Here is a 144,179-nt window from a genome sequence, read left to right as displayed (position 1 = left end):
TGTGTATGCTGCTATTTGACCCGTATGTGTCAGTGTAGACATCGAGCGCAGAAAGCTTTTCGAAATGAAGTTTGTGCTGGCGAGTCTGAAAGGCATGATTCGTGGCCATGAGTATGTTACCAGAGCATTTCCCGATGATAGCAAAGAAGGCCAGACAGCCTCAACTTTCGGGCGACAAGACGAAGGGAAACTTGCAAATGTCTCGGCTAAAGAAACATGAAACGAGCCAAATTGCCGCGGACAACAACGGGGAATAGCTATCAGAGAAGACGAAGTCAGAAAATGGGTGCCGCTTTACACAATTTGGCCCTTAAAGTGTACTGCCCATTTGGAAACATGGGCATGGTACAAACCTTGCCACGCCTTGTTTTGACAATTATGTAATACCGCAGCGGCAGGTTCGGCCGCAGACTCCTAATATCAGGAAAACGAGGAGCATGTCGGAAAAATCCGTTTAACCAGATCAGACCCTACGAACGTCTGTAACTTACCTGGGCCACCTGATGATCTGAGCCGTTGATGATCAGAATCGGATCAGAATTTGAACAGACTATAATCAGGCGGATCAGGTGGGAAAAGAAGATAAGAGACTGTGTCTGATGAAAAAACATATCGGAACTAGGACAGAAAACAATCAGGCAGATTAGCTGGGGTAAGAGGGATACAAGTGACAGATATTCTCTGACCAGACATGACCAGATCAAAAGAGAGCATGAATGGGTTGAAATAGACCATCAGACAGACTTAGCTCAACGGTTCAAAATGTGACACTTGAGATTTTACTGACAAAACCGGATAAACCCGGTCTCTGCCAAAGCAGCCATTGTTCTCCATGGAGTTTAGCCACCACTCCATGGAGTCATTATACTGTAGCAAGTGGCACCTCCGACTATAAGTAGTAGGGGGTTTAGTATAGGAATACCTCAGTCGTTTCTATAGCCTCTCGGGTGGCGGCTGAGGTATGTTACATTACATTTATTAGAGATCACCTTAAACTAACATATATTATAGTTTCACTTAGGTAAATAATAAAGTCGTTTCTATAGCCTCTCGGGCAGCGGCTGAGTTTCACTTAGTTTTATTATTTACTAGTGGTAGTTAACAATACAAGTAGTCTAGTTGTCAGTTCCCGAAATGTAGGAACATATCACTGTCAATTAAGTCATTTAAATAAAATCGGCCCTCCTTCAGATTGAAAGCCTCAATCATATGAGCTCCCCGAATCAGGGACTTAGCCATGACCAGCTTGAAATCTCTCGCTTCATCATACAAGAGAGCCCCCGACCATCTGGTCCTTGGAATTACATTTGATGGCTTGAATATCTTGACTGACACAATATCAAACAAAGACGACTGAAGGAAACATCGAAAGACGGCTTGGAGTCGAGCAGGAACTGGCTCCAATGTGTCTGTGTTAATAAAAACACAGTCAAAGCGTGATTCTTTATTGAAATTGGGGTTGCAGCGAAGGATGTCCCGTCCTTCGCTCCAGTCCTCGTGTGATTGATACTTGAGATAAATGCATTGATATTTCCTGATCTGTGGAACATGGAACAATGTTAGAGCTGTGAAGTATATGTAAGATCAGCTTACTGTGATGGGACTGTCTCCAACGGCTACATTGCAACTTGAGGCTAAGAAACTCCGCAGACACTTGTTGAATCCTTTGAGGCCCTCGCAATGCTCCATGACTACTGAGCTTGTCAGGTTTGTAGGAGATCCTAGAATCTCAAAGAGATCTAATATAAACCAAATGCTCAGACTTCGTGGGTAAAGCTCTGAGGTGGGCAATCGTTGCTACGAAGGTTTTTAAACTCGAACAGAAGTATAACCAAGGGGGTAATTTTCCCCATCAAAACACCACTACACTTTCCTAGTATAGTGTCCTGCACCATACTTTCCCTTTGTACAATGCTTGTCTTTGTCAACTCGTGTTTTCTAACACTCCCCCTCAAGCGGTACGTAGGCCTAACGCAGCCGCAAAATGTTTCACCTTTGCAGAGGGCAAGGACTTGGTGAGCACTTCGGCTGTCATCTCTTCAGTCGGGCAATAAGTAATCTCGATCTTCCCTTCTTCGATGGCGTGCCGAATGAAATGGTACCGAACATCGATATGTTTGGTTTGTGCATGGTATTGACCGTCCTTCGAAAGCGCTATGGCTGATTGGTTATCACACAGGAGGATGGTTGGTGGTAAGTCTTGATTGAAGAGTTCGCTGATGAACATCCTCGCCCACAGTAGTTCCTTAGTGGCATGCGTTGCAGCCACATACTCAGCCTCTGTCGTTGATAACGCGACAAATTCTTGTTGCTTCGAGTACCACAAGACGGCGCCACCATCAAGCATCATGGCATAGCCTGATATGGCTCGCCTGGTCTCATTCATACTCCCATCTGCGTCGGTGTATCCAGTAAGTGGCTGTTCTTCCGGACTGTATGCTAACCATAGCTCTCTGCTCCCTTTTAGGTGCCGGATCACCCTTTTTGCTGCCTCCCAATGGGCTGGACCTGGGTTCTTGACAAAACAAGAAAGAATTGCAACAACATGCGCGATATCGGGGCATGTGCCAATCGCCGCATACATCAGTGATCCCACGGCCTCTCGATATGGGACGTTTTGCATTTCTGCATAGTCTTCAGGCGTCTTGGGGCTCTGATCTTTACTCAGGTATGTGCTAGCAACCATTGGGATTGCTAACATTTTTGCATCTTCTAGGTTGAAGTGTTTGACAATAGTGTCGAGGTAGCTGCATTGCGACATGTATAAGGTACGTGTGCTCTGTCTCTTTTCACTTCTATTCCTAACATCCAATGTAGTTCCCCCAGGTCACTAACTTCGAAGAGTTTTCCTAGGTCAAATTTCAAACGGTTCATCTCAGTCATTGACGGTGTGACGAGAGTCATGTCGTCTACATGAACTGCAATAATGGTGAGCTCTCCTTCATTGCGCCTATGCAAAACTGCATGATCTGTTTCACAGCGAATTAAACCAATTTTCTGGAGTCCATCACATAGAGTCTGATACCACCTGCGGCCGGCCTGCTTCAGGCCATAGAGTGTCTTGTTTAGGCGTAGGACTTGGGTCTCTTTTCCAGGTGCGTTGTAACCAGGCAGTTGTCGCATGTAGATGACCTCGTTTTCTTCTAGTTTGCCGTTTAGGTATGCACTTTTTACATCCATCTGGTGAGTTTCCCAATCATTTCAAGCAACCATCGCTAAGATGATTCGTAGTGATGCCATCTTTGCAATGGGGGTAAATGTGTCGAAATAGTCTATTCCTCCCACTTGGCTGTAGCCTTGTGCTACAAGCCTTGCCTTGTACTTATTGATGGATCCTGACACTGTTTTCTTTAGCTTGAACACCCATTTACTCCCTACAATGTTTGCATCTTTGGGTCTCTCAATGTAAGTCCATGTTTCTGCTACTTGAAGCCTGTTCAATTCCTCATTGATCGCTTCTTCCCATTTTGGCCAGTCTGGGCGCTTTTGGGCTTCTTCAATAGTTCTGGGTTCAACGCCTTCAAGATCTGCCATGCGTGCCACCATGGCTACATTTTGGGCGAGATCCCTTAGCACTTCATTATCTCTCTCTTCCTCATCTCTCCCATCCGGATCGTCGACGTTCAGTTGGATGCCTTTGGGTAAGGTGGGTCCGTCCGTTATTTCCAGATACTGATCCTTTTCCTTGTAGGAGGTCGCGAACATATTGGGTTGGCTGGCGAATGCGAGTACTTCGACACGGAGCAACTATAGGTGGAGGTGGAAGAACTGGAGCTGGTAGGATGGGATCAGGATCAGCTTGATCTTGATCCCGAGGGTAGAGTGGGTCAGGGATTGCTTGGGGATTGGGTGAATCGGGATGAGGTATGTGATCACTAATTTCTACAATGTCACTCTCCTTTGGCGCTTGGTCCAGGACATCATACTCCCCCTCAAGCCCAAAGGGAGGTTTGTTGTCAGCATCTACAGGAACATTCCCGACGTCGAAATGTACTGAGCGCTCAACAGTGACTGAATGATTCTCTGGCCAATAGATGCGGTGTCTGAGACTTTCGGTATCAAAACCGACCCAGTGACCCCTCCTAGCTCGGCTCTCAAGCTTTGAGCCAGTTGTGTCATGCACAAGTATGTTGCAGCCCCATTTGTGTAGGCCAGCAAGATCCGGCTTGACACCATGTGCCGCTTCAAATAGTGTCATGTTGTCTAGTGCCTTGGTGGAGGTGCGGTTCTTCAACTAACATGCATGTTTGATGGCTTCCCCCCACAGGAATTTTGGCAGGCCACTGCTAAGTAAGAGGGCACATACTTTCTTGAGTAGGGTACGGTTCACGTGCTCTGCAACACCGTTCTGTTCGGGGGTGTTGTGCACTGTGAGTTTCCTCATAATTCCTCTATCTCTCAGATAGTCACTAAACGCATTGCTCATATATTCGCCACCCCTGTTGCTATGTAAGACTTTGATTGCTGCATTCATGTGGTTGCGGACCCAGGCCTCATACATTTGGAATTGACGGAAAATGTTGGATTTATTGCACAGTAGATAAACATGTGTTTTGCGTGTCTTATTGTCCGTAAAGGCAACATAGTACCGTTTTCCACCCAGCATTTCGACTGGTGCAGGTCCCCATAGGTCGGTGTGGATCTCCTGGCCATATTCCTGTGCACGCTCACCCAGTTTCACTTTAGGGATTGCCTCGCGCTTGCCCTTGGCGCGGACACAAGTTTCACAGAAAGTGTTTGTTTCCCTATCCTCCAGGAGTTCTACCCCATGGATCAAGCCCTTCGACACCATGCACTTTGCTGCATCAATGGCTATATGGCCAAGGCGCTTGTGGAGTTCAGTGGCAGATATGCGCTCAACAGCTGCATTGGTGCTTTTGTGGCGAAGATTTGTGCCTCGCAACTGGTACACACCACCTACTTTAGGTATGCGTCCTCTTATTTTTCCTCTTGGGTCATAGATAACGCATTCGCTTTTCGCAAAGACGGCCTTGTAGCCTGCCTTATCCATACAGCCTATGGAAACTAGGGTGTAGGCCAAATTTGGTGTGTATAACACGTCTCTCAGGCGCACTTGCATGTCTTTATGGGCGCCGTTGGGGACACTAATCATCATATCCCCTGTTCCTACAGCAGAGAAGGAGTCTTGGTTCGCCACGCTTATAGGGTAAGGTGCAATTGTGCGGTAATTGAGTAGGAGGTGTTGATGGGGGGTGAAGTGGCTCGTAGCGCTGGAGTCATAGATTTCAATGGGACTCTTGGGCCTCGCGTTCATGGCGAGTTGGTGAGTGAGGGCGCTCCATGCGCCTTCTTCTTCAATATCTGATAGGCTTGCACCATCGCATTGGACGTGGACAGCAAGGTTCACCTTTTCAGGCTTCTTTCCCTTTGCATTGCCCGTTTGCCCCTCTTCTTTCTTGTTTCCTGGTGAGTCCCCTTTTGACTCATTCTTTGTGGAGCGCTCACGCTTCTCACTGGGGCACTGGTGTGACCTGTGTCCCTTTCCACCGCAGTTCCAGCATTCAAGCTCGCTGGTATCCTTGTCGTCTCTGCCACCAGATGATTTTCCTTCCTTGTAGCAACCTCTTCCGCCTCGACTTCCACATTTGGACGATCATTGTCCTCCGGTGGCTGACATAGCGATGTCCTCGGATTTTGCTGTTGGGCGTTTTCTGAATATGGTCTGTCGGTCGTATTCTTGGAGAAGGTACAAGATCAGTGTCTCTGGGTCCAAGGTCTGCTTTGACATATGGGCAGACACTGACAGGTGCGACACGTAGGTGGCGTATGACTGCGGCAAAGACATGATGATGCTGGAGGTGAGTTCTTTGTCTACTAGTTGGACTCCTGCTGCGCTGAGCTGTTCCCATAGCACGTGAATCTTGTCCAAATATGCGCACAAGTCTCCTTTCTCGGTGCAGTGTAGGTTCGACAACCTTTCTCTTAGCTTGGACTGAACTAGCTCCATTGTGTTCTCGTTTTCTTGACAGATCATGATCCACATGTCGGCGACGGTGGGCTTGTTTAGGATCCTTCTTAGCGTCAAATCAGGTATGGTGCGACCTAATATATTTATATTTTGCACGCGGTACTCCTTTTTTAGCCAGGCATCAAGTGCTTCTTGATCAGCCTTGCTGACTGTTGCAGGAGGAGATGTCGTCGCTGTGGCCTGGCCAGCAGTCTGGCTAGTGGTCTGGGATAGTGGTATCGGCCTTTTTGCTGTGCCATGGAGGTGCTTGACGCAGTCTAGGTCAGCAAGGGCCCATTTGAGGTGAGTTTTGTACATCGACCAATTTGAGCCATCCGGCTCGAGCTTTGGCACCCCAAGGGTGTCTTTTTCAGGGTACGTTGTCTCACTCGCAGGGCTCATAACCTCAAAGAGATCTAATATAAACCAAATGCTCAGACTTCGTGGGCAAAGCTCTGAGGTGGGCAATCATTGCTACGAAGGTTTTTAAACTCGAACGAAAGTATAACTAAGGGGGTAAATTGCCCCATCAAAACGCACGGGCCATCCTACCACTACACTTTCCTAGTATGGTGTCCTGCACCATACTTTCCCTTCATACGGTGCTTGTCTTTGTCAACTCACGTTTTCTAACAGAATCCAGTGGTTATTGGGGGTAGGTTGTGTTGACCTCTGGTCATCATTGCTGCCAGCGTCATCTCCTAAGTCTTGGTCCTCAGTGTCGTTATGGTGGGCTTTATCATGGTTGTCGACAGTCATTCGTATGTGGGCGATGGCTTCCTGGTTCTCGTCAATGCAATCCATCTGTGGAAACTGAGCATCGGGCTTTTGGTACACATAAATATGTTTGCTTACCTGGCTGTCTGTATCTTTCCGGTTTGTCTGCTTGTAGGCTTCTTGCGCCTCTTGATGAAAGCCCTCGCTGACTCGTGTGTTGTAGTTATCTGTCGCACCTTTCTGCCGGATTTCTGTGAGAATATGATTTATGGCGTGTTGCTTGCTAAAGTGGAAGTCCTTCTTGTAATCATTTGAAATGTGCTGTATTATAAGAACCATTAGGAAACAATCAAGACACATGTAGAACTGCTACTCACTTCACAACATTGTTCATATTGAATAATATATTGTTTTAGCTGGTGTGTCCTCCCTTCAGTCATACAATTGAGGCCAATCATGAGCCTATTTAGCATAGGCTCGGATACCATGTACTAATGTTGAGTTCTTGGGGAGAATTTGGACGATACGTGGGAGGATGCACTAGAAGGACAGAAAAGTCAGTGTATAGTGCTCATAAATAAAGTATTAAGGACTATGCACCTTGAGTATATCATAAAATACTTGACCATCCGCATATTCGACTGTGGTGACATTCATGAAGTGTTTGAGTCCAGGCGATCTTAATACATTCTGCATGCTATATATCCCGAGTTTTAGTGAGACATCAAGTGTGACGTGTAGTTAAAACTTACTTTCTGGCCATATGGCCTTTGTTTCCGTTTTCTGCTAACACTGTGAGGAGGAGTGGCCAGATGTGCTTACCCCATTTTCCTAGATCATTGGAGTGTAATTTATTGTATGAAATGGAACAATATGGGTCTGAGTGGTTGAGTGACCAAAAAGAGTTCTGTAAAAAGCTAGTTAGTGGAAGATAATAAAGAGACGGGGATAAAAACTTGGTTGCATGTAATATGTGGGCTTGTAAGATTTGTTCAGCCTCTGTTTTATTTGATGCTGTGATTGAACACTCGTACACCTTCTCCATGTTGTCAGTTGTGCAACACTGGAAATTTCCACATAGTTTGGTTAAATTGACATGGCAGACAAGGCATTTTGGGCATGGAAATTTGGCCAGGGCTGCACGTGTAGCCGTTAGCACACAGCTTTCTTCACCTTCAACAGACTTGACTGGTATTTCTGGATGTATCACTCTATCAACTTTGTCACCACAAGCCATTGCTTCTCCGAAGTGTGCAGGCCATTGTAGTGAGTGAAATATGACTTCAACAACCTTGTGGTAAACTTCACGCTTGAAGCACTGCCATTTAATGGTATCAGCAGTGTTTCTGTCAGATGGGTCAGCTGGGTCCAAAGGCTGTAAAAACAATGCAATAAGAAGCCTCTGTGTAGCAGGAAAAAACACTCACAATGGGCATACACCCTACAAGAACACCCCCTCCATTTCCCGACACATTTCTTACCCCCCGCGGCAAAAATAGTGGACGAATAATTATAGGGTGCTTCTTGACCCGCTTAGTGATGTTCCCTTTGTTGAGCCAGAGAGAGATCGGTAGAAAGCAATGTGGTGGTTCTTCTTATGGAAAGGATTCCTGCATTCAAATTAATCCACATCAGAAAGCATGTAAATGTATATACCATATATTTACCTGTACGTCCCACCATATGTTGGCTGTATTGAACTTGTTGTATATGCGTTCTTTCAAGACTATCCTACCATTTTGGTGACAATAATATTTGCAGCAAGGATGCCAAAGGATGAGAGGCGCTAATGTCTCATCCATAATCCAGTTGCGATAGATTCTCCACGAATCTCAATACTGAAACTTGAAGTAATGAGTTTCTCCTAGATAACATGCAGAAATGTTGCCTTCTTGAACTGAAAGAAAGATTAGAAGTGTCATTTTTGAGGGTCGTCTTTGCCCGCCTGGACATATTGCGCACATGCTACTTGTAAAGTCTTCTCAATGTCTGCATAGTTCCGAAATGTAATGTTAGTATTATCTATCACAACACAATGGGATCCGCACCCGTGTACAGTGATTCTAGACTTTCTGGGCATGCAACCAATCAGTATGCTTTCCAAGTACACCTTGGTAGCTTAGTTGGTAAAACACCAGACCATGAAAGCTGGAGTCCCAGGTTCAAGCCCTGGCCAATGCATGTTTTCTCATACTATAAACAAATGTCATAATTTGTCATTATCTGCCCATCAATGATGTATCCCAAATAACTGTGTGTTTACCATTGCTTTACTTAATAATCCCTTGACCACTGTTTCCACATATTCAAAGTCGGCAATGATTGCAAAAGGGCGCCCATGGTTTGATCTCCAACACAGAGCCAAGTCCAGCTTTGTGGTTACCTTGATCAGCTGAAGGGATAACACTGTCAAGGGGAATTATGACTAGGTCGTGCTTCCCACTTTGAGAATGGTGGACAACTTGAATAAAAGTTGCACTTGATATCTGTTGGACATTGGTTTCATTGTTACCAGATTCTGCTAAGTCAAGATTCAAGTCTGTCAGGCACAGTTGAAAGACAAAATGAAACAAAATATTCCTGTACCGCTGATTGGAGGACCCAATTCAACCTCGTCATTGACTTGAGTCCAGTCTCCATCAGCCTGATAAGACGCACAGAACTGTAAGTTTAAGAAGTTGAAAAAGAGAGACATTAATACCTCAACAGTTTTATTTCTTTTTTTATTTGGCTCCTTGAGTGATCTCCCTAAGCACCGTTTCTCTGAATTGTTTTCTGACAAAACCAGATAAACCCGGTCTCTGCCAAAGCAGCCATTGTTCTCCATGGAGCATAGCCACCACTCCATGGAGTAACCATTGTTCTCCTAGGAGTCATTATACTGTAGCAAGTAGCACCTCCAATTATAAGTAGTAGGGGGTTTAGTATAGGAATACCTCAGTTGTTTCTATAGCCTCTCGGGCAGCGACTGAGTTTCACTTAGTTTTATTGGGTTATGAGCCCTGGTGCACAAAAGCTATGCAGGAAATAATTCTTATTTGAAACGGCAACCTCAGAACCATGACCACAGCATGCGATACATCCACATGTCCAGTTCTCACTGGACCCAACAATTTTCAGATATGGAAACTCTGGATCATCTCAAAGCTACGTCGGGAAAAAGTTCTCCGGGTTGTTACCGGAGAGGAGCTTAAGCCCTCACCAGGAAAACCTACCTCCTCAGAGGATCCAGAGATCACCTGGATACTTAAGGATAAGAAGGCACATGGAATCATCCAGGACCACATCTCTGATGCCCTCCTAATGAGGACTGGAGACCTCACCAGCTCCAAGGAGTTATTTGATAAATTTGTCTCACTCCATCAGACATCCAACATTGCCTCAGCCTTCTATTCATTCCAGCAACTCACAAAATTGTCCTGGGATGGGACATCACCTATTCAGGACCACATTAGGAAAATCTGGACAATTGATTCACACCTCTCCGGAATGAAATCAGGAGTTGATACCAAACTCATGGCCTTCGCTCTTCTCCAATCTCTCCCATGCACTCCTGAATGGCAAATATTTCAGTCATTGGTAATCAACACGATTGAAGAAAATAAACTTACCTTTGATGCAGTTGAGATCAGGATCACTGCAGAAGTTGCACAACAGTCAGGAAAGGCCCCTGGAGGTTCCGAATCAGCACTCAAATCCGAGGAGAAGTGGTGTGACTTCCACAAAGTCAAATCACACAACACCTCAGAGTGTTGAACACTTCAGTCAGCTGGAAAAAGTCAAAGGAAAAAGGGAAAAGAAAGACACAAGGATAAAAGAAAAGAGAAGGAAAAGGCAAATACGGCAGAGCAATCATCTGGATCTGACTCCGAGGAGGAACAGAGTCATATTGCATTGCAACATGTACATATTTACAAGCCACTTGCTAAATGCATTCAAGCTTACCTTGTGTCGGAACCCGATAAGACCAAAACAACAATTATTATTGACTCCAGAGCAACATCCCACATGGTCCCTCACCGCTCTTGGTTTGAGCCAGGAAAATACCATGTTCTGCATCCTCCGAGGACAATCAGTTTTGGGGATGAATCCTCTGTAAATGCCATTGGCATTTGAACAGTAATCCTACAAGCAACTGTTGGCAAAAAGGACTACAATATTGCACTGTCAAATGTCTTACTTGTGCCAAACTTCAAGTTAGCACTCATCTTTGTCCACAAATTGTCCAAAACGGGGTTATCAACACTTTTTCCAGCAGGGTCAAATGCTTGTGAAGTTCGGAAAAAAGAGGAACTTATCCTCACTGCCTTACACAAGCGAGGACTTTATCACATCCAAGCAAAACCTGAAATCAACCTGGAGTCAGCTTTTGCAGCAGTAGATGTAAATTTATTGCACAGGAGAATGGGACACATTGGAATGGACCGCTTGCAATGAATGGTTACAAAAAGACAGCTCCAGGACATAGACACCCTTACCGGAACCCCGGAGTTTTGTGTAAAGACCCTAGCTGTTATGCCGGTAACCCGAGCAGTGTAGGACTTAAATCACACAACAAGTGTTTGACAAGCAAGTATAAGAGTAAATCTACAACTAGGGTATGTACATGGATATCGTGCTAGTTATATAGAAGAAGGCATGAGGCTACGGTGAGGTATGACGCAGCGTATTGGTAAGTAACATGTGTAATGCGTGAGGCTGATTGGTAATGAGTATTACTAATGTGTCACGTGATTACTAGATAAGATAAGATCAAAGAGAGATTAGATTAGGTGAGATAATAGTCTCTATCTCGCGATTAGATAAAAAAGATGAGTCAGATGGATACGATCGTGACATTTTGTGAACCTTGTGCTTTAGGAAAGATGAAGAAATTACCTTTCAAGTCCACAGGAGGAAACTGAGCCAAGCGCCCCATACAAATTGTGCACACAGATGTTGGAGGACCAATCAAACCAACTTCCAGGGAGGGTTTTCGGTACTGGATTATCATTGTAGATAATTTCTCCAAATTTCCATGGATATATTTCCTAAAACATAAAAGTGAAGCACTGGAACAATACAAGCAATGGAAAGAAGATGTCCAAACATTCTTCCAGACTCATTTGGGAGAAGAAAACTTCACTCCACTATACACAGAATTCCTCCGGAGCGATGGGGGAGGAGAATATACTGGCAATACATTCAAAAATCAACTCCGAGGAGATGGTGTCATCCAAGAAATTACAGCTGCAGATACTCCGGAACAAAATGGCATTGCAGAATGCATGAATCAGACATTGGCTACATTAGCAACCACTATGCTCCATGATTTCAAGCTCCCAAAGTCATTTTGGGTAGATGCCATGTAAACAGCTGCATATATCACAGCACGCCACTCAGCATCAGGACTCCATGGAAAGACCCCATATGAAATACTGTTTAAAAGGAGTGTTGATCCAACTTTGTTTTGCCCTTTCAGATGCCAAGCATATGCCTTGATTCCAAAAGACAAAAAGCAAGGGAAGTTTTACTCCAAGGGGCGCAAAGCCATAATGATTGGCTATAACAACCAAGATATACTCTGGCGCACACAGGAACACACTATAGAGAGAGATGATGAGGGAGTGGTTACCCCTTAGAATGCAGAGAGTTAGTTGGTATACAACAGGAGGACTCGCTGAGGAGTCTCCGGGATCTATTGGGGTATATATACTACTACAGGTTTTGTTTGTACATGTGTATTATACAGTCGATAGAGACAGTGGCTGATGATGTCATGGGGCCTAGCCCGCATGGCCAGCTCCATTGTGTGAGAGAGTTGTGTCTAAAAATAAGAAGAAGAAAGGCAACGCGGCGTGAGAAAGGGAAATGCCGTGTGGCACCCTGTGTAAAGGCTAAAGTACAAGGTTAAGGCGGAGAATAAAAGTAAAGGGAAAGTCCAAAAATGTGTTACCGTAACATTGGCTACACACATGGAAAGCAAGCCTATCCTCAATGATCCCACCATTGCTTGATACCTAGGGATCAGCTTACAGACAGTCAAGCACACTCACCAGACCTATCGCCAGACAGCAACACTTGAATGAAGGCCAGTTGCCAGTGTTCAACCTCAAAAACTCAGTAGTCTGGAAGCCACTGTGAGTTTTTTTTTGCTTTTTATCTTTAGCTCATTTTTTTGATACTTATTGCTCCAAGTCACTTGAAGGATGTATTGAATGGCAGCCGGAGATGCTCCTGAGGGAGTTACAAGAGCAGTTGAGGGAGGTATGTGGTGTGGAGGTCCATCTATCAACAATCCTTAGAACCCTGCAGAGGCAAGGGTTTACCATGAAAAAGGTGAGTAAATCAGTTCCTATTGACTGATACTAACTATTATTTCTAGGTTACCCGTTCAGCATGCAAGTATGATGAAGACAACAGGGCCATCTTCAAAATACTTGTTGGGGAGCATTTTTGACGCGATCAGCTGGTCTTCGCAGATGAAACTCACTTTTACAGGCACACCCTGCACCGCCCCTATGCTTGGGCTCCTCAAAATCACTGTGCTCGACATTGTGACTTCTTTGTTCGTGGTACACGGTACTCAATACTTCTTGTCATGTTGCTGGATGGGTTATTGCACTTAGAAGTACTTGATCATTCTTTCAAAGTGCCAGAGTTTCTGAATTTGTTGAGGGTGTCTTAGGCCATATGCAGCCATGGCCACTCTCCAATTCTGTTTTAGTGATTGACAACGCAACAATCCATAAGGTCCCAGGCATTTGAGAACTAGTAGAGTCAAGGCAAGTACTTTCCCCTCTTCTATTCCTGCTACTAATGTTGGTGTTTCATTCAGGGGGATGTGTCTATAATACCTCCCATCATATTCCCCAAATTTAAATCCTATCAAAGAGGCCTTTTCATCTGTAAAAGCCTGGCTTTAAAACAACCACAACTATGTCCTAGGGAATATATTGCATAGGCCAACAATAGATAAGTTTGTGTTTCCATAAGTCTAATCGCTGACTTTGTCCTCCTTGTCTCTGTCCTTGTCCTCCTTTCCATCGGCATCATCAGCATCATCAGCATTATCAACTTTGTCAAACTCCAGTTCTGATCCATCTGATCCAATCTCGATAACCTCCAAGCTCTTATTATGCCTTCTTTTCTTTTCCAGAATGACAGGGAGGCTCTTGACTTCACTTAGATATATAGCCAGCTCGTCTTTGCTACCATGTAACCCAAATACTGACATAACCGTCCGTTTTGCATAACTTTTCAGTATGGTGGCGTGGTTGGTCCCCATACCACCTACCTTACTCAATGATCCAAGCAGCGCCATAAGGATCTGGTCAATTGTCACAATCTCAGCCAGCCACAAGTTCTCTAATAGGCTATCAAAGTGTTTGGCTGGCAGTTCCTTGTGTATATAACTCACAACATACCCGGTACTGGGATATTTAGTTCCTTTTACACTCACAGGCGAAGTGTCACGCGATGTAGGTGTTATTGAGTGTATCAGCGACTCCCCTTTGCACATCCACGATGGCTGAGTGCTGGGAGGAGGGCTTGGAGTACTTGGAGTGTGGGACCTACTAGGAGTAATATTTTTGATTGTTACATGGACATTGGGTGACCTGCTTGACACACACTGTCATTTGCTTGACGTGCAGTCAAATTCTAGGCAGTGCGGTGGGCCATAAACCATTGCTTGTCTGAGCAATTAATTACTAACATCAGCATCTTTTTGCAGCTGCTACAAAACCAAACTCACAATTTGTTTAGCCCATAAAGTCATCTCCTTGTGGCTGAGGCGGCAGTGGTTATCCATACCATGCTTCCTGTTGATGAAGCAATGGCCATGTTGCATTTTGCATTGGATGGACATCTCAAGGATCTTGAATGCCTTGAGCTGCGAGGTGAACTCTGGGTTGGGTTTGGGTGGGACATTATCAGTGCGGCTGCGCTTCTTGTCTTTGTTAGCTGCTGTAGAGTTTGGAGGCCTGTTTTGTGTCTTTAAGCAATTACATGGTGAGTGTATCATCAATACTTGATGAAGAACTGATTACATTTTTTATTTCCAGGGACACAGCTTGTGTACAAGCATTCTTTGCCTTATTTGCAACTCTTTCCATTGCCGCCTTGAAGTCGTGCTCATTATCCATATACAATGGCTTTCCAGTATCCCCGGACACCTTGTACACAAGCTGGTCCTCCTTGCTGTGGACCTTGATCAGCTTTGCTCCCTTGCTGTAAAACTCGTCCTCCATGTTGGTCACAGCGCTGAAGTCTCTCTTGGCTTCACCATCAACAACCTTGGTTGTAAATACAAAGCTACACTAGGTGACTAAAATAAAATATCATGTTGGGAAAATGTGCTTACCACCAGGGCGAGGCTCTGCATTAGGATGATGGGCCCTTGCAGGCTCAAGCTGCTGTTGAATTGGGCGGCCTACGGGCAGATTGGGTAGGGACAGGCGGCTCCTCAACCAACATCACATATTGTGGTGCACTGCCAACAGGCTGCATAAGCAGCTGTGATGGAATTCCGTATGGCTGCATGCCATGTGCTATGGGCTGCATCAAAGGCGGCAGGTAGTGCATGGCAAAATAATGACCTCCTTGCCTGATTGCCATTGCATAGAGGTCCGTAGGATGCTGTGGGTTGTGGGCAGAGTGCAGAGAGGGGCCACATTGATACTGGGCTTGATAGAGTCAAAATTAGGCATTTGGTTGTTGAAGTGTTGGGGGTTGGGTTGGGAGGACATTCAATAGTGAGTACCTTCCTTAGCAGTATCTCATATTTATATTCTACCTTACAGCCAATCTGCCACATCTGTGTGCTACGCGTTTTGCCAATAATTATGCTTTGGCACTATTGTTCAACACAAAATATCTGTCCTCCTTACTTGTAATAGTTAGCTCAGGTGGCATTAACCAGGCTTAGGATACAGTCTCCTTATATTCTGGGAATTTATATTTTTCAAGTCCGCCTGTATGCAATTACTGACATGTCTAACAATCTGCAATTAGCTGTAAGCACATCCCCATCACTTAGGCCTCATTCAGCCAACAAATAAACTGAATTTGAAGTCAGTTTGGGTGGGTCATGTGACTGTCCCTGAAAATCCGAGTGAACCTTTGCTTAGAGATATTTGCGATGGCACCGATAAGATTATCATCACGCCGCAACCGCTATAGATCCTCAAGTTCAGCAAGTAAACCATCAACGTGTAACAACCAAGAGTTTGTTACTCTGGCTCACAACTCAGACAAAGCTATAAAGGTAGTGAGGGGAGTGGTTACCCTTAGGATAGGAGCAAGTTAGTTGTGGGTGAATAACAGGAGGACTCGCTGAGGAGTCTCCTGGATCTATTGGGTATTTATACTACTACAGGTGGTTTGTACATATGTACTATACAGTTGATGGGGGCAGTGGTTGATGATGTCATAGGTGTAGCCCGTGTGACCAGCTCCACTGCATGAGATACTTTGTAGCTAAAAATAAAGAAAGGCAGCACAGCGCGAGAAGGTGGAGTTTGAACAAAGTGGAAAGTGCTGCATGGCACTGTGTGAAGAAAGGTTAAGAGGAGAATGAAATTTAAAGGTCCAAAAATTGTGTATTGTAACACAATGTAGATTCCTCACCATAGTCGCTACCGTCCTTGCACAAGTTGTGTACTACTATAAACACATATTTCTGTCTACTACTGTGCCCATCCCGTACCATACATCATTACTGACTGGTGAGGCCTGGGTCTGTGAGCTAATCAATGGACATCCAGACCAAATCCGGCACAACCTTGGAGTCAGCCTTGAGGTTTTTAAGCTTTTACTTGCCAGCTTACCCCAAAAGGGCTTTACGATGTCACACAATGGAGTTGTGCTTGAGGAACAGCTGGCTATATTTCTATATGGGTCTGTGATAGGATTATCTAGCCACTATCTTGGAGAATGTTTCCAATGTTCACCAGAGACCATATCCTGGTATGTGTTTTAACTCTCATAGCAACATCATCATCAGGAAAAATGGGGGTAGCTATATAGAGCTCTATAGCACTATAAGTACTCATAAAGCTATTATAGTGGTCAAACCTGTTATAGAACCTCTGCCATCTATAGAGCCTCATATAGCTCTATAAAGTACTGAAACTCTCTCGTACCACATACCATATACGACTACGTCGTTCCTAAGTTCACCGTCATCAACCAAGAGCAGACTAGGCTCTGCCAAATCCCCACTCTGGGTACTGTTGGCGCTGATGGAATCGAAGGGCCCTTAAGGGTTGTATTGTGGGAGACATCGCCTGGAGTAGAGCGGGAGATGGCTGTGTGCAAACTCAACTGCATAGCATGGGCGATGAGGGCTTACGTACTCGCAGACGCCAAATTTCACAAAGCGGAGGTGAAAGTGCAAAAGAAGTGGTCGTTGAAGGTAGATGCCGATGTCGCGATGGGAGAAGCGACGGCATCCGGCAGTAAATCCGTGGAGTGACTTATAGACCACAAGGTCTCCACGGCCTTCAAAAAGATACAGAAGCTCCATAACACGCACGTCAAAGAGAGGGTAAGTCTGAGTGCTTATTTTCAATCTAGACCGCCTGTAACTTCTTTTTCCCACTCTCTTACAGAAGAACGAGATCGACTTTGTAAAGAGGGCGGCCAAAAGGAGGAGGGAGTCAACGGACCAATCGGAGGGCGCAAGCGGAAGCAATGCAGCGCCTTCCCCTGCCAAGAAAGGCAAAAAAGGCGGAGAGCCTTACAAGGGGAAGATCAACAAGGTGAAGAAGGACGGGAAGGGCAAAGGGAAGGCCCCCCAGAAATAATATACATCTTCGATAGCCGTTGTAACAGGGTGGAAGGTTGGAAGTCGTTTTTAGCACGCACCAGCCACCCTTTCTACTATACATGGACACTTTGTGCAGGGACTGTTTTCAATTATACTTGGGATGAACAAAAATTCATTTACAATGATTGTAATACTTGGCCAGACTTTTTATTAAGTATTCCTGCCCCAGATGCCGTCGGTATCGTCCTAGACCACGTGCTTATCTCAATTCTTGAGGCAGCCAGATTTCGTGGTTTAATACATTTAGGACCCAATGTTACCGTTCCAACTCATCTCGCTATACACCTAAGTGCGGGAATGAAATACCAATTCGTTCAAAAACGAGACACTCACTTACTGTTATCCACTTACAATGACTTAGAAGATTGCTTAAGATGGCGGTTCTTTTTTGGATTAGCAGAAGGAGTGAACCCTAAAAAAGACGCTTATGACCCTGATTACGAGGTAGAACATGTTAGAACTACTGCCGAGAAATCATATTATGGCTACATTGAGCGCAGCTTCGATATCAGAAGAAACATCATGCAGAACACAATTCTCACCATGCCGGTCGAGACACATGGCGGAGATAGATCTAAAATTACCTTAGATCCGCGCATGGCCAAACTCAAATAATTCATGACCGATAATAACTATATGGTCATGATTACAGATAAAAATCTTGGAATAGCCGTCATTAGGAAAGACTGGTTCATAGAAAGATGTCTGTCACTGTTGTCCGACCCTGTCTAGTACGCGGTCGTAAGTCAAAATGAGGCAAACGTGATATTAAACAAACAATGCATGCTATCGCAAGAATGCAGCGATATGGCGGGCGCAAGCCCATATGGAAAACAACTGGTTCCGTTCTTCACTTCCCAGAAGACGCCGGCAGGCGGCACTCATAAGATCCCGGAATTTTATGGCATCCCAAAGATCCATAAGACTCCGACCAAGATGCAGCCAATAATCCCCTGCTACAATGCAATTCAGAACCCAGCTGCGAAGTATGTAAGAAAGATGCTTAAACCCGTGATCTCCGGATCAGAGACCATTTTAGTTTCGTCTAAACAAATGGCCATAGCACTTGATCATTTGGATACCAGATGCAGACAAGTATATTTAGTGACGGGAGATATAGTGGCATACTATCCGTCCATTCCGGTGAAGCGATCTGAAGACATCGTGTTGGAAGCGTTCTTAGAACACTACTTCAGCCGGACAGATCTCGGATTACTCGAATGGACCGAACTTAAAGCTTACCAGCTTTTTGAACGGTGTCTGCAACTGGCCCATTCAGAATTATTAACACAGTTTCAAGGAACAATTTACCGAGCACTCAAAGGCCTAGCAATGGGCGTTGCGAGTAGCCCCGATGTAGCGAACCTATTTGGTCGCTATTTCGAGACTCGGTCCGAACTCCTGCGTGATCCGCACATATTATTGTACAAACGGTTCATTGATGACTTGTTTGTTATAGTCAAAGCAACGTCTGCTTTAGAAGCTCTTCGACTCGTACAAACATTAAAGTTTAAAGACTGTGTGATTGATTGGGAGTACCCTTCTATGTCTCAAGTATTTTTAGATATGCAAATATACTTAGACTCTATCGGCGGAATCAGATGGAGACCTTACAGGAAGGCGAACAATCATCTTGAAAGAATTCCATGGATTTCCCACCACCCCCTAGACATGAAACGTGGGGCTGTTCTAGGAGAAATCTCACGGCTAGCTACCCTCTGTTCTCACAAGGATATGTTCCTGGAGAGCATGCAAGGACTCTATCAACTGTATGTTGCTCGTGGCTACCCTGACGGAGAGTTAAAGAAATGGCTTAATTCGGAAGAATTGAATAAGCGTTGGATAAACCGGCTATTAGTCTGGGAAGATGACGAAGCAGCAATGGACCCGCTTATAGTCCTGAAAAGCCAACTTAACCCCGTTTGGAATTATTTCGACGCTAAAGAACTGCAAGAAGGCATTGTAGGCTATTGGCATGAATATTGTAGAAAATTCACGGCTGGTGATGTACCGTCGCCAGGTTTCCCCATGTTTGTGCACCGGCCCGGTTGCGATGACGTGGTGGTGCATGACTCAGTGTTAGTCCGTCTCGGTGAAGACCGTCCCCGCGTAGAGCAGGTTGAGTCTGGCGGGTCGGAGGCTTCGGCTTCTGATCCAATGGACTCCTTGCTTCTGCCAGTGGGCGGCCCTCCCCCTTGCAGTGTCTGAGCCCCCTGCACTGTCATCCTCTGACCGTCGGGTCATTACGGATGTGCGGAAACTCAAATTTGCAAATGATTCTCGTTGGCTCGTATCAAGAAAGGTTACTGATAATCTTTTTAAGCAAGTCAACGATTGGAAACGTGCCTTACTTGATTGCGAAAAACCAGAGCTTAAAGCACCGGTAGATTGGGACAGCTATACAGTCGAAGACCAATTAGTGCAACCTTTCGAAAGCATGGAGATTGGCTGGGATTAAACTAAAAAGAATATATCCCACGTCCGTTATTATCTCTGTGCCCCCCGGCTACTGGTGAATTCGCTATCTTTAGACGCAGAACGCTCGTAGGAACAACCCTGTAAGGGAACAATATTTGTTCTGAATTGAGTATAGATTCTAAATTCTATCCACAGAATTAGACGATAACATAAAGGATCCTGAGAGGGACCTTCGAACGGTGTACGCGGAATTAACCCCAAATAAACCTATGATAAAATGTTTACACATGTACATATGTGCTTTGCAGGTACACACTATTTTTGATGTTCGAAGCTTTCACGACATACTGATGAAGTAAAACTTGCAGATGATCCGCTGCATTTGAAATGTTATATATTCAAACGGGATTACGTGATCTCACACTAACCTAACCATACATTGTCATGCTAAGTCTATTCTTGGAACAATGACCTGATAAAGTCTGATTAGAGAACCTAACCAACTCTAACCTTATCTAACCCACCAAATCACGCAAAGATTGGCGTAAGAACCCGATTTATTATCGGCCTAACCTAAAACGACCCTCTAGGGGGGCCCAACGTTTCTGGTGAAAGCTGATAAATGCCTGCGTACTCTTGAAAGGATGGCGGTGTCAGGCTGCCACGTGACTGATAGAGTCAACTAGTTTACGTAATGCAAACTCGCTATCCTCGCCCAACTTAGTAGGGTTCGACTGGAATGTCCCCCTGGCTTTTTGGGCCGTGGGCTAAGTGTGGAAATGACCACCTCGGTTGCACTTGTAATCAGAGCAAACCTAACTTACCCAAAAAGGGAAGGCAGGTGTCTGGCAATAAGGCATATGGTATTCGTAGTTTCGGATATGGATTTTGATTTTAGTTCAGGGGCGAAGACAATACTGTCCCCCGGCAAATTAAGGACAAGCGAAATCAAGATGTTCGAACGGTTATCTACCCCCGGCGCCTACATAAACCAGACCAGTAGATAAGATAAGATTTAGATCTAATCAGATGACCGCAGATCAAGAATAAGTGTTAAAGCACACCCGGCGAATAAGGCCGAGCGTCAATACTTTAGCGCCCGGTACCCCCGGACCGTGGCACGTGACCAAATAGGCACGCGCTTATGGAATGTTCGAGAAGGAATGTCATGTGTCTATGCACGTGACTTGAGATATATACGCGATTGGTCAATGCCTTATGGCGTGATTATGGCGCCTTCTACTGCGGATGAGTCATTGCTTACCTCCAGCCAATCATATTAATTGCATTTGATTGGTCATGTTTGGAGATAGGCCTTTAGAATTCTATAGTGAGCTTTCAGCTTTGTAATCAATTTACATCATCGCTGACGAAAGAAATGTATCTTTTCATTTAATCACTCACTCTAAAAAAACTGTACTAATCATACGTTATAAAATGGTATTAATGGCACTGAAGAGACGCGAGTCGAAATTGGTGTTGGACTTCAACTTTTTGGAGTCCCCAATCTGCCGATACCTCAAAGCGCCTCAAGCCAACTAAGTATTTTTTACTTTTCCCCTATCTTACTGCAGTGTTCAACATGTTCCTGGGCAGAAGCATATCTCAGACATATGGCATTGTTGGTGTCACAATTGACTAGTCTCTATCAGCATGTACATTACCATCCATACAAATGGACACATGGCACTTCATATATTTGATTTATTATTACCTTTGGGTCCTATGGCCAAAATCCCATGTTGCAACACATGAAAGCCAGCACAGGGGGAAAATATCAATGTTTCCTTCAAAAAAATGCTGATAAAATTGTATCTAAAGACAAAGTAAACACACCTTTTTTCTCCAGATAAAATGGTAATAAAATTCAATACTATTATTTGAATTTCTCCCTCTTATCTTAGGATGTAGCCGCAAAAACATCAGACCTTGAATTATCATTTTTCTCACATTAAAATGTTATATGTATTGTAACAACCAAGAGTTATTTACTCTGGTGCACACAGGAACACACTATAAAGAATTGCTCTTGTATATATACTAAAATACATAAGGTACTGTATAGTTATAAGTAAAGTTCAAAGTCCGATGTCTAGCATGTGACCGGTCACATGATGAGTCTAGACACTGGTCAGGTGATATGTCACATGACTGGTCATGTGACTATGAAAAGTTGAAAATGTAAAGTAAAGTAAATGGTCACATGACTGGTCATGTGACTTGGAAAATAAAAGTAGAAGTACAAAAGTGAAGCGTAAGTAGGTGCTGGTATGTTAATTGTAACATATATTGTCAGGTCATTTCAATTGCTCAAAAGTTTTTATTGAAATCTTTTCACAGTCAAGTTGGTGACTAAATGACAATTCAATTCATAGTTTATTCCGGCATAACAATGTAGATCTTCTCCTTCTTTCTTTACAATTGTCACATTCACCCTCAACATCTGATGCTATGGAGCAACTGAGTAATCTCACAATTAGAGTAGAAGCATCACTTACTATTCTGCTTGAGTGCCTATGATGCTTGCAATATCTTACTTGCACTACTATTAGGTCTATTTGGCATATATTTGTTGATGAACATTACACTCCCTATTTTTGGTTGTGTGGTGGGTTTCTGGAAAATATTGGAAGGATCACAAAAAATGAGGAGCCTAGTAGATGTGGAGCTCATAAGCTGGATCCAATTAGTAAATCTCCCATTGTTTTATTGAACTGTGGACAAGTGGACTGGAAACAAGTCAGAGGCGATGGCACATAGTTAACAGGAAAAGGCACTAACCCATTAAAATTACTTACCCAAGGTCAGAGGCCTTTGTCATATACAGTTGGCTCTAGAATAGCCCCAGGAATATATCTCCATGTAATATTACCAGATGGAAGCACTTTGAGGATAATACTCTTCCATGCTCCTTGAAAACAGTTTCTCTCCTGTTAGCTGTGAAGTCATTATAATCCTCAAATACCAGTCTTAAAATAAGGATGTTGGAGCAAGTGTGAAGGTTGTGATGGATCAATAATGCTGGGGCAAGGACCATAGAGCAATTGAAGGTTTATTGTGCAGGATGGAAAACAGTGATGTGAATGTCACAATGTGTACCAGAGGTGAGGGAAGTAACATGAAACAGACATGTGAATATTGTGAATGCGGCTTGAATTTTTATAATATTCATCAGTGCAAATAGTAGATAGAAATCTATGAATATTTTACATGGTCATTCAGTATTTACAAGTGTAACATCCCTGCCATTAGCTACAAATTTACAGTGTTTTGCATGTGGTACCAGTGTGATGGCAGACAATCAAACACTTACCTGTTGCACACTGCAAAATCATCCTCTTTTCCACTTGCATGTAATAACTTGACAAAGTGTGGCTTTATCAAGCTTGGTGTGGCCTTGATACAACCACCAATGTGGCTGTTTTATTTTATTGAGCCCGTAGTGTTACATGTCTGGATTTTCACCATATGTGATTGTGTAAAATCCAACTTTTTCTGCAGTGTTGGAGCCATACCATTACACAGCCCAAGAGTCCAAGTGTCAGATTGATATACACCAAAAGATGCTGACCTGACCTGCTTGTCAAGGTTTGGAAGTCCTCAGCACAAACCAAGTGCAATAAAGCCCTATAATGTCTGTCCAGTATTGGGATTGTGATTCAATAATATATGGCAAAATCATTTTTAGATAATTTGTAGAAATATCCACACATCATTAATCACTGGTTACAAAGAGGTTGGACTGGGTAGGTTACTACAATATGTCTGTTATGCTAATACAATATACAAAGTGATGGCTGTGATCCAATGAAGTTAATGTCTAAGTCTACCATGAAAGCAGGCCTGAAGGAAAAAGTAGCAAATGCTGGATGATATAGTTTAAGAAGTGCATAAGGACATCCATTTTAATGGATATGGATACATAGGAGAGATTAGAGCCTGAGATCTAATCCACAAATGGGCCGCAGTGTGCCTGCAAGTGAATTTTGGGGCAGGACGGTTGTGGTCAATATCATCATCAAAAAGATCATTGTTGTCTGCAATATTGTACCCATTATCCTCCAATTGAACCAAAGCAGAATCATTATCATCCGACACCTTCATATTGCGCTGGCCTATACCAGACATCCACTTGATGATGAACTGACCTTCAAGAGGAATTTGGCTGTCCCATTTAGGACAGTTGCCTTGTGGGAATGTAGGGTGTGCGGACGCATATGAAATCCAAAATATATCTAAGCCCCAGCTCCAGATAGGAGGGCTTTGTTTCAAACCATATATGATCAACCATGATCAAATATGTGGTATCAATTTTACCCAGGAAGATTGTTCAGTGAAGTTGAAGGAAGGAGAGAGGGGCAAAAATGATATAGCAATATTGGGAGGCAGCGGCTGTTTAGTATAATCAGGTACAGGGGAATCCAAGTTAGCTCTGAACTAGAAACAAAAAATTGATTGTAAAATAGTACTAACCACAAACTGCGATGGACACTCACCATAATGTCACTTTTAATCGACATACCCTGGCTTTGAAAATTGCTGGCAGAATAATGGTCATTCTCAGAGAGAGGGCTCTAGAAAAATAATAAAATATTAATGAATAAAGCATGTAGAAACAATTTAATCACCAATCTTGAAACTTCAGAGTACCCAATGTCTATTAAAATGTGTATTTCATGGGGTGCAGGTTTGGTGGAGAGGGTGGCTCCAGAGCTTTCCTGAATCATGGGTGAGGCAAATACAGCATATTCCTTGGGAAGTTGTACTGATACATGTACTGGCTAGAGAATGCTGACAATAAGCAAGAGAGTAAGAAATTGGAAAGGTAATCTCACAATGTTTTTGAGCTGCAAGTGTAGGAGGCAAATCTCCTACAATGGATATTTTTAGGTTTACAGAAGGGTAGCCGTGCTGATTACTATGCTTTAGAGAGCAAGAAGGATTGGTGTAAACGACTGAGGTTGCAAACAATATTGTGACGGTGAGAGTGGGGACTTGGAAAGAAAAAAGCTTGTGTGGTGCAGCTTTGGGAGCTTGAGCAATGCTGTCTCCAGTGTCACATGCTTCCTGTTGTTGAGTCCTGCACTTCAAAAATCCATTTGGACAATTGGTGTTTGCTTAACGGCCCATATGGCAAAAAAAGATCCTGCATGGGACAATGCATTCCACACGAGGTGTATGAGATAAATCAGTTTGCATTCAAGGTTGCACACAGCTTGACTCCCTACCATTCATGCCCAAAGCTGCAGTATCATGGTCGAAGGAGCCCTCTTTCGCTGGTGTATTTTTTCTACCATGGATGTATGTCAATTCAAACCAAGAAATTTGACCCTCAACAGTTTACGAGTGTTTGCAAGGCACAAAATGTGTTCGCTGTTTAGTATGCCCCCATGCCTCAGGTCTGAAGTCAATGAAAGAGAGTCAGATACCTCAACATGAACGGTCACAGTAATATAAGGACAGTCTTCAAACCTAACTTGATTGTCAAAACTGTGATGGAGACTCAATATCTACCGTCAATATCTTCAATTTGGTCCACAGAGCTCCAGATTTGTTTAAAAAATTCCTTCAGTTCAATACCCTTGGATCACAGTTAGTCAACACATTGGTTGTTGTATGTGGATTGCTGTATTCATTCTTCACTCTTCACTAACTATTAGATAGAAAATTGTTGAAGAACAATCTCAGATTTTCAAGATCCTGGATAGCACCCTCAATGATCCAGAAACCAAAGGCCGCTTAATCTCATTGGTCAAAAAGGCGTTAACTCTTATGCGCTCAAAAATTAAAGAAAAGGTCAGTTTCTATTTTGCCAGTAGATCATTATATTTTAAGCTCCTGTTATCCATTGTTGAAAGTATGCCTGTTTCTGAGTTCTTTGCACTCATAGCTCCAAGGGGATTTGATATCAGCTTAGATCATTAGAAACATGCATATTTTCTGTTAAGTAAAATATATCTTGCACTCTGATAACACTGACCCTTCCACAAGCACAAAATTTTCATAGAATTTAGGATGCTACTGCAAAATAATGGTCTCCCTAATGGGCCACCTTCTAGTTCTAGTGCAAGTATTGCTGGAACGGGACCTTTTCTGGCTGCAAGTGCTGCTGATGCACCAGAGGAAGCTCAGGATCATGAAGGCACAGCATTGGAAGGACATACAGCTTCTAACCATGTCTCCACCTCTGTTTGAATGCCACTCTTGCTGCAGGTGCAGTAGCAATCCCCCCTATCCCTGAACATGGCTGGTTGTACAATGCATTCTGACAGTATGCGATGCTTATTTGGAGAGGGTGAGGGTTGCGTGTTGAGTGCAAGTGGGCTCTTCACTAACTGCACAAGCTATGTGGTGGATGACAATGAGCAGTAACACTTATGCTGAAGACTTGAGAGCCTTCCCAGATAACACTAGTACATCCGTGATTGCTGTTATGCACAGCTGGCAGCTCACAATCAAGCAGAAATTAACACCTTGAATATATTGTCATCATGATCTGTTTCTTACTCTTTTGTTCTCATCCTTGCAAATTTTTCAGGCTAGTACTTTGTTGTTAAAATATTTTTCAAATTGAACAATCAATGTGTAAAATTTGAGTTCTGTTTATCCGCGAATTGAATATTCAAAAGGCTCAGGCAGGTCATTCATATCCAGATTTAGAGCTGATGTTTCTGAGGTATATGGAATATATTTTATTTACACTGATTAAGGAACATACAAGAAATGTCTACCAAGAAGATCAATGCACCATTACTCTAAAATCACTAATGGTTGTCCTTAGATGCTCCTTCGTGTGTATTGGATATATGGATTGCACGTTCGCCAGAAATATTGCAAAGATGTCACTTCGCAATAACCGGGGACACACTGCCAAGTGAGCTTCACATGGGAATTGTAAGTCCACAATAGTCTGGTCCGAAGTAAGGACCTTTGGCAGGAACCCCCACTTTGGTAGTAATAGAGAAGGCACATGAGCGGCACATTCGGCTTGAACTTGGTCGGCATTTTGTGGCTAGTCACACCAGGAAAAAGCACATAAAGGTTTCAGCTGAAACAGCTACTGTAGAGAAAAAATGTTATGTACATGATCCCTACTATTGTCACAGCAAGCATAACCAACTTTTGTCATACTCATAATTGATGGAAAAGTCTGAAAGTAGCTGAAATATTTGATTGCATTTTGGACCTACAAAATGATGTCTTTTTGTTGACATATTCCCATAAATACTATATTTTTGTGTGAATATGTAGAAATATGTTAACAAAAATACATTATTCTGATAAAGTCTTGTAGGTCCAAAATGCAATTAAACATTTTAACTACTTTCAGACTTTTTCATTGATTTTGGGTGTGACAAAAGTTGGTTATGCTTGCTGTGTGTATCATAACTACAACAATTTATGTAGCACCTTGGACCTATATGACTTTGAATATCCCATTTCTTTTTGCCCATGTTTTGGTTCAGGTGTGTCTGCAATTCGTAGCGGCGTTTTAATTGGAGTGGCTGACAGTTTCACTATCTCAATGGCTCAGCATCTGTTTGGGATGGAAGAAAATTTTGAAACTAGTGTTGTTTGTCATCTGAGAGCTTCACTATCAACTCTAACAATTCACACAAAGGCTAAGTGGTGAGTTACACTGGTTGAAGCAATAGCTAGCCTTTACTGTGATGCTCAGCCATATTCAATCGGAGCGGTTGAGTTTAAAATCAAGGTGCAAAAGAATATTCGTGTTATTGGCACCGAAGGGGGGTGCAGACCTTATTTACAAGATATCGACTCATCATATATTGAATTAGTTAGGTAAGCAAGGGAGACTAAGTCCACAACCTTATAGTGAAGTTTAAAATGTCGCAAAATATCATCCGGCCTGGGTCGTGTACCTGTCGCTATTTATCACTGCCAAACGCAGCCCTCCTATAGCTAGGCTATATTTAAATGGCTTCCTCTCAGAATCTAACCAAAAAGCAGAAAAAGGCTGTTGCATTCCGCGATCGCAAACACGGAAAGCCAAAGACGAAGGGACAAATCGAAAACGCTGGCGATGATGAGGACTACGTTCATGATGTTCCTGTTCAGGAGGATCAGGACTTGGCTGACGTTCAAGGTGATATTCTGGGCGATGAGGATGAAAGTGCGCCGGTGGAAGTCGGCGTTTTTGGAAAGAGTAAAGAGAAGGAAAGACCTCGCCCTCGGTCGAAGGAGGACCCAGACTCAATGGTGGTGGAGCCCAAACCAAAGAAGAGAAAGCGCGAAGCTGTCGTGGAAACGAAAGTTCAAAGTGCAAAGTGCAAGGGCAGCGGGGGCGAAGAAAATCCAAAAACCAAGGAAATACAAGGGAATTCTGGGCACGGTTTAGGGGTGGTAGAGAAGAGCGATGGAGAAGAGCAGAAAGACGCAAAGAACCAAGGGAAGCAACGGTTTATTTTATTTCTTGGTGAGCTTTTCCTCTTCCCCAAAGTCGTGGTGGTGTGTATGCTCATTGACTAAAAGGAAATCTTAAATATACCACTACAATGGAAGCTATACAAGGGCATTTTGCTGCCTGTGGTCTGTTCGCTGTTTTTTCTGATCTTGGTCTGGGCTCATTGTTGTTATCAAGATCCACCGCCCACCATCCGTCTCCTGACACCCAAACTGTCTTACAACAAACCATTTTCAAGTATGATATCCAAATCCAAAGGCTGCGCATTTCTAGAATTCGGTCATCACAATGCACTTCAACAAGGTCTCAAATTGCATCATTCTCAGCTCGATGGCCGACAAATCAATGTAGAGCTTACGGTGGGAGGTGGAGGGAGAAGTGCCACTCGGTTGACCAAGGTCAAGGAGCGTAATAAGGAGTTGGAAATGCAGCGTGTGAGTGATTAATCTGACTGCGCGCGAAGAACGTACAGTAACGAGGTATTTTGTATGGCTGCAGCGCAAGCGATTGGGAAGGCAGATAGTATCCAACGATGGTAGAGCGGCTGCACGACCGGACGGTCCTAAACGGTACTCGACGACCTCGGGTATCGACCAGGCTGCAACTAAGAAGAGAACATGGACAGTTGAAGACAGTATGGAGACGGCACAACATCGTGACGGTAAGAGGGATACTGAATGTAAGAGACCAAGAGTCAAAGACTGGGCAACCGGTGTTAATGCTATACCAGTTGGGTGATAGTGCTTAGGATCTTTACAGTATTTTATTTATAAGTCATTGTCTATGATAACCCTTTCAAAAGCCGTGATAGACGTCGTGAGAGTCCAAGTAAATAAATAATATATTCTGAAGGCGAGGCGCCCGGCGTCCGAACTAAGAGACAAGGACAAAGATAAGGAACTGTGTGTGAACGAGGTCATCAATAGATTGTATCAACGAAACATAGACGGTGACTGACAAACACGATCAACACCCCAAAAACCTTTAGCATCAGCCAACGGTTGCTTGATATGCCGGCGTAATACTTCAACAGTTCCCTCTGTGCACCACTCACATTTGATGCAATGTCTATAGTATCTGCATCGATTCGCTGAACTGTTTCTCGCTGCTCCGCGACCATATTTGCCAGTTGAGTAAATATTTGACCGAGCTCGGCGATGGTAGACTCAATAGATTCGATGGCCGTAGAACGCGATTGAATATAGTTATCCTAATTCCACGATCAGACAAAAGGGTGAGAAAAATAATGAAAAAAAAATGTTCACTTGTTGCTCAGCGAGTTGCATTTGCATAAATGCTCCTCTGGTCTGGGTGTGAAATCCTTCTTCCGCGGACAGATGGTTGAGTGCGAGGACATCGTCATTTCGCGGAGCTCGCCCTTTGCCCTTTGAATTCGTACGACCTAGACTACCATCGCCCATTGGGTCTTGGTTATTAAAAAGCAGGGAGCCTTGTGATGTGACAATCAGGGGCTGGACGGACGATGCGAATAACAACTACTGACTTGGCGGGGCATGGTTGGTAGCAGAAGAGGTAGTATGCATGAATTTTTCTGTACGGTCCCTGGCTTCTTTCATGTTCTGTGTATAGTGTTCAATTGGCGACACTTCCATGATAATGTCCATACAGTGCTTACTTGTGTTCGTAACTCAAGAACGTCTTTAAAGCTCATACTGGTGTCAGCGAGCTTGTTTTGGAGCATCATGACCACATTGTGAGTATGTTCATCTAGCTGCTTCCCTTCTGACGACTTCTGCGACCCCGGTGTGTTCTTCTGCTTGATATATGCCTGTAGTACTGCAATTTGTTTGTTGATACCAGCAATATCTTGCTTGATGATGAACGTTAGTTCCTGCAAGACAACGTGAATATGTAGTCCTATCTATTAAAAAGTAGCTGAAACATACGCTAATCTCCACTGGCCGGTCGTCAAATAAAGTTTTACGCTTGGCCACTGTAGGCGTGTAAGTCTCAACACTGTAACATCAGCTTTTAATCACTCACATTGCGCCAACTTCCCAAGCTTAATCGTCGTACTACTGATATCCTTCCCAATAGCCGCCGCCATACGCGAAAAATCACTCTTTGCTCGACTCTTTTCATACGTTTGCAGCAGCCTCTGCTTCACTTCTGCTCCGCGTGGGGGAAAGGCAGATCTGTGACGTATAGATTCGACACAGGTGTGAAACTCGTCCGTGCGGTCTTGAATACCCATGTATCAGAGAGATGGGTGGGCGGGATATGCTATTATAAATATGGTATATGAGGAGGGAATGGTGTTAGTACTGCAAGTTAGTAAACTTGGATACGCCCAACTGTAATTCCCACGGAAAGCTTATAATAACATCACCCTCCGGGCACTCCTGGCCCCGTGGCGAAAGTTATACCATCATTTGTTTATATCATATGGTAAGAATGTGGTACAAAGGCTTGAGGTGCGAGACATTTGGAATAATGATGATATTTAAATTACAAGTTTTGAAGTAATGAAGTAATGCACACCATACAACTCAAAGTAGGCATGGTTATTGTCATTGGTTCAATCAAAAAACCGACCAAGGATTTCTACAGGACCTCGCCAACACTCTTCTTCAAAATGCAACATGACACTCAAATTGTCAAAGGGGCACTGAAAGATGGATGGTTTGATTGCATTGGTTATGTATTTTCAAGACAACTCATTTTCATTCAAGTTCATTGGTGTTAATTGGAAGCAAGGGAAGTATGGGTGTTGAGGGGCGCATACTGTTCCTGCACAAAAAGATCTGTGTCTGTGGTACTATGTCTGTGGCAGTTTGATGAAAAGAGATGGTGCTCATGTGCCAAGTGCGGATGGTTGGTATGAATTACTGGGGCCAAAAGTAGTGTCGATAGCTGGTTCTGAGACCTGGTAACCTATGGTACCAGGAATAACACAGCAAAAAAGCCAAGATTATGTATGAATCATGAAAATGTCGCAAAAACCTGGTCATTTCCGGCACATTCATCTGCAGTCAAGTCCGACGTTAGCGGAGCAAAAAAAATGCTCAGAGCTCTAATAGCAGTTTTGGTGCGGCACTTTTCCGCAGATGTTCCAAGCAGATTGTGCCTGCACAAAACCTGTAGGTTTCCTGCACATTTCAACTAAATACCCAAGAAGGACATAATTGTTTCCTAGAGTCTCTTGAGTTCCATCAACCTGATTGATTATTTTAGTATTTTAGTTGGCTTGTAAATAGAATAACTATGTTGGTCTCAAAAATAAACTAAATTATTATTCTTCATATTACGAGTCCATACAGGAACTCTGTTTGCGGGTGTTTTAGAGAAAAATGCCATTTTCTCAAATTTCATGCCGCTGTGCCGCAGCGCCACCCATTGGTACACCGCCAATTTGAGTTCTGGCAACCAGCTGGAACGAGCCACACGGCCTCACTTTCTCATCTGATATGGGTTCCATAGAGAAACATCTGGACCTCACATGATTAGGTTTATTCCTGGCCCCGAACAAGACCAGGTTTGCATACTTGAATTCCTCATTGCAACTCATGCAGGGCCGGTGATCCGGTTTACATTTGTTTGTTTCTTTTCTTTCAATTTTCTTCCGACACTTTCCTCCTGTGCGCATTGTCTGTCACATACACTTCTGTGTTATCCTGTTCACCGCACAATACCCCAATATCTCCATATAGCTGATTGTGTGGTCGTGATCTAATGATCTATTCAATTGTTGAGCACGAACAAGACGTGGCTGTGGAGGGAGAGATTTCCACTGCACACTTGCAGGAGTGGTTGATATTCCATTCCTTGTTTGAAGGGTATGAGTTTCCTCCCGTATCTTTGTATCCTGTTGGTCGCTTTTTTCATGTGCCTTTGTGCTCATTAGGTTATTGAGTCAGTGAGTTCCCATTCCTGTCCTGTTCCCAACTTAATATCACAACACAATGGGATCCGCACTCGTGTACAGTGATTCTGGACCTTCTGGGCATGCAACCAATCAGTATGCTTTCCAAGTACGCCTTGGTAGCTTAGTTGGTAAAGCACCAGACCATGAAAGCTGGAGTCCCAGGTTCAAGCCCTGGCCAATGCATGTTTTCTCATACTATAAACAAATGTCATAATTTGTCACTTAAGTCTCTGGCCATGGCACACTCAATCCCCATTTTTTGTAGGTCTACAAAACCTATGCTTCTTGGCTATCTTCAAGATCATGTTTGTTCTACTTTTTGCTCTGGTATCCTAGTGTTTACATTCCAGGTCTTATTGTGTGCACGTGCACATATATATATTCCCATTCTACGTGCCCCTCACATATTGTCTAATGATGCAAGTCAATATTGTTTGCATGCCTACAACGCAATATCTATACATGTCAGTGTGATGCTCATGAGGGCAAATTTCCTTTTTTTGCTTCTACTCAGCATAAGTGTCAGATAATTCATGATTGGCAAAGTTACTTTGCGCTCAAAGGTGTGATCCCCAAAACTTGTGCTGTTTGTGCGCATAGGTGTACTCCACTCAACATCCATGTTATACATGTGTCTGCTGTTAACCTTTCTCTATTGACCAACAGTGTTCTGCCTTTGCATCTTTTACCAGATGACTGTGACCTTCCATTGTATGGGAACACCAGTTTGCACGTCAATGGCATTCACTCACCCCTGGACACTTGAAGATTTGAACCTTTGTGGATCTTGTCGTTGTTGTTTGTTGCAAAGTCAAAGCAACCATTGGATGCACTGGCTAATTTCCAGTATTATGGTCATCAACGCCTTTCTGCACCTGACTGTGCCACATTGTTTGACAAGAGCATGGTTTCTCATGTGTATGCTACTGTGCACTCCTACCTATTTTCTGATAAACTTTCCTCTGTCAACTATGCAACGTTCCAATGCTACGTGCAAGGTAATGTGGCAGTAATCCCTCAAGACTCTGTTCACCTCCGCAGTGTGCTGCCTCCATCCACTGATAATATTCAGAAAGCAGTCTGTACTGTGTTTGTGGGCAAGAATACAGTCCTTGCTCACAAAAACATTGCTAAGATCAGTCCCATTTTATGTAGCAAACACAATGTCTCCACTATGATAAATTTTTTGGTCCAACATAATCTATGGTATTGAGAATCTGGGGTCTCCTTGTTGGAAGAAAACCTGGTGGATCTTTATGATAGCAACAGCGCAGAGGCTATTCCAGCAATGGTTTGTTTGAATTTCCTGTCTGATGATTGCAATGGACAAAGTGCATCCGGCTCTGCTGATTATACGGATCATCATGATGCCATTCTTTTGCAAGCCAATAAAGATGCTGATCAAGATTTTCTCCTCAAAGTGGTTGGTTACACCACTGGTGATCACTCTCCTCTTAGTTATCACCTTATGAAAGCTACTGCATTGGCTCATTTTGTCTAGGTAAACATTTTGTGGAAATACACAGTGGTTTGCACTTGCTTGATGATTATTATCCTGCAATGCTGACTTTCCTCTTCCCTCACTTGGATCCATGGGGTATAGGCGGCTTTCATGAGTCAAACCAAAGACCTGATCAGCGTATTTCTTTTGAGTGGCAAGTTTGCAATTTGTTATTACAGGATGGTGCACTTTTCCAATGTGATCCTGACTTTGTGTACATTTGTTGGAACATTGCACAATGTCATGACATCATGAAACATATCACTTTCCATGTGCAGGCCGCTGAAAATATCTCAATTGGCACTCAAATTGCTGAGCAAGCTCCTGCTTTCACTGACTTGATACTATATGGGAGACAGACCCGCATGCTGTCCCTTCAAATGCGCAACAGAAACAGGCCCTCCAATTGCTGAATCACTTGAAGTTTCTGGCTAAGGAGGTCAAGGGCAGTAGTGGTTATAAACTAGTGCAGTGGAACAAGATTTGTGCTCTTATGAAGAAATTTGGCACACCTGCATTATTTCTGACAATCAATCCTTCTGACATAAACCATTTTCTGCTAAATTTACTGGGTGACATTCTCCCTGAGCAGTGGAAGGACATGATGACCTACCAGAGATCTGTATTTGCGGCCAGGAATCCAGGTGCAGCTGCTTAGTTTTTTGACTGAATCATGACTCAATTCCTGCAAGTTGTTTTGAAACATGGTAGCAAAGAACCAGGGCTGTTTGGCTATGATGTGTACTATGGCATGGTAGAAGCGCAGGGCAGAGGCACCTTGCATTTCCATATGTTCGTGTGGTTGCAGGGCAATCTGAATCCACAGAGTCTTCGTGATTGCATGCTTGACAACAATGTTTACAATGCCCGCATTTTTTGTTGGCTAGAGTCAATTATTTAAAGCGAGCTACCTGGTACCACTGACATACAAAGTGAAACGGCAGAATGTCTGATACAAAAACCTGTCTGTCCCTCCAATCACATTGATGCTAGATTGGCCGACCCGCCCTTGTTGTGTGACAATGATGAAAGCTTTATGCATGATTTCCAACAGTTCATTAGTGAATTGACAGTGACTTGTAACTGGCATGAACATACTGACACTTGTTGGAAAAACCTCCGGCCTGGTGAACCAAGAGATGATCAGCATTGTCAAATGTGTATCAACAATTCAACCCGCTCCTTCACAGAACTTGATGCCAAGACTTACGTGATAATGTTAAGAAGACTGCACCTTTGTGTCAACAACTTCAATGATGTGATGCTGTTTTATTGAAATGTCACATGGACATAAAATGCATTGGGTCTGGAGAAGCTGCCAAAGCCCTGTTTTACTATGTCACTGATTATATCACAAAGAGCACATTACCGGTACATGTTGGGCTGGAAGCATTACGCTACGCAATACACCAAAATGAAATTAAATATGCGGGAAGTGACTGTCCACTCCAAAGTGTAAAAAGTCAAAGTTTATTTACGAAAAGTGTGAATGCCATTATAGCTCATCAGGAAATGTCACACCAACAAGTGATGTTGTACCTTGTTTGAGGAGGTGACTGCTGCAAGAGCCATACATTTTGCATGGTGCAATGGTCCAATTTTGACCAATACATTCATTCTGAGCTAGGAGAAGGCAGTGCCAAGCATGTTGGAGAATTAATGTCTGCCAATCAGACAGAAAGTGTTAGCATGTATGTGGAGAACAAGAAGATATCTGTGAGTAGTGACTTACTTGATTATTGTTATCGCAGCCCCAAAGAGGATTTTGATAGCATGGCCTTGTGGGACCACATAGAATGTAGCCTTAAGTTCCTCATTAAATATGAAATTGTGAGAATAGCACAGTTAGACACTCACAATGAATATAGGCAGCTGGAGAACAGGGACAGACAACGACCTGGTAAAATTGCATCTTCCAGAGGAAGATTGTTGGCAACACATCCCCAATATAAAACACACATGGTTCAAAAAAAGGAAACACCCTTCATACCTGTTCTCTTAGAATGTCTGCTACCTAGACCAGATCATGACACTGTCAAACTGGAGGAGTAGTTGCATGCAATGTGTTAATACTTTTCAAGCCCTGGAAAAATGCAAACAATCTAAAGTCTCCTGAGACAACTTGGACAGAAGCTTTCAAAGTGTTCGACTTCCCATCCCACCACAGAGCAACCATAGCAAATATGAACATTGAATATGAATGTACAGATGCAAGAGATCAGTACTCACATTTGCGTCGATCGGACCCTAATCAACTGGATATTTTTCTGGGAGTGGATAACACGGCTTCACATGACATTGAGGGCCTCAGGCAGTTATTGTTAAATGACCCTTCACTGCAAGCAATGGACTTAAATGACACTATGATCCAATCAAACAAAGACACTTTATACACTGAGGAAAGCCAAAATAATGGGATATTGTGCACCTTGAAGCGGTGTAGAATTTTGGGCACCTCTGGGGAGCCCAACAAAACCGCAAACTTTCCTCATCCATCCATGATGAGTGATAGCGACAAATCATTAGTGGCAATGCAAGCGACAATGAGGAAAGAAATTAAAAGACAGAAACAACCGACCTCTGATACATCTTCTGCAGATGACTATACTCATCCCAGTAAATGTCAATGCTGTGATGCTGAACCGACCACCCAAGTTGTTGATATTGCTGGGCCTCGTTCCATCCCACCTCGCTCACAACTATCAATACCACACATACAAACTATGACTGCAGATATCTTGACAAACGTGGCAACAGATACAGGAATCATGAACAACACCAAACAGCACCAAGCATTCCGCATTGTCAGAGAACACTTCCTTCGCAACAACCCAAATCAACTTCTTCTGCATGTTGCCGGTATAGGAGGATCTGGAAAGAGCCACCTCATTTCCGCAATTTTGGAATTATTCAAGCGCAAAAACCCTTTTGACAAGGATATAATGAGTGTACCAACTGGTTGTGCCACTGTTTTGATCAACGGCTACACTATCCATGCACTGACATTCCTGCCTAAGACGGCTCACAAACCAAAACAAGAAGACTTAGAAGGCATTTGGCGACATATTGAGTACCTTGTCATAGACAAGATCTCTATGGTGTCTGCTCATCTATTGAGTGATATCTCCCATAGAATCAGCGCTGCTGAAGCATGGAATCCACTAAGTGTAAACAAACCTTTTGGAGGGGTTAATGTAATTTTTACCAGAGATTTCAGTCAATTGACACTGGTACAAGATCAAGCATTGTTTAGCAAGGATCTTGTGAGTACGCTGCGGCTGAATAACACCCAGACTACATATGGCCAATCCGCTCTACACAGAGCTTTCCTATCCTGCACCGGACTTCTAGTCCGCCATACATTCTCCTCACATGTTCTAGTATTCCTTGTGGACTCTGTAGTTAGACCTTATAATACACTCCTTGCACATACATTCTCCTCTCGCTAGATAATTATCCACATGGAACTCCGTACCTACATTACAAGTTACTCCTTACAAGCTCCTGCTCCCCCGACAGTATATAAGCTGTAACTCCTGTACTCCATTCCTGCAGTTTGAATATCAACTAGATTCCCTTGCTTTCTTACCAGTCCTTTTCTAAGTCCTTTCTGATCCTTCTCCGAAGAATCTTTACTCTGCTCCTTTTTATCCTCTACTTCTCCTCCATCCACTTCCAACAAGCTAGGGACCAAGGTCCATGGAAGGGTCTAGTGCACAAGCTAAGCCGATTCCCCATCTCACCCCTTGTTACGATAACACAATTTCCGGACATCTCCTTTCCTTTTTATTCTCCGCTTTAACTTTATACTTTAAGTGCCACGCGGCATTTCCCTTTCTCGCGCCGCGTTGCCTTTCTTTTACTTTTAGACTTAACTCTCTCACGCAGTGGAGCTGGCCATACGGGCTAGACCCTATGACATCATCAGCCACTGCCTTCATCAACTGTATAGTACACATGTACAAACATCCTGTAGTAGTATATATACCCCAATAGATCCAGGAGACTCCTCAGCGAGTCCTCCTGTTGTATACCAACTAACTCACTGCAGCCCAAGGGGTACCCACTCCCCATCTTCCACTACCTTTATAGTGTGTTCCTGTGTGCGCCAGAGTAACTAACTCTTGGTTGTTACATTAGGACTCGCTCTTTCTACTCTCTCGCACGTGTGTGCAGAAGTCCCATCATTTGGGCACCCGGACTCCAGGGTGAAGGAGATTGGTTAGCGGTTAGGAATATCCCACATAGCAGATAGGTGCGCTCCTAGCGACGGCCTTGTAGTGCTTTGGGAGAAGAACCCAAAACCTTCGATACGCGGCCCCCAGCGTTAAGGGGAGTACCTTAGCTCAGCAGTCGGTGTGGAACCACTGTTGATTAGATTTAAAATACAAACTTTCACTTTCGAATACCTCTGACCAGGCCGGGCACTTGCCTCCGCCAGTCTGGAGAAGGGTTGACAGCTTAACAAGCGGACCACCCCCTGACAACCGTTCGGACCAGGGTTTATTACGTTTACATTTTTATATACTTTTTCAAATACTATAGTGTGGGTAGTCGGAGATTGAGATCCGATACTCAGCTGGGAAGAGGTTGATCCGCAGATAGCAAGCGGGGACCCCCAGTTACCTATTTTTACGTTACCCAAAGAGAACAAGTCGACATGTCGTCGCAAGATATGAATGCGCTACTGCACGCAATGCGTGTGCAGATAGCGGAATTAACCTCGCAGCTCGCCGAGATACAGGCCAACCCCCCTGTAGCAACCCCCTCGGTAGAGAAAAAGTTTAACAAGAAAGTCGAAGTCGTCGCTGACCCTGGCGCCTTCGAAGGAGACTGAGCGCGATTTGCCAAATGGTGGATCAAGCTCCAGATTTGGGTCAAGGCGAACTGGGACGCTTTCGCCGACGATTTTGAGGTAGCCACTGCGGTGCTATCTCGCCTAAAAGGACCTGTGGCGGGTCGATACGCCCAAGTAAGACTCCAGGAATGCTACACCGCGGGTGTGTGGCCTACCTGGGACGATCTGAAGAAAGAGATCAAAAAATATTTCAAACCGCAAGCTGAGCGAGACTGGGCGCGTCAGCAAATCCGTTCCTTCAAACAAGGAAACATGAGGACGGATGATTATGTCACCCGGTTCCTGGCCCTCTCCATCCAAGGAGGGTTAGGTAACGAACACGCAGTAGAACTGCTGGAACGCAATGTGAACCCTCGCATTGCAGAACAGATCTACCTGCAGGATACAAGAAGTGACGACCTGGCTCTGGCAGCCAAGGAAGTCCGACGAGTCGGTAGGGCCATGGAGCTCTACGCTATGCACCAAGGTGGCGGGTCCACCAAACAAACCACCACACCCCAGAGGCGCCCTGGGTCATCAAACCAACATCATAATCACTCTCACGGGTTCAAGCCGTTCGGGCTGCAGCCAGGACAGGGTGCTCCTATGGATATCGGCGCGGTCCAAGGCGGACAAATGCGCAGATTCAAGGGCAACTGTTACAACTGCGGCCAAGAGGGACACATGTCCCGAGACTGTAGAAACAGGGCGCAGGCTGCCCAACAAAAAAATAATCAAGGGCGCCAGGCGCGCCAACTAGAAATCGAAAAGCCGGACGATCGGCTCAACTCTTTGGCCGGTCGTTCTTACGACGAAATCCGGGCCTTCTTCTATGACCAACAGGTCAACAAAATGAAGGCTCAGGGAAAAGAATTCGGGGCTTAGGTCACTTGGGTGCCTTAGCTCCTGGTAAAAATGAAGTAAACCACAACAAAGTGGCCCCTGCTCCGGGGTGTTGCACGAGCAATAACGGAATGACGGGGATGGCTCCCCAATTTGTAAATAAGTTTTTAAATTTGTTATCAGAAGTATGTACTTGTATGAAGAAATGTAACTGCAATATTTATGATACTACCGCTGCACCAGCGTCTCCCTTGGAGCGTGGCCCCGGCGAGACAAACACTAGGGTGCTTGATTCTGGTAAAACAAAAATAGAAAAACATGTGTCATTCAAGATTCCTTCTTCTTCTTCTTCTTCAGAGCCACCCTTTCCCGAAATCCCAAGGCGTGTGTTGATGCGCACATATTTATTCCAAAAAGAGATCCGTTTAGACGTTGGCGTGGAAAATCTTGCCAGGGGCAAAGTACACTCAACAAGCGCACTGCTTGATTCAGGCGCTAACGGGATCTTCATAGATCAGGTCTGGGCGGAGCAAATTGGACTCCCCCTTGTAAAATTAGAAACATCTATTCCCGTCTATAACGTTGACGGTACGCTTAACGCAGGTGGCTGTATTACACACAAATGTTCTTTTGTGGTCGAATACCAAGGACACAGAGAACGAGTCACTGCCGAGGCTACCCAACTAGGGAAGATTAATTTAATCTTAGGCTGGACCTGGCTATTTAAACACAATCCTGAGATCAACTGGCAGACAGGGGTTGTCACATTGTCACGTTGTCCCCAGGAATGTGTAAACTTGGGTAAACCAAATCATGTCCGTCACAATGAGCGTCTCGAAAAGTTAAACGCTAGTCACATTTACGAGCTCAGATCTTTAGAAAAGATCGACGACGATGATGATGAGGTAAAACCTGAGGAAGAGATTAAGAGGCTGGTACCTCCCGAGTACCACGACTTCTGGAAAGTCTTTTCGAAACACAAATCAGAGCGCTTCCCAGAGGCTAAGCCTTGGGACCATGCTATAGATTTGAAAGACACCTTCAAACCAAGGAAGGGACACATGATACTGCTCTCTGCTCCTGAAAGAGACGAGGTATCTAGTTTCATAGACGAACAACTTAGGAAGGGTTACATCAGACCTTCCAAAAGTCCTATGACGTCCCCGGTGTTCTTCATTCCTAAAAAGGATGGTAAAAAGCGAATGATTATGGACTATCGTTACGTGAATGAGCACACAGTTAAAAATGCGTATCCGCTGCCTTTGATTAGTCAGCTGGTGGACAAATTGGCTGGCGCCAAGATCCTGACAAAGATGGATCTCAGATGGGGGTACAACAATGTACGAATCAAAGAGGAAGATGCTTGGAAGGCCGCGTTCACGTGCCACCGAGGATCTTTTGAACCCCTTGTTATGTTCTTTGGGTTGACCAATTCACCGGCGACCTTCCAGAGCATGATGAACGAGATCTTTGCGGATATGGAAAACTGTGTCGTCATTTACATTGACGATTTATTATTATTTACAAAGTCGGACGATGAGGCTGAGCATGACAGGATCGTGCAAGAAGTCCTTCGACGCTTACAGGAACGGGACCTATTCGTTAAACCCGAAAAATGTAATTTTAAAGTGAAGGAAGTAGACTTCCTCGGTATGATCATAGGCCAGAACGGAATCAGGATGAACCCTGAGAAAGTTCAAGCTATTTTGGAATGGCCAGAACCTACTCGCGTCAAAGGAGTTAGGGCCTTCCTAGGCTTAGGTAATTTCTACCGAAGGTTTATTGAAGACTTCGCAAAAATCACGAGACCGTTGAACGATCTCACCAAAAAGGACCTTGTTTGGCATTGGGGCGCCAAAGAACAGGAAGCTTTTGATAAGCTTAAACAGGCATTTACAACAGCGCCCATATTGGCATTCCCTGAATTAGACAAAGAGTTCCGGCTAGAAACCGACTCTTCTGACTTCGCCACTGCGGCTGTTCTATCAATCAAATGCCCTGATGATCTTTGGAGGCCTTGTGCCTATTTATCGCATAGTTTGTTGCCTACAGAGCGCAACTATCAAATATACGACAAGGAGATGCTGGCCATCATTAGAGCTTTAGAGCACTGGCGGCACTACTTAGAAGGTGCTAGGCACCAATTCGAAATTTGGACCGATCATAAGAACCTGGAGTACTTCATGACAGCCCGAGACCTGAACTGGAGACAGGCCCGCTACGCGGTGTACTTGTCAAGGTTCAATTATAAATTAATTCATAAGCCAGGAAGCTCAATGGGGAAAGCGGATGCTTTATCTAGAAGAGAGGATCATGCCAACGGCATTGAAGATGACAACAAAGGTGTCACCCTGATAGATCAATCAAGGGTCGCCAATGTTAGAATCGGGCAAGATTCCGACCTCCTAGAAGTCTTTAGAAAAGACATCTCCCCAGAGGAAAAGGCGCGCCTTGACGGCAATGAAAACTATTTATGGAAAGACGGGCTCTTTCATTTCAAAAACAAAATCTATGTGCCTGAGTCCGCAAGGATCAAGGCAATAGATAGACATCATGACACTCCAGTGGCTGGGCACCCTGGATGGCAACAAACGATGGAGTTGATCTCCAGAAACTACATGTGGCCGGGCATGGTCAAAAACGTACAGGAATACGTAAAATCCTGTCTGAGATGCGCCATGGCCAAGAACTCCCATCAACCGCCGGCCGGTAAACTCATGCCAAACCCGATACCAGCTGGCCCCTGGCAGGATATATCGGTAGACTTCACGACGGATCTGCCCGAGTCAAACGGGTACGATTCAGTAATGGTGGTAGTAGACCGCTTCTCCAAAGAAGTGGTATTCATACCCACCAACAAAACCATCGCCGCCGCCGGTACAGCAGACCTATTTAAGGATTTAGTATGGTCAATCCATGGGTTACCAGAAACGGTAATCTCCGATAGAGGACCGCAATTTGCTAGCGAATTTACGAAAGAATTATGCCAGATGCTGGGCATCAAACCTAAATTATCCACGGTGTTCCATCCGCAAACCGATGGACAAACGGAGAGACTCAACCAGGAGTTGAAACAGTATCTCCGGATATTTATTAACGACAGACAGACAGATTGGGCCAAGTGGCTAAAGATAGCCCAGTTCTCTTATAATATTAAACAGTCGTCGGCTACAGGAAAGGCACCATTCGAGGTTACTAGATCGTACCTCCCCAGAATGGGTGTAGAACCTGGCAAAAGCAAAAACGAGGCTGCTGGGAACATGGCAAAAGACATGAAGTCTGTCTTGGACGAAACGCGCAAAGCGCTATTTAAAACTGCGGAGCAGATGAAAGACAGGGCAGAGCGTAGACGCTCTAAGGCCCCTGATTACAAGGTCGGCGACCTGGTCTGGTTAGACACCGACCACTTGAAATTAAAAGACCGGCAGTCTAGAAAACTGACCGAAAAGTGGATTGGCCCTTACCGGATTAAGGAAGTCAAACCTAATGCGGTGGAGCTGGAACTCCCAAAACAAATGAGGGTGGTACCCACGGTTAACATTAGCCGTGTAAAACCCTACAAAGGACCGCTGCCGGGACAGCGCGTAGACCGGCCCGGTCCGGTAGTAGTCACCCAGGAAGGTGGAGAAGAGTTCGAAGTCGAACGAGTGGTAGATGCACGCTTGAAGCGTGGAAAATTAGAGTTCCTGGTCCTATGGAAGGGCTATGGAGACGAGGACAGAACGTGGGAACCAGAATCCCATCTGGAAAACTCCCGCGACGCTGTTCGCAAATTTTATTCTAGGAATCCCTCAGCTCCCAGGAAGCTTAGAGGCATGGATTCAAACCTTTTTAATTCCCTCTTTCAACCTATGCCCGAAAATTTTACCACTACCTCCGGAATTTGGTCTCGCCTGGAAGTCGAGCCTTAGAAGGGGGGTAGTGTTACGATAACACAATTTCCGGACATCTCCTTTCCTTTTTATTCTCCGCTTTAACTTTATACTTTAAGTGCCACGCGGCATTTCCCTTTCTCGCGCCGCGTTGCCTTTCTTTTACTTTTAGACTTAACTCTCTCACGCAGTAGAGCTGGCCATACGGGCTAGACCCTATGACATCATCAGCCACTGCCTTCATCAACTGTATAGTACACATGTACAAACAAACCTGTAGTAGTATATATACCCCAATAGATCCAGGAGACTCCTCAGCGAGTCCTCCTGTTGTATACCAACTAACTCACTGCAGCCCAAGGGGTACCCACTCCCCATCTTCCACTACCTTTATAGTGTGTTCCTGTGTGCGCCAGAGTAACTAACTCTTGGTTGTTACAGAGATCATCCCATGTAGGCCAGTGATTGGCAGTGTAGCACTCCTGGAGTCTAACTTGGGTGTATAGACCCGCCACAGGTTTTTTTAGTCTTGATAGCACAGCTGTTGCTATCTCAAAATCATCGGCAAATGCATCCCAGTTCGCCTTGATCCACCATTCCACAAATCAAGCCTGGTGTCCTTTGAAAGCGCCAGGGTCAGCAACGATCTTGACTTTTTTGTTGAATTTTTGCTCAACTGCTTCAGGGGGGTTTGTCTGAAGCTCAGCAAGCTGCATAGTCAATGTCAGAATCTGTGCACACATGTTGTGCAACAGAGTGTTGACATCAGGTTGGTTTTGCCATGTCATGTTGACTTGTTCTCTTTGTAAATGTAAAAAAATGTAACTGGGGGTCACCGCTTGCTATCTGCAGATCTACCTCTTCCCAGCTGAGTAATGGGTCTCAATCCCCGACTACACACACTATAGTATTTGAAAAGTACATAAAAGTTATAGTAAGAAACCCTGGTCCAAATGGTTATCAGGGGGTGGTCCACTTGTTAAGCTGTCAACTCTTCTCCAGACTGGCAGAGGCAAGTGCCCAGCCTGGTCAGAGGAAAACAAAGAAGAATTTTTGTATTTAAATCTAATCAACAGTGGTTTCACACCAACTGCTGAGCTATAGTACTCCCCTTGACGCTGGGGGCCATGTATATTTGATTCTGATCTCTCTGGTGCCTCGGAACAAAGAGCTTGCGACAAACTCAGGGTACACACTTTGTTTCCGCTGGCTAGCAAAAGCTCAACACCAGTCTGGCACCAAAGACTTATCTTTCAAAAGACATCCACTTGACCCTGTGGTCCGGGTTTGCACAAAGTGCAAGAGAGTAATAAGAACAAGTCCTAATGTAACAACCAAGAATTTGCATACTCTGGTGCACAACTTAGAGAAACAGTAGTGAAGTGAGTGGGAGTGGTTACCCCTTAAATTAGGACCGAGTTAGTTGTGGGTAAACAACAGGAGGACTCGCTGAGGAGTCTCCTTGATCTATTGGGGTTTATATACAACTATAGACTATTTGTACATGTGTACTATACAGCTGATGAAGGCAGTGGCTGATGATGTCATAGGGCACAGCCTGTGTGACCAGCTCCACTGTGTGAAAGACTTGTAGCTAAGAATAAAGAAAGCAGTGCAGCACAAGAATGTGGAGTTTTAACAAAAATGGAAAGTGCCACATGGCACAGTGTGTGAAAACTACAGAAGAAAGTTAAAGTGGAGAATGAAATTTAAAGATCCAAAAATTGTGTATTGTAACGCATGAACTGCAATAATAGTGAGTTTTTTTTCTTTGTCATGCCTATGGGATATTGCATGATCTGTTTTGCAGTGAATCAAGTCAATTTTCTGGAGTCCGTCGCATAGAGTCTGATACCATCTGTGGCCGGCCTGCTTCAGGCCATAGAGTATCTTGTTTAGGCGTAGGACTTGGGTGTCTTTATGAGGTGCATTGTAACTGGGCGGTTGTTGCATATAGATGACCTTGTTATCTTCCAGTTTGCCATTTAAACACACACTTTTAACATCCATCTGGTGTGTCTCCCAATCATTTTGCGCAGCCATTGCTAACATAATTTGTAGCAACACCATCTTTGCAACAGGGGCAAACATATCAAAATAGTCAACTCCTTCCACCTGGCTGTAGCCTTATACTTATCAATGGATACTGATGCTGTTTTCTTTAGCTTAAACACACATTTACTTCCTACAATGTTCACAGCTTTGGGTCTCTTGATGTAAGTCCATGTTTCTGCCACTTAAAGCCTATTCAGTTCCTCATTGATTGCTTCTTCCCATTTCAGCCAATCTAAGCGCTTTCAGGCTTCTTCAACTGTTCTGGGTTTGACACCTCCAAGATCTGCCATTGCGGCTGTCATAGCAATATTTGCTGCCAGTTCCCTCAAGTCATTATCTTCCATCTCATCTCTATCAGCTTAATTGCCCACTGCTGATATCTGCAACCCCTTAGGTAAGGCTTTATTGTTAGATCCAGACACTAATCCTTCTCCTCTTAAAAGGTCATGGACATATTGGGCTGGTTGGCAGATGTGTGTGCTCTAACAGACTTGAGGTTCAGCTGGTGGTGCAGAAGCAGGGTCTTGTGGGGGATTGATATTTTTGGTTGGCTTTGCTGGTTCCTGGTTCACATCAGGTATATTGCCTTCAACATCTATTGATGCTTCTTTGTTCTTTTGCGTAGGTATTTCACTATTCTCCCCCTCAAGATCAGGAGATACATCTCCAGGTTGGTATAGATCATTTGTGAATGTGACTGAGCGTTCTACACTCACAGAATGTTTACCAGGCCAATAGATTCAGTGCCCAAGACTTTTGGTGTCAAAACCAACCCAAAAACCAACTTTGGTGCAGCTCTCAAGCTTTAAGCCTGTAGTATCATGAACTAACATCTTGCAGCCCCATCTGTGCAGGCCAGCAAGGTCCGGTTTACTCCATGCACTGCCTCAAAAGCATTATGTTGTCCAAGGCTTTGGTTGATTCTTCAACCAGCATGCATGTCTGGCTGCTTCTCCTCACAGAAAATTTGGCAGGCCACTGCTGAGTAGGAGGGAACAAAATTTCTCGAGTAGGGTGCAGTTCATCCACTCAGCAACACCATTTTGTTCGGGGGTGTCATGCACTATGAGTTTCCTCACAATTCCCTTTTCAGCCATGTAGTCATTAAACTTGGCACTTAGATATTTTTCCCCCTGATCACTGTGCAAGATTTTTACCGCCGCATTTATATGGTTGCAAATCCAGGCCTTGTACATTTGAAATTGGCAAAAGGTGTTGGATTTGTTGCGCAAGAGGTAGAAATGTGTCTCACATGTCTTGTGATCTGTAAAGGCAACACAATACCACTTTCCGCCCAGTGTCTCCACTGATGCAGGTCCCCATACATAGATCAGTGTGGATCTCTTGGCCATATTCCTGTGCACCCTCACCCAGTTTTACTTTAGGAATTGTCTTGTGTTTGCCCTTTGTGCAAACACAAATTTCACAGAGGGTACCTATTTCCCCATTCTCCAGGAGTTCAACCCCATGGATTAAGCCCTTCACAACCATGCATTTTGCTGCATTAATAGCTATATGGCCAAGGCACTTGTGAAGTTTGGTGGCAGAGATGTGCTCAATAACTGCATTGGCGCTTTTGTGGCAAAAACTTGTACCTTGTGACTGCTACACCACCCACTTTAGGTATGTGCCCTCTTATCTGTCCTTTTGGGTCATAGATGATGCATTTTCCTTTTTCAAAAACAGCTTTGTAGCCTGCTTTATCTATGCAGCCAATTTAAATGAGGGTGTAGCCTAAATTTGGTGCATATACCACATCTTTCAGGCGCACTTGTGTGTCTTTATGAGTGCCGTTGGGGACATTGATCATATCACCTTTCCCCACAGCTGAGAACAAGTCTTAGTTCACCACACTTATAGGATAAGGTGTGATTGTATGGTAATTGAGTAAAAGGTGTCAATAAGGGATAAAATAACTCATAACACCTGAGTCATAGATATTGATGGGGCTTTTGGATCTGGTACTCATGGCAAGTTGATGAGTGAGGGCACTCCATGCACCTTCTTCCTCAAAATCAGACAGGCTCACGCTGTCATGTTCAACATGAACGGCAAGGTTCACTTTTTTAGGCTTCTTTCCTTTTGCATTGCCCACCTGCCCCTCTTTCTTTTTATCTCCTGGTGAGTCACCCTTTGACTTGTTCTTTGTGGAGCACTCACACTTCTCACTGGGACACTGGTGTGGCCTATGTCCCTTTCCACCGCAGTTCCAGCATTGAAGCTTGCTAGCATATTTGTCATGTTTGCTGCCAGACAATTTTCCCTTCCTGTAACAACCTCTTCCGCCTCAATTTTGACGTTTGGACGATCACTGTTATCCGGTGGCTGACATTGCAATGTCTTCAGATTTTGCTTTGGGGCGTTTTCTGAATATAATCTGGTGGTCATATTCTTGGAGAAGGTATGAGATCAGTCTCTCTGGGTCCAAAGTCTGTTTTGACATATGGGCAGACACTGACAGGTGCAATACGTAGGTGGCATATGAGTGCAGCAGAAACATGATGATGCTGGAGGTGAGTTCTTTGTCTGCTAGTTTAACTCCTGCTGTGCTGAGCTGTTCCAATAGCACGCAAATTTTGTCCAAATGTGTGCGCAAGTCTCCTTTCTTGGTGCAGCATAGATTTGTTCTCATTTTCTTGGCAGATCATGGCCCATATGTTGGCAATAGTGGGCTTGTTTAGAATCCTTTGCAGTGTCAAATCAGGTATAGTGCAACCTAACATATTCATATTTCCCGCTTGGTACTCCTTTTTCCACCAGGCGTCAAGTGCTTCTTGATTGGCCTTGCTGACTGCTGCAGGAGGAGATGTCGTCACTGTGGCCTGGCCAGCAGTCTGGCTAGTGGTCTGGGATACTGGTATTGGCCTTTTTGCTGTGCCATGGAGATGCTCAATGCAGTCTTGGTCAGCAAGGGCCCATTCAAGGCGGATTTTGTATATTGACCAGTTCGGGACATCCGGCTCAAGCTTTGGCGCCCCAAGGGTGTCTTTTTCTGGGTATGTTGTCTCACTCTCAGGGCTCATAACCTCAAAGAGATCTAATATAAACCAAATACTTGATCATTGTGGGTAAAGCTCTGAGAATGTATTTGTGTACCTAATATACCCCAAATACTAGGTACAGAGTAAGTATATCACTAAAAGCTAAGATGGTATAAGATTCTCACCTCAGAGTTTGTGGGCAAAGCTCTGAGGTGGGGGGCAATTGTTGCTACAAAGGTTTAAAAAGGCTAAAGAGAAGTATAAATAATGAGAAAATTTGCCCATCAAAATGCATGGGCCATCTGACTACTATACCTTCTTAGTATGGTGCCCTGCACCATACTTTCTCTTTGTACAATGCTTGTCTTCATTGACTTGCGCTTTCCAAGCCATGAAGAAGGTTGGGAGGAGGTGTCATATCCATGCTGGAAGGCAGAACTCCGGAATCTCCAAAGAGGACATTCCTCCAGTCTGAACCCCCCAAACCATTGGTACTCTTGGGATTACGCTCCTTGTGTCCTGCTGGTTGGCATACCCCTGTGCCCCATCCCCACATGGTACTCTGGACATCCATTCTGATACTCTTGCACCAGACTTCTAGTCTGCCATACATTTTCCTATGCATGTTTCATACTCCCCATGGACTCTGAAGTTTAGATCTTACGATACACTCCTCCCACATATAATTTCCCTTCACTAGATAATTGTCCGCATGGAACCCTGTACCTACATTACAGATTACTCCTTACAAACTCCCATTCCTCCAACAGTAAAGTTGTAGCTCCTGTACTCTGTTCCTGCAGTTCAAATATCAACTAGATTCCCTCGCCTTTACAAAGCCCTTTCTAAGATTTCTGATCCTGTGAAGGACCTTTGCTCTACTCCTTTTTATCCTCTACTCTCATCCATTCACTCTGACAAGGTAGGGACCAAGGTCCGCAGAAGGACCTAGTGCACAAGCTAAGTCAATTTCCAACCTTGTACTCTGTTACACTCTCCACTCTGTCTCCACACTCCAAAAGGTCACGGTTCTGACAGGAGGGCAGACAGAGCCAAACTGAGCTTGGTTTGCTTTCCAGAGAGAGAGGCTTTTCTCAGATATGTTGAAGATCTCACAGACATTGGAGGGTATATACTGATGTTTGATGAGCTAGAGGGCTTGCTCTTTGATGTCTTTGCTGATAGCACAATACACCATGTGTGAGGAATCAAATTTTCTCATTGCATTCCCACTATATCTTGGTTTTCCCAATTGTTTCCAGTAACTCCCTTAGCCATTGGACTAGAAGTCATCATTAGGACTCTTTTACTTATCTCTCTTTTCTTTTTATTCTCTTTTCACACTTACATTCTATTGTACATGCAACATAGGAGACTCTTTTCTCATTCACGAGAAGACATCCCAATGGTATAGCTCTGATCAAGAGGTGTGCACAGGAATACTTTAGTGAGAGATTAATAAGCCATACACACTGTGACTCAGCAATTTCCCATGGGATTACTGATCCAGCCATCACATATTCCTTACCAAAGATGTTTCCCACATAATTAAACAATAGATCACACTACTTCTTCCTTTTTTCTTATTGGTTAATCATTGAGTTGGGTCACTTTCCTGTTCTGTTCCCTTTTAGTCTGACCCTTGTTATTTCACTATATAAGGAGTAGATACTTGATGTCTTCACTCAGCTTCACTGTCTTGTCTCCATGATTTTGGCCTGATACCGGTTGTTATATAGCTTCATATTTGTTACTGACACTATGATGGTAAGTGCAAAGACTGCTATTTATAGAGTCAGGGATTTCTATTGCCCATTCTTTTTTGGTAATTCAGCTGATTATATAATATTTCTAGGGTGCAACAAGAAAAACAGTGCAGACAAGTTTTTCTTGTCATTACAGGAGGTGCTAGATGTTACAAGGCATTGACAGAACATTATACTAATATTGCATTACTGGCATCATGCTCAGTAAAAACAAAAAGTCAAGTATAGTCAAGTAATAGTCACATAAAGTCATGTAAAATCAGGCAAACATCAAGTAACAGTCATATATAGTTGAGTGATAGTTAAGCTTTAGTAAAAAGTTTGAAAAAAAAAGGTATGGTTGTTCATCAGGAAATTGGGAAAGAGTTGCTATAGCTAGGTGGAGTTGGTAATCCAGAATTGGAATGATTTGTCAAGGCAACACCTCAACTGCATTTATAAAGGCTTACCAGGTGCCCACAATAAGTACAGGTATCAAAGTATTGTAGTCTAATCACCAGGGGAAAATATCAATTTTTCCTTGAAATAAATACTGATCAAATTGTATCTAAAGACAAAGTAAACAAACCTTTTTTCTCCAGATAAAATGGTAATAAGATTCAAAGCTATTACTTGAATTTCTCCCTCTTATCTTAGGATGTAGTGGCAAAAACATCGGACTTTGAATTATCATTTTTCTCACATTAAAATGTTATATATATTGTCAGATCAATTCAATTGCTTAAAAGATTTTGTTGAAGTTTTTTCACAGTCAAGTTTGTGACTTGATGACGATTCAATTTATAATTTATCTCAGCATAACAATGTAGATCTTCTCTTTCTTTCTTTACAATTTTTTCTCAAACAAAATGAAAATAAAATATTGACTAAAAGTGAAAATGTACACAGACAAAACAGGTTAAATGTAGAACTAGTTATTTTATGATGTTGTACTGTGAAAAATATACAATTTACTAGGCCAATTTTTTTAGATTTTATTTACCCAAGAATCTAGCAATCATTGAACTAACATTCAAAATTACTTTTTTTTTCTTTTCTTTTTATACACATTTTGTTTTAAATTTTGTTTTCAGTTCAACAATCTTCTAATTTGTGTAGATATGTGTTCACATATATAATGTTCTTTTCATCATTTAACATTTTTCTCACCAAAATAAATAATACTATAAACAGTTTTTTTTCCCAAAATGAATTCTAGAAAAATTCAATTGCAATAGTACACACTACTTTCAACTCGTAATCAACCATTGATTCTAGACAATCACTAGTTACACAGTCAATTCAACAATCAATAATCAGTGTTGATAGTCAGCAGTATTACAATTTATTCACAATTTTATCCATATTATCCTGGCCTGTATCATTCTAAATGTATACCCCATGTTTTTCATAATGTGTATCACATTTTATCAAAATTTACTCATGATTATGATATAGCTGTACACTCCATGGAATGGATGAACCTCACCTTCCTGATCAACAAACTGATAGGAAGGCAAGATTATTCCAGTTTTCCAAAGCATAGTTCATTGCCAACAATGTACAAAATTTATCCTACAAGCTGACAAATTATGACATTTTTTTATATTATGAGAAAACATGCATTGGCCAGGGCTTGAACCTGGGACTCCAGCTTTCATGGTCTGGTGCTTTACCAACTAAGCTACCAAGGTATACTTGAAAAGCATACTGATTGGTTGCATGCCCAGAAAGTCCAGAATCACTGCACACAGGTACAGATCCTGCTGTAGGTCAGCAACTGGCCACAGTGGCACGCCCGGAAGTCCGCTATTAGGGTTTCCTGGCGGAGTCTGATGGTTTGAATCTGCCCTAAGCTCCAAGCAAGGGTTCCAGCATTTTCTTTGTCTCCATGAAAACGCTTCCCTCTTATAACGGTGACCTGCTCGATCCAAATCTTAATTCTAACTGCGACAACGGGAAAGAGCTTGCAGACGAGCTGGACTACATCACAGTGACAAGAACATTACAAGACGTAGAATACAACTCAGAACATATCGTTGGTAACTCCATCGACACTCCCCCATCCTCTGCTGTTCCGACAAACTATCATTTACGTCGCCCCGATAAAGCTTCCCGGGTGTTAGGTATTCAGCATAGAATGTCAATGGAACCATTACCTGCGTCGTCTCGTACTTCTATAATGTCAGGTCATACTGCTCGCGGCCCACGCAAATATCCGTATCTCCCTTCATCGCTTCCTCTCACCTCTCTATATGTAGTGTCCGGCCTTCCAAAATCCCCGTATACATGGACTCTGGCTGATCCAGACTCTGTGTTTGGTTTGCATCATACTGAAGGCGCCGTAAACCGTTGGTGGAGACCCGAAGTCCTTGGAAGTACTGTTAGTCCAGGAGCATGTGGTTCCAGAAAGAAAACGAAGAGTAATAGGAGTGATACTGATCTTCTTAAAGGTGCAGGCACGCTCTCTAAGCAGGAGGTTGGAAAGATGTTATCAAAAGCACTGAAGGTATTCTCACCTGCATCTTAGTACATAGCATCTCATGCTCACTTGTTGGAAAGCTATCTTTCACACGCGAAGTGGAAATTGTTGCTTCTACATTGCAGCCCGCATCTACAGTTCACACATTTACATTTACACTCGCCACCCCAGCTACACCATTGGCACCCACTCATTCGGGTGATCTTCTCCGTTCATCAGTGTTTACTGTCACAGAACACTCCTCGAACGGTGCCTTCGCTTACCCCTTAGGTACTTCTCACGCTCGTCCTGCTTCTCTCGGTGTCCCCTCGATTTTTGCTCAGGACTCTGTACCAACACCAGTTGCACTAGATGGTTCGTCCACGCAAGGTCGAGACAGTGGAAATAGTAGCCCAGTCACTTATCATGGCGTGTGCCTCACTGTTTGGTCGCATGCTGATACAGAGCGCGCCATCGCTATCCGTCGTACTCTAGAGACCGGTCGCTCTCGTAAGGAAAGTGCACAGTCACATATTGCGACGAGACTGAGAGTGCTCCAACCTGACATTTGTCCACCCAAAGTTAGCTTATCGAATGGTAATGGAGGTTTGGGTGATCCTATACTGCGTGCCCACAGGAACTCGAGGAGAAGTAATAAAGGTTTTTGGACAGATGGAGAGACCGATGCGGAGACGGAGGGAGAAGGTGCCATTAGTGAGAGCGATTTTGAGGTGGCTAGCTCCATCGGACATGGACCTGGGGAAAGTACTTTGTTTGTTCCTGGTGATACTATTTTCTGGTTGCCGTACGCTCTGAGTAAGTGCATTTTTGCCTTTTGTACCCTTTAAATCAACATTTGCGCGCAGCCCTTGTGTCTAGACACCCGGTTTATGATCTTATGCGCGACTACCTCACCCTCTCTTGGGCACGCTTTTCCAAGGATGTGCAATCACACACTCTTCAAATTTCCAAGATTCTTTCTCACCCCGCCCCTCGCGCAGGTGATCTCATTAAACTTGACGCCTCCGCAAATGATGAGACTGACTTGGAGGTCATCGCTCGCTTTCCTGGGGGTCTCGACTTCGGCCGAGGGTTGGTTGATATTAATTTTACTATGTGGCCTTTGTTCAAGTGCCTTAATATTGACCACATTTTGACGATCTGTGAGGTATGTTGCTAGATATTCAAGGTCACGCATGTATAATAACTAGAAAAGCAGATAGCGCTTGCACCTACAGGTCGTATCTTGTTCTTCTCGCGGCACCCCGCAATGCTCGGTGTACGTAGTTTTCTTATTTACTTGTTACGTGATTCGATTCGGTTGTTGCTTTTAGATTGCCGTTGCAACCGTGAAATATCTCGTAGAGCTGCGCGGCTGGAATGGCATTGCGCTTGCCGCTATCCACTCCCGTGACGCGAAGATCTATGTCGATGATCCCGGTCCGTGGATCATGGGTTTAGCTACTGAGGCGCGATTCAGTATCAGACCAGGTCCAGAGGTCTGTGTTTGTGACCTGTAAGTACTACTGTTATTGGTGCCAGGCATGTGCTAATAAGTGCGGATCCAGAGACATCAATTTTCTGTGAATTCTCATCTGTTAGAGGCCATTAGGCCGTCATCGCTAATATATATTGTAGGAGTTGCCCGTCACCTCCAAAAGGTATTGTCTCCACCAAACAGCAAAGAGACAGATATCGGCAGAAACTCCTCGCTGCCTTCGAGCCCCATTATCACCTAGATCATAGTGTGCCGAGGTCAGTCGATCCTGGCTATTCTGTTGCATAATCTGACTGCGACTTCCAATAGTGAATTCAAGGAAGCTTTTCCAGCAGGGCGTTTCAGACCCGTTTGCAAGATCCAGGCGAAACGTGGTGCAGAGACAGCTGCTATCGCAGATACCATAAAGCCCCCAGAATGGTGGCATTCAACCAGGATTATTCAAGCTTTCGATGCTGTCTTGCAGGACAAGGTAAGTTGCTGTGTGAGTTCCCCCGTATAATCCTTCTGATAGCTTTGCCAATGACACAGCTTAAGAAACCATCAATTTTCAAGCGGATCAGTTCTTTTAACATGGTCAAACATCCTCCACAACTCACCCACGCTGAGCAACTCATTCAGTATTCTATTCGCAAGCGCGCCACGGCGTTCGTGGATGCTCGAGATGACCTTGAAACGAAGATAGGTCGCCTATCACGACGACTAAATTTCCTAATGTCGGAATCCGATTTATGGCGCGACAAATTTGTCACTTTTGAACATTATGCTGAAAAATTAAGTGTGGAGGCTAGTGACTTAAGGACGAAGATTAACAGGGAACAGAAGGAGACTAAAAGATTGAATGGTCTCGTTACACTCACTACTTCCGAAAAGGCAAATTTGCAGAATCGTAGGGATATCTTGCATCTATTGATGGTTGGGTATTGATTTTCTTTGATCCTAGAACTGCACTGTACCGAACTGGCTCACCAGGAAGCGCTGCGTGAGCTGGGAAATATGAAAGACTTGATGGAGACGATGGAACACGAGAGAGCAGAAATGGTTGCTGAGGTAGAAGCACAAATCGAACGTGCATTAGCTTCCATGGCCGTGGATTCAGATGAATCTGACTACAACACCGAATCGCGACCTGGAAGTCGCTTATCCTCGCTTTCGGACGTCGACTGCCGGAGGCATCGCTCCGTGGGTACCGAGTCGGCGTTCGTCAATGTTCCCGAGGTTAAAGAGGAAATCAATTCCTTCAAGTCCCAAAAGGGCAACAGGAGTAACGAAGAAATGGTAGAAAGAACTCTTCCTGAGACTAAGCGGTTTTCGGCAACCCAGTCAGAGTTAGTGCAAGATGGGATGATGGCAGTAGATCAGGGTATCAGCGAACAGAGCGATCGGATCGCTCAGAAAGTGAAACAAATTCAACAAAAGGTACGTATACGTGCAGTTGAAGCATTGTTTCTCCTAAAGCTAACCATGTGGCAGCTGGAGTCGGCATTGATAACTGAAGCTAGGTATTTGAGTACTGAAGACGACGAGGAAATCGCCGCAGATCTCATGTTGCCACAGGAAGCTGCCAATATCAGGAGAAGGCGTGACACAGTCACTTCAATGCAAACAATTAGCACCACACACCAATCATGCGAAACCATGCTTATGGATATGAATGGAGTACAGCCCCCATCTCATTCTGGAGGGGGGCTCTGCGCTCGTAAAGATTTGACTAATAGGCACTCTGCTACTTCGTTGTCGAAGGAGCTACATAGAGTCTCTTTGGGTGGCTCTCTGTGCGGTTCTCGGACAAACTCGCATCACAGAGGGGTCTCTACATCACCTACTGTAACTCCAGCTATATCCACGGATGATTCGGATGAATTTCGGAGTGCCTATTCGACCAGTTCGCGAGATAGTGATGGCAGCTGCCTTGCTCCCTTGATTCCCAATAATCAAAATACCGAACATGGCTCGACCCCATCCTAAGTCCTATACGTTCCCGAACGAAGAGTATTCAAGACACCTTGGTCTTCAGATAGTGTATAGTCTATTACTTTTCCCTGAGGCTTACGTACCCTTGCTTCATATATCCAGTTGATACTATAGTTGGATAGCAATTGAAATTGATACAGAAGTGAAAACACCTTTTTCAAAGAACCCTGCAAATTGCAACCATAGGGCCTCCTTCAATATCTCTTGGATAATGCTAGGACTTGCTGTCGTAAAATGCAGTGTGTCCACAACACTCGACAGCCCACCAACCGAAGGGATCCGGAGGATCATGCCCTGTGAACACTGACTATCTATGTGTGAAGAAGTGATGTGGCACACATTAATTAGAAATACAGTATGTTGGAGCAACAACAAGGAATAGCACTCACCAACATGTGTGAGAAACTTATACCTATATTGGTAAACAAGGATTCAAACTTCTCCGTTTCCGTCTTATTTTCAGACTTTAGTATTTACTTGGCAACTTGTAACAACCAAAGTTTGTATACTCTGGTGCACAACAAAGACAAGCAAGGAGGGGTGAGTGGAGGTGGAGATAATCTCCCTTAGGGTGGGACCAAGTTTGTTATGGGTAAATTGTTAGTTTTGGTGATTCTGCACCTAATTATTCTATTCATATTTCTACCTATTTTCATTTCTTTCCCTAATCTCCTATCACTTGGTGTTCACTATGTTCTCTATTATTTTGCCTCTGTGGCTGCTTTGTTTACCTTTGTTTACAAAACTTCGGACAGTACTTCAGAGTCCAATGCTTCTTATTCTCTAGTTACTCACATTGGACTCTAGTTTCCAGTCTCTGATAGCTCTCAGCAAGTGGTTAGGCACTTCCCTTAGGCTTTGTTCTTAATATAAATAACAGGAGGACTTGCTGAGGAGTCTCCTTGATCTATTGGGGTATATATACTACTATAGCTTGTTTGTACATGTGTACTATATAGTTGATGAAGGCAGTGGCTGATGATGTCATAGGGCACAGCGTGTGTGACCAGCTCCACTGTGTGAGAAACCTGTATCTAAAAATGGAAAAAGCAGTGCAGTGCGAGAAGTGGAGTTTGAACAAGAACGGAAAGTGCTGCATGGCACAGGGTGTGAAAACTACAAAAGAAAGAAGAATGAAATTTAAAGGTCTGAGAATTGTGTTATTGTAACAAGATGTACCCAAGCTTTACAGTAAGTTACTATATGCATGCTCAGCCATGATAATGCGGTGTACATATCTGACAGGCTTAGAGTGCACATTGGGGGTGTGTTCTGCCAAGCCATTTTGTACCTCACCGGCCAGACAAAAACATAGTGCAGACTGCTAGGCCAAGTCTCGCAGCCCATTTACTCACCTGCAGTATTCTCGGACCTTCAGGCCTTTTCAGCCACTAGTTTGGGAATTAGAGTAGCAACCACAAGAGGAAATAAGTGGAGAACGTGGAGATTGATACCAGGGTGGAAAATGCACCATAGAAGAAGAGATATTGGCTGGGCAGAGGCCATCAGATTTGAATTCCTCATATACACTTTTGCTGAAATTTCTCATTCTAGCCACTGTATCAAGGTCTAGAGAGACAACTCTGGCATTGTCAAAGGCTGGCCAAATGGTAGGCACTGCAATGAAGCTGTCAACAAAGTGTTCAAGCATATCCACAATATTTATCCCAAGTCATCCCCAATATCTTGAGATCTGAGTTGAATATGTCTTTAGCATATGCAACCCTGCAGACAACCTCTTCAGAGGTTTATATGGGCTGAGACAACTTTACTCCCTCCCATTCCCATCCACAAGCATGTCCAACAATACCTTATCAACGCCACTGAGCCCTTATTAGCGGCAGAGCTCAAGATCCTGCAGAAAAAGTCATCAGTAGACTTAGACTACAACAGGAAGAGAAAGAGAGAGGCAGAACCCCCACCAAAACAAGTGTGCCCACTACAACAATCCAGCAGATGTGTCAGAACCGTAACCTTCAGAGTGATTGAAGTTTGTAAAATGGAAATGGGGTGGGGAGCAGAGCAGAGTGCAAGGTTGGGAGTTGACTTAGCTTGTGTGCTAGGCTTTTCCGTGGACCTTGGTCCCTGACTTGACAGAGTGAATGGGTGAGAGTAGAGGATGAAAGTTGGAGTGGAGTAAAGGTCCTTTGGAGAAGGACCGGAAAACTTAGAAGGAGACTTAAATAAAGGTGGGAGGAACTAGTTGATATCTGAACTGCAGGAACGGAGTACAGGAGCTACAGCTTATATACTATTGGAGGGATTGAAGTTTGTAAGGAGTAACCCGTAATATAGGTACAGAGTTCCATGTTAGAGTTACAACAGTTGATTACATAGACTCAATAACATTTCCGGTCACTTGCTTAGTAATATGCACAGCCACATAGTGCAAAAACGTCGGACAATTGTGAAGGCATTTTTCAATGCTTTGAAGGACTTCTGACAGTTGTTGGAGAAATTCCAATGAATATCTTTCTGAGTAAGCTGGGTGAGCAGAGCAACAATGTTGGAGTAGTTGTTAATAAAACAATGGTAGGAGTTGTCAGACCCTACTGAGGACTGGACATCCTTAATTTTACGTGGTTCAGGCCAATCTTGGATGATGAAGTTAGGGGCATACTTTGGGATGTAGATGTCTTGATGTCCATGCACATAAAATAATACAATTACATTGTACATGGATACACCACTGGGGACCTGAAGATAGGGACTTGCAAGATTCCTCTTGGAGAAGTGTTTACTGTATTAAGACATTACGGTATATTGTAGAGGACTATGACCAAGTTGATCCTGGCCAGTGAAAACAAGGCCTGACACAGGGAATAGTCCATGTTCATGAGGCTATGAAGAGTAAGCACTTGTCACAATCTCAGGTTTGTGGGAAACTCACTGTTCACCTTTCTGAATATCCACTATGGCACTCGGGCAAAATACTCTGTGCCAGGTGCAGGCAGTAGCATCAAGATGCTGCCGGTCCTTGTTTGCCAGGTTTACAGTTCTGTGGTTATTACAAGTAGACCCCACTTTATTTTCTTTGGCAATTTTGAGATGCTCTATGTATGGTTGGTTTGCTGTCAAGAATAATGTGCCATTGGTCAATGGGACATCATCATGGGGTTCTTTGACTTCATGCGCTCTGCATTAAAGTTTCCGTCTATGACAAGAGTCTTCAAGTGATACTGCCTGAGGGGGTTTTGCTTCCAATCAAGCGGAACATTAATATCTGGCTGAGGGCAAGGTGGGCAACACAATGCTAGAGACCCCAGGAAGGTAACAGCCAGGTTGGTGTGCAAATCCATGTGAATGTATATATTTCAAATGTCTCCACTGCCAGGACACCCTTATACTGAACTGTATGTAGCTGATATAGATGGGTCTGTACCAAAGAAGAGCCTACCAAGTAAGCACAAAGAAAAGGTCAAGCTTCCACTTGACGACAATGAATATCTCATCCTTGTAGATGAGGATCCGTCATCCCTGGTGTCATGCACCAAAGTTGATTGATAGCATGGACAGGTGTTAATAACGAAGCAAATATTTAGAAGACTTGCCTTTGTGCCACATAGGCACAGTGCCACATGGAATAGTAACTAATATTGCCTTTGTAGAACTTGTGGCTGATCAGCACCCACCTCTATTAGGCAATCAAGTCACACCCACCTGTGCTTTCCATTTGGTACTTTTGGCATTTTGGCATTTTGGCAATTTTTTGCATTGCCACTGACTACACATTGTGCCCTCACTTTTGTCATCTCCCTTACTCTCCTTCCCTTACTTAGCCCCACCATGAACCCTATCCTGTCTTTTTTTTTCTCACCACATGGTTGTTTTTGGATCCCTATCTTAGTCCACTTCTTTGTCACCTCCACCCTCCTCCTACTCATCCTCCTTGTGCCTCCACCATACCTGATGTCACCGCTCTCCATTCACTTTCATTGCCAATCTGTCAACCACCACATAATTTCAGCAAAGCCCCTGCAGCCGGTCCAAATTGGGCAGCTGGTCCGTCTTCATGATGTTGATCTTCCATCTTATACTATCAAATCATTGGTCGTTTGTCTCATCTTCTTGCATTGCCCATGTACATTGCCATCCTATTTGCTTGGGTACATTTATCCTTTGTCCATCATGTTTGCTACAGCTACACTTATCACACACTGCCTGGGACACATCTGTTCCAGATTAGAACTACTCCTCTCCCTCCCTCGTTTAACCAGGTAGTCCAATACAACCAGACCATTGGTAAGGCCATGAAACCATTGGATTTGGACTAGGTGGTGGACCGGTGGCTCTAGTTCTTTTTTTTCTCAGCAGTACATTCATTTGCAGTGCAATTATTCTTGATTTTTGAATCATTTTTTATGGACACATATTTTTTTTGAATGCCTAACTGATAACAAGGGAACTAGGTTAATACTGATAATAAATTTGCCTTGTCTTTTTTTATTGCATATTCCTATGCCATCATGATTTTTTTGCTTTTTATTATTATTGGACTTTATTTTATGGCTTTACAAACCTGTGACATTACATACACAGCATTCATTGTTCTATTCCTTTTTTTTTTCACGATTTTGACAATCTTATCCTGTACTACCTACACAGGATTTTTCAGTGTATATTCCTTCTTTCATGTTCTTTCTCACTCTTTTTGCACAGCTGTACTGTGCATAACCTTCCTTCCTTTCACTATATAAACCCCTGTATTATACCTTGTAAGAATTCCAATCTAGACTTGTTCTTTAATCTCTCAAATCCACTACTCACTGATACTTGTGAACTAGTGTGGTCACAACACCTCCCACTGCTACTACTGTTAACTGCTGTCATTATCACTCCACTTCTGAAATCATTGTTATCCCTTTCAATCAGAGTCCCTTTGAGCACTATGGTCTGTGTGTCAGGAGCCTGCTATCACTGGGAACCTTGTCACCTTGTCATTCTCAAACCTACCTTGTGCTACAATTAGCAAGGTAATGCTCGTTCTATATCCATTTCAGTCACATATTCAGCAAAAAGCCCCTATCTTCCAACTTCCAACTATCCCTCCTCCTCCAAACCCACACCCACACATCTCTGGGTTTTGCTTAGAAGGATCATTATACATACCACTCCATGAACCACCAGACTACTCACTGTGAGGCAAAGCCCATAAACATGTTCCATGAAATCTGGGAGGATTGTTTTGTTAGTTTATTTGTATGTGGTTTTCTAACAAACAATCTTCATCATTAATACCAGCAACTTTTTAGACCTACAGGCTATCATCAGGTCTTTCCTGATGACGCATTACAAGATTTCCACTGGAAACACAGAGGCTTCAGTACCTTAAACCAGCCCTGCAGAGCACCCAGGTGACTATATTGATTTGTCAAAGGGGTATAAGTTCCCGAAACCATCACATATGACAAAGGAGGAGACCTGGGATCTGTTGGACCATTGGTACAACCAGAAAAACAATATAAATGCCAAAGTTATCTTCAGGTTCAAATCTACTCTGCACCCGGTAGCCAATAAAGGAAAGGGTAAAAGGAAGGGGAAGGCAGCAATGAAGAGAGTCCTTCCCAGAGTGAGAATGGTTGCACCAAGAAGCAATTCCACAGATGAGGAACAAGAGGAGATTAAGGGGCCTGATAAAATCCTAAGTGATGATGAACGCGGTGCTGACGTTCAGAACCAGCCAGGGCCCTCCGAACCAGCTGCAAGGCAACAAACTGTAGCCTTCCAGGAATCAACAACCAGGATGGGGTTGGGCATCAGTTTGGAGGGCCCAGGCCTGGCTCCTTCTATCTCGGGGCATCAATCTGTAGGTGTAGAAGAAGTGGACAAGGACAGTCCCTGGCATGCTTCTATTACACACAAGTCTAAAAGGGGGTTCCTCACCGAGTTATATACTGAGGAGGAATACCTGAAGTTGGTGGATGCAGAGTACCAACTGCCAAAAGACAAGCCCGGGCCCAGCTCCCAGAGTAATTGCCAGCCAGAGGATTACTTGGACTACTGGCCATTATAAGTGTCTCATTGGTATCCTCCAGCGGCTTCTAAACAATCACAAATTTGGCGACTTGGAATCAATGTTCTCACACACTTTCAACAAAGCAGGGATGCTTAAGCGCTGGGTAGCCTGCGCCGATTGCCCCCCAGCCATCAAAGAATGTAAGCTCCTACTTGATAAATGGCCTGGGAGGGAATACTATGAAAACAATGTTCACTCTGACAATGTCTGCAAGACTCAGGAGAACAAAGGTGTACCGGTCCCTTCGGATATGTGGCATTTAGTCTGCAGGTACTATGTTATTTGGCACGCGCACTTTTGATTGAGTTGCAGTATGCTTGCTCGGTCATCAACTCACCTAGGTAATAGCCAGGTATTATTTTACCCCGCCGGAAACAGGTGTAAACCTCTAGTACCTGGAAATATAAAATATATTTTCAGCCCTCTAGGCCAAGGCAAGGTACAGCTTGCCATTCAGTGACACCTTCCGGCTCCTACTAGCACAGTGTTACAATACACAATTTTTGGTTTCTTTAAATTTCATTCTCCTCTTTAACTTTCTTCTGTAGTTTTCACACACTGTGCCATGTGGCACTTTCCCTTTTATTCAAACTCCACCTTCTCGCGCTGCACTGCCTTTTTTTATTTTCAGCCACAAAGTATCTTACGCAGTGGAGCTGGTCACACGGGCTGTGCCCTATGACATCATCAGCCACTGCTTCCATCAACTGTATGGTATACATGTACAAACAAACCTGTAGTAGTATAAATACTCAATAGATCTAGGAGACTCCTCAGTGAGTCCTCCTGTTGTTTACCCACAACAAACTCGGTCCTATCTAAAGGGTAGCCACTCCCTTTTGTCTGAGTTGTGCGCCAGAGTATACAAACTCTTGGTTGTAACACACAGTAGATCATTTCTTTGGTACCCTCATTTCCCTGCAGCTTTATACTTGCCTCTTCTGGTTCCTACACTTGAAGCAATTGACCTTGATTGGGTCATGTATCAGTATGTGTGTTGGCAAATGACCCCCGATACAATCGTGATTATGTCCCTTTCCCGTGTAAATATCTCTCTTTCATTTCTTACTATTCATCTGACACATTTATTATAGGATTAATGGCTCGCCCAACAAGTGGGCAGTTCAGGGGAAACAAGCGGGCGACCATCGGGCAATGTATTTTATGGCCGGCTAAAGACCTATTTTTCATTTACGTTTTCAAAACACTCAAATATTTTGGCTGAAATAAGTAATTTGTATTGTGTCATGCTATGTATCCGAAATGTCTAATTTTGGAATGTCAAAATGTTCAATAAAATTATAATTATTCGCAATTACTTTTGTATCCCTTGACATTTCTAGTTTAACCCATGGCTGAAACTCGTAAGGAAATAAGTATTATATTTATTATATGTCCATAGCAAATGAAATTTTTAACATAAGGTAGTTCAAATGCTGACCCAAATATCATTTTTTCCAATGCATTTTGATAAACATTTTGGAGCAATTAAATTCTCCTCACTGTGGAGTGTTTATTGCTCGTAGAACTACTGTTGCTCCTTAGTTTATTTAGAGTTCCTTAGACTCTGACACCGATTAATGTATATAAGGGCTCTCTGACCCGTCCCAGGGAGCCCAGTATTCTTAGGAATAGCAGACTTAAAACTGTGATCCCTAGTGCGCTCGAGACATCTCTCATCTTTCCATTTTCACTCGTGTGATGTTCAGTGACCGTTACATGACTACACTGCTAAATTTGTCTCACGATTGACGGAAGTCCTACTGGCCCAAAAGCGGGATTTGTCACACCAACATTAAGAAAAAGTGAAGCTATGACTAATATTGGTTGGATATTATGGTCTTTGCGCTGCAAAGAAAATAAATAAAATGATGGATTGCACAACTACAAAGTTTGTGATATTACAGATATTCAAACATTCACGTGATGCAGATGCTCGCATTCATATGTAGTGTTGTATCTTAGAATAGTCTCCCCCCCTCAGTTGTTCTTATCACAGCTGAGGGTGCATATCATTTGATTAACTTATGACTACAATACTGACTCAATGTTGTAGCATTGACAGTTCTTAGGTAGAATCTTAGTTGTTCTTATCACAGCTGAGGTGTTGACAGTTCTTAGTTTCTACATAAAAGTTCCTTGCACCATTGGTGTCGCCATGGAACACTAGGACAGCATCCAATTGATCTCTGCATGATCATGTCAGAGCATTCTGTTGGAGTACAAGCAAGGACAGGCCACTTGCCGCTTTAAGCTATGGACAAATAGGAACTACGGACCCATTGTATGAACGCACATATGTCTCAGCTTTAAAGCTGGACAATGGATTATGTACACTGTTGCTTTGGCTGAGTAGCAGGTTATAAGCCACTCAAGCACAGAGACTTACTTCAGACCTTTCTACACAGTCTGAAGTGAGTATTGGACAGTCTTTTGCAACTATGCCATTTACTAAATATGTACCTACAAGTTTACCTTACCATAGGTACATGCTCTCAAATATTAGATCTTTCTACACAGTCTGAATTTATCTTACCATACATTCACCCCATATCAGGTCTAGATGCCTGTTGCACAGACTATCTCAAAACTACATTGTTGGTGGTATATACTGATAAAACTAAATGAAAGCCACTGCCCAAGAGGCTATAGAAATGGCTGAGGTATTCCTATACTAAACCCCCTACTACTTATGTATAGTTGGAGGTGCTACTTGCTAAGGTACAATCTAAAACAAAGGGGATGGTAGTCCCAAAAGCCACGTGCAAGCCACATTGCGTTGGTTATTTCACTGAGGTCCCTTTGCATGGTTTTTGTGGCAGCACAGGAGCAGCAGCAGTGTAGTGGTAGTGAATGCAGTGAAAATTGTAGCCACATCAAAAACTCTCACGGTTATAAGAACATTCAACAACCGAACAGCAAGTCAAACATGCAAATAGGACTTAACAGTATTTTACAGACAGCACAAGTTCACTGACTTCTGACTTGGCAAAACTTTGATCACTTAACTGTATTATTATTACTCAAAGAGGAATTGTCCCACCTTCAGAAGACCAGATTTACAACTATTGGCTATTCTTGCTGGAATCCATATTTACTCAATCCAATAAGTGTTTTCCAAACTTTACTCCAATGCCTTTTTCTCAGCAACAATAGGAGCCTATTATTGCAAACAATTTTCTCCATGAAAAGCAAAATTATGACAGATTTAATCTTACTTTGGAGGTGAAAGATAATGTAGAGGAGCTTAGTCAAGAGCAGCAGAATGCTTTTGATACTATCATATAGTCAATTCATCATAGTTGGGGAATAACTTGCTTTATTCACAGTGCTGGAGGTACTGGTAGGGGGAAAACATATCTCTGGAATATAATTACTACTGTTGTTTGAGCAAGGGATAATTATAATGTTGCTCTATGTGTAGCATCCTCTGGGATTACATCTCTGCTCTTGGAGGGTGACTGCACAGCTCATTTGAGCTTTTGAGACATACCAGAGTTATTATTGAGGATGAAGCACTGATGCAACATCATCATGGCATTGAAGTGTCAGATTGTACATTGTGGAATATTTATAATCAGCTGCCCAAACAACACCTGTTGTTCCAAGAGTGTCAAGGCAACATATTATTTCTGCCTCTTCTAGAAGGTCACAACTGTGGACAAATACCCATGTCTGCTATCTCACACAGAACATGCACCTGGATGGTACTGACAAAACCGGATAAACCCGGTCTCTTCCGAAGCAGCCATTGTTCTCCATGGAGCATAGCCACCACTCCATGGAGTCACCATTGTTCTCCTAGGAGTCATTATACTATAGCGAGTAGCACCTCCAGCTATAAGTAGTAGGGGGTTTAGTATAGAAATACCTCAGTCGTTTCTATAGCCTCTTGGGCAGCGGCTGAGTTTCACATAGTTTTATTAGGTACTCCAGAAAGTGAAGCCTTTGCTAGCTGGCTCCTGGATGTTGGTGGTGGTCATAGAATTGCAAGAGATGGAACTATTGAGCTTTCAAGCAACATGCTTATGCCAGAAGACACCATGGACTCATTAGTTGACACTACCTATCCTGGAATTGCAAATGGAGACAAAGATGACCATTATTCCGCACCATCCTCTCTGCAAAAAGTGATGCTGTTAGTGGCCTTCATTTAGCAATCCTCAAAAAATTCCCTGGAGAAGATTTAGTAGCTCTGTCAAATGATAAAGTGGATGGAGAGGGGCATGAATAGTATCCTGTGAAATTCTTGAATTCCTTGCAAGTATCACTTCAGTCAACCTCTTTCCATAGCCTCTTAGGCTGATCAGTTATGGTTCAATGATGTGCTTAAGAGGCTTTTATCCTGGGATTATCCCACATGTAGGTAATCCATCCAGGACTCTCTTAAATTAAATTCATCCAAGAGGTCTTTAGGAATCCTAGGACTCCAAAGTGGTGCCAGGGGTCTTTATAAGGATTAAAATTTCAAAAGTTATGTATCCTACATTATTACAAGGTAGGACTATCCTAGGATGTTCTAAATTCAAAATGTCTCACAATAGGTAACAAGGTGTCTTTTAGGGTTTATATATGTGGTAGTCTAAATATGTCCCAGATACTCCAATAGGATGTCCTCATTGTACCCTAAATGTCCTTTAGGAGTACTTGTATAGTGTCCATAATACAATCGGACTATTTTGGAATATCATTAGGTACTCCCAATGGACATCCAAGATATAATAAAAATATCCTACTAAACTATTTAAAATACCTAGTGGGATATAAGTACTATTCAGGGTAGTCTTTATTAGATATTGTGGACATTATACAGATACTCCTAAAGAACATCCGGGATATAATAGGGATATTTTAGATAACCATTGAGGCACCAACAGTGCAAATATTAATTCCTTTGGATATTTTAACACTATTTAGTACCTTGAAAGAACATCCATATATAACTAAAAATATTTTAAAGGACTTACTAAGATACTAGCAGTACAAATAATAGTCTCATTAGATTTTTTAGATAATATATAATGCTATTCAAGGACAGCAAAAGTAAATTGGGGACATTCTACTAGAGCAACTGGGATATCTAGTGAGGCATAAGTAGTATCTAGGGTAGTCCCATTAAATGTCTTGAACAGTATATAATACTCCCAAAGGATGTTCAAAATATAATAGTTATATTTCAAATAAACTATTGGGAGATAAAAAATACAGTTATTAGTTTCTTTACATGTTGTGAATATTATTTGGTACTCTCACAAAATTTATAGATGCAATATGGTTGATATAGATGTACACTGGAATACCAACAGTACAAATAGTAATATTTTGGGACAAAATGTGGATATTCTTAAAGAATATCTATAACCAAATAGGGACATCCTACCAAAGTATTTGAGATACCCAGTAGAAATAAGTAGCACTGTGTAATTTTATTAAATATTGTAGGTGTTATACAGGTACTCCTAAAGAACATCTAGGGCATAATAGGGATGTTTTAGATAACCATTGGGACACTAATAGTACAAATATTAGCTTTATTTGGTTATTCTGAACACTATTTGGCCTCTTAGGCAAACAATGGTTGCTTAGTAGCTTCAGCTGAGACTAGGTTTATCTGGTTTTGTCATATAGACTCTATATCTGAGGAAATATGTATATTATATGCTTTGTGTCAGATATACAAGTTGCCAATGTGTACATACATATAAGGTACATATTCACTGAACATAAAACTTCACTATTTGTGCATATGTAGATTTCATATTGATTAGTTGATATATAATTTACCTAGCAAACATATCTCAACCATTCTTTATCATATAAGGAAAATTCTTGATTCTTATAGAGTTTGTAGCTATTAACAAGTACTAGAATATCACATCCAAAAATACAATTCAAGTGATTATAGAAACTGATATAGTATATATACTCTGATGAAATCACCATACAAGCTTCCACTGTATTATATTCTGCCAGGAGGCTGCAAGGCATTTGCAAGATTGAGCCATTTGGAAATAATCAACTATATCCCTGTTCTGTACATGAGTAACAAAATAAACATCAGCATTGTGGTACATACTGACAATATTTGCCCTCATAGTCTTCTCCATTTTTACTAGCTGCCCTGTCCTTTGCCTGGGTGCGCTTTTTGTTGAACATCCAATGGTTCGCATGTGGCCAGTCACATGGTGAGCCTACACACTGGTCAGGTGATGTGTCACATGATTGGTCATGTGACTTGGAAAATACAAAATAAAAGTACAAAAAGTGAAGCGTAAGTAGGTGCTGGTATGTATGTCAATTGTAACACAGTGTCACTCAAGTTTGCATTTGGCATCATAGGGGCTTTGCTATCCTGTTGCATAAAGGAGTTGGTACATGGGACATACCATCAGGAAGATTTTGTGATGTCAAAGTTTGGCAAAGCATACAATTACATTATAGAGCTTGTTAACCACATTATCATGCCTAACCCACCTATACAAAGCTTTGTTAGTTTGTTTGATTTTGCGTGGCAACACTTTGTTTGCAGCTGTTTCTTATACCATCTTTTAGCTTTCATTTTGCAGCAATGTACTAGTACAATAAGATAAACAGTTGTTCAATCTATATTATGTTATCATTACTTCAGAGTTATCTAAGCCTGCACATCAAATCTACATGCTCTCCGTCTCATCTTATCACAGTGAAAGATATTGGTTGTCCAGAAATGACAACACAATGATACCACAACGGGGGATAACACACCGAATTAAAACTATTCCCAAGTGGCTCTGCTTTACAGTCGCTTGAGAGCTTTAAAGTCGCTTATAAAACATAGATGAAGGTTGAGTTACAACAATAAGTCTGATGCTGATGTGCCCCTGATTACAAAACCCAGTCACGGCTACAGGCAACATATATACGGCTGCTGGGTTTACGGGCTTGACAGCCCAAAGTTTTTATAGTGAGCTAAATAGGCCAAAATAGTCGGCCAGTACATTTTTCACCAGTTGGTTGGGTGTGTTAAGCTAACACAAGTTTTGGTAAAACCTCAGATAATTTGTCACTATTTACACTGTGGCTTATTTGCTCTAGGACATTATATCACTTCTTCCTTGAGGTTTTTTGTGTGTGTGTACCAGAGTCAACAAACTTTGTGGTATTGTCACACAAAAGACTAAGAAAATTTCCACAATGTCATACAAAGGCCTTATAAGGCTAATAACAAGTAACATGCAAACAATTATTGTACCATAAACTGTAAGACCTTATATTGCATATCATGAAAATATGCTACACCAATTTCTGGCAGAATTGCAATAATCTTCAACTCCAAATAAAACTGAGATTATGAAGCCATATTAAGTATCATGATGCACTAAGTTTTATATCCTATGTTCAATATAACTCCAACTGGTTATGAGATGTGAGGGCTATTATAGAACTTTGTTTGGCCAGATCTGAGAGTAGTCAGAAGATATATATAGTGTCACAGTAGAAATATTTTCTCCCAATTACTACATTATATACATTACTTTTTGTTGTCTTGCAATTGCTCATTGCCAACCTATATATATTTTAGCATTCCCAATTTATTGGGTTGCTGTACACAGTCAAGAATATTATTTGTGATTTATATATATGTACACATTTATATTACCTGCTTGCAACTTTGCAATAAAAAGATGTTCTGCTACATTTTACAGAGATATTGATATTTTGCACCATTATTTCTATTGTTGTAGAGTGTTTCCAAGTTTACTAGCAATCAAGATATTTCTCTCGACTTTCTCTTGGTCACTAAGGGTTTTACAGTTATTGGCAGACTCCAAACCGGTCAATACATGTGTGTATGCTATATCCTAGTGCTGTGCGGTTATGTAATTATCCCAGACTTTACCAAAACTTCAGTTAAGCATAATACATATGGCTAACTAGTAAAACTTGCAGTGCTGCCAGATTTTTGTTTGTTTGCACTCGCAAATATTGCCACCAAATCCAACATTTTTTGGTTGGCTAAAGTCAAAAAACAGGAACAGAATGCAGAAATATGAAAGAACATAATATATATTCACTAATACAGTGCCCCTTATGATTTTATAATATTAAACAGTTGTTGATATTTTTTCCTCCAAGGATATTCAGTGGAGTGATCAGGATAATGATTATTTTGCTATTGAAGAGGAGTAGATGCAGAATATGAGAGTTTTCCAGAATCTGCGGGTGTAACTATAAAAATATGTTTTTTCTTTAGCTAAGCTGGGATGATAGGATTTGAAACATTTCTTTTACAAGGCTGCTAATTCTTCTGAACTTGGTGTCTCAAAGTATGATAACTGCATACAAAATACTTATAATTCTGTCCAAGAACAGAAGAAGTCACAGTCACATTCATGTTCTTTAACTTTAGCCAACTAAAAGATATTGGATTTGGTGGCAATATTTGGTGGTGCAAATAAACCAAAGTCTGGCATGACTACAAGTTTTTCCAGTTGGAAATATGTGTTCAGGATCAGAAAATTATTATCTGTGCCATCCCATTATTCATTATAGCAATACCCACAATGGTGCCAAATCTGACCAGAAAGTGAAAACAGAGGCAAGACCCTCTCTTTAGTCTTCAGAGTTGAAGTCATTTTTTTCAAGCAGGAGTAGCTCCAAGAGCCGAGTGTAACAACCAGGAGTTTGTTACTCTGGTGCACAACTCAGACAAAGCTATAAAGGTAGTAAGGGGAGTGGTTACCCTTAGGATAGGACCAAGTTAGTTGTGGGTACACAATAGGAGAACTCGCTGAAGAGTCTCCTTGATCTATTGGGGTATATATATCACTACAGGTTGTTTGTACATGTGTACTATACAGTCAACAAAGGTAGTGGCTGATGGGCGCAGCCTGTGTGACCAGCTTCATTGCGTAAGAGACTTTGTAACTAAGAATAAAGAAAAGCAGTGCAATGCAAGAAAGTGGAGTTTGAACAAAATAGAAAGTGCCGCATGGCACAGTGTGTGAAAACTGCACAAGAAAGTTAAAGAGGAGAATGAAAATTAAAGGTCCAAAAATTGTGTATTGTAACACCGAGCTGCTCAAGCAAGTCACCTTAAATCCCTGACACTATCTGGAAGTGTTTGTCACATGTCTCTTGATGCAACCACTAGCCCTGATCCTGCTATCCAAACCACTAACAAAGTAGCTCAGCGGGACATCAAAGATATTGTTGAAGCCAAGATTGTGAATAATGGCCTCAATAAAAGCACCGCTGACAAAGGTATACTTGTTTATCTTACATTCTGTTAGTCACAGCTTATCATTCTGTCAGTCACAGCTTATCATTTTTGAATCATAGTTCAATGTGTGTGCAACATGCTGGCTCTAATGCAACCCAATCCAGAGCCATTGGTCAGTATTATCTTTTCTACCACGCAAAAAAGTAATTAACTTGAACTTCAGCATTTAACAGATATCACCAGTAATATCCATTCATTTTTTGGATAAGCAACAGCGAGACAAAATGCATGCAAATTATGTGTTATATAATTGTGTATCTTACAGTTACTCATGTACAATCTAGGTTGATGTACTTCCACAACACAAAGGAATTGATTGTATATTCACCCTACCCAGTGCACAAACAGCCTACCTTCATCCCACCCACACTCCAAACAAGGTTTTTTCCCAGTTCAAATACAAAAAGTATAGTCCTGATGTCCAAACACCTATGCATTGTTCAACCCACAAGGATCAATCAAGGGATTCAGAAGAAAGTGCTAAAGACAAGGATGGAGTGTGTCTGCAGACTCACTGCAAATCCACACATCAGTCTGCAGAGTCTGTAATTTTGAGTTTAAACTGAGTGGATACATCACAGCAAGTTGTGGCCTTGCTGGAAAGGCAGTAAAACAAGTGTGTGAACAATAATACAAGAGCTGAGAATATAACAATGGGATGACTCCTGAGAGTCCGTGTTTTGGGGTCTGTACAAGTAGAACATCACAACAAGCTCTGCACTTGTTGGACATATGGCTATACAGCTGGGGTACGTCTACAACACTTCTGAGGTGACTATGGTGACTTATTCAGACAAATTCTGAGTATATGGGGGATCAAAAGATGATATTCCTTCCTTTTGGAAGTACAGTTTTATAGTAGTACCAAAAAGGGAATAGCAAAAATAGTGTGAAACATATGAGAACCAATGGGAGAAACAAAGGATAAACATTAGAAAGTGTCCATATGAAAATGTAAGAAAAAGCGAGCCATTTCCTGTTGGTCCAATGTCCAGACAGTCCAACTCCTATAATCCATAAAAGGAAAGGGGTAGTTAATCCGTGGACAGTCATAATACTCTGGAGTCTATGTGGAGGCTTGCACATGCATGGAGTGCTGAGTTAACTTGTCATCCGGCGGGTCCAAAGTCCGAAAAGTGCGGACCCTATGTATCTGTGTGACACATGATCAAAGGCTACAACTTAAGGAATAATGGTAAAAACAAAGGAGGGAGGTTGTCTTCACCAATGTTGGTATACACTAGGATAGGACTCACTGAGTCCTTCCCCATGTATTGCTCAGGTATATATACTACAATACATGAGGTACTGCACAGTTGTAAATAAAGTTCAAAGTCTGATGTCTAGCATGTGACTGGTCACATGTTGAGTCTAGACACTGGTCAGGTGATGCATCACATGATTGGTCATGTGACTATGAAAAGTCCGAAATGTAAAGTACAGTAAACGGTCACGTGATCAGTCACGTGACTTGGAAAATGAAAAGTAAAACAGAAAAGTAAAGCATAAGTAGGTGCTGGTATGTTAATTGTAACAATCTGCAAATGCAGACTCTATGTATCCACAGGCATGTACTCTATCTGTCCACAAACACAAACTCTGCGGACTGTATGAAATTGCTGACTGAAGTGCAATAGAAGTACTGTGTTCCAAGGCAACTGGGGAATAATTTGACTGAAAAGTGCAGATTGATGGAGTCCAACTTGTGGATTGAATTTCCCATGGGTGCAGACTGCATGAAAGTGCAGATTAACGTGTCCAAACTACTGCATATGTGCTTTGTCCCTGCGTAAGACTGTCTGCCGTGCTTTATGCAAACCCAACAAGTCTAAAGTGCAGATTATGCAATTTGAATAAAGTCAAAATGTGGATTGTGCGGACTGTATAAATTGGCAGTGTGGGTGGAGCAAGCTGTACAACAGATTGAGCATAGAATATGTGGGCTAAAATGTCATATGATGAAGGAGTGGGTTGGATAGGAATGGTATTGGGAGTAGAAAAGTGATGGCAATGCAGACCCATTCACAATGATAACTCTACACTGTGATGTGAATCTGTAAAAAATGTTGATATTTGGAGTATATTGTCGTCGCCATATATCCAGCTGCCACAATATTCATCCCTTAGGGCTATTGCTTCTGCTATCTCAAGTAGCTGGCTATCATCTTCATTGAACCTATAATTATTATCAATACTCAAGTCATCAGCACTGAAGCTATTGTTGTTGGACTGGTTATTTTCCCTCACTATGCTGTAAAAACAATTGTGTTGGATGTAAGCTGCCTTTGTGATGGCACTCTCTGAGGGCTCCCAACCAGTTGGCATTAACCAGGCATATAGGATGGGGCCCACTGTTACAACCAAATTTTTTATACTCTGGTGCACAGTGAAGATAAGCAGAGAAAAGTGAGTGAAGGAGTGGATAAACTCCTTTAGGGTATAACCAAGTTTGTCGTGGGTAAACAACAGAAGAACTCACTGAGGAGTCTCTTTGATCTATAGGGGTTTATATACATCTACAGGCTGTTTTTCTACATGTGTACTATACAGTTGATAAAGTAGTGGCTGATAATATCATAAGGTGCAGCCTGTGTGAACAGCTCCACTACATGAGAGAATTGTATCTAAAAATAACGGAGAAGCATTGCAGGGCAAGAAAGTGCAAATACAAGTGGAGTTTAAAAGTAAAGGAAAGTTCTGCATGGCAAAATAGTACAAAAAAAAGTTCAAGTGGAGACTAAAAGTTGGAAGTCCGAAAATTGTGTATTGTAACACTACCTCCCTCCTAAAGCTTGATTTCCAGGTGAGACCAAGTAATGGAGGTAGTAATTAAATTTTCAGGCATTGGTTGAAAAAGATAATCAAAAAAATTTGAATCCATGCCTCTAAGCCTCCTAGGAACCAAGGGATTCTTCGGATAAAATTGAGAACAACATTGTGGGAGATGTCCAGATGGGCTTCTGGTTCCCATGTCCTGCCCTTGTTTTGATAGCCCTTCCAGAGAATTACGAACTCTAATTTTCAACACTTCAAGTGTGCATCCAGCACATGTTCAACATCAAATTCCTCTTCACCTTCTTGGGTGACTACAACCAGTCCGGGCCAGTCCATGTGCTATCCTGGCAGCAGCCCTTTGTAGGGTTTCACACGGCTAATGTTGACCGTGGGTGTCAAAATTATATTGTGTAAGCAAACTTCAGAGCTTTGCCCAAAGATTTATTCTGTGATTATAACCAGCTTTTTGTGGCTATCATTAATTTTCACATGGTATTTACATTTTACGTCTGTTTGTTATATAAAAAGCTTTGTACCTACATTATTACAGCATATATTATCCAAGAATCCTTCTCCCTTGCTTGTTCTGGTGCCCTGAGGGTCCAAATATCTAATAGTGGGTACTATCCTCATTCATTTTGGGAGTTCCAGCTGCACTGCATTGGGTTTGACTTCCTTTATCCTGTAAGGGCCAGTCAGTGTTCTAGACTTCCAATCTTTAATTTTAAATAGTCAGTATCTAACCAGACCAGGTTGCCAGCCTTGTAGTCAGGGCCTTAGAGCATCTATGCTCTGCCCTGCCCTCCACCTGCTCTGCAGTTTGAAATAGCACTTTGTGTTTCATTTAAAATGGATTTTATGTCTTTGGCCATGTTCCCTGCAGCCCCATTCTTGCTTTTGCCAGGTTCTACACCCATTCTAGGGAGGTACAACCTTGTAACCTCAAATGGTGTCTTTTTTGTAGCCAACAGCTGTTTGATATTGTAAAAGGACTAGGCTATCTTTAACCACTTGGCCCAATTTGTCTGCCTGTCATTAATAAATATCCAGAGATATTGCTTTAACTTCTGGTTGAGTCTCTCTGTTTGTCCATCCGTTTGAGGATGAAACACCATTGATAATTAGGTTTGATGCTTAGCATCCGGCATAATTATTTTGTGAAATTGCTAGCAAATTGGGGTCCCCTATTGGAGATAACCATTTCTGGTAACCTGTGGATAGACCATACAAAATCTTTAAAAAAATATGCCGTATCAGTGGCTGTAATGGTTTTGTTGGTGGGAATAAATACCACTTCTTTGGAGAAGCAATCTACTACCACCATTACTGAATCATACCCATTTGATTTGGGCAGATCTGTTGTGAAGTCAACCAATATGTCCTGCTAGGGTCCAGCTGGTATTGGGTTCAGCATAAGTTTACCCGCTGGCAGTTGATGAGAGTTTTTTGCCATAACACAGTGAAGACAGCATTTTAAGTATTCTTGTATGCCTTTGACCATGCCCGGCCACATGTAGTTTCTGGAGACCAACTCCATTGTCCGTTGCCACCTGGGGTGCTCAGCCACTGGTGTGTTATGGTGTCTATCTATGGCCTTGATCCTTGCGGACTCAGGCACATAGATTTTGTCTTTGTAATAGAAAATCCCATATTCCCATAAATAATGCTCATTGTCATCAAGGTGTGCCTTCTCTTCTGATAAAATATCTTCCTCGAAGACTCCTAGAAGATTTGAATCCTGCCCTATTTGAAGATTGGCAACCATGGATTGATCTATCAGGGTGATACCTTTGGCATGATCCTCTCTTCTAGGCAAAGCATCTGCTTGTTCTGTAGAAGTACCAGGCTTATGAATTAATTTATAATTAAACCTAGACAAGTACATCACATTATGGGCCTGTCTTTGGTTCAAGTCCCGGGCCATTATAAAATACTAAAGCTTGAATGATGGCCAGCATTTTTTCATCATAGATATGATAGTTGCACTCTGTAGGCAACAAATCATGCAATAAATAGGCACAAAGCCTCTAAAGATTTTCAGGGCATTTGATTGATAGAACAGCCCCAGTGGCAAAATAAGAAAAGTTGGTTTCTAGTTGGAACTCTTTGTCTAATTCTGGAAATGCTAATATAGGCACTGTTGTAAACACTTGTTTAAGCTTATCAAAAGCTTCCTGTGCCTTGGCACCCTAATTCCAGACAATATCATTTTTTGTGAGATCGTTCAATGGTCTCATTATTTTTGCAAAGTTTTCAACAAATCTCTGGTGAAAATTGCCTAAGCCAAGGAAAGCCCTAACTCCTTTGACACAAGTAGGTTTAGGCCAATCCAATATAGCTTGAACTTTCTCAGGATCCATCCTGTCCCTATAAGCATCAAAGAACTTCTTCCACAATCCTGTTATACTTAGCCTTATTGTCCGTCTTCATAAATCTTAATAAATTGTCAATGTAAATGACAACACAGTCTTCCATATCCGCAAAAAATTCATTCGTCATGCTCTGAAAGGTTGTTGGTGAATTGGTCAACCCAAAAAACATGACAAAAGGTTCAAAAGATCCTTGGTGGCATGTGAATATGCCCTTCCAAGCATCTTTTTCTTTGATGCATACATTATTGTACCCCCATCTGAGATCCATCTTTGTTAAGATATTAGTGCTAGCTAATTTATCTACTAGCTGACTGATCAAAGGCAGCGGATATGCATTTTTAACCATGTACTCATTTAAGTAACAATAGTCCATAATCATACACTTTCTACCATCCTTTTTAGGAATGAAGAACACCAGAGACGTCATAGGGCTCTTGGAAGGTTTGATGTAACTCTTTCTAACCTGTTTGTCTATAAAGCTAAACCTTTTCTGGGGCAGAGAGGGGAATCATGTGTCCCTTTTGTGGTTTTAAGGTGTCCTTCAAATCTATAGCATGGTCCCAATGTTTAGCCTCTGGAAAGTATTCTTATTTATGTTTAGAAAAGACTTTCCAGAAGTCATGGTACTCTGGAGGTACCAGCCTTTTAATCTCTTCTTCAGGTTTTACCTCATCATTGCCATTGTCAACTTTATCCAAGGATTCAAGTTTGGCATAAATGTAACCAGCATTTATCCTTTCTTCAGTCCTGGTTTGACAGACGTGATTTGGCTTACCCAAGTCATTACACTTCTGAGGGCAATGTGACAATGTGCCAATCCTTGTCTGCCAGTTGATCTCAGGATTGTGTTTAAATAGCCAGGTCCAGCCCAATATTAAATTGATCTTCCCTAGTTGGGTAGTCTCGGTGGTGACTTGTTCCCTGTGTCCTTGGTATTCGACCACAAAAGGACATTTGTGCGTAATGCAGCCACCCACATTTAATGTACCATCAAAATTATAAACAGGAATAGATATATATAATTTTACAAGGGGGAGTCTAATCTGCTCCACTCAGGCCTGGTCTATGAAGATACTGTTAGCACCTGAATCAAGCAGTGCACTTATTGGGTGTACTGAGCCTTGGGCAAGGTCTTCCACACCAACATTTAAACAGATCTCTTTTTGAAATAAATATGTGTGCATCAACACACACCTTGGGATTTTGTTAAAACTGTGGCCAGTCTTGACATTGCAATGGAGATGAGGTGAAAGTGCCTGTCCCTTGGGACGTAATCTAATTGATCACTGCAGCCTTAATACCCTTGGTGTCATATGATCTTGCCCTATTGGCTCCTTTTTTGATCTGCAACATAGCACTTTGTTGATAGTGAGCTCCCACAAGACAATAAATGTGCCAAGTCCACAATGTGGATTATTTCTTCCTCCAATGATGTCTCACTTGTCAGGCATCCCCCAAGGCATAGAACAAGTTTAAGTAGGTCTAAAAAAGTACGCTGCTCTCTGCATTCTCTGTAAAGTAATTGTTAGCGTGAATAGTAAGAATATAAAAATAGTATGTTATACTCAAAAATATAGCTTCCTTTGGGCTTGTATAATATCATATGTTCAATACCACTTTCCATAAGGCCCTGGATATTGAAAAAGCAATGGTCAAACAATATACACATAAGCATGTTTTACTACCATATTTTGTCAGAGAGTTGAGGATTGTGCATGCTGGTGAACATGAGTTCGAGTCAACTTGAGGGTCACCATGAACCGGACACCACTGTCAGTCCTCAACTTGAAAGCAAACTTCTAAATCAAGTTAAACTGTTATAATACACAATTTTTGGACCTTTAACTTTCATTCTCAGTTTTCACACACTGTGCCATGTGGCACTTTCCTTTTGTTCAAACTCCATGTTCTTGCGCTGCACTGCTTCCCTTTATTTTTAGATACAAATATCCCACGTAGTGGAGCTGGTCACACAGGCTGCACTCTATAACATCATCAGCCACTGCTTTCATCAACTGTATAGTACACATGTACAAATAGCTTGTAGTAGTATAAATAGCCCAATAGATTAAGGAGACTCCTCAGCAAGTCCTCCTGTTGTTTACCCACAACTTACTCGGTCCTACCATTAAGGGGTTTATCCACTCCTATTTGCTCACACTCACTTGTCTGAGTTGTGCACCAGAGTATCAAAACTTTGGTTGTTATATAAACTCACCACAGTCATTTTCAAGACTTGGACATTCAAAGGCTAGGTGTGCAGGCTCATTATCATTCATTATGATGCCCCAATAGCATGCATGCATCAAGCTTCCAGTTGGTGTCCACTGGACAAAAACTCAGGATGGCTTGGCATTGGCAATACTACTGACTGAACTTGAAGTTGCCAATGAGATATTTGGTGACCTTGCCACTGGTACTGGCACTTGCACATCAACTTAAACTTGAAGTCACCTGAGGTATATCATGTCATTCCACTTCCTGACACCCAGGCTATTGGTAATTAGACCAGTTACATTCATTGATAGGCTGGCAATCTGAGTGGCATTTTTAAGCTAATATACCTAGTAATCTAGTATTACTACTTCTAGATTTTGTGGCAGTGCATGCAACCTTCAACTTCCCAGTCAGGTCTTCATAGGGTCATGCCAGCTTTCTCCAAGGGTATTCAAATTTCCAGTTGCTATATTAGGCATTTGAGGCAATGCTGATGGATATGGTAAATTTCATCATGATTTGAGTATTAGTATAATCAGCACTGAGTCGGAATTCATATGATTCAACTTACAGATTTTTTACTATTCCCGCAATTAGTAGGCCACAACCTTCCCCAACTTCAAGTTGAAACTCAATTTGAACTTGAACTTTATCAATTGCTGAACAAGCAGCTACTCAGCCAATTGATACTCCTGCCAGTGTAACTCAGACATTACTAATTTGGACACCCTCGGGCTCATACTACTGGTCAGTACTACATCGTATTCAAAGACTCCAGTTCAAGGTCATTTTTACTGACATCAACTCATCTGATTCTCCAATTTCTTTACTAGATTAACTATAATTTGTCAAAGTATCCTATGCCAGTGGATTTCCAAGCTGATTTGGAGGATTCAAGTCTGAATCATCACTCATCTGAGTCAGCAACTGCCAGTGATGTGGCAGGTTTTCTCCAGGTGTGTATATGTGGACAATCTTTCTCCCACCTAGGTCCTTTCAGTAGGCACAAGAAATCATGCTGTACATTTGTATTAAAGATGGTAACTACAATACAGGCATATATATATAGTACCTACTTTAGGGTAGGTGTTTGTGTTGAGCAAACAGAGATGGGTAGTACAGTCAACAAGTAATAGTATGTAGGAGTTCCGTAGGTGGCAGTATGTAGCTACTTGAGAAAAAAAATATAGTCCATGGTGAACACAGTTCGTCACAGTTGATTTGGTTTGAGGGGGTGTGTTGGCATATTGTGTTTATAATACACTCACATACTATCCTTTTATTTCTTCATTCCCATACACCATTCTTTCTTCTCTACACCACCAATTTGAGTTCAGGTGGCAATCAGCTGGAATGAGCCACATGGCCTCACATCCTCATCTGATATGGGTTCCATCAGAGACCCATCTGGACCTCATATGATTAGATTTATCTGTAGTTTATATTGGCTGTATGTGAGATCCACGCCTAAGTCATATCCATGACACAGGCCATGGTTTCTGGACTTCCAAAAAGTCAGAGATCCTCAAGTCCGAACTCCCAAATCTTTGGTACTCTTGGAATTACGCTCCTTGTGCTCTGCTGCTCCGCATAGCCCTGTACCCCACTCCCACATGGTACTCTGGATATCCACTCCCATACTCTTGCCCTGGACTTCTAGTCCGCCATACATTTTCTCTGCATGTTCTCATATTCCTCATGGACTCTGTAGTTTAGACCTTATGGTACACTCCCCTCGCATATGTTTTCCCCTTGCTAGATAATTGTCTGAATGGAACTCCGTACCTACATTACGGGTTACTCCTTACAAACTCTAATCCCTCCAATTGTAAAAACCAAGAGTTTGTTACTCTGGCGCACAACTCAGAAAAAACTATAAAGGTAGTGAAGGGAGGGAGTGGTTACCCTTAGGATAGGACTAAGTTAGTTGTGGGTAAACAACAGGAGGACTCGCTGAGGAGTCTCCTTGATTAATTAGGGTATATATACAACTACAGGTTGTTTGTACATGTGTACTATATAGTTGATGGAGGCAGTGGCTGATGATGTCATGAGGCACAGCCCATGTGACCAGCTCCACTGTATGAGAGACTTGTAGCTAAAATAAAGAAAAAAGGCAGTGTAGTGCGAGAAGGTGGAGTTTGAACAAAATAGAAAGTGCCGCAAGGCACAGTGCGTGAAAACTATAGAAGAAAGTTAAAGAGGAGAATGAAACTTAAAGGACCAAAAATTGTGTATTGTAACACCAATAGTATATAAGCTGTAGCTCCTGTACTCCGTTCCTGCAGTTCGGATATCAACAAGAAAAGTACTGGGCTGAAATGGACAAGAAATTACAAGAGCTCCAAGATAGCATTATTGACCCACTGAAACTGACATTGTATGTTGGCCTTTAGAATATCTAATGTAATAATCATACACCAATATGTGTAACAACCTGGAGTTTGTATACTCTGGCGCACAACTAGAACTAATTATAAAGGTAGTGAGGGGAGTGGTTACCCTTAGGATAGGACCAAGTTAGTTATGGGTAAACAACAGGAGGACTCGCTGAGGAGTCTCCTGGATCTATTGAGGTATATATACTACTACAGGTTGTTTGTACATGTTGTACTATACAGTTGATAAAGCAGTGGCTGATGATGTCAGAGGGTGCAGCCCGTGTGACCAGCTCCACTGCATGAGAGACTTGTAGCTAAAATAGAAGAAAGGCAGCACAGCATGAGGAAGTGGAGTTTGAACAAAAGGGAAAGTGCCACATGGCACGGAGTGTGAAAACTACAGTAAAAGGTTAAAGCGGAGAATGAAAATAAAAGGAAAGTTCTGAAAATGTGTTATTGTAACAATATGATCCTAGCTCGACAAGTCTCACCGTGGCGCTTTCCTGACTACACACAAGAAAGTTATTCCATATTAGTACCAAAACTATTCCCACCTACTGTACATATTCCAGACACTTATGCATCTCAGTCTTTTATCCACAGACTGAGGTAAGAGTTCATACCTATAAACACCCATAGAATAATACTGATATTACCATAGTAGATTCCTTTACTTCCATAGGTACTTATCAACCACTCAGTCTTGTATCCACAGACTGAGTAGATTCCTTTACTTCTATAGTTATTTTAGGTTATGAGCCCCACTAGCTCCAACATGTCATCATCCCAAGAATCCTTGAGAATAAATGTCCCTAAATTAGATGACAAAGGCATGAACTGGTCTTCCTATAAATTGAGACTAAAGTCAATTATAGAGGCAAAAAGGCTGGTTATATTCCTTAAAGGAAAAGCTAAACCACCGAAGCCATTCAGATTGAACTCTAATGAACAACCCATTGAGAAAGATGGATCACTTGCTGATGAGGATGATGTTGAAGATCTAGAAGAGAAAATAGACTTCTTCCAATAGAAAAAAGCCAAAACCCGCCAGCTCATCATCAACTCTGTGTCGGATTCAATGCTGAATAGATTAAAAGCTACTGCCAAAACTGACGAACTCCATATTATGTGGCAAAAACTATGCAAACTATATGAAGGGAAGAGCAACATGATACAACTTGACATGTGGAGAAAAATCATGAGAATGGAAGCCTCTGAGGAAACAGATATCACTGAGCATATCAACAAAATGCTTAGGCTCAGATCTGATCTTGCAGGAATGGGAGGAAGCCTCTGAGGAAACAGATATCACTGAGCATATCAACAAAATGCTTAGGCTCAGATCTGATCTTGCAGGAATGGGAGGCTCTATAGGAGACCCCCAATTTACTGCTATGATCATGTTATCACTGCCTGATAGTTTCTGCCCCATGCTATTAGCTATTATGGCCAGGTCACAACAGTCCAAGATTGCCCTCACTCCCAAGGATATAATAGCACATATCCTGGAAGAAGCAGATCACCGGACATTACACTCCAGTCAACAAGACTCAGGAGCAGCCCTCACTGCGAAAGCTAAAGACAAAAGAAGTCAACAAATGAACACAGGCTCCATAAGCAAATGTGATGCCAAACATTATAAGTGCGGAAAAAGAGGCCATTTTGCCAGCAAACATAGAGATCCCAATAACACCACAGATATATCTAATAACTGTGGAGAAAAGGGAAAAATGATGTTTCTTCCAAACAAACCAGAACATATAGAAATTGCTGGAGGCCCCCCGTTAAAAGCCTTAGGCAGAGGAGATATTATGGTCCAACTACCTAATGGTAGTAAACACTCAACTACTGCCCCAAAAGACGTAATATACGCACCCCAAATATCAAACATACTAGTCTCCACTAGTCAGATTGACAAGGCTGGATATTCTGTCCATATTGAAAGAGGTTCATGTCAAATATTATTGCCAAGCCCCAAGCATCATATAAAAGCCTCAATCCCGAGCAAAAAGGGGCTATATCAAGTCACTGACACAACCCCACTCCTTGATATGTTCAAACATTTCGGCAGCACAGCTATGACAGTAAAACTTGATATTAATCAACACCATAGAATGCTAGGCCACATATCCTACTTGTCTGCAAAGAAACTATTTAATTCGAACATGATTACCGGTATTGATCTTGATCATTTGGTAGAAAAAGAGTTTTGTGATGCATGTGCCAAGGCTATTTCCAATGTAAAACTGTTTCCCACTATATTGTATACCCAAGCCACTTCATATGGCAAATATATCCATTCAGACCTATGGGGACCCGCATCAATACAGGATCCGAAAGGGAAGAAATACATGCTTACTTTCACCGATGACTTCTCACAAGAAGTATATGTCCATTTCCTCTTGAGTAAGGACAAAGTCCTACACAATTATATCCTGTTTGAAACATGGTTAAAAACCCAAAAGGATGGTGCCTCTATCAAGATACTATGTTTAGGTAGAGGGGGGGAATACACCAGCAAAATGTTTGATCAACACTTAAGCCAACAAGGAACTATTTGCAAACACACTGTTCATGATTTGCCATACTTAAACCGCATGCTTATAGAACACGCAAGAGCAATGCTCACATCTTCACGTCTCCCCAAGTACCTGTGGATTGAGGCTGTGAAACACCTAGTATGGCTAAAGAATTGCTCACCGACTCGTGCCCTTGGCAGAAAAACTCCATATGAAATGATAAGAGGTTCTAAATCCGACCTGTTGGATCTACATGAATTTGGATGCAAAGGATATGTCAAGGACCTGTCAGCTTGTAAACTCGACTCCTGTGCCATATTTATGGGATACAATACTGTAAGGTATCAACCTGATTAGTCTATAATTGGGTTTAGATGAACACCATTGAGAAGATCACAGCATAGACCCACAGAGGAGCACTGACAATAGCGACACTTTTTGGGCGCCAATCACAGCAAGGCGAGACACCGCCAAGACAAACAAAGCACTACATTCTCTCCCAGACAAACTCACAGGTCCGTCCAGGGGAGGAGAACATTGTTTGTCCTGGGACAAAGACGGCTCTCCAACAGAGGCCCGCAGGACAATCCGCCATCAACAAACAGTGGATTACCCTGATTATGAAGAAGGATCAAAAGATCCAAATGATGGACAAACAGCCACCTTAGGAAGAGAGGATTTCTCACTCCCTAGGGCAACTGAGCCTCTCATCACAGCCAGACAAGTCCACCATATGATGGACAGACTGGTAAAGCAATAGCTCGACCAGTGGAGGGAACGGCTGCGCTATATAGGGGAAGAAAACCTCCACAGAGCAAAGCACATAGAAAAAGAAATAGCTTTTTTGCATTGAGCAAGAGAAGCTAGATCCTGGGACCCGGTATATAAAACATCATCGGCAAATGATAATTCAGATGGATTGTATGATCAGCATCCAAGTAGGAGATAATGCATACAAAAGCACAGGAAACCCAATGAAAATCTGGAAGCATCCAGAGACACCATCATGGCTCCCCATCATGTAGACAAGGGAAGCACCGAATATAGACAAAGAGCATCTGCCCAGCAAATGTTGAACAATCCACCTAGTGCACCCATGAGAAATACTAGGTTCCATACAACCAAAAAGATTGTACAATATATACGCAAACAAGACCAAGAGGAATATGGACAACCATATTTCCTGGATACTCAAGCACAAGACCCTAACAGGGGTTGGTGAGAGAATAGGAGGGACCATCACTCACAGAGGTATAAGGGAGGAAACAGAGGAAAACTTCTGCCTCCTCCCCCAAGGACCATCACCACCTCCAGGAGGAGATGGTGAAAAAAAACCTGATGATGATGATAACTTGTATCATCAAGACTTGGAACAGACAAGGTGGTCTAGGGCCGTACCAACACAATAAACAGACCAAAGCTACGCCCCAGTAATCAACCCCAGCCGGGCTAACTATAAAAAGCACATCATAAAAGATACTAACAATTCATAGAAGAGTGAGTTGGACAATCCAGAATAGGCTTGGTAGAGCTAAAAGGGATAAAAGTCACATTCCCTGACAAGTACAAGGGCCAGGACAATATTGAGGTGCTCGACACCTGGATTTGGGCAGTACTATGCTGGATGCAAGTTTGCAAGGCAATAGGCCCCGAGCTTGAAAGAGAACAAATAGACCTCCTGGGCACCCGCACAGATAGTCTAGCTGCCCTATGGATTGACGAAGAAGTTGAATCCCCAGAATGCAGGCAACGTAATTGGACATTCCCGGACATTGTCTGTGGACTGTATAAATAATTCATCAGGGAGACAACTGCACAGAAAGCAACAGATGCCTTCCACGCAGTGAAGTACTCTTGCAGTAAGGGTGCATTAGCATTCCTAAACAAGCTGCAGCACCATGCAAATTGCATGGTGCAGTACCCTGATGAATATATGTACAGGCTACAATTTTTTAAGGGATTACCTCTAGACCTTATAGAGGATGTGTTGAAGGCCAAAAGGATAACAGCAGAAATGTCCACCCTCAACAAGATCATTGACGCTGTATGAGAAATGGAGAGCACCCTGCAATTTGTAGACTACTACAAAAGGCAGGTGAGCCCAAACATTTTGTCTCATAACAAATCTGGCAGGCAATCAGCTCACCAGGGGAATGAGAGGAAGCAACATCATACCCAGCATCACCCGAAGAAAACTCTCTTTTGGGTGGTAAATAAGAGAACCCAATGGAAGGAGCAAAGGGGCAGACTCCCAGACAGGACTTGTTGGAGGACCAAAGAACCCAACTGAGGGAAAAATGGTTCTCACAATGTAAGGACATAATGGGATTTCCACCCAGGATGCCCCCATTCAGAGAAGTAAATGACAAAATACCCCTTATTGATCCTGATAAGAAGTATATGATGCACCTACCTAGATGTCCAGACGCTATGAAGTCTTAGCTTATGGAAAAAATAGACAAATACACCACAGCAGGGTGGTGGGAAATGACCGGTATACCACAGGCATCCCCAATGCTAGGTATTCCCAAAAAGAATGGCACACTGAGAACAGTCATAGACTGTAGGAGACAAAATGATAATATCCAGAAGGGTATTACCCCATTCCCTGATCAGGATCAGATTAGAATGGATGTCTCTAGAGCAAAATACTGCTCACAAATCAACATGCCCAATATGTACAAACAAGTATGATTTGAACCGGAAGATGTCTGGAAAACAGCTTTCTCCATGGTATATGGGACCTTCATCAGTCACATATTGCAACAAGGTGATTACAATACCCCTGTAACATTTTAACGCCTAATGACAGTGATATTCCAAAAGTACGTCAGAATATTTCTACACATCCTTCTCGACAACATGTCCATCTACAGCAGAACTGTAGAAAAATACGAACAACACCTAACATTGGTGTTCAAGGAATTAAGAGAAGTACAATCTCTATTCAACAAGCATGGACTGCCTCGGTCATATAAATGACAACAGGGGCCTACATGCTGACACAGACAAAATTTCTAAGATCAGGAACTGAAGGATACCGCACAATTTGCATGATATCCAAAAATTCCTAGGCTTGACAGAATATCTGGCACATTTTATGCCTGATGTGTCAGCCTATACTGGCCCCATTTCAGGAATGATGAGGAACGGACACCCATTCTACTGGAGACCTTATTAAGAACAAAGCTTGAAGGAAGTGTCTAGCCACTTGCTGAGAGCAATCAGGGACTGGAACTAGAGTCCAATGTGAGTAACTATATTATTAGAGAGTATGACAGGTATACAGTACCTAGAGTCCAATGTGAGTAACTAGAGAATAGGAAGCATTGGACTCTGCAGTACTGTCCGAAGTTTTGTAAACAAAGGTAAACAAAGCAGCCACAAAGGCGAAATAATAGAGAACACAATCAATAGTGAATGATAGAAGAATAGATAGAGAAAGGAATGAAAATATATAGGTAGCACAAAGGTGCAGAATCACCAAAACTAACACTCCCCCCTGATGCTGCACCTCCCAAGCATCAGCTCCCCCCTGATCTAATAAGTCCCATCATCTTCCTGAACACTTCCACTTTAGGCTTGGCAAAAGCCTTGGTCAACAAGTCTGCAGGCATTTCAGCAGTGGGAACAAAGGTAGGAGCAATCTGCCCAGAGTCAACAACATCTCTCAACCAATGCCATCGCAGATCAAGGTGTTTCATCCGACCATGGTGCTCAGGGTTCTTGGATACAGAGATGGCAGATTGGTTGTTAATATGAAGGGTGGAAGGAGAGGTGATAGGATATCCCATTTCCTTCAACAAATTTCGCATCCAGCAAATCTCTTTGCCAGCCTCAACAGCAGCAATGTATTCTGCTTCAGTGGTGGACAGAGCAACAATGTTCTGAAGCTTGGAGCTCCAGGAGACAGCACCAGATCCCATCTTGACAATATAGGCACCAGTAGAACGACCAGAGTCCTTGTCACCACTATAATCAGCATCAGAGAAAGTGGTGAAGAGTTCAGTGGAATTGGGATCAGGACCAAGGACAAGGGAATGATCAAGGGTGCCTTGCAAGTAGCGGAACAAGTGCTTGACAGCGCTCCAGTGAGTAAGACCAGGATTAGAGTTATATCTGGCAAGGACTCCAACAGTGTAGACAATGTCAGGATGAGTGGTAGTGGCCAGATACATCAGAGCACCAACAGCAGCAAGGTAGGGAATGTCCTTCATCAAAGCAGCATCACTGGATGTTTTGGGAGACATGTCCTTGGTGAGGCGCAAACCAGGATCCATGGGAGTGGACACAGGCTTGCAGTCCTTCATGCCAAAGCGCTCCAGAATGTCCAGAGTGTACTGATGTTGGGAGAGGGAGATGGTGCAATTACTTAGGTCTCTAGTGATGGAAATGCCAAGTAGGTAAGAAGTAGGGCCAAGATCACAAAGCTTAAAGTGCAGGGAGAGGTCCTTGACAGCTTGGTCAAGTGCAGAAGTAGAAGTGGATGCCAGTGTCATGTCATCAACAAAGACAGGCAGGATAATGCGCACATCAGCTCTGTTAAAGACATAGATGGCAGAGTCTGAATAAGTACGCTTGAATCCGAGATTTTCAAGCACAGTGTGCATCTTCTGGTTCCACATTCTGCCTCCCTACTTTGTCCCATAGATGGCCTTGTCCAACTGGCAAACAAGATTGCGAGGACCCTGATGGAATCCCTCTGGCTGATGCATGTAGACCTTGACATCCATGACTCCATTCAGGAATGCATGGGAAATGTCAATGGAGCGCAAATGGAGGTTGTGGATGGCTGCAATGGCAAGGACAACTCTGATGGACGATATGCGGACAGTAGGTGCAAATATTTTGAGGAAATCAAAGCCAGGGCGCTGGTTATAACCTTTGGCCACATATCTGGCCTTGTAGCACTCAACAGTGCCATCTGAGTTGCGCTTGATCTTGAAGACCCACTTGCCACCAATAACCTTGACTCCAGGAGGTAGTTCCACTAGTGACCAAGTACCATTGCGCTCATGAGCTTGAAGCTCTTCCATGGCTGCCTCTCTCCATTTATCTGCATCAGGACGCTTCATTGCATCTGCAAATGACCTAGACTCAGCAGAGTCTCCAAAGTGTGCCACTTCATCATCAACTGCCTCAGAATCACTGTCATCACTCTCAATGGCAGGAGTAGGTTGTCTGTGTTGAAGCCACCATGGTCTAGGTGGTCTCCTAGCCCTTACAGGGCGTCTTAGTGCAATAGGCAAGTCAGGAGAAGGTGAGCGATGAGGAGGGTGATTTGGAAGCTCAGGAGGTTGATTCACAGGTGGTTTTGCATCAAGGTCCAAATGAGGCCCATTGTCAGGCAATGGCTAAGGCTGCTGAAGTGCAGCTGGTGGGCCCATATCTCCCCCTGGACCTGGTGCAGGGACATCCTCAATCAGGCCCAATGGCATGGATAGCAAAGGTGGAGTGGGAGGTGGAGGCAGGACATTGTCAGAAGACCTCTTCAAGCCAGGGAAGTAGCGCTCATTAAAATCAGCTCTCTCAGAGATAACAGTGCACTTGGTGGTAGGATTGTAGAATTTCCATCTCTTGTATCCCTCAGGGTAACCAATGAACACACATTTCTCCATATGAGAGCCAAAGACGCCTCTTTTGTCCTTTTGCACATGCACATAGGCAGTGCAGCCCCAAATGCGAAGGTGAGACATATCAGGCTTGTGTCCATACCACAACTCAAATGGAGTGGCATGGGCCACTGCATCAGTGGGACACCTGTTCCAGACATGCACCAAAGTGGACAGACATTCACCCCAGAAGCTGTTAGGCAATGCAGACTCTGATAACATGGCAGTGATACGCTCAGTCAGAAGTCTGTTTGCTCGCTCTGCCACACCATTCTGCTGAGGACGATTCCTGGTGGTATGCTGTCTGACAATCCCATGGTCATCTGTGAATTGCTCAAATTCCTTGGACATGTACTCTCCCCCTTTGTCATCGCGCAGAGCCTTGATTTTACGCTCCAATTGAGTCTCAGCATAAGCCTTGAATCTCTTGAAAGCATCAAAGACATCTGACTTGGCCTTGAGAGGCACAACAACATAGAATCGACTGTGATCGTCAATGAAGGTGACCCAGTAGCAATAACCAGAGAATGTGGGGGAAGAGACTTGGTGTACATCAGAATGGATGAGGTCCAAAGGATGAGCAGAGCGAGTATCAGATGAGGGGAATGGATTGGCATGCATCTTGCCAGACAAGCACGGTTCACAGACAGGATCAGGAGCAGCCTTGGATTCCAGTGTAAGCCCAGTGACCAGATCTCTCTGTATCAGTCTCTTAACATCAGCATGATGGTGGTGAGCTAATCCGCGATGCCAGAGCATCAAATCAAGTGGTATAGTCGCAGTAAAATGTCCCACTTCAACACAAGCAGCAGTAGATCCATCAAGGAATGCTGCATTGTTGTCATTGATAGTTGCAGTGAACAAGAGAGTGTTGTCACGCATAAAGGACATGGAATGAGATGAAATAGTGACATTGAAACCACTTTGACGAGTTAAATACAAGACTGAGAGGAGATTATTTCGAAGATCTGGTACATGGAGCACTCTAGAGAATTCCACAGCCCTAGCCACTTTGCCATTCATCACAGGATTAAACACCACAGTACCAACACCAGCTGAATAGACAACAGTGTGATCAGCCAGCTTGATTGGCACACGATATGGGGTATAGTGGTGCATCCAATGACGATGAGGTGTCATATGAGAAGTGGTGCCTGTGTCTGCATTCCAATCAATGTCAGCATCAAGTTGGAGAGGGCAATGAGGATCAGAGGGATGAATGGAACAAAGACTTGCATTCCCAGCTGATTCAGTGACCACAGTAGATGAATTGGCATTGTTGGCCGAAGATTTGGGCTGCTGAGAGGTATTCTGAGAGTTGCTGGAGCCTGCCTGAGCCTTATTACCACGCTTGTAGCGATTCTTAGCACCCTCCACTGCCTGTTGGCGACTAGCAATGTATCTGTGGCATTTGTCTTGGGTATGACCAAGTAAACCACAGAAATCACACTGAACGCGAGTAGAGGTGGTGGATTGGTTGCAATGATGGCAGTTAGGATGGGTGCAGGTGCTATTGGCAGTGGTAGACGAAGAATGCAAGGCAGAATCGACTTCAGCACGACGACGGCGATTGACCTCTTCAGCAAGGAAAGCATCCCTGAGCTGGGTCTTGTCCAAGGTGCCCAGAAGTAGTAGAGATGAAGTGAAGTGGGCATATTGATCAGGAAGCGCCCTAATTATGGCCATGCATGTCAATTCATCGTCCAATTCAGACAATGAGAAGCCAGTAGGACAAAGATTTTGAATCTGATGCATGCCTTCGTCAATTCTGGTCATGAGAGACTGCAGGGGCTCGTCCTCCTTCTTTCTGATAGAGAAGAAGTCATCATAGGCATTAAATCTCGTCCCAGGCTTCTTAGAGACGTGCACAATTGCCAGTTTCTCCCAGATCTTGACAGGATCATCAATGATGCCATCAAGATGGATGCGCTGCTCTTTGGTGACATTGAGGTATAATGCACCAGCAGCCTTTTCAGCTCTCAACTCCCATTTCTCTATTGCTTCAGCGTCAGTCCCAGGACACTTTTCAGCGCCAGAGACGAGCCTCCACAGTCCCTTGGTCATCAACCAAGCTTGCATTTCACCACTCCACTGGGGGTAGTTAGTGCCAGACAAGGCATGGAACTTGGGATCAGAGTCAGACATGATGGGTGTTGTATAAGACAATAGAGCAATGATAAATGATGTAGGAGACGGCTATAGGCGATGGAATAGTGGCAAAGACAATGGGCAACAGTAGGAGGCGAGCAGATAAGATGGTGAGGCGGTAGAGAGAGGATATGGAGAGGGTCAGAAAGCGCAAGGATAGGTCCAAATAGGGTCCAAAAAGCGTCCAAAAGCGATCCAGGAGGGTGCTAAGGCTTCCTAGTGCTGCTACAGGGTTACGCCTGTGTTCCCCTTTCAATTCCACACTGATATTAACAGAGAAATCGCCTCGAGACAGTGTTGGTTAATAGGGCTTGTATATGAGTCAACAAAGTGACTTAAGCTCCCCAAACACCGCAGACTGAGAGAGGCTCTAGGCAACAGCAAACTGAGGCAATGCAGGCGAGCTTCACAGTCTATAGGCTTGTTCTATCTGATAATGGACAGAGTAGAGAAGATTGGAGCTTTATGCACACACCAGATATGCCAAAAAGCGAAAAATAGGGCAAAAAGTCGAAATTGATGCAGAGACAGATAAGATGGATGGATTGCCACCAAATCAGAGGTATAGGGAACGTTTTTATAGAGTAATAGATGGCCCAAATATCACAAGAAGTGAAGCACAGGATGTGGAGATATGCAATAGGAGTCCAATAGGGGTGAAAGTGCCAAAAATGCGAACTTCACAGAGGATGATGGAGTGGATGGATTGCCCCCAAATTGAGGGTGTAAAGTGCAATAGTATAGGGTAGTAGATGGCTCAAATAGGGCCAAGATCCGAGCACAGGATGTGGAGATATGGAATAGGGGGCCAAAAGGTGATCAAATGATGATGAAGGCTCACAGAAAGATCCAGCTCAAATCCAACCGCTCTGACAGGTCTCCTGGGGTTATTTAGGCCGTAGAAGACGATGGTAGAAGTTACAGGACGATCAGATAAGGATTGGGCAAGATATGGTGCAGATAAGACCAAAAAAGCGTCCGAAATGGGGGTAACTTGCAACAAGGAGTTGTTGTTGGAGATCAAGATGAGATCAGAGTAATCTGAGGTGATGGATGAGATAATAAGAGTCCCAGAAGACGATGGTTACGATGGATAAGCAGTAGGATGCTTGGATGGTGAGATATGAGGTCAGGAAGGTGGCTAGAGCACAGGGCTCATAACCTATTAAGAACAAAGCTTGAAGGAAGTGTCTAGCCACTTGCTGAGAGCAATCAGGGACTGGAACTAGAGTCCAATGTGAGTAACTTTATTATTAGAAAGTATGACAGGTATACAGTACCTAGAGTCCAATGTGAGTAACTAGAGAATAGGAAGCATTGGACTCTGCAGTACTGTCCGAAGTTTTGTAAACAAAGGTAAACAAAGCAGCCACAAAGGCGAAATAATAGAGAACACAATCAATAGTGAATGATAGAAGAATAGATAGAGAAAGGAATGAAAATATATAGGTAGCACAAAGATGCAGAATCACCAAAACTAACACCAAGTTCCTCTGGCAAGGTCAAATCACCACTGTACCCAACTTAGCCCTCAAGTTCCAAAGCCTCAACCCTAGCACTGAGTGGCAGGACTTGTTCATTGTCGAGGTCTCCCACTCCCAATCACTTGGGGACGTCACCCAGAAGGTGAAAAAGTACTGGGAGGAGCTCCCCCACCTTGTTGGCATTCTAGTGGTCAAATTCTACGAGTCCCACAAATATGCAAAGCCCCAATATGGGTACGCTGAACCCGTCAACATGTAGTATTGGTACAACTTACAAAAGGATGACAATATCAAATATGGCCCTCTGAGGACAGCTGACGGCGTAACATGGGTGGGTAAATTTGTGGTGGATATGTACCTGTATAAAAAGGACCCAAAGATTATAGGGAAGGAGAGCTATGCACAGCATCTTCCTACGCCCGTAGTACTGGTGTGTCCCTTCTTGATCACAACCTTCTTTGACTAATATAACATACATACAGAGGGTGGTACCTAATATAGATGTGGGCCATCTCTATCCCACTCAAGCCCAGAAAGACAAATTCAACAAAGTTTTCAATTGTGTTATTACCATGATCAATTTTGGAGATGGAGAAGATTATGAGGAGTGTGCCCCAGACTGTCGCTAATCTAGAAGCTGAAAGTGCAGCAGCTCAGATGGCAGTGCTAGAGGTTGCTACCCAGGAGTCGTCCTCTTCAGAGTGGTACTGATTCACGCACCCCCACCACTACTCTACCTACTCCCCATTTGCACCCCCAAGTATTGCCTAAAGAGATATCTCCCATTGATCTCTCAGCCTTTGATATCCAGCTGGACTTTGATGATTTTCTTCAGGCTTTTCAAGGATCTGTAGTTGATTTGGCACATAGACGTTTTCAGGATTATTATAATGCCCCCCGAAGTTGTGTTAAGGCAGCTAGGAGAAGGAGTCCTTTTCACTCTGAAGAAAAAGTGGGTCGGCTTGTTTGACAGAAATTGGGTGTAGGTAGCTCCAGCAATAATGTCAGAAGGAGGAAGTGAAAAATGGATACGGACAACATTATATATATTACTTCTCTTGTTCTTGTACTCTGCACTTGTAAACAATATGTTACTTAGACATGTACAACTTCTCTTTGTATTAGAACAAGCAAATTCTATATGTTACTACTACATATTTCTAATTTGGGATATTGCCAGTGTAGATTGAGGTGTTGTGTCTTGACAGCATATTTACAAACAGGTCCTAGATAATCAAAAGTATCAATTTCATATTAACTAGTGTTATTATATCATAAACTGACTGGATGTGTATGGTGTAGTTTAGGTTCAAGGAGAAAATGGCACATGTACCAAGTATGGTTGATCACACATGTCCTGGATGTGGAAAGCTTTTGAAAACACCACAAGGTGTCATGGCTCACCTATTAATGTCAGCAATGTGTGCTTAATATAAGAAAAGAAAGAGAAGAGAACTTGAGGCAGACAACCTAGGCCCTGAACAAGTAGTATTTGATGAAGTCAACTTGGATGAATATGTTTACGACCAAGAAAACTATGACTCAGATGGGTCAGAAGATATATTTCTCAACAGCTTACAAGAACCATTCAACAATTTCCTGAATGATCCTGCAATGCAAGGCAACACCCAGGATAACTTGAACCCTGACCCAGAGATGCAGGCTGGCAGTCCCAACTCCCTGCACTTGAATCCGGATGATGATGATGATGATGATGATGAAAGAGTAGTGGAACAAAATGAGAATGCTGGCAAGGTTATAAGGGTGGATTTGAATGCTCATAATGAATGGAGGGAGATTTTTCACCAGTTTCATCAAAATGACAATGAGATGGACGTTGATCTTTCAGATAATAGATGGGCTCCATTTTCCACAAAATTAGACTGGAAATTTCTGCACTATGTTGACACTATTTGCTGGTTTGGGGCTACAAATAACTATAACACAGAAATGTTTGAACATTTTCACATAGACATGGCCAAGAATGCATGGAGAGCATCAAATCATAGAAATGAGCGTGCACAAATGACCACCTAGCCAACAAGACAAGAAAAAACTGCGTGGTTTGAATGCTAGCAATTGTCTTTACAAAATAGACCAGTTTTACGTCAGCAAGATATTCTCCAGAATCCATACGTGATATCAAGGAGTTTCTGAATTGCCTAATGCATGGTCAGCCAGGTTATATGTCCAGAAATTAAGTCAATATTGAAAATCTCCCATTTGATTCACTTGACATATTCACTAGTTTCAAACTCACTCCAATTCACCTTGGAGATGATGCTAGTGCAAGTGTAAAGTACAAAGTCATCAAAGCAAGACCTAGGTCCAAAGGAATTGCTCCACAGTTTGATAATGTTGTTGTATTAGACTCATTAGAAGCAGAGTCAACAGGTGTTGCTAGTAATATTCTTCCCTAATTTCATGATCAGTTTCAAGTTGTGAATTAATGTTTCATGATAGAGGTACACGTGTTGGAAGAGTTAAAGTAATATTTAAGCTCCCTGCCATTTTTCACAGTGGTTCTGTTGGTATACCAAAATATTGGCCCAAAATTCCATTGGCATACATTGAATAGTACACCAAGTTGAAGAGTAGTGCAGATCCAGCACACATGATGTATGTGGTTACAAAACCTACATTTAGAGCTGATGGTACTCCATAGTACCATTGAGCAGTATACAACAAGGCTGCCACTTGTTGCCTTTGTTTGGAAAAGATCAAGTGCCTGCTCACTGGGGTGCAGAAAATGCTTTGGATGGTTGTGATAAATTTCTATTAAATAATTGGGCTAGTTTGTATGCATACCAAACTATTTGGTGAATATTAATTCTATCATTATTAGTATCAGAAAAAGGTTCTCATAGACATACATAAATGAGCTGGTATAGCTGGTATAGCTGATATAGTAACTATAAGGCTTCACATAGAGATATATTGGGTATAATAGGAATTTAATAGCTATCATAGAAGCTATAGAAACATACCCAGCTATATAGCAAAATGGTTTTTCCTGATGTCATTTATATTTCCCAGGGTAGGGATGGTAAAGTTTGGTTTGGTTCTATTCTCAGACACTTTTATCTGAACCCCAAACAGAACTTGCATTGAAATTGGTTGAACTGGACCAAACTTGGACCAAACCAACCAAATCAATTAAATCCCCTGCACTTGCCATATATAGGGACAGATTAGGATGCCAAAGTTTGGTTCAGCTGAGACAGGGGGTCCTAGGTGTCCAGACCACTTGAGAGAGGGCCAGATGATGTGTTAACGTGTCATCTGGGTTCTCCCTCAGGTAGTATGGTTGTAAGCAGGATGGCGGCATAACAACAGTGGTGGTGGTTGGGAGGAGGCAGCAGCTGCTGCTGCTGTGGTAGTGATGCAACAAGGCAGTAGTGATGGTGGTAGTGGAGAGGAGGTGGTGGTGATGGGTGGAGTCAAGGTTTGTTGTTTCAAACAGGTTCAAACCCAGTTCAACTAAAGGGAAGTGCCACATGGCACAATTGTCCAAAAGAGAGAAAAAGGTTGAAGAGGAGACTGAAAGTTAGGAGCCCAAAAATTGTGTATCGTAACATTAGGGGCCATACTGCTATGGCCTTGATATGTTCAGTGGTAGGAATGTTGATTTACGACCTTCATACAATCCTATTTGCTTCTAATGTAACCACTGCAATACAAAATACCTTGGAATCTGCCACAACTACCTCTGTTATTGAGACAACCAGAACTGTGAACACAGTTTATTCATTTATTCATTTAACATATCTACAATTTTTCTCATGGATATATTTGGCTATGCACCCAGTGATATCAGTGTAAGAATAACAATGAATAGAAAACCAGTAGCATACCCTCAGTTGTAGCCAGACCAGCTGAGGGGAAAAGTAGAACAAGAACAAATATGTATGAAGAAAGTAGAAATGGGTCACGTGTAAGTTTGAATATATCATTGTATCGCAAACCCTATGGTTTCTTTCCCAACAACTTCATCCCATATTCTTGCAATGATAATGTTTAGAAATAATACAGGAATGCCAACAATAGAGAGTTAGAGTATTGTTTCTAAGTATAGTACACACTGTGAATACTTCCTTCAAATGCAATTGAAGTGGAAACAATGAGACAAAAACACAAGTTAAAATATTTCTGAAGTCCAATATACTGATTAAGAAAATTCTGGTGCATGGAAATGTGCCACAACGTTGCTGAGCGAAGTCATATTCTAAAGTAGCTGTTCTTTCTACTCACACAATTTATCCCTTACACCACATGGGCTATAAGTATCAAGTCTTTACATATTGTGTAGCACATATGTAACATAAAGAGAGCACATTTGTATACTATAAGTACAAAGCATGGAGTTTCGATCAGAACTTGGAAGACAACACATGTAGTACATGGATAATAAACACAAGGAACGGTGGAACAGATGGGAGAGGAGAGGGTGAAATTCACTTGTTGCCTCTTACCGCATCCTTTACCTTCTTGAGGAGACTGGTCTTTCTTCCTAGGCCAGTGGGAGACCCAGGTGAGCTCGAAACGCCGTCGAAAAATCCGTCTATCTCGTTCTCGCTTGATCGTACGCAAGAGTCAGCGTCAATGTGCGGTGTTTCAGGAAGTTGCTTCTCTTTACGGGGTCCATCAATGTAAACATACACATCTGAACTGTCGGACGTTGGCGAAGAGTTGTCCTGAGGATGTGTACGGCTTCCAGTCACACCTACACCGGTGAATCGTCCAAGAAAAGAGTTATGCGTTCGATGGGTTGGACGACCGTGAAGTACAGTTGACGAGTTCTCAACAGATAATGGTCCAGTTGCCTCTTCATACCCAATTGGGACATTTGGAGCATCGCGCATCTTACGTATACGATGCATAAGCGACGTATTGCGCTTTGGTGCGCCGGAAGTGTGGGCTACGACTGGGGAATAAGAAATGCCGTCTTTATCTGCATGGCCACTTTCCGGAACGATAATGGGTTGGGGGGGTGGAAGGGGAGATCGCCTGGAAGGGTAATGAGGCTCACGGTCGGTAGGGTCGCGGGTCTTAGCCTTCACATCATCATCAAGGTACTCCCTATAAACCTCATGAATATCTCGATTTTCCATCTGACGTTTGCTGGTAGTATGACTCCGAGAACCATGCCCTTCATATCCAAGGACATTCGAGTTTGAGGGGTTATCGCCATCGTACCTAACAGAACCACCACCAGCAAAAAACTCCTGATAAGGTTCTGGCTCATGGGTACCCCAGGCCTCGGCAATTGCATCCACCCTTCTCTTAGAAGAATCATAAGAAGAAGAGATGGTAGCTTTATATATATCAGGAGATAGGTGCAAAGACCTGTTGGGCTCAGTGGGCTCTTCTGTTGGAGTTGAACTCCAAGCAAGCATTGGTGCTTTGGTTCTATGCCGATTTCGAGATGGAGCACAAGCATCAAAAGGACCATCGTGATGAAACACTGGATAAAATAACTGGACATTAGATAGATATGTTTGATACATGCAGCTAAGTAGACATACTGGGACCAACGCTTGTAAAATCGAGCCTGTCTATAACATCTGCATGCATAGAACCCTTTTTTGTGCGTGTCTTCACAGTTTTGGCCTTCTCCAATGCATTAGCAGCTTGGAGAACAGAGTCTTGGGACTGCGACCGACGCCCTGCTGGGGGAGAGCGATTATGTGCTCCGGATGCTGGACTAGATGAAGAAGATGAACGATTATCGAAAAGAGATGGATAAAGAACGTACGGGACAGTAGATTGACTCCTGCCTAGTCTCGTGCGAGGAGAATGGTCGGGATTGCGGACTTGTACAGTGTCTCTAACAGCTTCGATCATTTTATCGCGATGAGGTTTTATCGGAGTAAACATGTTTCGCGAAGACAATTTTGAGGGAGAGATGGGTGGAAGGCGAGGTGCTGGTTTCGATGAATGTATTGGATTAGAGAAAGGGTCTGAGGTGGATTTGTGTCTCTGACAGTGTTTATTGGAAGAAACTGGGGAGTGCTTTGATGGAAGAAACTTGGCCTGCGTTACGGACATGACTAAAAGTCTGAGGATATGTTCTTCCCACGCCAAGGATGAGGCCTTGCTATTTAGTGGGCCGGCACCACGGTTCCAGAAACAGCATAATTTCAGCCACCTGGCTGGGATACTTCAAATATTATAAATATATACAGTGTAACGCCGGTCCTTGACACACAAGATGTAAGTGTGTGGACAAAAGTAATACCACTTTGATTGCTGTACTTCAAGTAAGCTAGGCTTTGAGATCAGACTGAAATACATTACATTATGGACTAGAAATAACAAGTTATGGATCCATAAGCCTCATCAGGATCAGGATGCAAAGAAATGTGAAAGTATCATTGTCACTGCAAACAAGTCCTTGACACAATGTGACGGACACAATAAATTCCTTTTTTGGTCATGTGACAAACACAACCACTTCCGTCGTCTTGAGCTTTGCTGTACTAGCAATCTTCCGAGTCACTGCTATCACTGTCACTGTCTCATTGTGCTGGAATGCTCTCTATTTGCTGCTGCACAATATCCTTCCTCCATGGCCTTGTGGGCTTCTCTGGCATGTATATTCTTGGTAAGCCCTCTTCAGTCAACTTCTTGCACTCTGACTCCCATCTTGTCATAGCATCAGTGTGTTTCGCAAGTTGTCTCTGCCACTCCCTCTCCATGGCTCCCTTCTCCAATTGTCGGGCTTCTTTCTTGGCTCTCCTGGTTTCCCTTGCAGTCTTTTTATCCCTCTTTCATTGTTCTGTCTGCTCAACTTCAAGAATAAATTCATCACTAGTCAAATGTCGGCCCTTGCCCTCATGAAACAGCTTGGTGTGTTCATTTTCCTTCCAATTCTCTTTTGCATAAAGGGCCTGACCTTGTTTCATTGTGAAAATATCTTGGATTACGAGCTGAGCATGGGCTCCCTTGATGATTGCATCCCGGCCTTGTACATGTTGCTTAGGAAGCATTAGACTGTCCTGAAGTTCTGAGGCATATAATTGCAGGTCATTGTGCAACATCTCAGATACAGAGACTGTAGGAGCTACGAGGGACCACTTGGGAATTGGTATATCTGGTGGGCCTTTGAGAACAGGCTTTGTAATCAGACTGAAAGATTTAACTAGAGCCTTCAACACAAGAAAGCTCCCAGATGCTGCTTTTGCCAGGCTGGATCAATGCTATCATCAAGTGGTGCATTTGGGTGATGTCGGGTGGGAGTCTGTGGATTTTTAAAGGATATGATAGGCCTGTGAGTGCTTGGTGAGGTTTCTAATGATGTTGGCTGATGATATTGGTACACTGCCATGATGGCCCATACAGGACTTGCTTGTTGCATAGGGAATGATCCTTTCACAGATGTGGCTTCGCTTGGCTTCATCTGTGAAGTAGATATGATATTCCGGTTGAATGGAAAGATGTCAGTAGCTGAAAATGAGGAGCGGACAACCTCCAGAGTGAAAGCATGTAAGAAAGCTCTGCCAAGCACTCCTGTGAAGTCGGCAGTGGTAACTTTATGCTTGTCTTGCTTCTCAAAAATTTTTACCTCATCTTTCCAGGCAGTCTTGTAGATGGCGAAGCAGATAACATCCCCTGTAGAGCATGGGTTGTGTGAGGCAAGTAGGCAAGTATTTCAATCTTATTTTCTTGGGCACAACGAAGCAGTGCTGATGTGTGATGAAAGGAGTGTCCGTCAAGGAAGAGTACCCAAGTCTGGCCATTTGCTTTTTTTCTTGTTTTTATGTTAAAGTCTTGGATCCAATACAGTCCAAGCTTGTCATCAGTCCAGCCATTTAATGATGCAGCAATCCTAGTGTTGGTGAGTTGATGTGGCTAGTTTCTGGCATATTTGGCTTACAATCCATTTGCTATATTATTATTCCCCCACTTTTTCATAATATTCTTGCCCTTGAAAATGAGTGTGGGCTGCACTGTTGTGCCATCCGCACACACAGTTATAATTGCAGTGACATTCCCATGATCTCCACTGCCCTGCTGAAGTTGCCGCTTTGCTTCCTTCATCTCAACTAATTGGCAAGTGCCATGATCAGATGGCACATTGCCTGTTTCATCCATACCATAGATGTTTTTGGGGTTGATCTCCTCTCCATCTGACTGGAGGACTAGGCAAGCCTCCACTAGGTCAAACCAACACTCAACATTGGGTGGGTTGAGGCCATTGGCTCTCATTGAGTCGAGTGGTTGGGACCAGTGAGTTTATACTTGTGTTTGATGGTGTGTAAGAAATCTTGATGCCCAGTTCTCCCCGACTAGTTCATAGTCATCTCTATATTTGGACTTCAAAATCATGTTGGCCTCCTGGTATAGTTCTCCCAGAGTCAGTGGGAATCCTCGAATAGCAGACTCAAGAAGGTAATTCACAAGAACATCCTCCTCTGCTAAGGTCAGCTTTTGCTTGGTAATATTACAGTCAGACATAGCTGTTCCTCCGTTGTAAAGTCTTGATAGAGTCCTCCATCCTACTCCACTTTGCTTTGCAATTGGCCAAATACCACAACCCTCTCTATTTGGTTTCATCTTCTTGAGATAATATGTATGAAGAGCTTGTGCCATTTTCAAATCACTTTCTTTATGTTTGGTTTTTTTCTTTGATGCAATAGACTTTGCGTAGTTGACCATTTGAGCTTGAATGGGCTCTATGTTTAGATAAACGGAGACAGTGTGATTTTAGAAGCACAGACACAGTGCATGAAATAATCCAGATACATTAAATTCTCATGGTATTTGAGTCTTGTCATGCTCAAACAGCTGACTGCACTGGCAAGTATTTTCATGTGCTGCCTATGTTACAACACCACCTTCAGTGGGCCAGAAGTCTACTCTAGAATAAATATACCCCCATATATTGTTGCTGTCATCTTTGTCGCTAAAAAATACTTCATACAGTTTAATCAGATCATCTAGAGCTCTATTGCTTGGGAAATAAAAATTTACATACTGACCTACATGCTACAAGATGCTTGAAATCCTACAGGTAGGATAATGCAAGTTAAATCACACTGTGTCAAGGAACCATGATGTGTTAAGGACCGGTGTTACTCTGTACTTTGTGATAAATTAACTAAAATTTTACCAATATTTTGAGAAATAGCTGGGATGGTTCATGTCTGACACATTGCTAGTTCTTTGAAAAGTCAGCAGCTTAGCCAATACAAACCTAGTTTATAAAGAACCAGCAACATGTCAGCCTCAAACTGGGCAAGAACCATCCCAGCTATTTCTCAAAACATTGGTAAAATTTTAGTTAATCTATCACAAAGTATATATTTATAATATTTGAAGTATTCCAGTCAGGCCGTCAAGGTGGCTGAAGTTATGCTGTTTGTGTACAAATCATACCTCTCCCGGCTTGGCTAAAACCCTTTCATGCCCGTGGTGCCGGCCCATGAAGAGAATTGGTGTTATTTACAGTAATGTGTGATATTACTCAAAAAGTGGGGGAATTACAAATGCTTACTGTACGAGGATTTAACACAAATGACAACAGATGTCATTGCTTCTCACCACTTAGTAAAACATCCATTGTTTATGATGTTCAATTAACTGAGATCCGGGCAAATGAATGAATGGATTATAGCAGTCCATGTGAGCGCAATGATGCAAAACAACAGGCAATCTGGGTTATGACATGCTACAATTCACGGCAACAACTCCAAGTGTACTCACTGTGTATTATACTATCACAACACACAATAGGATCTACACCCATGTATAGTGATTCTGGACCTGGGCATGCAACTGATCAGTACACTTTCCAAGTATGCCTTGGTAGCTTAGTTGGTAAAACACCAGACCATGAAAGCTGGAGTCCCAGGTCCAGGCCCTAGCCAATGCATGTTTTTCCATACTATAAACAAATGTCTTAATTTGTCATGTATTACCTTTAATTAATGTCGGAGATTTGTATTCTTGGTTGCAGCTGGGTGTGGCTGCAGTGGTATTGCAGACCAGTTATGATAGGAATGCAACCAGTGTAGATTAGCTAAGATTACATAATAATGTTGCAAATGTTATTGCAAGGCATCACTAATACCATCCATCAATGCTTTCTATGCCTTGCGAGGACCTTTCCCAGCCCTCTGTACATACTGTACCGCCCATCTTCACTGTACATTCCATTCTTTGAGGCGGAATAACATCTGTATCAAAACTTACTATGCCTAAAAACACCAACAAAAAGACCTGCCCAACCTGCAATAATCTGTTCAAGTCTTGAGGACTGGTGACCTATATGAAGACCTGTCAGGTCCAGGTTGCTGCTATGAAGGACAACCATGAATCAAGGAAATGGCTCCATGGCAAGAAAAAACAAAGTGAGTCACTATACTAGAGAATAATAACAGACTAATTAATGTGATTAATACACAGTGGTTTAATCAAGAAAAGAAGCTTGCATCAGCTGCTCATAATCAAGATTGACATTATGTGTATATTTTGGATTCCTTGAGTACTGATTATGTGGCTGTATTGAAGCTGGGCCTTCATTATGGCTGGTTCAAGAGGATGAAGAAACTACTGCTAATAATGATGTGCCTTCAAATGTTTTTGGTATGTATATATGATTATTTATTTTATCACTCTTCTGATTATTGTTATGTTTCAGCATCCTCCTCACAAGTTGGTACCAAGTCAGATGCAATAAAACAGCTAGAAATGAATGATATAAAAGTAGAATATGATCCAAGCAGTGGCAGAGCTGTAAGCATCAACCGCTTTCTGAGTTCACATGTGCATCATCTAAGAAGAACCACATCATTAACTCAAAGCCTTGGTCTCCTTTTTGTTCACATACTGACTTTGAATTTGCAGAGGTTGCCCTTGAGGCTGCGCTGAACAAGGATCAGATAACAAGACTAATACATTGTTACAATACACAATTTTTGGGCTTACAACTTTCTTTCTCCACTTTAACTTTCATTATCATTGTCAGACATTTGTGCCATGTGGCAATTTCATTTTATTTCAAACTCCACTTATACTTTTACAATCTTGCGCTACACTACTTCTCCTTTATTTTAGATACAAACTCTCTCATGTGGTGGAGCTGGTCACATAGGCTGCACCCTATGACATCATCAGCCACCACTTCCATCAACTGTATAGTACACATGTACAAATAGTCTGTAGTTGTATAAATACCCCAAGAGATAAAGGAGACTTCTCAGCTAGTCCTCCTATTGTTTACCCACAACTAACTCGGTCCTATCTAAGGGAGTTTATCCACTCCTCCATCAACCCTCTTTTCTAGTTGTTGTGTGCACCAGAGTATTGAAACTTTGGTTGTTACATAAATCTGATTCAGTGGTGTGGGAAGAAGCCACATTCACATTGAAAGTCACACCGAGTTATGTGAAGCATAGAAAGCTGCTGCCCATGGTCTCACACTGGTTGCACTTTTATGTAGTTTTGGTATTACCCTGCTAACATACATTTAGTTTAGTTTTCTAAAGAAGAAATTTCAGTCCCTTTCCAAAATGAAGAGCATCAATTTGATGTCCATTTTTGGCCACTGTCACTGTGGGGATCAACTTATATGAGCCCAACTTATATGCTGAAAATATTCAATTGTAGCTTTTGTCAGCCAATCAGAACACAGATATCCAATATCTTCAGCATATAAGCTAGGCTCATATAAGTCAATCCTTACAGCGTGTGGGACTGAGCATTGGATCTATTAAATGATCCAGAGCTGGCACCACATTTTGTCTTTGATGCTGAAAGGCTTTCAAATATAAGTGTTAGTCTTTTGTACAATTTTTTGATGAGCCATAGATGGTAAAGCATTTTTGGGATGTTCATATATGTAAAAAATGTATGTGTGGTAGGTAGTATTACAATGCATATATTTATGATTTTAGTTGAAGCTCCCTGAAGGTGCAAAGCCATCTTGTTTCATTTGGTATGTATGGACAAGACAAAGTTGTCTTCATTTGGTTCTGCAAAAGGTTATCCGGTTGTTGCATTGGCAGATAAATTCTGATATTCAAGATCAGCCATATGATTACTGATGATATTGGTAGGTGCTGGAAGATGAGACTCATAAAGGCAAAACAACATTTGCCAACTTCAAGAATATTGTCTGGCATAAGGCATTTTTGAAGATTCTGGAGTCTATTGAACCTCTCTCAAAGACAGGATACTGGCATAAGGACATTATTGATCATATTCAGTGATATCTTTTCCCTATATGTTGATTTTGTCAGTTGATTACAAGGAACAGTCAGTTGTATATCAATTATTTGATATGTATTTAATTTATATTTATACAATTACAGATATGCAATGGCCTCAACACAAGGGAGAAAGTCCAAATTTATATGCCCAGTTTGTCTGGTTCCAGAAACAAAACTATCTGACCAGAGTAAAAAGTATGGACCAGTGTCAAATCTGAGGCTACAGTAAAAAATGCAAATTTGCAGCCAATGGAAGCAGAAAAAGAAGAGATTTTGAAAAGCCAGGGGCTTTGGCCTGTTAATGTGAGTTTTTAACTGGTCAGACTGATACTATCATACTCATAATTTGGAAGAATATATTTAGCACGGCAGACAATGTTCGCAACTGCTACTACTCAGGCTTTAAATTTGGTTCACACATTATCTTGACAGATTACTGAGTATCAGTTTCTCAAAGTTAACTATGAATCTTTGGTCAACTGGCAACAATACATGGACTAATTGTGATGCAGTCTGAAGTTATCATTGGTTTCAGAAATGACTGTCCCACTCCACTTCTTGTATTGCCCTCGATATTCTGGGTGCAGACCCTAACTTGAACCCCAAATCTCTGAGTTTCCTTTCTCTTGGCAAAGGGTCTAGACAGCACAACATGGGTAAAGTATATGGGCTCTATGAATGCGCTGGACATGTTGTTCCCTGCCTTGTCATTGTTAAAGTTGGCAAGCCAACTGAGTGTGCACGTCCAGGCAATTGTGGTAAGTGTGAGTTGCAGATAGTGATGACGCATTTCCTCAACAAGGTGGGTGACTATTCTTTGCCATCTTTGCATTGGAAACTAAATATTGTCGGTCAGGTCTATTTCAACTCACCCATGAACCCGATGGAACTGGAGATGTATCACCAGATCAAAAATGCCATTGGAGTGAACCCTACTTTCTATGAGTCTCTTTTCACTGTCAATGCCAATACCGCGGTGGAACTTCTTTCCGTCAACTGTTTGATTTCTACATCAGTATCAGTGCTGAATATGTGTTATATCCAAATTCACAAAGTTTTGCAGGATGATTCACAACAAGAAGGTTCTTGGTATTTGTGGAAAGACAGAGCTTACTAACGCCAAGAAGTCTATCATCACTATGATGCAGGTTAATGTTTGATATTCTCTATAAGTTATTAGTCTGATGCATTTTGTAGGTGTTACAATACACAATTTTTGGACTTTTAACTTTCATTCAAAATTCCTCTATAAACTTCATTCTCATTTCTCACACACTTGTGCCATTCAGCACTTTTTTTTTGTTCAGACTTTCGCTTTCTCACGCTGTGCTGCTTCTTCTTATTTTTAGATACAAATCTCTCACATAAGAGAGCTGGTCACATGGACTGCACCCTATGACATCATCAGCCACCACTTTCATCAACTGTATAGTACACATGTACAAATTATGTTGATACTTTACATATGAAGAACTTGTTGCTTTTGGGAGAAAATTGTTATCTCATTACGCTGTTGCTCAAGCATTACCCATTGCCTAAGGCACAGATGATCCGCAATGCACATGCGTACACTGTAGCTCCCAGTGATTGGAAGACCTTGCTTTCCCAGCATGATTGATGGATCAACTATACAGTTCACAACCTTGGAGAACTGATATTCTTGGTGGATTCTATTTATTTTTTTGCCTTTCATCATTATGGTGGATTTGTTCTCAACTTTGACCCAGTCTGTTACGGTTGCATATGTGAGTCTCACTTCACATATTCCCTGGTCAAATAATTATCTCTTGTCATTCTAGATTGTTTAACTCATTATAAATGGCGCTATGTAAGGTTTATAAGTGTTGGTCTTTGTTCTGCATCACAAATGGGACATGGTCAAATGGATGGTTTTATACATCTTGGCCATTCCAGTTTTGTGCTTCACCCTCCGGCTTTATTTGTTCTAGAAGATGGACAACTTCTTATGGGGTGCTACCTGTGTGGTGTTGGGTGAGTCTGGTAAAAAGATAATCATACATGTATATTTATATTTTGTCAAAATCTTGCACTGTATGCTGACCAAATACGCAGGGTGAAGGCAAATTTGACCCACATCTCATTTTCTTGAAGACCTGAAGTTATTATATGTGTGTTCTGATGTTGGCCCTGGTCATGTAATCTTATTAAATTGTTGCATAAGAAAATGAACTCTGGGATAAGGAGTTGTATCACAGCATTGGTTTGTGGGAGCCTCCAACAAAATTACAGAATAATGGATATGCCAAGTCACGCACTGCTTCCTTGTATGGCCACAAGGCTCCCTACAATCCACAAAGCTACTCACTGATGCCTTTATATTGACAATTTAGGGGAATGATGCCCCTACCTGGGTATTAATCTGGCCGCAGTACAGCTCTCAATGTCTCAACAACCAATGAGTGGTGTTGATATGCTATACTCTGCTATCAAGACCTGTGGCTGACTACTTGATATGTCAATAACAACAATGCATAGCCCTGAAAATATGGATATGGGTTATAGTGACCAATGGACGCTGATCTGGATCACACATATAAGAACTTATTTGCGCTGCTGACTTCCCAATGCTGTTGTTTGATAGTTGAGCATCATGTCAGGCATCACTTTACATGTTATGAAGATAATATTGGTGGCAAACACACTAATTACCATACACAGTATTTTGCTGCCTAACTGGACCTCAATGATGCTATAGGCCATGCCCAAAATCACCGCATCCAGTGATTAAAATCAGCTAAGTACAACAGTGGTCCTCACACCACAAGCACAAAGTCACCGAAGCAAATTGCACTTTATCTCCTACTATGGGGTGAGGCAGCCCAAGTTTGCTTTGTCCCTGAATGCCTACACTTTATCTAGTAATATCTTCACGTAAAAGCAAAACACGTTGTCCAATTCTTTGCATGGTGCGTAGACAACATGTTGGTAAATTTTTGCTTTCTATCCCCCACTACCTTGTCCAGCATCTACAACATGGCTCAAGGCTCTTCATCTGATTCAGAAAATATGGAGTCAGATTAAGTGTTGTCAAGCAAGTCTGATAGTGGCAATGAAAATAGAACATCTCTCACCAAACCATTTGTGAGGGATAATTTGTTTTTTACAGAGTACAAGGAGGTAAGTGAATATTGAAATTCTAGAGCTAGTAGATTTTGACCTTCAAGCTTGTACTATATTGACTGTGACAGGCTGTAAAAGCAATGCAACTTCAGATGGCCAACCTTTATAATAAAAACAGGGAATTGCAGAGGGCCAATGCAACAATGAAGTGAAATCAACTAGAACATTGAACCAACACAGTGCCAAAGGAGATCTCAACTCACAACATAAAAATAGCCAGGGAGGCCAAAATGTATGGAATCATGGTCAACATGCATGTGAATACCTTGTTTTTCAGAAAGCAGCAGCAAGATGATCCACACCCTGATTCAGCGGAGCACTATGCATCCACTTGCGGAGGAACAGGCACAAATTATTGAAATATATGAGTTCATTCCCAAGCATCTTTATTGCTTGATAAAGGACAGTCATCACTTTGGAAACATAGTACATCTATGCACCAGTATTAATGCATGACTGTTTTTGTCTCTAATAGAAGGATCTATTAGTCCTTGAAGAAGCTTGGTAATGGTCACTCAGATATTTCAAATACGGACAACAGTGCCAGAATTGAAAGTATTGCTGGGTATAAACAATAACAGGAAGGATGATAAATACCCCACGTTCCCACCAGTACTCTTCCTGAACTTCAAGATTGATATAAAATATGTCTTCAAAAACTTAATTGTTGCAAAAGTAGGACATAAAAGTAACTTTAATACCACATGCTCACATTGTTTCTGCAATACATCAAGTTCTGTGTGGGGTGCCGTTGTTATATATACCTTATTACTATCCAGTCAGATCATTTATTGTCATTTTCATTCTGTGCTACAGGCCGTGTTTTTGGCTTCACCTGATGATGAATTCCCACATGATGGGAAGGGTGCGGTATCCCACATCTAGTATTTTAATATATTCCATGCCTACAAACAAATCCTTGCAATGAAAGGTGGCACTAGATATATCAAGGAAACATACCAGATGATCAATGCTTACATTTCCTCCTCGAGCAAGGTACTGGCTATAGTCCAAAAAGTGCATGGGGACTATACAAACAAAATTGAGCTGGCCTTGGCAGTATTAGATGTCCAAAGTGACAACAATTCTGAAATTGGCAAGAATAACGAAGTATCACATCCAGCTCAGCCAGTTGACCATGCACCAGTTTCCAGTATTGTCCTGTCAAATTTGGGTTCCCACACAATCAATAGCACCATATCCTTAAATCCAGATGCTGTGTCAACACCAATAAGATACAATCTTGGGGCACTGGAGCACAACTTCAAAGGCTACAACTCAAAGGAATAATGGTACAACCTACCACATCAGGAAAAACACTCTGATAGTACTATAGTTGCAAATATAGCTGCCATAGTGATCATAGCTGCAATATAAACCCCAACGTCTATTCAGGAATAATGTTCTCTTATAGTACTCTTATAGTTGGCTATAGCCCCTTATAGCACTTATAGCATATAGCTGACTATATGAGCTATGAGAGAGTTTGTGGCTGGTTTAAAAAAATAATCACACACAAGGTTTGAACTCTCAACCTGTTGGTCTACTTGTGTGCTGACCAATCAATCTACAGCCATATACCACACATTTATCCACTACACCATAAAGGCTTACAAAATATACTATACATGTGTAATATATTGACCTTTCATGGACTTGTCATTATTTTTGCACATTGTCACAACTTATACTTGGATAAAGGTATAAATATGAACTATGGTCTTAACAGCTATATAGGATATTAGAGCTATAAGCCATTATAATGCCTTGGCTGGCTATATAATATTATACTGATGCTATATGTGCTCAAACTTATAGTACTATGAGAGCTATAGTAGCATTTTTAGTAATGCCTCTGCTATATTGCCAAGGTGATTTTCCTGATGCCTATAGTACTATAAGAGCTATAGTAGCACCTATAGTAATAAGTTTATTTTCTTCAATCATGTTGATTACTGATGACTGAAATATTTTTCACTCAGGAGTGCATGGGAGAGATTTGAGAAGAGCAAAAGCCATGAGTTTGGTATCAACTCCTAGTTTCATTCCGGAGAGGTGTGAATCAATTGTCCGGATTTTTGCAATGTGGTCCTGGATAGGTGATGTCCCATCCCAGGACAATTTGGTGAGTTGCTGGAATGAATAGAAGGCCGAGGCAATGTTGGACGTTTGATGGAGTGAGACAAGTTTATCAAATAACTCCTTGGAGCTGGTGAGGTCTCCAGTGCTCATTAAGAGGGCATCAGAGATGTGGTTCTGGATGATTCCATGTGCCTTCTCATCCTTAAGTATCCAGGTGATCTCAGGATTCTCTGAGGAGGTAGGGTTTCCTGGTGAGGGCTTAAGCTCCTCTCCAGTAACAACCCGGAGAACTTTTTCCCGACATAGCTTTGAGATGATCCGGAGTTTCCATATCTGAAAATTGTTGGGTCCAGTGAGAACTGGACATGCAGATGTATCGCATGCTGTGGTCATGGTTCTGAGGTTGCCGTTTCAAATAAGAATTATTTCCTGCGTACCTTTTGCGCACCAGCGCTCATAACCTAATAAACCTAAGTGAAACTCAGCCGCTGCCCAAGAGGCTATAGAAACAACTATATTATTTACCTAAGTGAAACTACAATAGATGTTAGTTTAAGGTGATCTCTAATAAATGTAATGTAACATACCTCAGCCGCTGCCCGAGAGGCTATAGAAACGACTGAGGTATTCCTATACTAAACCCCCTACTACTTATAGTCGGAGGTGCTACTCGCTACAGTATAATGACTCCTAGGAGAACAATGGTTACTCCATGGAGAACAATGGTTACTCCATGGAGAACAATGGTTACTCCATGGAGAACAATGGTTACTCCATGGAGAACAATGGCTGCTTCGGCAGAGACCGGGTTTATCCGGTTTTGTCAACAAACTCAATGTCATCACCTGCCTGGATGCCTGTGCCATCTATGCAGCTAGGATTGGACTAGATCTAAGGGTCCAGTGTCATTTTTGAGCTAATCCCCATTTATTTCTAAGACATATCCCCTAATGTTCTTTTTAGGACAGGAATTCACTCAGATAGTACAATACAAGTACTACGGCAAAGTATCAAACGAACGAGAGAATAACAGCTACAAGCAAGGTTTGAGTCCGCACCATGCGACGACCCCTACTATTAACTACTCTTGTTCCCCTTGTACTGTCTTTCAAAGTTATCACCTTTCCCACCTTCCTTGTGTGTAACACATATATCTCCGATCATCATTTCCTTCCCCGCAACTGCCTTCAGCATATCCCATACCGTTAGAAGCCCGACGGATACAGCAGTCAGAGCCTCCATCTCGACACCAGTCTTCCCCTCACAGGATACTGTGGCATCACATTTGATACTGTAACTGACATTATCCACAACTTGATGACGTTGTGGTAGCAACCCATCCCTATTGTGAGATTCTACGGCTAGCGTGACGGAGATGTGCGACAAAGATAGAGGATGGCAAAGCGGGATCAGGTCGGCCGTTCGCTTGCATCCCATCATTGCAGCCAACTGCGCTACGGTAAGAACATCCCCTTTCGACCGGGCCTTGACCATTGTTGACTCGTATCCAACTGAAATGTTTGAGTCACTACCATTTGGATTGCTTGGCGACACAAGATCATAAGCGGTCTTAGGAATGTAAATACGACCAGTGGCCGCGGCTATGCGCTTTGAAGGCTGTTTATCCCCCACATCCACCATGCAAGGCCGGCCGGTAACGTCGATATGGGTCAAGGGGGATATCGGGTCACTGGCAACAGAAGAATTCATTCGACAATGAATATGATAGGATGACGTAACGCTTGAAAGAGAAAAATAGGGTAACATATGTTTTTTTCGTAGTGAAGACAAAGTTGGAAGTTTGCGCTTATCGGAGATGACACCTAAAAGCAAGTAGAGCATCCATTGAGTACCGAATGGTATAACGGAAGTTGTTTACTAGAGCTACACATGTTAGAAAAGGAGAATGGACTCAACCTCCAATGAGAGTCATCGGTCGATTTGTGACAACATCAATATCCTCCATCCCAGCATGTTTCTCCTTCTTGCCTCGGACTGCGCTACTAATGAGCTGGAGTAACTCAGTATCACTTGCTCCTCCTCGCATTTCATCTCGAAGAGATATTTCTTTTGCATCGAATAAACACACCTATAGCCAGTACCTATCAACTTATTTTCGAGGAGCTATGGAACATATAAAAACGCTACCTTTATTTGACCGTCCGCAGTTAAACGGAGACGGTTGCAAGAAGCACAGAAGTGGTCCGACATGCTACTGATGAACCCGATACTGCCACGATAGCCTGGAATTTTCCATGAGCGAGCGGTATCATTAATTTTACCAGGGGCTCGAGCAATGTCTGGATAACGATTTGCAATATTGGCTAGCAATTCTGACGATGGTACCATCTTTGCCTTATCCCATTTATTACCTAATAGACAATTGGCATTGAACCCCGAAAAATCAGATCTACCACTCACCTGTAAAAGGCATAAATTCGATGAAACGAACCGAAAGATTGTGGCCTTTGGTCATTTCCACGAAGTCAACCACTTCATGATCATTCAGACCTTTCATGACAACTACATTTAACTTTACAGATACTAGATCGGGGGATAATAGGGCGGCTTCAAGAGAGCGAAGGACAGCTTCATGTCCGCGGCGTCGAGTCATGATTTCAAACTTGAAAGGATCCATAGTATCCAAGCTTAGGGATAGATTAGGTAAAGACCAATTTCAATACGACAGCAAATACCTCAGATTGATATGTGTAAGTCCATTCGCAACGAACTCGGGCAGACGCCGGTGGAGTATGAGACCGTTAGTGGTCATCCCTATCGATTTCAGACCATGTACACGCAGCTCATCTAGACGACCTACAGTTCATGTCAGCACGTTACTCGAAGCCAAATGGAACTAACTATTCACCTATAATTTCAATGATACCTTTTCTAATTGTCGGTTCTCCGCCAGTCAAACGAATCTTCGTTACACCACCCTTAACGAATAAAGTTGCTAGTCGAATGACTTCGCTGTCCGTCAGTAGGTGCTGTGGTGGCGATAGCTCGACACCTTCATTGGGCATGCAATAAAAGCCTGAGACCAAGATAAGACCCAAGGGAGAAATGGGGAATGATATAACTAACAACGTAAATTGCATCTCTCTGTGAGTGATATTCGCAAATAATCATGTCGGCGATGGAAGGAATCAATTAGGGAAGGAGAAATTGGCGTTCGGGAATCGATTTGTGAGATTTTGAGCTGAAGGATAAATCATTTTTTGGTTTGAAAGCGAACGGAAGAAGAGAAAGATAAGGAAAATTACCTGAGCTCTGGCGGTCGTGTCCAATACAGTTTGTTCCGAGTAGTGTTTCGCACGAAGCGAATGTCGAATGCCCCGCACAACGCCCTGGACCGAGTGTAGCCCATCCTTATAGTTCATTAGGGAACTTGTTGCAAAACTGAACGCTATTCACCCAAGTGCCCATCAGCGAATACAACTGATCGTGGGATGTCCTTATATATTGTGTAAGTCCGATTTATAATTCCGGGATTCTGCATGCCCAAATACGGTCTTGAAATCCGATGGATAACCGGTTAAACTTCACAAAAGGTACAAAATATTGTAAGACTGGATAAACACATTGTACCCTGATTATAGTCTCCCTTGCTGACCTTATTCAATATAGTGATGACAGTCGATCATATCTTGTAAATACCCTGATTACAGACATTACATAATGTATGCTAGGCTCGTCCCCAACCTGCTCGGCTAGCTCGCACTTATCATATTTGCCGATATGAATTTGCGAGCTTGCGAGCAGGCTGGGACCACTCGTCGCCATTTTGTGAGGGAGGGAGAATTCCCCACCAAAGATGAAGTGGGGACTTCATTGTGGGGACTCAAAAGTAGTCAAAAAAAGGTCAATAAGTTGATATACAAAAAACCATTTCTGTAACTAGTAGAATATTTGATGTTAATAGATTATTTTCGAATTTTTTTGAGTCTAGTTCGTCGTCACTGTCAACGACGGTGAGCATGAAAAAAGGTCAAAAAGTTGATATACAAAAAACCAATTCTGTAATTAGTAGAATATTTTATGTTAATAGATTTTTTTGATTTTTTGAGTCGAGTTCATAGTCGCTGTCGACGACGGCGAGCACAAACATTGTTCTCCAAGTTGACATATGAAAAAAGGCTTTTATGATTAGCTGGCCGTTTTTCTGTGACGTTTGCGTAACGCTAACGCCCCACTGAGTATCGAACCTTTGAAAGAACTGGTGTAAGTCGTGGTTGTTTCAAGGCTACCTGTCTCTATCGATTACAGTGCTATTTATCACTACTACGTGGACAGGTTGGGGCAAACAAATAACGGCTATGAAAGGTCCATATGGAACGAAATGTTAAACGAATGTTAAACGAGCGTAGGGGTTGGAATCCGCATGGAAGGAGCGTGCGTGGACAGCGAGAGACCTGTGGGGCAATCGGCAGGAATCATATTCGGGAATAGTCGGCGCGTTACATTTTCATATGTAGACTTTTTTCACAAATTTTCAAAACTAAGTTGGTCACTGTCGGATACGACGAACAAACCAATTTTTTTACACTGTATTTAGTTCCCATGTATCTACCACAGTATTCTAGTACATTAAATGCCATCTGCTTGGTACTTGTAAGTGCTCTTGCCGTTCTCTGAGAAACTACTACTTGGACCATGTACAGGCTGGTAACGGAGAGGAGGAGTTGCCAGGTGATGAGGCAGAAACTGAGAAGTGTACGGTAGCTGGTTTTGATACATAAAAGCTGTCAACAAATGGGAAAGTTGCGACGGTCAAACCGCATGGTGGGATGGCGACATTTGTCAATACAGAGATGCAGCTGTTGTGAGAGCCGGTGGGCAAATGCGTGATGGATGACGAGAGGTGCGGGGAGGATCCATCCAAACCGGAGCTTGATGCACCTGTTGACGCATACTATGGCTCACATTGAACTGAAGGATTTGAGGAGCAGATGACATTGGAAGGTGGGTAGGGAATGGATCATATGGATGGGCACTGTGAGGAGGGTGGTTTTGGGACAGAACTATGACCATTGTCAGCCCATGAGTTGGCAGTTGTAGTAACTGTGGTGGGGCTGAAGAGATGAATGTTTTTGGTATGTCCAAGGGTGTGGTCATACTCAGAGGAATCTCAAAATCCAGGTCCTTGAAGGAGTTCATAGGATGTTGCATGATTCTGACCACTTAAACTACCGAGGGACGGTCATTACCCACATTGACAAAAAGATAACTTGCTGGATTCATATTGAGCTTTTAGATTATGTTGTCACATACACAAGTAGTCAGTGTTAATAAAACTATGTGAAACTCAGCCGCTGCCCAAGAGGCTATAGAAACAACTATATTATTTATATATGTGAAACTACAATGGATGTTAGTTTAAGGTGATCTCTAATAAATGTAATGTAATATACCTCAGCCACTGCCCAAGAGGCTATATAAATGACTGAGGTATTTCTATACTAAACCCCCCACTACTTATAGTTGGAGGTGCTACTCGCTATAGTATAATGACTCCTAGGAGAGCAATGGCTGCTTCAGCAGAGACCGGGTTTATCCAGTTTTGTCAAGTGTTGTGCTCACGGCTATCATGGGCACATGCCTAGGCAGGAAATGCCTTATAATACCTAAACAGCCATATTTCTTGCAAAATGAAGCACCCCAGAGTGATACACAGTGAGCTTTGTCCACAAAGACGTTCAAGCATTGTGATCCAAATTTAGGCTTGCATAGTGACAAATTATGACATTTGTTTATAGTATGAGAAAACATGCATTGGCCAGGGCTTGAACCTGGGACTCCAGCTTTCATGGTCTGGTGCTTTACCAACTAAGCTACCAAGGCGTACTTGGAAAGCATACTGATTGGTTGCATGCCCAGAAGGTCCAGAATCACTGTACACGGGTGCGGATCCCATTGAGTTGTGATACATAGTACATTGCTCATGAAACACCTAGATTGTATCATTTTGGGCGATACAATCATGACCTGCCAAGTCCCGTTTACTATGTCCTGTGGCCAATGTAAGCCAATAATGTAACAGGAAAATTCCATTGCTACTGACATTCATGACCTGACATGAGCATCCACCCCCCACACTGTGGATTGCTGTTGCCTGTAAGGCAAACTCATCCTTGAAGGTGGCCACCTGTCAGAAATAAGACCTAAAAAACACAACTTTGGCAATGCAAAGGCACTCACATGCTCTTCCCAGAACCAGTGGCTGCATGTAAGACTACATCAGTGCCTAATGCCAGGGTATTCATGTACTTGAGTTGAAAATCATGGGCTCCATTCGACCATGTCTTGAAATGCTTGTGAATCAGCTCTGGGAGAGAACACAGGTCCTCTTTTATCTTGTCTACTCTAGCCTCCAGAGTCACATTACCACGCATGCGAGAATTTGAGACATTCTTTGACGGCTTTTTCTGATGCGGTGTGCCTTTAGGTAGTCGTGACCAAGGCTTGATAGAATGAGAAAGCTGGTGGTCCATAAATCAGATATATTCTGTAATTTAATTAGTGAAATTATATGTAGGCTTAAAGGATGAGCAGATAGGATGGAAAAAAAAACATAACTCACCTCAATGTGCACAGGTAAGCATAGAAAACAAGTCAAGTCCAGTCCTTAAAGCGGTGGCAGAGAAGTACAAAATTTTGTCAGCCACATCATCCACTCCAATTACTCACTTTGGCTCACTCACTTTTGCTACACCGCTTGAAGAGATACACTGTTCAAAACCAAACATAAGTATTGACTGAACATGCCGCTGCTAGTATCAGACTCACCAAAAACCAAGCTGACAAAACCGGATAAACCCGGTCTCTGCCGAAGCAGCCATTGTTCTCCATGGAGTAACCATTGTTCTCCTAGGAGTCATTATACTGTAGCGAGTAGCACCTCCGACTATAAGTAGTAGGGGGTTTAGTATAGGAATACCTCAGTCGTTTCTATAGCCTCTCGGGCAGCGGCTGAGGTATGTTACATTACATTTATTAGAGATCACCTTAAACTAACATCTATTGTAGTTTCACTTAGGTAAATAATATAGTTGTTTCTATAGCCTCTTGGGCAGCGGCTGAGTTTCACTTAGGTTTATTAGGTTATGAGCGCTGGTGCGCAAAAGGTACGCAGGAAATAATTCTTATTTGAAACGGCAACCTCAGAACCATGACCACAGCATGCGATACATCTGCATGTCCAGTTCTCACTGGACCCAACAATTTTCAGATATGGAAACTCCGGATCATCTCAAAGCTATGTCGGGAAAAAGTTCTCCGGGTTGTTACTGGAGAGGAGCTTAAGCCCTCACCAGGAAACCCTACCTCCTCAGAGAATCCTGAGATCACCTGGATACTTAAGGATGAGAAGGCACATGGAATCATCCAGAACCACATCTCTGATGCCCTCTTAATGAGCACTGGAGACCTCACCAGCTCCAAGGAGTTATTTGATAAACTTGTCTCACTCCATCAAACGTCCAACATTGCCTCGGCCTTCTATTCATTCCAGCAACTCACCAAATTGTCCTGGGATGGGACATCACCTATCCAGGACCACATTGCAAAAATCCGGACAATTGATTCACACCTCTCCGGAATGAAACTAGGAGTTGATACCAAACTCATGGCTTTTGCTCTTCTCAAATCTCTCCCATGCACTCCTGAGTGAAAAATATTTCAGTCATCAGTAATCAACATGATTGAAGAAAATAAACTTACCTTTGATGCAGTTGAGATCCGGATCACTGCAGAAGTTGCACGACAGTCAGGGAAGGCCCTGGAGGTTCCGAATCAGCACTCAAATCCGAGGAGAAATGGTGTAACTTCCACAAAGCCAAATCACACAACACCTCGGAGTGTTAAACACTTCAGTCAGCTGAAAAAGGTCAAAGGAAGAAGGGAAAGGAAAATACAGCGGAGCAATCATCCAGATCTGACTCCGAGGAGGAACAAAGTCATATTGCATTGGATCATGTGCATATTTCCAAGCCCCTTGCTAAACACATTTAAGCTTACCTTGTGTTAGAACCCGATAAGACCAAAACAACAATTATTATTGACTCCGGAGCAACATCCCATATGGTCCCTCACCACTCCTGGTTTGAGCCAGGAACATACCATGTTCTGCATCCTCCAAGGACAATCAGTTTTGGGGATGAATCCTCTGTAAATGCCATTGGCATTGGAACAGTAATCCTACAAGCAACTGTTGGCAAAAAGGACTACAATATTGTACTGTCAAATGTCTTAGTTGTGCCAAACTTCACTTTAGCACTCGTTTCTGCCCACAAATTGTCCAAAACGGGGTTAGCATCACTTTTTCCAGCAGGGTCAAACACTTGTGAAGTTCGGCAAAAGGAGGAACTTATCCTCACTGCGTTACACAAGCGAGGACTTTATCACATCCAAGCAAAACCCGAAATCAACCCGGAGTCAGCTTTTGCAGCAGTAGATGTAAATTTATTGCACAGGAAAATGGGATACATTGGAATGGACCACTTGCAACAAATGGTTACAAAAGGACAGCTCCAGGACATAGACACCCTTACCGGAACCCCGGAGTTTTGTGAACCTTGCACTTTAGGAAAGATGAAGAAATTACCTTTCAAGTCCACTGGAGGAAACTGAGCCAAGTGCCCCATACAAATTGTGCACACAGATGTTGGAGGACCAATCAAACCAACTTCCAGGGAGGGTTTTTGGTACTGGATTATCATTGTAGATGATTTTTCCAAATTTCCATGGATATATTTCCTAAAACATAAAAGCGAGGCACTGGAACGATACAAGCAATGGAAAGAAGATGTCCAAACATTCTTCCGGACTCATTTGGGAGAAGAAAACTTCACTCCACTGTACGCAGAATTCCTCCAGAGCAATGGGGGAGGAGAATATAATGGCAATGCATTCAAAAATCAACTCCGAGGAGATGGTGTCATCCAAGAAACTACAGGTGCAGATACTCCAGAACAAAATGCAATGAATCCGGAAAGGTACAAAAGGATGACACTGCTCCCTGGAACACAGACACTAGCACAGATCAGTGGGAGGGACTCATTCCAGGGAATGCTCACTATCCAGACCAAAAAACATTGGAGGAGGATGATCCTGACCCTCGGATCCGAGATCCAAATGAATTGCAAATGGAACCACATCTCCAAGGAGATGTTCCAAGAGCAGTGGGGCAATACCTCCGTGGAGACGTTCCAAGAGCAGTTGGAGCACCTGATAAGCTAAGACACCCTCCACAACAGTCTCTACAACCAAGACCTGAACACTGGCTATCTTCAGAACGGAAACCCAAAGTAGAGTCACAGTCAGTGGGAGGACAGCCCCTCAACATACAGCTAGCTGATGTGGAAAAAGTCCGAATACAGCTAGACAGCCTGTCCATTGGATCAGCTTTTGGAAGGCATACAACACCTCTGAGGAGTCATCCAACACCTCCAGGGGGTTACCCAATGCCTCCGAGGAGTGGTTTAACACCCTCAGGAGTGAGTGGGGCAACACACACACAAATGTGTCTACTCCCTAGAGTACCTGCACAAGTTCCTAAAAGAGCAGTCATGCCTGCTGAAGTCCTAGGAGTATGCAGAAGCAGTCGCCAGACCTGTCCTGCAGACAAAAACCGAGATTATCAAAGGACTCTAGATGAGGAACAGTCTCAAAAAGAGCAGCATGACAACTCCATGGAGAAACTTAACACTCCTAAGGTCCATGGAGAAACATCTGATACAGAGGAGACATTCTTTGCTGGAATAGCAAGTACTGGTTCATCTAACACAGACCTTCCAAGGACACTAAAGGAAGCCTTATCACGTCCGGATGGAGAATTATGGAAGTCTGCCTTGGAGGAGGAACTCCTAAGTCTCAATACTAATGCAGTATATGATACTATTCCGCTTCCGAAGGGAGTAAAACCCATTACATCAAAGCCTGTGTTCCGGATCAAGTTTGATCAAAACGGAAACTTTGAGAGATACAAACTCTGGATTGTTGCACGAGGTTTTACTCAAAGGGAGGGGATTGATTACCAGGAGGTTTTTGCTCTGGTTGCAAACTTAGAGTCAATCTGAATTATTCTAGCCCTGGCAGCAAAGTACGACCTAGAACTTGATCAAATGGATGTATCCATAGCTTATCTCAATGGAGAACTTGAAGAAGAACTGTACATGCTTCCTCCAGGGGGTGTCCCTATCCAACCTGGATACTGCTGGAGATTGAAGAAATCCATCTACGGGTTAAAACAAGCTGGTCGTACATGGAACAAAACTTTTGATCGCAAGCTCCAGGAGCTCGGTTTCACAAGGCTAAATGCAGAAACATGTCTCTATGTATTCCGGGACAACAAACAAATATGCTTTGTTGTTGTCTATGTAGATCACCTCCTCCTAGGAGCTTCATCCCGGAAATTCATGGATATCACAAAAGCCAAACTCGAATCCATATTCAAAATGCGGGACCTTGGAGAAGCAAAATACATCCTCGGAATAGAAATCCAACATGATTGTTCAAACAAAACAATATCCCTATTGCAACGCCAATACATTGACACAGTCCTGGAGCGTACTGGAATGAAGAACTGCAAACCAGTATGGACACCAATGGCCCATGGATCAAAACTCCTTGCAAATGCTCCAGGGGAAGATATTGTGCAACACGAGATGCATATTGAAGGGTGTCAAGTGTCATACCTCTCAATTGTAGGCTCCCTCATGTATGCCATGCTCAAAACCCGCCCAGACATTGCCTACATTGTTGGAATATAAGCAGGCATAGCTCAGCTCCAAGGAGCCATCACTGGGAAGCTGCAAAATGTGTCCTCCGATATCTGAAAGCAACCAGGGACATGGAACTACGATATGATGGCACAGATGTCTCCATGGACATGGATTTCTATGGATATTCAGATGCAGATTGGTCTGGAGACCCAGACATGTCTCGATCAACATCAGGGTTTGTCTTTATCACTATCCGAGGAACAATCTCCTGAACAAGCAAAAAACAAAGCATGGTCGCTTTATCCTCCATGGAGTCAGAGTACATTGGATTGAGCAATGCTGGACAACACCTTGCATGGCTTCGGACATTTTTTGAAGAAATTGGACATGCTCAAAATGGATCTACAACATTACACTGTGACAATCAAGCAGCTATTATTCTTACACGAGATCCACAGTTCCGTGCTCGCACAAAACACATTCAACGGAAATATCATTTTATCCAAGATGACTTAGTATCAAAGGGAGAGGCAGTATAGTAATCAGATACATTCCTACAGGAGATATGGTTGCAGACATTCTCACTAAACCCCTCACTCATGAAAAACACTGGAAATTCTCTAAAGCTAGGGACTACGGTTGCACTCGAGTGGGAGTGACAAAACCGGATAAACCCGGTCTCTGCCGAAGCAGCCATTGTTCTCCATGGAGCATAGCCACCACTCCATGGAGTAACCATTGTTCTCCTAGGAGCACAATTGTACTCCTAGGAGTCATTATACTGTAGCGAGTAGCACCTCCCACCATAAGTAGTAGGGGGTTTAGTATAGAAATACCTCAGTCATTTATATAGCCTCTTGGGCAGCGGCTGAGGTATGTTACATTACATTTATTAGAGATCACCTTAAACTAACATCTATTGTGGTTTCACTTAGGTAAATAATAAAGTTGTTTCTATAGCCTCTTGGGCAGCGGCTGAGTTTCACTTAGTTTCACTATTTGTTGGGTGCATTTCAGAAATCCTCAGCAAGAACATGGCCTAGCATTTCTGCGCACTTTTAAAACATGGTCCAGATCAAGTTAGGGATTGCTGGGTGGGTGAAGAAGGCAACAATGTTCCCCTGGGTGTCCATTTTGTGAAGGAACACTGTTGTCTTCTTGTCAACAATGTGTTTGATTGCTGAGGACTTGAAAATCTTCAGATCCAAACCGCTATCTAAAGGGGGACGAAGTCTGAAGTTGATCTCAACAGTTATTGAAGCAAAAGGAAGCATTTTGCTTCCACAGATAGCGCAATTTGGTGACCATGGAAACCACATGTTCAGTAGACTCTCTCGGGATTGAAATTGTCCCTCCTACAAATGCCAGGTCAGTAGTATTTGATAGTGGCAAATAATGACTTATGAATGCCATGTATGGTTGCTATTTCACCTAGGATTTTCTTGGTGGCTGCTATTTTCTCTGCTGAAGAGGGCATAGCATGTTCAGTGAGGATGATGAAGTGCTTCTTCAGTGTGCTCCGGTAAGTGCTCCACTATTGTCCCCTTGCTGGGAAGAACCTCCATATTTCTGCAATTTTGATTCGCTGTTGTAGCCGCCACATTTGCAGCTGCAGGAGGTGTCAGTGCAGAGGGAAATTAATTTCACTTTGGCAGGTGTAGGCATAGGAGGCAAACATGCAAGAGGATTTGTTGTGCAATGTGCTTTGTTGACTGTTTTTGTCGGAACAACTGGCTAGAATGGTAGTTAGAATTTTGTAGACTACTTTTAATGAAAAAGGAACCCAGATGACTGTTGCATTTGATCATATCATTGTGGGAGGGAACTTCACCTGACAATACATATGCGCTTCCTCCTGAGACTGGAGGCTGACCGGTTATCGGGACAGTATAGGTAAATGAGATGGGCAATTGATCAGGGGGAACAGGCATCAATGCGCAGATGGCGGCAGATCAATGCAGATGCAGGTGAAACAAGCCCCAGATGTTTAGTAGATGACTGCAAAGGTGAATCAGGGAAGAATTATTACAATTGATATACCAGTACCTACTTACGCTTCACTTTTTTGTACTTGTACTTTTCATTTTCCAAGTCACATGACCAGTCATGTCACCATTTACTTTACTTTACATTTTCGGACTTTTCATAGTCACATGACCAGTCATGTGACACATCACCTGACCAGTGTCTAGACTCATCATGTGACAGGTCACATGCTAGACATCGGACTTTGAACTTTATTTACAATTGTACAGTACCTCATGTATTTTAGTATATATACAAGAGCAATACATGGGGAAGGACTCAGCAAGTCCTCCTGTTGTCTAGCACAACTAACTCACTGCAGCCTAAGGGGTAACCACTCCCCATCATCTTCTTTATAGTGTGTTCCTGTGTGCGCTGGAGTAAATAACTCTTGGTTGTTACAGGGATCATGCAATTGTTGATATTCCCGAGCATAGACAGTCTAGTCTTGCTATACAAAGGCTGACTGAGGCCTCTGTTGTCCAATCTGCTGGGGAAAGGCTGACTGAGTGGATCTGAACTTACAACAGTGTATCAATATCTTCGCTCAAGATGGGGTTAGGATGATACCAGGGAGGCAGATAGGGCCTATCTGTGGCACTAGCAGGAGACCATCAGTATTCATGCTGGATCCTTTCTTTGGCTTGGGTGGCTATTATTGATAAAAGCTGTTAGTATTTTCTCATGGTAAGGCCAATATTTACCTTTTTTTTTTGATTTTTTTTTTGCAAAGTTCTGTCACCTTCTCTAGAGCTTAAGAGCTTCCACAACCGTGACCCCTACCTCTATCACAGGCACCCTAAACCTGGATGATTCTGTAGTATATACAGTGACTCCAAAAACTGTTGCAATGTTTGGCATAAACGTGGTGTGCAAAGTGCACCGCCAACAGGCGTAGGAACTTTGTTCAGCTTTGGTGGGGTTGACAAAAGTACTTGATCTTGGCTACAAAATGGCAAAATGGTTCCTAGGTCATGTGATTTGGCCCAGCGGCTGTGAAGATATATCTGTTTCAAAAAAAAAATACCATTGCAACGGTTTTTCCACTTTTGAGTTGGAAGCAGAGCTCACAATGATATGATAGAATATCTGGCTTTTTTTGGTCCCACAAACAAAAACACATATATAGACATTGTTTCTAAGTTTAAAAAAGTTCACACACTTCTTTATTCTCAACCACCATCATCATAAAATCCCTACTCAAAGAACCGGATTTTTAACCTCCTTGATGCAGGTCAAACTACTCACTTTATTACCTCTACCACTGGTGTCTATGTCTTTACCATCTCTAGACTTTGCTCCAAGGAGCGTTCTGAGCTCCAGAAGTCTGTTGGAGGTCGTCCATCTAAGCTTTCTCCTGCCAATGTCTGCCATGCTATGCATCTCATCTCCACTCGCAAGGCAGAAAATGCTGTCCAGATCACCAAAGCTCTTACCAATATCATCAACCAACCTCTCTCCCCAAACACTGTCTACCAGCACTTGAAAAAGACTGGCATGAAGGCTGTGGCCAAGCGGAAACACCCTCTTCTCTCTGCCAAGCATTGTAAGGCTAGGTTGGAATTTGCTCATGCTCACAAGGACTGGACTGTGGAGGATTGGAAGAAGGGTGTATATTCTGAAGAGACCAAAATCAGTTGCCTGGGGTCAGATGGACACAAGTAGGTGTTTAAAAAGCCAGATGAGGGGCTCAGTGATAGATTAGTACAGGGAACTGTTAAGTTTGGAGGATGTTCCATGATGATTTGGGGCTGTATGGCTTGGGAGGGAGTTGGTTATACTGCTAGAATTGATGATAGGATGGATGAAGACCTTTACCTTCAGATTTTGAAGGATGAGCTGCTGAACACCCTGCAGGATTATGGTCTCAATCCTCACATCATCTTTCAGCAAAACAATAACCCCAAGCATACCTGCAAAAAGGTCAAGGAGTGTGGCCTGCACAGTCTCCTGATCTTAATCATATTGAACATGGTGACAAAACTGGATAAACCCGGTCTCTGCTAAAGCAGCCATTGTTCTCCATGGAGCATAATAGCTGCTTCATGGAGTTATTATACTGTAGCAAGTAGCACCTCCGACTATAAGTAGTAGGGGGTTTAGTATAGAAATACCTCAGTCATTTTTATAGCCTCTTAGGCAGCGGCTGAGGTATGTTACATTACATTTATTAGAGATCACCTTAAACTAACATCCATTGTAGTTTCACATAGGTAAATAATATAGTCATTTCTATAGCCTCTTAGGTAGCGGCTGAGTTTCACTTAGATTTGTTATATGGGTGGGGTTATCTCAGGAGGAGGCTTGCAGAGTATGAATACCCTCTTAATAGGATGAAGGAGTTGTGGGAGAGGATTCAAGTGCAGTGGGAGAAGATAGCAGTTGCAGAGTGTTACAACTTAATTGAAAACATGCCTAGAGGAGCTGTATTCACAACTAAGAATATCATTGCCCTCTGGGGCAGACCTGGACCTGGTTTTACCTAATGTATCAAGGTTGTGCATTTTGGCTTTTATACTTTTTTTCCCCACACAGTATAGAGTATACTCAGTGTAGAGTTACCATAGAGGCTGGCATTGTAATCCCTTTATTTCCCAGCTTATAGACCCAGTTCTACAACAACTTGAGCAATGATATTCAACAGTCCACAGGGTCTGCAGGGTTTGCACCTTTTGGTCTTTGGACATATTAAACTAACGACCTAAATCAGCATTCCACACACATGCATTCCTCTACATAGACTCCAAAGTATTATGATTTCCCACAGATCAACTACACTTTCCTTTTAGGATCATAGGAGTTGTCCCTCATGGCATGGGACTGTTACAATACACAATTTTTGGAACTTTAAATTTCATTCTCCACTTTAACTTTCTTTCATAGTTTTCACACACTGTGCCATGTGGCACTTCTATTTTGTTCAAACTCCACTTTCTTGTGCTGTGCTGCTTTCCTTTATTCTTAGCTACAAGTCTCTCACACAGTGGAGCTGGTCACACGGGCTGCATCCTATGACATCATCAGCCACTGCCTGAATCAAACTGTATAGTACACATATACAAATAGTCTATAGTAGTATAAATACCCCAATAGATCAAGGAGACTCCTCAGCAAGTTCTCCTGTTGTTTACCCACAACAAACTTGGTCCTGCCATAAGGGAGATTATCCTCTCCTCCACTCACCACTCTCTGCCTGTCTTGTTGTGCACCAGAGTATACAAACTTTGGTTGTAACATTAGGATTCACTCTTATTACTCTATCACACTTTGTGCAAACCCAGACAACAGGGTTAAGTGGAAGTCTTTTGAACAGTAAGACTTGGGCGCCAGTCAGGTATTGAGCTTTTGCTAGCTAGTGGAAACCAAGTGTGTGCCCCAATCCTGCAGGCGAGCTCCTCAGGATAAGGTGCTAGAGAGAATCAAACCAAACCATACATGCCCCCCAGTGTTAAGGGGAGTACCTTAGCTCAACAATAGTGTGGAATTATTGTTGATTAGATTGACATACAAACTTCTTCTTTGCTTTCCTCTGACCAGGCTGGGCACTTGCCTCCGCCAGTCTGGAGAAGGGTTGACTGTAAGGGTGGCACCCTTCCTAGTTCTTACCTAATACTTACAGCCACATTTCCGCTTTTCTAGCATTATGTAATAACCTTATCTAGACAATCATCTAAAATCACTACCACTATGTTGCATACCTTGTACTAGCTATTACAGCAATAAAGCAAGGTCTTGTGCACTTGTGGTTTGATTTGAGGTGAAACCTTTACATTGACAGCTTAACAAGCAGACCACCCCCTGACAACTGTTCGGACCAGGGTTTCTTACATTACTTTTTATATATGTTTTCATATACTATAGTGTGGGTAGTTGGAGATTGAGATCCAATATCCAGCTGGGAAGAGGTTTATTTGCAGATAGCAAGCGGGGACCCCCAGTTACATTTTTTACATTTACCAAGAGAATAAGTCAACATATTGTCACAACCCACCTAACCCGACATGAACACTCAGTTGCACAACATGCGTGCACAGATTATGGTGTTGACCATGCAGCTCGCCAAGATTCAGGCAAACCCCCTAAAGTGGTTGAGCAGAAATTCAACCAAAAGTCGAAATTGTTGCTGACCCTGGTGCTTTTGAAGAAGAACAGGCTCAATTTGCTGAATAGTGGATTAAGCTCCAAATTTGGATCAAAGCAAACTGGGACATATTTGCTGATGATTTTGAAATAGTGACAGCAGTGCTGTAAAGACTCAAAGGACCTGTGGCAGGTTGATACGCCCAAGTAAGACTCCAGGAGTGCTACACAGCTGGTCACTGGCCTACCTGGGACAAGTTAAAAGTTGAAATTGAAAAATATTTTAAGCCACAAGCTGAGCATGACTGGGCACACCAGAAAATCTGTACTGCCAAGCAAGGAAACATGAGGACAGATGACTTTGTTACTCGGTTCCTGGCTCTCTTGATCCAAGGGGGTCTTGGAAATGAACACGCAGTGGAACTGTTGGAGCGCAATTTGTCACCAGCCATTGCACAACAGCTCTACATACAGGATATGCACAGCAAAAACTTCACAACAGCTGCTGAGGAGGTTCAAAAAATTGGTAGGGCCAATGCCATGCAATTTGGTGGCGGGACCACCACCAAAAACAACTATTCCCAGAGGCACCCTGGGTCATCAAAACAAACTCAAAATCACTCTCACAGTTTCAAGCCTTTTGGGCTGCCACCAGGGCAGGGAGCCCTTATGGATATTGGCGCTGTCCAAGGTGGACAGATGCACTGATTCAAGGGGAACTGCTACAATTGTGGCCAAGAGGGACATATGTCCCAGGACTGTAAAAGTGGGGTGCAGGCTACCCAACAAAAGAATAACCAAGGGTGCCAGGTGCATCAATTAGAAACAGAAAAACCAGATGATCAGCTCAATACTCTGGCTGTGTTCTTATGACAAAATCCAGGCTTTTTTGTATGATCAACAGGTCAGTGAAATGAAGGCCCAGGGAAAAGAATTTGGAGCTTAGGTTACTTGGGTGCCTTCACTCCTATGAACAATGAAGTAAATCACAACAAGGTGGCCCCTACTCTAGGGTGTTGCATGAGCAATAAAGAAAAGGGGGTGGCTCTCCAATTTGTAAATAGATTTCTGCATGTATTATCAGAAGTATGTACTTGTATTCAAAAATGCGATTGTAATATTTATGATACTACTGCTGCACCAGTGTCTCCCCAGGAGTATAGCAAATACTAAAGTAGAAAAACATGTTTCTTTTGATGATTCTTTTTCTTCTTTGGAGCCACCTTCTACCAAAATCCCAAGGCATGTGTTGATGCACACATATTTATTCCAAAGAGAAATCTGTTTAGATGTTGGTGTGGAAGGCCTTGCCTGGGGCATTGTGCACCCAATCAGTGCACTGCTTGATTCAGGTGCTAACAATATCTTTATAGATTAGGTTTGGGCGGAGCAAGTCAGACTCCCCCTTGTATAATTAGATATGTCTATTCCCATCTATAATATTGACGGTACGCTTAACATGGGTGGCTACACTACACACAAATATTCTTTTGTTGTTGAGTACCAAGACCACAGAGAATGAGTCACTGCTGAAGCTACCCAACTAGGGAAGATTAATTTAATCTTAGGTTGGACTTTCCTTGGCTTAGGCAATTTCTACCGAAGGTTTGTTGAAAACTTCGCAAAGATAACAAGACTGTTAAATGATCTCACTAAAAAGGATATTGTTTGGCACTGGGGCGCCAAAAAACAAGAAGCTTTTGATAACTCAAATAGGCATTTACAACAGTGTCTATATTAGCATTTCCAGAATTAAACAAAGCTTTCTGGCTAGAAACCAACTTTTCTGATTTTGCTACTGGGGCTGTTCCGTCAATTACATGCCCCGACAATCTTTGGAGGCCTTATGCCTATTTATTGCATAGTTTGTCACCTACAGAGTGCAATTATCACATTTACAATAAAGAGATGCTGGCCATCATTAGAGCTTTAAAGCACTGACAGGACAATAGGCCCGCTATGCAGTATACTTGTCTAGGTTTAATTATAAATTAATTTATAAGCCGGGAACTTTTATGAGAAAAGCGGATGCTTTATCTAGAAGAGAGGATCATGCCAACGGCATCAAAAATGATAAAAAAGGTGTTACCCTGATAGATCAATCCAGGGTTTCCAATTTATGAGTTGGGTAGGATTTTAATATTCTAGAAGTCTTCAAGAAGGACATCTCATCAAAAGAGAAGGTGCACCTTGATGACAATAAACATCATTTATGGGAAGATAAGCTCTTGCATTATAAAGACAAAATCTATGTGCCTGAATCTGAATCTGCAAGGATCGAGGCTATAGATAAACATCACAACAGTCCAGTGGCTGGGCACCTGTGAGGCAACATTAAACTATAACAAAAACAACACCTGTCTCTGACTGCACTTGCAGGGAGTAAGAGGTACAATGAGTTTGAGGTCAACAGATGCTAGAGATTATAGCAAGTAGAGGACTGAGAGTAAACTCAGGGGTTTCTGATGAGGAGTAGAGCGGGTTATTCAAGTAATAAAAAGCTAAAGAACAATACATGAGTATGTAGGGTTTTTATAGCTAATTGTTTATCTCTCAGACCAGAAATAAAATAAAAGGAAATGTGGTCTGAGGATGAAACTATCCAATAAGAAAAAGAACAACTGTCATACGACTTCAGGGATTAATTAGCAGGTGAGAGAATGTACTAATAATAGGTAGTGTCACGCATGTTCAGGAACCGTATCCTCATGATGAGGTATGATCCTGACTAAAGAATTTATTAATATTTCCAGGCACTGATGGGACTTGGTGTTGGCATATCATGGACACTACTATAGATTTGCCATTCTTTCATTCGTTTTCATTCAACTATTCCGACATTTTGATATATTACATAAGTTTCCTAATTAGGATACAGAAAAGTGCACTCATCCTACCTTAGACACCTCAGTCATTTACCAGAAAGACTGAGGTATAGTAACATCATTATTACAGTTAAACACATACTTACACATTCCTTTAGAGTCTTTTCATTTACAGGTACATTTGAATAATATATCAGTCATTTACCAGAATAGACTGAGAGTCTTTTCATTTACAGTTCTTGTCATCACATCAGGTTATGAGCCCTGGTGACATGTCTTTCACCAGCAATGCTTTGAGTGCTACTTTTCAAGTACCTAAACTAGCAAAGGATGGTTTGCACTGGATTACATACAAGACAAGAGTCACTACTGCTGTCGGAGCAAAAGGACTGTCTAGATTTCTACTAGGATCTGCCAGGAAGCCACCTGTCAAAAATTACAAGTACGACTCGGCAGGTGTAGCTAAACTGGATAATGGAACAGTAATAACTGAAAAGCAAATAGATGATTATGAGGCTAAAGTGGACAAATATGCCCAAAAGGAGTGCCCCGTCACACAACAACTATACTCAACCATACATGACGAGACCTTAATCCAGATACAGGACAGGAGCTCGGCAGCTGCAATATGGGACACTCTGACCAAAATGCACGAAGGCAAGTCAGAAATGATGCAAGTGGATATCCAATGAAGGCTGCAGGACCTTAGATGTCCTGAAAGCGGCAACATCAGGAGCTACTTGGGGGATATGCTAAGGCCAAAAGAAGAATTAGCTGGCATGGGTGCTTTGATAGATGAAAAGGACTTTTCAGCAATGATACTATCTCCGCTACCAATTTTGTACCGCCCTCTACTATCATCAATCACTGCTGCAGCTCTCATCTCGAAACACCCACTATCTTCGGCAGACTTGATCATTCACATTACCGAAGAGGCAGATCATAGAAATATAGCCTCAAAATCCAAAGGGGAATCTGCTATGGCTGTTAAATCATATTCAAAAATGACGAGGCAAGAGAGACACAAACACTTCAAGTGTTCGAACCCCAAATGCCCCACCAAAACAGGCCATATAGTTGAATACTGTTATGCACCAGGTGGTGGAAAGGAGGGCCAACGTCCTCAAAGCCGAAAACCTACCAATAAAGCACCGGATACAAATCCTCCTATCCCAGCCGCAAATGTCGCTACCACACAAAGTGTGACAAATGACAAAGTATATGCATATGTTGCAACAGCCTCTAGAGCATCCTCATCAAATCCCTCGTACAATGCCCTTGTAGACTGTGGAGCCAGCAATCACTACTGTCCAGACAAGCACCTATTCGAAAGCATCAACCACATCAATCCTATTCCAATCCCGTTAGCAGATGGCTGAACTATGTATGCCAGTGGAAAAGGCACTGTTATGATCAATCTACCAAACGGGACAAGCCATTCTCGTGTGCAATTGCAAGAAACACTTTATTGCCCAAATATGGCACAAACACTCATCTCAGCCAGTTGTATGGATAGTGCCGGATATGCTATACACATCGAGAATGGTGCATGCATGATAAAATCGCCACTGCCACAACGGAAAGTCATTGCTATAATACCACAATCTGAAGGACTGTATCAGCTCTCCAAAACAGAAAAATCTGGAACACACTAAGCAAACATAGTGATTCAAAAGCTAAATGTAAACAAACTCCACAGAAAGATGGGTCATATCAGACACAAAGCAGCCGAACACTTGATAAAATCAGGAATGTCCAAGGGAATTGAAATTGACCCATCAGTTGCTGTCAAATTCTGCGAGCCTTGTATCAGAGCTAAAGCCCATAGAAAACCATTTCCCAAAACCAGCTACACTCGTGCTACTCTGTATGGAGAACACCTGCATTTGGACCTGTGGGGACCTGCCTTTGTCGAAGACATACAAGGAAAGAAATACATGTTAATAATCACGGATGATCATTCCCATGAATCCCATGTATACTTATTGGCACGCAAGGACAAAGTCCTTGCCTTGTACCAGCATTTTGAAGTGTGGCTAAGTACCCAAAAGAATGGTACTAAGGTCAAACACCTACGATCTGACAGAGGCGGTGAATACACCAGCATAGAATTTGATCAGCACCTGAAACAGCAAGGGACAACCCGCGAACTCACAGTACATGATTTGCCGCAGCAGAACGGTACTGCCAAAAGGCTAAATTGAAGCCTACTGGGACTTGCTCATGCTATGTTGATAGTGTCGGGTCTGCCAAAAATGCTATGGGGAGAAGCGGTAAAACATGCTGTATGGATAAAGAATTGATCACCTACAACCTTGAAAGGGAAAAGGCCATATGAAATGGCCACTGGCGACAAGCCCATCCTGAATGATACGCAGGAGTTCGGATCTACAGCTTATGTGAAAGCCATTGATGTGGGAAAACTCAAACCGCAGGCTAAAATAGGTAAATGGGTGGGATTCAACAATGAGTCAAAAGGTTATAGGATATATCGGCGAGAAAAATGCACCATAACCGTCAAACACAACATTGTTTTCAATCCAAACGAGCAACTTGAGCCGCTGCCACAAAACGACCCGCTCCTGCTTGATGCAGTCAACAAACTGGACCAAAACCACCTGCAAACAAATAGATTAGCAAACTAGGAACACAAGCACAATGCACCTATGTTTTTGGCACCAATGCCAGCCCAAAACGAACCAGCGCCAAACGAGCCAAACGAACCTCATTCGGTCAAACAAGAACCAATCTATCCCATTATCAAGGTCCAGGAGCGTCCGCGTCGTGGTCAACCAAAGCCACCAGGCTTCTATTAGAATCTGCACAAAAATGGGAACACAAATCTCGCATGGTTGTCAGATACAGACAAAATCGAGGACACAACTCACCTGTACACTATGGCAGTGGCTAACACAACTGCTGAGTTGTCCGAAAACAACTCGCCCTCTATCACCAAGGCGCTAAACGGACCGCATAGGACGCAGTGGTTAACTGCAATAGCAGATGAAATAAACCAAATTGAGAAACTGCATACCTGGGATCTAGTGCAGCCGCCTCCAAATGCAAATGTCATCCGCTCACACTATGTGACGAGGATAAAACGAGGACCAAACCGCAAAATACTAAAATTCAAAGTAAGATTAGTCGCAAATGGTAGCACCAAAATATATGGGTTAGACTACACAGAGACTTACTCTGCCGTCTCACGATTAACGACACATCGTCTTGTGCTTGCTCATGCAGCTGCTCTTGACTGGGAAGTCCACCAAATAGATATCAAGTCAGCCTACCTCAATGCAGACATCACAGAAGACATATATATGCAACCACCGACAGGCTACCTGAATGCAAACCAAAAAGGTTTAGTCTGTAAACTAAAGAAAGGCCTCTATGGCTTGAAACAGTCTGGAAAGTAATGGTATGAAAGGCTCACCACAACATTCAAGAGACTCGGCTTCAAAAAGTCTGAGTACAACCATGCACTATTCCTGCAATATGAGGATGCTGGTGGAATTGTTGTTTCTGTCTCTATTGATGACATGGCAATCACGGGAAGTTCAAAAAATTTAAGAGGGGAATAAAAGATGAGTATGAGATAACGAACATTGGAGAAATAAACTGGTTGCTTGGCATCGAGATCAAACGAGATCGACAAAACCACACAGTCTCACTTGGTCAACAAGTCTACATCAACACCATCCTAAAAAGATTCAATCTAGAAGATGTCAAACCGATCTCTACCCCCATAGAACCTGGTTTTCTATTCAACACATCCCAATCATCTTCAACACCAACCAAAATAGATGAGATGAAAAACATAACCTACAGAGAAGCCATTGGCTCTCTGAAGTATCTATCCCTTGCAACCAGACCTGACATCTCCTTTGCTATCTCATCCCTATCATGTTTTCTCCAAAATCCAGGACATACACACTGGGAAGCAGCCAAACAAGTGTTCAGATACCTTAAGGCAACAAGGAACTGTTGGAATAGTCAAGGTCAAAGCCTGTTAGCCTTGTTAGACAACACATGTCAAGAGTTGACATTAGTACAAGGGCTGATAGCTCAGTTGGTTAGAGCACCGCCATATATAGGCAGAGGTCCTGGGTTCAATCCCCAGCTGGTCCACTTTGCTTTTATGCACTCCCTGTGGTCAGGTGGCTATGTGAGGTCACATGGCTAAATCCAATAGGAACCACCGCTTACTAATTGGTCAGAGTCAAGAAGGACTGATCGGTTTCTCGGACACTGACTATGCTTCACATGCCCATCAACACTCTCTATCTGGCTACGTTTTCCGCATAAACGGTGGTGCCGTGTCCTGGAATAGCAAAACCCAACCAATAGTCACTCTATCAAGAACAGAAGCCGAATACGTTGCGCTGACACATGCAACCAAAGAGACAATCTGGCTCACAAATACATGGGCCGAAATCACCAATAAATCACTGCAACCACCAGTCCCTCTGCACAGCGACAACCATGGTGCTATAGAGCTGACAAAGAACAATGTGTACCACTCGAGGACCAAACACATTGACATCCGCTTCCATTTTTTTCAACAAACTGTAGAAAACAAAGCAATTCAAATATTCTACTGTCCTACTGAAGAAATGCCTTCAAATTGCCTTACAAAACCACTGGCTCGACCCAAGCTAGAATATTTTGTTAAGATGATGGGATTGAGTTTGGTTTGAGGGGGTGTGTTGGCATATCATGGACACTACTATAGATTTGCCATTCTTTCATTCGTTTTCATTCAACTATTCCGACATTTTAATACATTACATAAGTTTCCTAATTAGGATACAGAAAAGCGCACTCATCCTACCTTAGACACCTCAGTCATCTACCAGAAAGACTGAGGTATAGTAACATCATTATTACAATTAAACACATACTTACACATTCCTTTAGAGTCTTTTCATTTACAGTTTTTGTCATCACATAACTTGGAGCTGGTTGGCAAGATCTCAGCTACTAGTCCTTACCCATTGTGCTGGCTGGCTGGGAGTACTACCCAGTCTCTGATCTGCAATATGAAGTGGTAGCAATGGTTAAGAAAGCCTGTTAGGGCTATGAGAAGCAAAATGGCAAAGGATACCTCTAGCCCTAGAGCCAGAGGTGTAATGGGGAAAGTGTCTGAGAACCAAGACATGGAACAAAAAGATAAGAACACGTAAATGGTCCTTAAAGCACCCTGAATAGCAACAAACAGTGGAGCTGATCTCCACATATTACATGTGGCCTGGCATGGTCAAAGACGTACAGGAATACGTAAAGTCCTGTCTGAGATGTGCCATGGCAAAGAACTTGCATCAACTGCCAGCCGGTAAACTTATGCCAAATCTGATACCCACTGGTCCCTGGCAGGATATATTGGTTGATTTCACAATGGATCTACCCAAGTCGAATGATTCAGTAATGGTGGTAGTAGATCGCTTCTCCAAAGAAGCGGTATTTATTCCCAAGAATAAAACTATCACAGCCGCTGGTATAGCAGACTTATTTAAAGATTTTGTATGGTCCACCCACAGGTTTCCAGAAACAGTTATCTCCGATAAGGGACCCCAATTTGCTAACAAATTTACAAAAAAAAACTATGCCGGATGCTGGGCACAAACCCAAGTTATCAGCAGTGTTCTATCCGCAGACTGATGGACAAACGGAGAGGCTCAACCAGGAGTTGAAACAATACCTCCATATATTTATGAATGACAGACAGATGGATTGGGCCAAGTGGCTAACGATAGCCGAATTCTCATATAACATCAAACAGTTGTTGGCTACAGGGAAAGCATCATTCGAGGTTACAAGGTTGTACCTCCCCAAAATGGGTGTGGAAACTGGCAAAAGCAAGAAAAAGGCTGCTGGGAGCATGGTCAAGGACATGAAGTCTGTCTTAGACAAAATGCACAAGGCCCTATTTAAAACTGCAGAGCAGATGAAAGACAGGGCAGACTGACTACAAGGTCAGCAACTTGGTTTGGTTGGATACCAACCACATAAAATTAAAAGGTTGGCAGTCTAAAACACTGACTGGAAACTAGATTGGCCCTTACCGGATTAAGGAAGTCAAACCCAATGCTGTGAAGATGGAACTCCCAAAATGAATTAGGATGGCTCCAATTTAGTCACATACAAATCTCAAGATGCTGTAGCTGTTGGGGAGCAAAAGGCCTACCTAGGCATTTGTCTGGCACGGCTAAACCGCCTACCATTCTTGAATACACAAGGGATTCTAATGGGATTGTGACCAAGACCAACGGCACTACTCTAAAAGAGGAGGATATAGAAGATTACAAGCAAAAACTAGATGAATTTACCATGAAAGAATGTCTGGTGATTCAACAACTATTTGCCACAATACATGATGATACCCTTATCCAAATATTGGACAAGAGCTCGGCTGCCAAAATCTGGAAAGCCATATCTAATATGCATGATGGATGGACTGAAATCATGCAAATTGATGTCCTCCGGTGTTTGCAGAACTTGAGGTGCTCCGAATCTGGAAATGTTCGAGCACACATTCAAGACATGCTAAAGTTTAAAGAATAATTAGCTGGAATGGGTTCAGCGGTGGACAAAAAGGACTTCCCTGCTATGATCCCATCATCTCTTCCAGAATCATACTGACTTCTTATCACATCCATCCTAATCATAGCTTGCATCTCAAAAAACCAGCTGTCATCATCCAACATCATAGCCCATGTAACTGATAAAGCCGAAAATTGTAATCTATCCACACAAACTCAAAATGAGTCAGCCATGGCAGCTAAGGCTACTGCCCAAGAGAAAAGGGCCAAACAGCATTGCAAATACAAGTGTACAAATCCTAACTGTACATCAAAGGCTGGTCATACCACAGAGCAATCTTATACACGTGGTGGAGGCAAAGAAGGCCAATGGCCTAAATCTAAGGGTAAACAAAAGGAATCTCAGCCAAAGCCACAAACAACTGCACTATCTGGTTGTAGTAATGAATACACTAGAAATAATAAGAAGATACTCAGTCAATTGTATAATGACTGACGAAAAACTAAAATGAGGATAGAAATGAAGTGTTGTGAGATTTTCTAAGTCCAAAAACAAAATAGGAAGGTATTTCCCACATGTCAAGAAAACACACCACCAGTGCAAAAGTATCAAGTATGTAGTTTGTGCTCATTGTCGTTTTACCAGGTCCAACACACTAACACCTACAAATCCAGTAGCAACCAATATAGTCACCAATGCTGCTGAATCAAATAGTGACAAAATCTATGCCTTTACAGTCAGCACACAAAATGTAGACTAAGCCCATAGAGCATCTAACCATGCAGTCCAGGACACAATAATGGATTGTGGGGCTACAGATCATTTCTGCCCTGATCAATCAAAATTCCAATCTTACTCTATTATTGATCCTGTTCCAATCAACACTGCAAATGGAAACACCATGTATGCCTACAGAAAAGGAAATATTATAGTAAACATGCCAAATGGCAAGAAGAACTCACACATTATACTAAAGAACACTTTACACTGTCCGAACATGGCCTTTACACTGATTTCAGCAAGTAAAATGGACAAGGCTGGCTATTTGTTGCTTACACAAGGAGGCATCTGCAAAATTCACACTCCTGGTCCTATTTGTTATGTCATAGCCCAAATCCCAGAGACCAAAGGGCTGTATCACATACCATCAGCTAATAGCACTATGAATCAAAAGGCCTCCCTCACAACAACTCTCACTATCAACGAGTTACATCATCAAATGGGACACATATCACATAACTCCCTAAAACACCTTATAAATTCTGGCTCAGCTGAAGGCATAAACCTTGACACATCTGAAAAAGCAGTCTTCTGCAAACCATGCATATGTGCTAAGGCTACCCACAGACCACTTCCTAAAGTTATTCATACCTGAGCTATAACGTGAAAGACTTCACTCAGACATTTGGGGCCCAGCTGCAGTTCAAGATATCAAGGGAAAATATTACATGTTAACATTTACTGATAATTATGCCAGAAAAACCCACCTTTGCTTGTTTGCAACAAAGGATGAGGTCATCTCCATGTACAATAAGTTCAAAGCCTAGCTGAATGTTCAAAAAAACCAAGCTAAGATCAGAACCTTGAGATTCAATTGAGGCGGAGAATAAGCCAACACAGATTTTGACAAACATCTACAAAAACAAGGGACAGTCAGAGAGTTAACAAGCCATGACTCACCTCAGCAAAATGGCGTATCCGAATGATTAAACCACATACTTATCAAATCAGCCCAAGCAATGCTATTAGGTGTGAGTCTACCTAAAACTTTATGGGGAGAAGTGATAAGGCATGTAGTATGGATCAAAAATAGGGCACCTACAAAGGCCATACCCGGTAAAACACCCTATGAGATGGTCCATGGATTAAAGCCTGACCTTCGAGACATCTTTGGATGCACTGCCTACATGAAGGTTATTGGTGCGGGAAAACTCAAACTGCATGCCAGAGCTGGTAAATGGGTCAGATTTAATAGTGAGTCCAAAGCTCACAGGGTCTATTGGCCCGAGTGACATACCATTTTGGTAGAATGTGATGTCACATTCAACCCAGACAAGCAACTTGGCCCTGCTAGCCACTTCAACAATTATTCAATCTTCAATGATTGATCCGATGGACCTGGGGCCATAATAGACCCATCAACCACACACAAGAACAATGTGTTCAAAGACTTACCAGATCCTCTCAATCACATCTATCAATGTTGCCCTGAACCTCATTGATTCAATCAAGTTGCCATCCATCCTAGTCTGACTGTCAACGACCCTCCAAACCATCCTATCAACCAAATCCAGGACATAAAGACCTCCCCTGAGCCTTGCAAACAACCCAGACATGCAAGGCTCTGCACAAAGGACACAATGTTGCATCAACCGCACTGATCCCATCAGATGAGTTAGACAACAAAAACGACAACAATGGCGCTTACTCAAGCACCTGTCTCTTAGCCACAGACCCAGACACTCAGCTCAACAGTGACACACCAACCATGGATGAAGCATTACAAGAGTTCCATAGAGACAAATGGCTAGATGCCACTAATGAGGAACTAAAACAAATAGAGAACCTATGCACCTGGCATCTTGTCAAATCACTGCCAAACGCCAACATTATAAGATGTCATTATGTGTCCAGAATAAAATGGTGTCCTGAGGGTGAGATCCTAAAGTGTCATGCACAGGGGGAAAATATCAAATTTTCCTTGAAAAAAATGCTGATAAAATTGTATCTAAAGACAAAGTAAACACCCTTTTTTTCTCCAGATAAAATGGTAATAAAACTCAAAACTATTACTTGAATTTCTCCTTCTTATCATAGGATGTAGCCACAAAAAAACATTGGACCTTGAATTATCATTTTTCTCACATTAAAATGTTATATGTATTGTCAAATTATTTCAATTGCTCAAAAGTTTTTATTGAAATCTTTTCACAATCAAGTAGGTGACTAAATGACAATTCAACTCATAATTTATCTCAGCATAACGATGTAGATCTTCTCCTTCTTTCTCTACAATTTTTATCTACTCCAAATTCAGAAATTTTCTTCAAAGAAAATGTAAATAAAATATTGACTAGAATGAAAATGTAAGCAGACAAAATAGGTTAAATGTAGAACTGATTATTTTGTGATGTTGTGCTGTGAAAAATATACATTCTACTAGGCCAATTTTTTGAATTTTATTAACCCAAGGATCTAGCAATCATTGAATTAACATTCAAAATTTACTTCCTTTTTTCTTTCTTTTTAAACATATTTTGCTTCAACTTTTCCCTTCAGTTCAACAGCTGAACCAAACACATAGATACATGTTTCCACTTTGTATGAGAAGCCATTGAACACACCAAGATCAACCTACTATATTGTTCTTCAAATAACATGCCAGCTGATTGTCTCACCAAACCTCTCTCTCGTTCGAAACTAGAATATTTTGTCAAGCTCATGGGCCAATTTTGGTTTGAGGGGGTGTGTTAGTATTATACATTCACATTTCTCATGTCTTTCTTTTTATACCAAAAACTTGTAGATTTCCATTCTAGAGCCTCAGTCTTTTACACACAGACTGAGCATTTAACATTATTCTTATAGAGTTCATACCAATTATCACTTACAACAAGAAGCTGGTAGAGATTGAAGCTGAACCAAAAATGTGGTAAGATTTGATTGCATAATAATGCTTTATAACATATGGTACAGTCATGTGACCATATATGTATAAATTTTATGTTGTTGCCAATACATTACATGGCAAATTGTTCTAATGTTCCACCAACCACCTAACATTGTTTTTTAGCCTGTATGTGGTTCCTTGGTGTTTGCCCCAGCAAGGTAGGATCTGTAGGAGTTTATTGCTGATGAGAAAAGATGTATGTGTAACAGATGGCATCATTGCTATGACAGGAATTGGTGTTAGTTTTGGTGATTCTGCACCTTAGTGCTTTTTACTTATTTTCATTCCTTTCCCTATCTATTCCTATATCATTTGATATTGGTTGTGTTTTCTATTATTCTGCCTCTGCAGCTCCTTTGTTTACCTTTGTTTATAAAACATCAGACAGTACTGCAGAGTTCAAGGCTTTCTATGTTCTAGTGACGCAGGTTGAACTCTAGGTACTGAATACCTGTTATACTCTCTAATTATAAAGTTACTCACATTGGACTCTAGTTTCCAGTCCCTAATTGCTCTAAGCAAGTGGCTAGACACTTTGTTCTTAACATTTTGTCTAGAGGTGTTAGAACTGTGACCTTTGGAGTAATTGAAGGGCAGAGGATGGAGGTGGGTTGGGGAGCGGGATGAAGTACAAGGTTGGGAGTTAACTTAGTTTGTGCGCTAGGCCCTTCCGCAGACCTTGATCCCTAACTTCACAGTGTGAATGGGTGAGAGTGGAGGATGAACCGTGGAGAGGAGTAATGGTCCTTTGGAGAAGGACCAGAAGAATTAGAAGAAGACTTGGATACAAGGTGGAGGAACTAGTGGATATTTGAACTGCAGGAACAGAGTACAGGAGCTACAGCTTATATACTATTAGAGGGTTTGGAGTTTGTAAGGAGTAAGGAGTAATATAGGTACAGAGCCCCATGCAGACAATTATCTAGCAAGGGGAAATCATATGTGAAGGGAGTGTACCATAATGTCTAAACTACAGAGTCCATGAAGAATGAGAGAATATGCAGAAAAAATATATGGTGGACTAGAAGTCTGGGGCAAAAAAGTCAGAGTGGATACCCAGAGTACCATGTGGGGGTAAGGTACAGGTAATGAGTCAAAATATCATCATAGTAAGTCATTGTATACCATCTATTTTCTTGCTATCATCTGTGTAAATAGAATGATTTTTTTGGAAAAGCTTGAGCAACTAGGCGTTAATATTTACTCAATAGTAATGGTCAATCTGATGCATGAAAGTGAGTTGGGAGAGTAGAAGTCTGTTTTTATTCACCTTTTACAAATCTTAGATAGTACTAAAGGGTTGGATATGTTGGGTGCTCAGTAAATTATTATTTTGGATGCTATAACCAATGTCCTGCCTTATTGATTATGTTGCTAGGTATTGTGAGGTGCCAACTTTTGGAAAAGGCTACAGAAACTGCAATGCAAATAAAGGGGGTGTGTATTTCAAATCTGGGCAAGGGAATGGTGTATTTGTTGGTGTATGGATTTGTATCTTGGGATTCTGTAAAAAAAGAATGCCTTCGCAGAATCAAGTCCTTATCAGAAAGTGCAACAATGTGAGGTAGCTGAGAAACTGGTGCAAACTTCTGACTAAATGCCTGGAAACTTGAGGTACTCACTGGGGAAAAAATCCCACGTTTTATATTAAGACATTGGGAAAGCACTTGAAAAACAGAGACTTTATTTCTTAGCATGTTTCTCTATATAACAATGGAGATATTTTGCTCACATATTTTCTTATGAAATATTAGGGAAAACATTCAAAATATATTGTCACAAAATACTTTTCCACTCAGTGCAGACACAGTACTAATCACCAATGTTTTGCAACAATACAGTTTGTATATTTTCCCCAAATTTCTATTTTTCAAGTGTTTTTCAAATATTTTATTATAAAACATACAATTTTGCCCCTAGTGACTGTTGAGGCAGAGTGGGGAAGATGACAATGAAAACTCTATGACTCTTTTTTCCTTTTTGATAGAACTAGGTATACAGTGACTCCAAAAACCCTTTTCATGCTGACTCTAAATGTTACACCACACAATTTTTGGACCTTTAACTTTCATTCTCCACTTTAAACTTTTAGTCTCAGTGTTCACATGCTATGCCATGCGGCACTTTCCTTTTTGTTCAAACTTTACTTTCTTGCGCCGCACTACTTTTATTTATTTTTGGATACAAGTCTCTCACCCAGTGGAGCTAGTCACATGGGCTGCACCCTATGACATCATCAGCCACTGCTTTCATCAACTGTCTAGTATACAAGTACAAATACTCTGTATTAGTATATAAACCTCAATAGATCCAGGAGACTACTCAGCGAGTCCTCCTGTTATTTTACCCGCAACTAACTCAGTCCTACCACTAAGGGGTTTATCCACTCCTATTCCCTCACATTTGCCTATCTGAGTTATGCACCAGAGTATCAAAACTTTGGTTGTTACACTAAATGTTGTACATGATGTTTACCATCAAATAGCTTGCAAATTGCACTTAGCTTGGATGAAGTTATAAATAATACATACTCTTGGCTATGCAATTAACATCTAGGTCATGTGTTTTCATTCATATGCTATGGGAATATGGTGAATTTAAAACAACAAGACCATGGAAAGGGTTTTTTCACTTTTGACCTGATGACTAGAATTTTAGTTAAAACAATGAATATTTGCCAGGATGTGTTAGTATAAACAAAGATATATATATATATAGTATTTCTGAGCCCAAAAATGTTCACACACTTCTTGATTTTTAACCACCATCATGGTCAGATCCCTGCCCCTCAAAATAACACTTGGAAAGGGGTTGGATTTGCTACCAAGGTTGATGGTAGGATGGATAGGGACCTTTACCTTCAGATTTTGAAGGATGAGTTCTAGCAAGCCTTGGGGTATTATAGTCTCAACCTTCCTAACATCATCTTTAAATAAGACAATGACCCCAAGCACATTGTATCACACAACTTTTGGACTTTCACCTTTCATTCTCCCCTTCAACTTTCATCATAATTTTCAGACACTTGTGCCATGCAGCACTTTGCTTTTGTTTTCAAACTCCTATTGTACTTTCACTTTTTTGTGCCACACAGCACCTGCATGTTGTATTTTTATTGACAACTCTCTCACATAGTGGAGCTGATCACAAGGGCTGCACCCTATAACATCATCAGCCACCACATTTATCAACTTCATAGTATATATGTACAAACAACCTGCAGTAGTATATATACCCCAATAGATCAAGGAGACTCTTTAGTGAGTCCTCCTGTTGTCTACCAACAACTCGGTCCTACCCTAAAGGAGTTTATCCACCCCTTCCCTCACCTATATCTGCTTATCGGAGTTATGTGCCAGAGTATTTAAGTCTTGATTGTTACAGCCATAGGATCACCTCTGAATCCAGTTTCTTTTTCAGAGAAGAGATTTAAAATTGCAGGGCATTTGCATGGAGTACAACACAGTCTCAGTTGTCTCCCACTCCACATTTATGTTGCATTTATTGAAGGAGGAGACAATATGAGGGAAGCCGGAATCTACCACTACCTCTGTCAGTTGAGAACATGCTGCCCTGCAATGTCTTTGATTTTTGTCCTGCTGCTCTTTCAATGCCACTGATTGTCCTAAACTTCTTTGAGAATGTGAAGATGCCCCCAATTGGCATGACAACGGTCTTTTTTTAATTCTTCAAAAATGAAGCCAAGTAAGTGTTACAATACACAATTTTTGGACATTCAATTTTCTTTCTCCTCTTTAACTTTCTTTCATAGTTTTCACACAATTGTGCCATGCAGCACTTTTCTTTTGTTCAAACTTTCTCTGTCTTTCCTTATTTTTAGATACAAATTTCTCATGCAGTGGAGCTGGACATGGGCTGCACTCTTTGATATCATCAGCCACTGCTTTATCAAATTTATAGTAAAACATGTACAAACAAACCTGTAGTAGTATAATAACCCCAATAGATCCAGGAGACTCCTCAGCAAGTCCTCCTGTTGTTTACCCACAACAAACTTGGTCCTACATTAAGGGAGAATATCCTCTCCTCCACTCACCCCTCTTTGCCTATTCTTGTTGTGTGCCAGAGTATACAAACTTTAG

At 42.5% G+C, this 144,179-nt stretch overlaps 20 protein-coding genes across 20 annotated transcripts in view; 9 read left to right on the top strand and 11 right to left on the bottom strand.

The window, feature by feature from the left end:
- The window catches only part of SERLADRAFT_432239 (uncharacterized protein), a gene marked incomplete at both ends in the record, with an annotated part of 3,413 nt that extends 3,304 nt beyond the window's left edge, over positions 1-109 (bottom strand). The window contains one exon of the mRNA XM_007312469.1: positions 1-109. This exon is cut by the window's left edge and continues 144 nt beyond it. Within this exon, the coding sequence (XP_007312531.1) occupies positions 1-109 (109 nt within the window).
- A 6,560-nt stretch (positions 110-6,669) lies between these two features.
- On the bottom strand, positions 6,670-7,922 carry SERLADRAFT_404725 (uncharacterized protein; the record flags this gene model as incomplete). The annotated part of the gene is made up of 7 exons (XM_007312468.1): positions 6,670-6,702; positions 6,824-7,006; positions 7,063-7,115; positions 7,171-7,225; positions 7,286-7,382; positions 7,438-7,516; positions 7,859-7,922. The coding sequence occupies 7 exons, from the start codon at positions 7,920-7,922 to the stop codon at positions 6,670-6,672; spliced, it is 564 nt and encodes a 187-aa protein (XP_007312530.1).
- A 5,739-nt stretch (positions 7,923-13,661) lies between these two features.
- SERLADRAFT_404724 (uncharacterized protein) lies at positions 13,662-15,283 on the bottom strand (the record flags this gene model as incomplete). Its single annotated transcript, XM_007312467.1, has 6 exons — positions 13,662-14,040; positions 14,085-14,113; positions 14,421-14,660; positions 14,716-14,985; positions 15,030-15,098; positions 15,146-15,283. 6 exons carry the CDS (start codon positions 15,281-15,283, stop codon positions 13,662-13,664), a joined length of 1,125 nt encoding a protein of 374 aa, XP_007312529.1.
- A 1,716-nt stretch (positions 15,284-16,999) lies between these two features.
- On the top strand, positions 17,000-17,472 carry SERLADRAFT_432235 (uncharacterized protein; the record flags this gene model as incomplete). Its single annotated transcript, XM_007312466.1, has 3 exons — positions 17,000-17,081; positions 17,149-17,213; positions 17,278-17,472. 3 exons carry the CDS (start codon positions 17,000-17,002, stop codon positions 17,470-17,472), a joined length of 342 nt encoding a protein of 113 aa, XP_007312528.1.
- Positions 17,473-25,146: 7,674 nt separating this feature from the next.
- SERLADRAFT_404723 (uncharacterized protein) lies at positions 25,147-26,108 on the top strand (the record flags this gene model as incomplete). The annotated part of the gene is made up of 4 exons (XM_007312465.1): positions 25,147-25,214; positions 25,455-25,527; positions 25,578-25,709; positions 25,905-26,108. The coding sequence occupies 4 exons, from the start codon at positions 25,147-25,149 to the stop codon at positions 26,106-26,108; spliced, it is 477 nt and encodes a 158-aa protein (XP_007312527.1).
- Positions 26,109-26,977: 869 nt separating this feature from the next.
- On the top strand, positions 26,978-27,715 carry SERLADRAFT_375857 (uncharacterized protein; the record flags this gene model as incomplete). The annotated part of the gene is given in 6 exon segments (XM_007312464.1): positions 26,978-27,014; positions 27,050-27,053; positions 27,300-27,373; positions 27,442-27,542; positions 27,592-27,637; positions 27,651-27,715. The coding sequence occupies 4 exon segments, from the start codon at positions 27,335-27,337 to the stop codon at positions 27,705-27,707; spliced, it is 243 nt and encodes an 80-aa protein (XP_007312526.1).
- Positions 27,716-28,678: 963 nt separating this feature from the next.
- On the bottom strand, positions 28,679-30,651 carry SERLADRAFT_454932 (uncharacterized protein; the record flags this gene model as incomplete). Its single annotated transcript, XM_007312463.1, has 8 exons — positions 28,679-28,718; positions 28,740-29,238; positions 29,283-29,548; positions 29,604-29,788; positions 29,843-29,918; positions 29,975-30,190; positions 30,246-30,292; positions 30,343-30,651. 7 exons carry the CDS (start codon positions 30,551-30,553, stop codon positions 29,106-29,108), a joined length of 1,134 nt encoding a protein of 377 aa, XP_007312525.1.
- Positions 30,652-47,866: 17,215 nt separating this feature from the next.
- On the bottom strand, positions 47,867-48,355 carry SERLADRAFT_432228 (uncharacterized protein; the record flags this gene model as incomplete). Its single annotated transcript, XM_007312462.1, has 1 exon — positions 47,867-48,355. One exon carries the CDS (start codon positions 48,353-48,355, stop codon positions 47,867-47,869), a length of 489 nt encoding a protein of 162 aa, XP_007312524.1.
- A 3,594-nt stretch (positions 48,356-51,949) lies between these two features.
- On the top strand, positions 51,950-56,234 carry SERLADRAFT_444395 (uncharacterized protein; the record flags this gene model as incomplete). Its single annotated transcript, XM_007312461.1, has 11 exons — positions 51,950-52,567; positions 52,621-53,335; positions 53,386-53,687; positions 53,739-53,798; positions 53,854-54,035; positions 54,088-54,102; positions 54,158-54,274; positions 54,327-54,489; positions 54,549-54,906; positions 54,961-55,436; positions 55,491-56,234. 11 exons carry the CDS (start codon positions 51,950-51,952, stop codon positions 55,983-55,985), a joined length of 3,501 nt encoding a protein of 1,166 aa, XP_007312523.1.
- A 5,161-nt stretch (positions 56,235-61,395) lies between these two features.
- On the top strand, positions 61,396-62,004 carry SERLADRAFT_432226 (uncharacterized protein; the record flags this gene model as incomplete). Its single annotated transcript, XM_007312460.1, has 1 exon — positions 61,396-62,004. One exon carries the CDS (start codon positions 61,396-61,398, stop codon positions 62,002-62,004), a length of 609 nt encoding a protein of 202 aa, XP_007312522.1.
- A 9,113-nt stretch (positions 62,005-71,117) lies between these two features.
- Positions 71,118-71,321, top strand: SERLADRAFT_432225 (uncharacterized protein; the record flags this gene model as incomplete). The annotated part of the gene is made up of 2 exons (XM_007312459.1): positions 71,118-71,250; positions 71,302-71,321. The coding sequence occupies 2 exons, from the start codon at positions 71,118-71,120 to the stop codon at positions 71,319-71,321; spliced, it is 153 nt and encodes a 50-aa protein (XP_007312521.1).
- A 5,919-nt stretch (positions 71,322-77,240) lies between these two features.
- Positions 77,241-77,426, bottom strand: SERLADRAFT_343767 (uncharacterized protein; the record flags this gene model as incomplete). The annotated part of the gene is made up of 1 exon (XM_007312458.1): positions 77,241-77,426. A coding segment is annotated over one exon (186 nt), but the record flags the coding sequence as incomplete, so codon positions are not given.
- A 12,208-nt stretch (positions 77,427-89,634) lies between these two features.
- Positions 89,635-90,090, bottom strand: SERLADRAFT_342874 (uncharacterized protein; the record flags this gene model as incomplete). The annotated part of the gene is made up of 1 exon (XM_007312457.1): positions 89,635-90,090. A coding segment is annotated over one exon (456 nt), but the record flags the coding sequence as incomplete, so codon positions are not given.
- A 75-nt stretch (positions 90,091-90,165) lies between these two features.
- SERLADRAFT_344599 (uncharacterized protein) lies at positions 90,166-90,831 on the bottom strand (the record flags this gene model as incomplete). The annotated part of the gene is made up of 1 exon (XM_007312456.1): positions 90,166-90,831. A coding segment is annotated over one exon (666 nt), but the record flags the coding sequence as incomplete, so codon positions are not given.
- Positions 90,832-93,365: 2,534 nt separating this feature from the next.
- On the top strand, positions 93,366-94,814 carry SERLADRAFT_404718 (uncharacterized protein; the record flags this gene model as incomplete). Its single annotated transcript, XM_007312455.1, has 4 exons — positions 93,366-93,481; positions 93,658-93,729; positions 94,085-94,189; positions 94,220-94,814. The coding sequence occupies 4 exons, from the start codon at positions 93,366-93,368 to the stop codon at positions 94,812-94,814; spliced, it is 888 nt and encodes a 295-aa protein (XP_007312517.1).
- Positions 94,815-96,982: 2,168 nt separating this feature from the next.
- Positions 96,983-98,847, bottom strand: SERLADRAFT_454923 (uncharacterized protein; the record flags this gene model as incomplete). Its single annotated transcript, XM_007312454.1, is given in 4 exon segments — positions 96,983-98,241; positions 98,303-98,481; positions 98,533-98,771; positions 98,790-98,847. 4 exon segments carry the CDS (start codon positions 98,823-98,825, stop codon positions 97,232-97,234), a joined length of 1,464 nt encoding a protein of 487 aa, XP_007312516.1.
- A 700-nt stretch (positions 98,848-99,547) lies between these two features.
- SERLADRAFT_404716 (uncharacterized protein) lies at positions 99,548-100,985 on the bottom strand (the record flags this gene model as incomplete). Its single annotated transcript, XM_007312453.1, has 2 exons — positions 99,548-99,965; positions 100,654-100,985. The coding sequence occupies 2 exons, from the start codon at positions 100,983-100,985 to the stop codon at positions 99,548-99,550; spliced, it is 750 nt and encodes a 249-aa protein (XP_007312515.1).
- A 3,641-nt stretch (positions 100,986-104,626) lies between these two features.
- Positions 104,627-107,107, top strand: SERLADRAFT_404715 (uncharacterized protein; the record flags this gene model as incomplete). The annotated part of the gene is made up of 12 exons (XM_007312452.1): positions 104,627-104,637; positions 104,691-104,715; positions 104,837-104,985; positions 105,031-105,035; positions 105,092-105,177; positions 105,236-105,292; positions 105,625-105,747; positions 105,846-106,071; positions 106,624-106,734; positions 106,789-106,822; positions 106,939-106,981; positions 107,063-107,107. 12 exons carry the CDS (start codon positions 104,627-104,629, stop codon positions 107,105-107,107), a joined length of 915 nt encoding a protein of 304 aa, XP_007312514.1.
- A 4,182-nt stretch (positions 107,108-111,289) lies between these two features.
- SERLADRAFT_359008 (uncharacterized protein) lies at positions 111,290-113,645 on the bottom strand (the record flags this gene model as incomplete). The annotated part of the gene is made up of 8 exons (XM_007312451.1): positions 111,290-112,035; positions 112,130-112,301; positions 112,361-112,584; positions 112,634-112,860; positions 112,909-113,029; positions 113,082-113,249; positions 113,300-113,414; positions 113,479-113,645. 8 exons carry the CDS (start codon positions 113,593-113,595, stop codon positions 111,290-111,292), a joined length of 1,890 nt encoding a protein of 629 aa, XP_007312513.1.
- Positions 113,646-130,138: 16,493 nt separating this feature from the next.
- On the top strand, positions 130,139-130,558 carry SERLADRAFT_432211 (uncharacterized protein; the record flags this gene model as incomplete). The annotated part of the gene is made up of 1 exon (XM_007312450.1): positions 130,139-130,558. One exon carries the CDS (start codon positions 130,139-130,141, stop codon positions 130,556-130,558), a length of 420 nt encoding a protein of 139 aa, XP_007312512.1.
- Between the last annotated feature and the right edge of the window lie 13,621 nt (positions 130,559-144,179).

This window comes from Serpula lacrymans, assembly GCF_000218685.1.
Source record: "Serpula lacrymans var. lacrymans S7.9 unplaced genomic scaffold SERLAscaffold_1, whole genome shotgun sequence".
Lineage (NCBI taxonomy): Eukaryota > Fungi > Basidiomycota > Agaricomycetes > Boletales > Serpulaceae > Serpula > Serpula lacrymans.
This window is presented reverse-complemented; position numbering and strand designations above follow the sequence as displayed.